The sequence below is a fragment of the Prosopis cineraria genome, unplaced genomic scaffold (assembly GCF_029017545.1).
Source record: "Prosopis cineraria cultivar Desert tree isolate PC_DT_omini unplaced genomic scaffold, ASM2901754v1 PC4, whole genome shotgun sequence".
Lineage (NCBI taxonomy): Eukaryota > Viridiplantae > Streptophyta > Magnoliopsida > Fabales > Fabaceae > Prosopis > Prosopis cineraria.
Genome location: NW_026555335.1, coordinates 17,771,213 through 17,900,498, shown reverse-complemented (window position 1 = coordinate 17,900,498; position 129,286 = coordinate 17,771,213). Strand labels below are relative to the sequence as shown.

The following is a 129,286-nucleotide window of genomic DNA, read 5'->3' as shown; positions in this document are numbered from 1 at the left end:
TGTTAACTTCTAAAAACTATATAAGTAATTCATTTTGAACCAGAACGAGAGCTGATGATCCTTGAGCAAACAAATTATCATTTGTGCATTTAAAGAGCTTTCAAACTGTGCTCTTACTTATTGCATTCATTCATTATTCTTGAAAAGAATTGTGAAAAGATCTTAAAAGTTTATAAGCTTTTATTTGTATTATTATATACTCTTTAAGAGAGTTTTCTGTAAAAAGCTTATACTATTTTCTCAAAAATCTTAAAAAGAAAATTTTTAAGTGTTTGTAACAACTTGCTGAATTGTAGCAAGGTTTGTTAAGTGAATTAAGACAAGGTTAGTTTTGTGAGTTGTATTGTGATGGCAATCACCCATTGAAACTTGTGATTTTAGTTAAAAATCTCAAGTGTGTAATCTTGAAGACTGGATATAGAGCAAGTTTGTGACTGAACCAATATAATTTTTGAGTATGTTATCTTCTTCTTTTACTCTTTAGCTCTTCACTTTTTTCAAGTTTTTTAAAGTTTTTAAGTGTCACCCAATTTGTCTCTCTCTTGAATACCAACCTATCCTAATAAAGTTGTGACTCACATTTTCATCCATTTGTTAACTAGTAATTTCTCTCACTACTCCAATATTCCTTGACAAGAAGTAGTTACAAAGGAGCTAATTACACTGGTTCCGCCACATTCCGCAAGAAATACAAACTAAAACAATAAATTAATTATCAGTAAAATGTTGGAAAGTTAGGATGTTGAACAGATTTTTGGGATGAGGAAGTTACACATAATTTACTTTTAATTTTTAAATTTGTGAAATATTTTTATATTTATTTATTTATATTTAAAAAATTAGAGAATAAATGTCAACATTCTACTTTTATATATACACAATTTACTTGATTTAAAATGTTATTATATTATTCATCATGATAAATCAAATATTATTTATCATTATTCTTGTTTCTATCTTGCCATTGATCTCTCATTTTTAAAAATTAAATGTTTAAAATAGGAATAAGATTAATGATGGGAGAGTGGGAGAGATAAAGAGGGAGGAATGAGGAAAAAAACTGAATTAAGATAAATCAATTTTTAAAATAAAACTTGGAAAGTAATAAAATAAGTTAATAGAATCAAATGAAGCTAATGTGCCACTTTGTATTTGCAGCCAGGGGCGGAGACATGAATTTTTATTAAGGGAGGCCGAAATGACAAAGTATATATAATAATTAAAAAAGTTATATGTATATATATATATATCATCAATATAATATAAATATTTTAACATATATATTTATATTTAATTTTACACATGTATACCAATATATATATATATATATATAAGTTTTGCTCATCAATTTTTCATGGTATAAAAATCATTAGTTATTATGTCTAAGATAAATGTTTTAATAATTTCTTTCTCAATATGAATTATTATTAAATTGGTGAAAATTTTATCATTCCTATGAGCATTAAATGATTTAAATACATTATTAAAATTTAAAGTTTTATTCAATATAATAAGCTATATTACTTGCTTATTGAATTTACTATTTAATTTTTTCAATTGATAATTGTAGTAAACAAATATATCAACTCATTATAGTGCTCAATTGTCATAAAATATTTGTGTCAATGAGATTAAATTATATCAAATTAAAAATCATTCATATCATAGATATCAAGCACACAACATTCAATATATCTTAGAATTTTTGTTGCAATGCTTAGCAAAATTTGTTAATAATAATTCTCACAATTTCTTTCATTAAATATAAAAAAATATCAATACTTTAAGAGCACGTATAGCACTATCTTGTTAAAATGAATAGATCCTATGACAACCATATCTTCAAGCTACTGAAATAGTTGCTCTATACATATATAGAATTAAATTGAGAATTTAATCTATAATGTATCAATTTGGGGGAGCCAAAAATATATAACCCTTATATTTTATTAAGAAAAAAATTAAAAAAATTTAAGGGGGCTATGACCCTTACTGGTCCTCCCTCTCCCTACCCCTGCTTGAAACATTTTCAAAAAAAAAAAAGACACTTGCCGAGCTTGGAAGGTAGCTTGCGGTTCTACTTATATATATATATATATATATATTTCAATTCAATCTATTTGATCAAATTAAAAAAATAGACATGATTGAATATTTTAGTAAGAAAACAAAACCTATAATTTCAAATTTAAATTGTTTTTAAATTAACATTATTAAACATTTTTGTTTTTTTGTTGAAAACAATTTTTTAAAAAAGTAGTTTACAAAATAATTTTTAAGATGAAACAAAATCAAACAAGCCTTCAGAGTCATCTCATCGCAAGCTCAAGTTTGAATGGAAAAACTGCACCAGAAGACGCAATCAAATAAATGTACCTGATTTGTTTGGTAATTTTTTGGGCCAATAAAAATGCAGTTTTTAACAGTAAGCAAAACATTTTTTCCGGTCAATCTATTTGATCATAATATATTTCTTTTGAAATATTTAAAAAAGAAATTTCTTAATATCTCATAGTGTACCATGAAAAACATTACAAAACTAATTACTACCATGTCACCTGTCGCACATGTGTCAGCTAATACCAAATCACCTGTCACTTGCCGTGTGTGTTATCAGTTAATCTCAAATAACATGACACCTCATGTCACATTAGGTATCACATGTGTATCTAGCTCACACCATATCACTTGCCACCAAGCATCATGTTACTCACCATGCGTGCATTAGCTCATATTATGTCACCTTCCACATCACCACCTCATGACACATGTCACTTGCTACCTCACGTGCCACATTGCCTCCTCACACCATGTCATTTACCTATTACAAAATATGCCAATATTAAGGTTAAGACTTGAACTCTTAACCTTATACTTTTTAAGCCTCATGCCTTTCTTTTTTGCCAGTTAAGCTAAAATGCACCTATAATTATTATATGTAAAATTAAATATATATTAACTTCATATAAAGATATCAAATAATATAATATTAAAAAGATATACATATATTATATTTATTTTAAATTATTAAATGCCACCAACTACCGTCACTGGAGCACCACTACCGGTGATCGGAGCCTTGTTGTTTATGATAGCCACTATACCTCCATCGCTGGAGCTCCAATCGCCAGTTGAACCATTGCCAGTAGTGGCTAGAGAATTATGAAAAATTAAATTCTCCAAAGGTGGTCAAGGGTGGATGTAGAACTCATAACCCCTTGGCTCACAAAAAAATTATGGACCACCAAGCTATTGAATTCATTCAATTATATAATATATAAAATTATATATATAATAAACCTTATTTTTAAATCACTTAATTATTACATTATTTGTTAATCGTGTAACTTTATTTGTTAATACTTTAACAGGATAAGGTTTAATTTTTTTAAAATAATAATAATTGGCACACAAATAATTGTTTGAAATTAATGGTGTTGAGTTAAAGGATTGATCGAAAAGATAAGTTATAAAATTAAGAGATCAAATTAAAATTTTATATAAAATTAAAGAATCAAAAGTGCACTTTATCCTTATTTATATATAAAAAAGAACATTTTAGAGTTGTTTTTATTTTTTTAAGTACAATATATTTGATTATGGTAAATTACATTTAATTGTGACCAATCACAATCATAGGCTACTATTAGAAACCACTTGCTACCACCACTATTGCCCAATTTTTTTTTTAATTCTAAACTTGTTTTCAAACTAACATAAACAGATTTTTGTTTTGCTTTGAAAAATAATATTTTAAAAAAATTAATTTATAAAATAATTTTTAAAGGTGAAACAAAACCTAACAAGCCTTCAGAGTTATCACATCCCAAACTCAAGTTTGGATGGAAAAACTACAAGCCAGAAGATGCAATCAAATAAATGCACCTGATTTCTTTAGTTTTTTTTGCCCAAAAAAATGCATTGAATTTTTAACGTCAAAAAGACATTTTTCAAGTCAATCTATTTGATTATATTAAAAAAATCATACACGATTGAGTATTTTAGTAAGAAAACAAAACCTTTAATTTCGAATTTGAATCTAATATTCGCTCCCTCCATTTAAAAATGTAAATTATTTTTTGAGGAGTTGAATATTAAAAAATATTAGGTATTTTTAATATTTTAAAGTGTAATTATTGTCTTTTTTTTAAGTATTCTTATTGATAAATAACTTTATATTTATTATAAGATGTTTAATAGGAATAACTATAAAAAGATAGGATTAGTTGAAAAGTAAATAATTACTTTATTAAAAAGTAAAATTTAATTAAAAATATTTTATATTTTTAAATAAAAAAGTAATACTTTTTTTAAATTCTCTCACACACGTATATAAGGAGCATATTTGGTATAAGAAACGGGTAGGCTATCCTGTTCCAAACAAATGGGTCTTATTTACAGTGATTTGTATGTAAAACAGAGTCTCATTTCTGATTTAATTATGTGCCAACTCTCACGGTCTCGACGCTCAAGTGCTACCGTACCTTCCTGACAGCACTGGTAATTTATGACACCATAATTCTTGACATTTCTGTACATTCTTGGCTTGTCTCATCAATTAGGTCTTCCACAGGTCCTATTTCTGCATCTGGATCTGGGCCATTAAACATGGCCACTGACATCCTCAGCTTCTCCTTGTTTGTTAAAACCCTGTGCATTGGGCTCTTGAAAATTCCATTGCTCATTATCTGCAACAACAGATACATCTGGTGTAATCATCTAAGAACGTCTGGTGGATTATTTACAGAAACAATCTAATTTCTCATTTGCTTAAATGCTTTTTGAGAAACAATGCTTCCTCTTGTTTCTTTTTTTATGAGAATTTGTTGACTACTTTTATGAGATTAAGAAAATTAATTAAATGTTTTAAAAAAACTTTTATAATGTTATACTCCTTCTTGATCAAAATATGAGATATTTTTAATTATAATTTAAATATTAATAAAATTTGATTGTATCCTTATTTTACGTTGTAAATATTATAAATTTTTCTTTTGCTTTTTTTTCAACTGTCAATAATAAATTAAATAGAAAAATAATATTTTTTAATAAAATATTATAATATGAGAAAGCGAGATCTTATTTACAAATCAATTAGGTTATATAACAAATCAAGTTAATAAATACAAGGGTAAAATAGAAAAAAAATTCAAAGTCTATTAAGTCTCTTATATTTTGAACTAAGATGAATTGGGAAAAAAAAGTCTTATAATTTAAACTAGAGGGAGTAAATCATAATTTTAAAACTTGTTAAATATATTACATAGGTGGATCTTGGATAAATTAAGTATTCAAGTATGAGTAAATACAATAATAACTACATTTATATTTATAACGATCAATATCTTCAAAAAATGATCCCAAATCATATATACACATGAAGAGTCTAAAAATGAAATTGATTTTTAATAGGGTCTAATTTTTTTAATTTTTTAAATTTTTTCTGCATTTTTTAATAATATATTTCGAAACGTCAAAACTGTTTCAATTTCCAGCTCCATAAAGGCTCAATTTCCGTCCAGCTCGAATCAACCATGGAAATGAATTTGTTTAGCTTAAGCCAATGCATTATCAGCTTGAGTCGATAGTCTAACCAATTTGATTGTTTCTTCCGGCCCTTGAAACAATGGTGGGTCAATCCAATTAGCAAATATGCGATGGAGGATTATCATTAGTGAGTAAACCACGAGAATTTTTAAGGACGTTTTGAGCCTCAAGGCCTACTTGAATTTGTTTTCCCCTTAAATAAGGACCTTACGAGTTATAAAAGCATAGAATGTACGCACCTGCATTTGATCGCCGAGATTGACGACAAGAGCATCAGGTATTGTGGGGACATTGATCCAAGCGTCATGGATCAGAACTTGAAGGCCTTCGACTTGAGTGTCTTGCAACGGAACTGTGATTTCTGATCCATCAGTGTGAGGCTGATGCAGAACGGGAAAGGAACAGGGGAGAGAATATAGGAAAAAAAAAAAAAAAGGGATCAGTAGAGAGAATAGAGAGAAGAGAAAACTCAGAGAAGATGCAAGATAATAGTAATCTTTATTTAATTAAATGTGCGTCCAAATCAAATGAGTTGAAGTGTTATTTATAGGCCTCAACTTAACCCTAGAAATAAATGCATTAAAACTATAGATATTCTAAAATTAAATAAAAAGATAATAATAACTGAAAAGATAATAATAAATATTGAAAGATAACAATAATTTAAATTAAAATAAAAAATACGTAATTAATATGAGGGCAAAATATCTTCAATTTTCAAATCTATAATATCCTTGTAATATATTTAATTATTTCTTTTTCTATTTCTTCCCATCAGTTCTCTCCTACTTGAAGAACTCTCCTCCGAAGAGTAAAATTGTGAATATGCTCTGGAAGTATGATGGGATTGAGAGATTTCAAGTTGTGTCAATATTTGAAAACCCTTTCTAACAAATCAGATACCAATAAATGGCATCAAGTGAATAGTAAATAATTTGAACATGTAAAAGCATAACATACAAATTTGGAAATCCTTTCCAACGAATAAGATACTATTAGAGGAGACCATATGGTTCACAAACATTATGTGCTTCCATATTTGCAATAACATCAACATTAGAGGGTATAGTAGATGAATTAGATAGAGTAGGAGCTGGTTTTAATTGGATACCATTATTAATTGTCTCAAAATTTTCAACTACCATGCATAGAATCTGCTTCCATAATTTCTCTTCTTCTTGATTAAGAGTTTCCTCTTGAGTCTCAACAATGCTTATATCTAGGATAGGAGCCAAAACTTCAATATGATTTGACCAGACTTCTTTAATTTCTATGTCATCACATGCCTCAATCTCAAAATCAACAATGATATTACTCTCTAGCACCACTAATATAGGTAAATGGTCTTGGTTATGCATATCATCTCCTTCAGAAATCAAAATATTAGGGTCTTTAAGTTTTAAGATACTATCAAGAGAATTAGGAGTTATTTTCTTTTGATATAACTTCTCTTTCTCAACTTAATAGCAATTTCCTTCTTTTAATGTGGATTGAATGGAGGTTTGGAGGTTATCAATTTTCTCTCTCACAAGTTCAAGGCGTGAACATATAAAATCCAAGCTTGATTGATCCACCAAATCATATTGATAGTGACATTAATGATGATTGATATAATCATAGCAATGATGGTCAACATAATCATATTGACAATGATAATTATATTAATGATGATCAATATAATCATATCAGCATTTAAATGAGACCATAACATCACGATTGAATGTGGTTTTTTTGGGTGATTGTAGGCAATGAAAGGTGATTTTTTTTTTTGATTGAGAGGCTCTAATATCCTATTTGAGAAAAAGTTTTCAAGTTGCCCTTACCTAAAAGGTAAAGACCCTATTCAACAATTCTAACCCTTTGAGAACTCAAAAATTCCTTAGGGATCAAAAATGCTAAATAAATAATAGCCTAAATGAAGTCTTCACAGTGACCTCTGGGGGCCTGAAAATCCCTCAAGGAAATAGATAGAAACTTCCACTAGCCTAGGGTAGATAACTATTTATAGGATGGATTTTTTTAAGGGTTAAATTAAAGGAAAAAGCAAATGAGTGAATGAAGGAAAGGAAAAATAAAATAAATAAAGGAAGGAAATGAAATATGAAAAAAAATAATATCAAAAGAAAATATGGTAGAATGGTTTAAAGTGAAGGAAAATAGAAACAAACAAGAATAATTGAAAAAAGAAATAAGGAAAGGAGACAAATAACAAGAGGCCTAAAATTTAGGATCGAAGAACCTTACCGAGTAACTTAAAGAATCTTAAGTTATAAACTTATCTCTCAAAGCCTTTTCGTATGATAATTTTTGGTACTAAAAAAGGGTTTGGTATTAGAAGCGGAATGAGAATCTTAGCTTTGATGCTAATTGATGTAGAATGGGAAAGGAGTATGGGGACAAAATATAGAAAAGAAAGAAAGGGATTAATAGAAAGAATAGAGAGAAGAGAAAATTCAGAAATAATAGTAATTCTTATTCAATTAAATATACATACAAATCAAATGAGTTAAGGTGTTATTTATAAGCCTCAACTCAACCTCAGAAATAAATGCATGAAAATCATAGATATTCTAAAATTAAATAAAAAGATAATAATAATTGAAAAGATAATAATAAATATTAAAAGATAACAATAATTCAAATTAAAATAAAATATATATAATTAATATGAAAGTAAAATATTTTCGATCTTTAAATCTATAACATTCTTATAATATCTTTAATTATTTTTTTTATATTTCTTCCTAGGCTTCACGCGATAAACCATATCAGGTCTGCTGCATGGAGGGTAGAAGTCGAACCTTGCCTGCATCATTGCAATGTCCCCAAACTGCTTCAAGAAGCTGTTCTCTTCCACCTTCAATGACTTTGCCATGCTTCTCAACAGTTGATCCACCATTGCCTTTGCTTTAATAGAAAACTCCTCTAATCTCTCCCTGCATTATTTAGCCACACAACCAAGTAAGTATCCTTTTGGTTGTTAAAAATGATGATAATGAAATAGATTAAAAAATTGAAATAAAAAATAAACTAAATTATCATCTGAAAAAATTTCATTTAAAACCTTTTAACTACACTTTATTAAAAAAAATGCTCTTTAAACTCTAAAAATTCACTTCAAATCAGGGTGTTCAAGTGAAACTAAAATGCAGAATAAAATTACCTCATTATCCCTCATTTTCTCTAATCCACTATTGAAGTTGTTCATTAACTTATAAGTAATTGTTCATTTCCCTACATAATGTTGTTTAGTAATGACACAAACAACTCCTCTAGATCAATGAACAATTCATTTTACTATGATTATAATATTTGAAATCACATCAAAATTTAGTAATGATAAAAACAACTCTAGAAAGTCAATAAACAACTTGTTTTACTACAATCAAAACACTTAGAATAAAATTAAAATTCAATAATGGCACAGATAATTCCTTAAAGTTAATGAACAACTTCAGTAAAGAATCAAAGGGGATAAGGAATAATGAGATAATTTTACTTTGTATTTTAATTTCACTTCAATATCTTTGGTTTAAAGTGAATTTTCAGAATTTAAGGATTCTTCTTTTTCATTAAATGCAGTCAAGGAATCTTAAATGAATTTTTTCCATTATCCTCCCCTTATGATAAGCATGATAAAACCTTATATCATATACCACACAAATTTCATGAATCATGACTCACAACTTTATGAATTAAATTACTCTTTATCTCTTATGAACATGATTGATTTATCTTTCATATCCACATTTTAATCATTTATTTTTGCTTTATTTTTTCGAATCCATTTCTAGCAATCAAAAGGACCCTAAGTCAACATAGTTGATTGTTTAAAGAAATCTTTCTAGTAATAATACATCGTCTGTCCTGCTTTGCATGTATAATGGAAAATGATTTCCTTTGTATTGCACAAAAATTAAGGTATACAATGTTTGCAATACCTCTATGATCACTACTTAAACGTAGCTATCATTTTTATGATTTTTTATCCTACAATAATAAAAAGAGATTCTCATTTCTATTGTTACTCCCCCCCCCCCCCGGGCGTATTTCATTCCAATCTTACACTTGAAATGGAGATTTCCTCATTAGTTTTGGCCCAAAATTAATATAACTCACTTGAGAATGGTCAACATTGAACAATAAGATGTTATCATTAATTAATCTCGGTAATAAACTCAGAATATTATGAAATGTTCGAAGTAAAGGTAGATCAAGCTTTAATTAAAAAAAATTGTTCACATTTTTTTAAACTACTCATCATTGAATTTAAGTTTTACATAGATAGCTTTGTCATAATTTGAGTGAAAATTTTAAAAAAGTAGCTAAGTGATATACAAAAAATAGAACATAGTAAAAGATCAAACAAGGGGGAAAAAATCAAAGGATGGGTAAACTATTATTTAGCCAAAATTAATTTGCTTACTTTTCCGAATTCGAAAATCTATGACTATGCCGATTATACTATAGTGAATGTTGATATATATATTTTTTTCATTCTTTCCTTTTTGAAGTAATATACCTGAAATCAGCAGGATTTTCAGGCCACACAGCAAACCTTCTTTTGTTTGCTGGAAGCACTTAAAGAAATAGGGCGATAACACCAATCTTGGACTGTCATTACCATACCCTTCATATTGATTCACAGCTCTTCCATACTTTTCCTTCTCTTCAACTGAGAGTGCAAAAAACTGCTTTGCAACTTCAAGTACCTTCTCGAGAAATGAGCATGACATTCGATGACCTGCTGCCTGTCAGTAAAATTTAGTAACATCATAAGAAGTTGGTGATGTTGATAGAAGAGAAAACCAACGGTTCACACGTATAAGTATGTATGACATCCAAATAATCTCTAGCGTGTGAGTCCACCATTGTTGTCTATATAGTTCAGTCGAATAATACTTATGGACTTCCTAAACCTTTTTCATCATCTTTATACTAGATCCCTTGCAGAATTAGGCTTTGATACCAAGTTTCTCAGAAGGGAGGACAGCACAGAGGACACATATAAATAAGCATGATATTACATCTTAATTAAAAAACTTAAGGCATTGATTTTATGAATGTAGTCCAAAAATTGCCGAGAGAAGATTTATTATCAATGTTATTCTGTTTTTTTTTTTTTTGGGAACACGTCATCCTCAAAGATCTTGTGTGCTTGAAACGTGTAAAGCATACAGAACCTATCATATCTTCTTGTCCTAATAATGCCTTTATTAGGAACCACTTATCTACTTTAAATTGTTAGTGAAGTCTCAAGTAATTTTACCATTAATCAGATTCTCGCATTAACATGGGCATTAATTACTTTCTCCAGACACCAAAAAGAAAGTAAATCTCACGGTTTGGGGGTTAGGATCTGGAAATTAAAAGAAAGAAATGAAACGCATCAGACAGTTAATCTGCACTTGAACATTCAGCAACTTCATGATCATATCTCATGAGGTGAAAGTCACAACTTAGAAAATGCATGAAGAGAATCGATCCTATTTAATATACTCACTAAAGCAATCATTATTCACAGCTGCGAAATCAGACGGTGCATGATTTTAGTTATTTTATGGCTTCTAGTAATCAATATTTGAAAACACCTTAATAACACAGCAAAATTGACGGTTGAAGTGGGATTGACTAGTATTGTTAACCTTATTCATCAGAAAAATCTAGTCCAAAAGATTGAAGAGAACAACAGATATATTAAGCGATCGAGTGGTAAAAATTGAGTGTTGATAGAGGAAAGACATGGCACCTGGAAGCATCCAGAAGAGGCAAGAGCAGATCTAAGCTTGAGAAGCTCTTGTTCTGAAGATAAGAGGAGACTCACATCAACGATAGGTATGAGGATCGATTCGGAAGAAGAATCGTACCGCTTGGAGCCGAAGGCTTGTACCTTCACAGCAAACTGTTGTCAAAGGCAGAGCCAACATTTAAGAATAAAAGGGGTCAAAAGTTCTAAAAACATACATGCTACAAAGTTTTCATAAATTTGAGGGAATCAGAAGTATATAATATTTATATAATATAAAAAAAGTTTTAAAAAATTAGGGAAGCCATACCCTTCTTGGTTTCCCATATCTTCCCTTTATCCGTACCCAAGCTAGAGCCTGTACTGTTAAGAGACAAGGGTGAGTATAACTACTTAATAACTCAATTATATTTATTCTATTCAAATGCAAGTCAATCAATGTTTAACACACATATATGGTGCATAAACATACAAATCACAATTATTCACATATAATTTATGCTAGTATTACCAAAACATTATAACTTTTAAAATTATGCCATGATGCTTATTGTCACTATATTAACAATCATATGACAATAACTAATTTAATAATCAGTACTTCTCATAAATTAAATAACCCTCTCTAACTAGATAACGTATTAATTTACTTAATTATCCTCATTTAGCCTCAGGGTTAAATTTTTGAGATGTTATAGTTTGAGTTCAAACTAATAAGTTTTTAAAAGCATTAGAAGCATGAAAACACATAAAATCACATCACTTAAGAAAACAAGGACAGAAAGGTCATTTTTTCCCATTGTAGTATGTATGTCGTGGATTGTATTACATATGCAGTGAATTACGATATAAAGACCTAACATCTAGCTTTATGCCATATGCCACGGTGATTAAAGTTGGTCGCACACCTCTCAAAATAGTTACTAGAATTAATCTTAATGTAGCAAATGGTCAACCCTTGGCCATCTCCCAATTTCTTACTCAATAATTCCACATCATTGGAAGAATTATAACTAGATTCAATAGGCACAATTCTCTTATTAGTATAGGAAGGAGAAGAAGGTACAAGATTGTTACCATTGTGATTGCAGCTTTGAAAACTACTACCTTGAAAAAAATTATGGCTGAGTGTTATAACCTTAGAAGTTTTGGAAAGCTCCTTGAAATGAAAGCATAGTTACAAAAACAAAAGCGGCAAGTGTTGTTTTAGTTCACACCTTCATTAAGCCTTATGTTTGTAAAACATCTAGCATTTATATTTGTAGCTTCCTCTTTGCTCATATGTTTCGTTCAGAATCCTAGCAGTATAAATAGGACCATCAGCTTTGCTGTTTGATTCAATTAGTCTTGAAATAAAATTAAAATTTCTCTTTTCGTTTGGGTTTCTGTACCATTCCTCTTTGTGGATTCTCTTACAATGCTACATTTGGATTGGAATATGAAAAATTAGGGTGCAAATGAGGAGTTATAAGTGTTAAATAAACACCTTGACCTTACCTTCTACTAAATGCTTGTCTTCCATTATAGATAGCATTTACTTGCTCATATTTAATTGGACAATTGCTTTTAACATGTATTGGTGAGTCACAAAAAGTATAGGAACAAGGAACAAGGACTTAAGAAATACTTACATTGCTTACTTGTGAGATTTGTAGGGCTAGCATCTTCCTTTCTTGGCAACAATAAGATCAACATGAGATTCATCAAACAAATGTGAAGTGGTTGAATTGATGTTCCTCTTATCTCTTGTGGAATATTGACTACCACTTGAAGCCATCTTGTTAATTAGTTCCTAAACCTTCAAAGAAGTCTATCAAGCATCCACCACTTGTAGCATCTATGCTAACCTTGTTCCTTGGAAGTATTGTACAAGGACACTTAGCTAGGAGTCCTTAAAATCTTATGTAATATTCATATAGTGATTCATCTTCTCCTTGTTGAACTCCATAAATTTACTTCCTTAGGTTAGTAACCTTAAAGTTTTGCAAAAATTTATCCAAAAACAATATTCTCAATTTAGCCTAAGTTCTCACTTTTAGATAGGATGGGTCCTTTGCCAAACTTTCAAGAGGAAAAACAAAACCTTTAGCTCGAACTTCTTCAACATTTACATGTAAAGGCTTTATAGTATTACAAACTAAGTAAAGGATATGCAAGAATTTATGCCAATCTTCACCTAAAAGCCCATGAAATTTTGGCAATGAATTAATCAATGAAGGTTTCAGTTCAAATTCAACATTAGGTGGAAGAACATACAAGCCATAAGAGTTGCCATGTCAATTAGGTTGAGTAAGTTACCTATGCTTCTTTCCTCTCTGGGATTATGAAAGCCAATAAATTCATGATTAATGTGACCATCATCATGTAAATGCTCTTGATTTCCATTTATGTTCCCACAGCCCTCATGCAAATGCTCATGTTCATGCTCATGCCCATGCCCTATTCGAGCTTTCATTGTTGAGTTAACTACCAAATATGAATCAAGTATGAGTTGTAACTTTTTAACCTCTAAAACATTTTATTTTCTGGATCTAACTTAACAAATGATATATTTTTCCTATGAGTCATGAATAAATGCAATTCAAAACAGTCAATAACAACATGCAATTAACACTAAAATGCAAGAAAGCAAAGAAACAACACAAAAAACACAAAAACAAGTGAAAAATACTAAAGATACCAAAACTTCCAGCTCTATCCAGCAAGAAAAAAAATCAATTAAAATTCAATTTAAGAACATAAAATTATGGAAAATGCACACAAACAAATTCTAACATCTAAGTATACAAGACTAAAGTTAAACAAGCACACAAAAGACACTAGAAAAATCAATACAAACTTTTTTTTTCACTTTTTGAAATCTGCCCAGAAAATTCCAGCAACTAAAAAGTATTTAAAATGCAAATTAAGTACTAAAATAATCTCACAATCAAATCTATCACACTCCTTGACAAAAGTGCCAAATTTTGATTGAAGTTTGTAACATCTCAAAAATTTTAAGACTCAGATTTATTTTAAAAAAATAAAATAAAATATCTATAATTAAATTAAAATTTAGAATAATTTGATAGAGGTCTAGAGTTTAAATTTTTCTCAGCAAAAGTTTGGTTTTATTTGATTTTTAACTATGAAAAAAATTACCAAAATTGACCTGAGCTTTTGTGTTATAATAAAAAATGTTGGGCCCTTTATTGTAATTTTCTCCAAAGTCTAATATAAGCAATTTAAGAGGAAAAACAGACGCATAAATGCAGAAAAGGAAACAAGGAAAAGAAGGAAACGCACGAGAGGGAGAGAGGAAGAAGAGAAGAGAAAGAGAGAGAGAGTTAGGCTTGAATTGAGGAGGCTTTGCGACCGTTGCGAGCTCGGCTACACGATAGGTAAACTCCCTACTTCAATCCTCTTCCTTCCCTCTTGTTTTTCTTCAATTTTTAGAAGAGAGAATTTCTAGATTTTGATCCCAAAGGCTTTATTTTTGTAAGCTTTTATTTCTTTGGATCCTAGGGAGGATGTTTTGAGTTTCTATATGGTATTCTAATGTTTTGAGTGGATAATTGGATAAAAAGAGGTGTTTTGGGCACAAATCAAACTCCAAGAGGTTGGGTTTTGCTCTTCAAATATTTAAGTCTATTGATTTAGTTATAATTTTTCCATTTGAGCCCAATAAGATTTAAATTAAGGTTTGGTTTTCATTATAAGGGCTAATGGTGAAAGTTGGTGACACTAAGTGAAGGCTTTTAATTAATTAAAAATTATATAAATTGGAAATTAGCCTAGTGATGGCTAATAAATGGTTTTGGTGGTTAAGTGATACTATGTGAATGGTTGGTTTAATATATGGACTATTAGAATGGATTATGACTTATTAACCCAAGTTGTGTGATATGAGTTATAGTCTTCATTAATGTTATTTGTCATAATAAGTGATGTGGATCACTTATATGTTGTAGGGATTGTTGGTGAAATTTGTTCGGAAGTTAAGAAACAAGCCGAGTCCTATTTTGTACAAGAGGAACCCTTTTGGTATCAAAGGGTTGAGGTAACAGAGGAATTTATATTTCTTATTACTTTGTTTTAGCTATTTTTGAATAAATATTACCAACTATCATGCATTATATGTTTTAAAAGATTAAATGTGCTTTATAAGGGGTTATGGGGTACTTCTTTAATTATAGTGCAAATATGTTTTCTAATTGTTTAACAACAATACTTTTATGGAAACGAGATTTGTTTACATATATGGTAATTATAAAGAATAGAAGTTGCACTTAAAGAAGTGTAACTAAGTAAGGTACCTTAGATAGGCTAAGGAACCGTTTAAGAGAGATTTATAAATATTATACCACCTTAGAGTGTTGAAGTGGTTAATACTCGAGAAAGGTAGACACGAATAAAAGGCATGATCTCGGTGGGAGTTCACTAATGAGAAGATGTGGACTTTTGATATTTTATGGCACATTGCCAATACTCAGTGTTGCTTTACGTATTGTGAGCTCAGTGTACTAAAGTGGTTAGTGTATTGAGTGTTCGACACCTCTCAGTGGGAGAGGGAATCCGACATATGAACTGTGAGGTTGAGTGTATAGGCCAAGGTAGCCCTCATATGGAGAGTAAGTCGGGTTGGCTCTAGGAGGGAGTTAGTTTTGACTGCTCAGGATTCACGTTAAAGGGGCATAGGCGATTCGGTGGATTAGATCATGTCTTAGATTATGTTTTGTGCCTATGGAAGTACATATAGGTATAAGATTTACTTGCAAGTTAAAGAGTGCTAAGGGTCATTCTGTTAGTCATGAAAGGCCATACCGGCCTACGTTATGCATTCATGCATTTTAAATGGCTAAATTATATACTATGTTGCATTTATTATTCGTTTATTTGATTATAGCTTACTTTGTAATAATCAATGTAGATTTCTTTGTTACTAAGAATGTGGTTGTCTCACCCCTTTCTTTTCAATATTCTAGGTCCAGGCAAAGAAACTAGTATAGGACGGGGAAAGGAGCAGAGCTAGGGGTTGTTTGTGAATTGCAAAGAACTACAACCCCTTTCTTTTAAGCAAATCTATTGTAATGTATTTAGGATTAGGGTGCCAGTAGTATATGATTATGTATATGTGTGTGAGTATGTGTGGATTGTATGGCTTGTGTATGAATTTTTATTTGCTTGTAGATTTGTGGCTAGAAAACTTGGCTATAGTGTGTGGTTTTGATGAATTTATTTAGTAGATCAAGTTTTCACTACAAGAAAATATTTATTTTAATATATATATGGTTCCACAAGCAAATATAAAGTGGTTGCATTGCAAATGGTGTGCTATGGGCAAACATATACCTTGGATAGAGAGAGTGGGTGCGTAGGCCCCACAGAGATCTTTGAGCCAAGTGAAAATATTTAGCGTGTGTATTCACATGTGTATATGATATTTAAAATAGTTTTTGGCCACTCTTGTGTGATTTGTGCATTTTAGGAGTTTAGGGTTCATTTTGAGAAATGGCACTCGGGTGGTCAAATTTTAGTAGAAAAGGTTTTTTAATCATTTAAATGTTCTATCAAGTGTTTTTAGTCCTATTTGACATGTCCAAAGTGTTCCCACAAGTTTGTGACCATTATGATGAGATTTGGACAATTTTGAAAATGGTTTTTATAAAAAAACTGCACTTTTACATCCAGGTGTGCAAATCTTAATCCGACCGTTGGATTTCTTTAAAATTTGGGTCACAAGTAAAATCTTTTATAAGCTTCATGTGGGCTTTAGAATCATATCATCGGATATTGGATGGAGAAACGGCGCATTCTAGAATTTGATTTAGAGGAGCTGTCATGACAGCAAAAGTGCTGTCATGACAGCAATAATTAATAATGTTGCAATATGTACAAAACTCAATCCATCCATTGAATCTTTTCAAAATTTGGTATGCTAATATTACTATTTAAAAGTGACATGTGGACTTTGGAATCGCTCCCATCAGAGGTTGGATGATGAAATGATGCACCCCAAAAGTTAGTCTGGAGGTACTATCATGGCAACAAAAATGAGCAATCTTTTAACATGTCTAATTTTTAATTCGACAGTTGGATCTTTTTAAAATTTGGTACAGTTATAATACCCTTTGAATGTGACATGTGAGCTTTAAAATAACTTCGATCAGAGGTCAATGGCGGAATGGTGCCTCCCGAAAGTTGGTCCAGGAGGGCTGTCATGGTAGCAATTTAATGCTGTCATGACAGCATCTTTTTATTTCACTTTTGTCTAGCTTGCTTCCGTGCGCTATAGGTAGAACCTATAATTTTTTTTAGGTTTTAAATAATTTATTTCTTAAGTTGGTTAGAGGATCAACTCGTTAACCACACTTAGTTTATTTGAATTATGTAATTTTTGGATAACACTCAAGGCAAATGTTACAGAGTTGGTTGCACAGCTCTCAAAATAGTTACTAGAATCAACCCTATTGTAGCAAAAGGTTAACCCTAGGTCCTCTCTCTAGAAGTTTCTTAATTCAATTAATGAAGTTATCTAGTAAATAAGTCACCTAGGTGTTTGAGGTTGATTTTCTAATTACCTACTAAATAAGCAAAAAAATCTAGGCTAAAGTGATTGAAATGGTAATTCTCTTTAAAGAGTTGGAATCTTAGAGTTTGGTTAATGAAGGAATCTTTGTCTTCTTGATGATTTAAAATATGTAGTGCTTTCTTCTCCTCTTGACCCAAATGATTCTGACTTAAGAAGCAAGCCAATTAACTTAGCTAGTTCAATTCCCTAAGTCTTAAACTAAAGTCATCAGGTGATTTTCCTAGTATTGGTTTCAAGTGTTGGACAAGTGTGACAATTAATTTCCACCCTTAAGTGTATCAACCATTTGTGTAAAAGTAACAGTCACAAGATTATGTAAAGCTATTGAAGTGACAAGCAACAATCTCATAAGACTATGTAAAATCAATGCAAGCCATTCACCAAATGAGAAATACAAGAATAAGTATTAAACATAAGGTGGCCAAAATTCAACCAAGGCAAACAAGAGAGAATTTAATGTCACAAGCTTCTTCTTTTTACACAAGAACTAAATACAAACTAGAATTACATAGCCACGATGATCAAAACCTAAATTAATGTATCTAATCATCAAATCAAAAGAGAAGAGCTAGGAAATAGAAAAGCTTAGCCAAGTGAAGCTCATGATTCATCCTTCATCTTTCTCCCTTTAAGATTCCCTTAAGATGCCTTGCCTTTCATCTTTATCTCCATGAATTTCTTCAGAAGTTTGAAGTAGCCAAATATGGTTGCCATATAAATAGAGAATTGAAGCCTTGCAACTTGAGGAAAATGGTAGGGATGGGACATGTAATGTCTTTCTTGACATTACCAAAACATACAATACAACACTATCATGATAATCAAGATTGAGTAAATGCTTATATTAGGTTATCATAATAGACAAGCGTTAAAATTCAAAGTAGTTAAAATTGAGATCCTGAGTAAAACCTTTTTTAGAAAGTGTTTGAGCTTAAATAGAATTTTAAAACATCAATAAAGAGGATACAGAAGCATGGCAAAGGAAATTATCAAGAACAAGCATCAAATAAGGGAAAATTGGACATTTGTCGTGGGAGATGGCACAGAAGGGGAAATCCCCTCACTATACCATGCTTGATGATACACCCTTGTTGTCATGATAGCACTTCAGGGCCAACTTTTGGAGTGCTTCATTTTGCCATTCAATGTTTGATTTAAGTGATTCAAGAGTCCACATGTAACTAATCAAGCCGCCTAACTATTGGCACTAGTTTTACAACAAAACACATTATCACTTATAAATTGAACACTCGAGTATAAAAAGTTAATTTTTCACCCCAAAAGTGTTCAAATCCACAAACCAATTGCCATTAGCTTAGAAACCACTTTCACCAACTCACATGGACCACAAAGTACTTGATAGATCAATTATATTCATACATATACATCTCAAACCCAAATTGGCAATTCAATCCCTAATTTAACATTAATCAAGGGGTAAATGGATAATTCCAGTAAATGGATAATTCCACACAATAACTCTGTGGCCAACCATAAATACAAATTTACCACAATAATGACACTTGCATTAGTGTTTGGACTTCTCACAACCATTTCCATCACAATTACAACAATCAAGGCCGAAATACACTAAAAATAATATTATAGATTTCATGTAAGTAAACTTCAAACAATATATGTCCTATGTTGGCTTAAATATATATATATATATATATATCTTTAATAGTTACATGAAAAATAAAAAGAAGAGAGCTATATAATCGATAGCGCTCTTAATTCTTGGCAGTGTCCTTTCCTTTACCCTTATTAAAGTGATCACTTGTAAAATGCAACCATAGGGGTGAGAACAACATCTCAGCAACTAAATAATTTAATCTATCTACAAATATGCTAAAACAGTATATGAGCTTGTGAAATGGCAAATAAAATAAGTACTTCAAATACATATCAAGTATAAGCATATAATTTTATCTAAAATAACATATGATCAAAACTCCACCTTATATCCTCCAACTAAATTTGTGGACTAATAATTCAACAGGACTAAGTCTATATGATTGAACTAGCCCAAGCTCACCAATTATGAGAGGCAGCTTGGCCAAAGGTGCTTTCACCCATTTTTGGACTATAAATTCCTCCTGTCTTAAATATTTGAGGTGTCATATGCTCAATCTATTACAAGGATAGTACTAGGACTTTCAAATAAGAAAACTAAGCACCAAGGCCTTGAGGATGCCAGTATGTGCCATATGGATTTCAAACAATACAACTACTTTATGGTGAACTCCCATCCTCTCACAATGATCATGCTTATACATTCCAATCAAATATAATCACAACACATGATAAATAGTTCCAAATGAATTACTAGTATATTAATTTATAATCAACTTCACATGTATTTTTATAAAATATATATAAATGTTGACATAAAATCAATCTTTCAAAGGCGCGCACACACACACATGTATGTATCTATGTATCACTCAACATAGTTTTCCAAATCACAAATTAACTTTCATGTTAAAGCGTCACTAATTTTAAATAATAGAATTTTTTTTTTTGCAAACTCACAACCATTCAAACAAACAAGTAAAAAGATTATATTATGCAGTTATCTCAATTTTTTTATCACAAAAAGAGTCACTGTGGCAATTACCAACACCCTTAACCTCTACTAGCTTAAAAGGTTCAATCAATATTTAATTTATAAGATCAAATACTAATAATTACTTTTACAATTTGCCTAAATTAAGGCACCCACACTACTCAAATTTCTTCTTTAATATAACCAACACTCCTAACACATTTCATTAGCCCTATTTAGCATCTATAACCTTAGATAACACTAAATTTTTACCCGCATTGCTCCCAAAACTCAAATTTAAATTTAGGGTTGGTCTAAACCCTAGCTCAAAATTTCAAATCACTATAAAATTATCAAACCAAGGTTTAAAAGCTTAAATTAACTCCCTATAGACCTAAAGAACATAATGGATTTAGTCATAACCTAAGGAAGGATGAATTTATCATCCTACCATACCCAAAGCTCACTAAAATTTAGATAGGAAGGAGGAAGAAGAGTTAAAGACATACCCAAGTGTTAATCTTGTGTAGATTACCTCCAAAGTAGCAAAAGGAAAAAGACCTAGTAGAGAAATGCACTCCCTCCATCTCCCTTCTCCTTTTTTTTTTCTCTTTCTCTCCCTATGATTCTGATGCTAAAACACATTTGATTAAATCAAACTTTTATACATCTTCCACGATGTATGGTGCGTTCACCTCTACGGATCGCACAATAGTGACAAACCAAATTTTAGCCTTGCACTTAGGCTCAGTTAACTCGAACTTCACCCTAATCCACTTCTAAAGCTTTTCAAAGGTCCAATAAATCTATTAGTGGTTCATTAACACCATTAATTTAAAAAATTCTCAAATTTACTAATTTACCATTTTTAAAACTTTAAATTCCAAGTTTTAAAAATTAAGGATGTTACAGGATGCACAATGTGAGAGTAGAAGAATGGTGTGTGTCTTGTGGTGGTTTGCATGTGAATTATGAGAGATTCAAGGATGGTTGTGGGCTATAGTTGAAGAACAATGTAAAACTTGAGAGAAAATGAAAGGAAATGCATGAATGAGGGAAAATTGAAGTGAGATTGAATATAGCCTTGAAAGTCATCTTAAATGAGCTGGAAAATGAAAAAAAATGAATGAAAATTGTGGTCTTCCAATTGTACAAGGTGGTAGCCAAATGTGTGACTCAATTTGGAGGGAAGGGTGATAATTCTTATTCTTGTCTATTTAATCACATGTTCCAAAACCTTTATCTATTTATTCATGCCTAAACTACCCCTCTTTTTAGTCATTTGGTCACATTGAACGTGCATTGGACTTATGTCTTCTAATTGCATGTGTCTTGCAGCTATGTCAAATCTTATCGCATAATCAATTTATCTAATGTGTGACATAAAATAATAAAATAAAGTACAGAATATTAACTCTAATCAGATGGGAAAAATAACTAAGGGTAAGTGAAAGTAAAAGGTCTCACAATAATCAAGTGTGTGGATGCATGCACAAGAACACAAGACTTGGCCAAAGTAAAATCCTTTAGAGAGACAACCTTAAATGTTGTCTTTTCTTAAGAACTCCCAAGCTAAAATAAATTAATCAAAACTAATTGCACCACTAATTATCTCCCATGAAAAGACATAATCCTACTCCTTAACATGTAAAGTTTGAAAAAGTATATTTTTAGATCAAAATACACCTAGTGCATGAAATCTCAATACTTAGGCACATTTTCACTATGATTGCAATATAATGCATTTTTAACCTATATGCATGTGTAAATGGCCTTGAAAATCTAAAAAAGTGTACAAATTGTATGGCTTATCATATGGCATGTCACCGTGCACTGTGGTGCATATGGCTATTCATGACAACATTTTGTTGTCATGATAGCTCACCTTGTGAACTTCCAATATGAGCCATTTTCATATCCGACATTTGATTGGAGTGATTTAGGTACCTATAAAAAATTATTTAATAATCTAACTAATAGTATAAGTTTTACTCCAATCCAATTTCTTATTTGAAAATTAAATACCTAGATGCCAAATGATCACTTTTATGTCATTTTCATGCATCCAACCACCTACCACAAACTTATGCCATTGACCATATCTAAGGCCTATACCACACCCAATAGACCAAAATATACTTGATTAAATAGTTATAATAACAATCATACATCTTAAAATAAATTTGGTCACTCAAAAGCCTAGATTCTTATGGGACAAGACCATATTTCATATTTATATATAATCTACCCCTTGGCCAAATACTTTACTTCATACCAATTCAAATATAATAAATATGCACTTATACTAATATCTCAACCCTTTTGCCACATACATCACAAGCACATATATCCTAAGCTAAGATACCCACAACATCTACTCATACAATTTGAAACTAAAATGCATATACATTTCTAGTTGGCTACTATATACTTATATTCATATACACAAAATAAAACACTAAAGAATTACAAGTATATGTCCTACTACTCGATACCTGGCTCTTTTCCTCAGCCCCAGCCTGACTCTGAACCTAGAAAATAGTAACCAAGGGGTGACACAAAGTCCCAGTAACTAAGATAATTCATAGCTATCTATTAATAAGTAAAACTAGAAACAAATGTGTAAAGCAGGATAATAAAACACATGGTATAATATATATAGCATCATGATATTACATGCATAATCATATTATCTATCCGAATCTCCACAACGATCTCCGACTGAATTTGTAGGCTACAATACTACCAAACTTAAATAGCCTGGCCCAAGCTTGTCTTTTACGGGAGAATTGCTTGGCCAAAGAAATTCTAACCCACTTCCAGACTACTGACTCTCCCTATTACACATAATTGGGGTGTTGTTTTCTCTAATGCCACACCCTCTCAGGTGCTAAGGAGCAAATACTATAACTGCTTGAATTTTCTATGGTAATAGTTCATAACATTTTTGATGCACTAGATGTCCTATGTTGTCAGATTGACCATATAAATTTCAAACACTATTTCACCTAGGATGAACTTCCACCCTTTAATTATCATGACTTTCACATATTATCATCAACATACTTTATCATTTAACTTTTAGTCAAAACCCATTTAATAAATGTATGTCATTTTCTCAAAAATCTTTTTTCTTTCCCCACTCTACAAGTTCTAAAATCATGCAAATATATAATATCACATATTTAATTTCACAAATAACTTGTAAACAATTTAACAACTAAATAAATAGTGTAAATCATTAGGTTAGCTCAACCCTTTAAACACACAAGGGTTACTCATAGTAATTCAAGCACTCCAATAGTTCCTTCAACCTCAAAGGTCTACAAAGACTACAATATTAAGCATTATATTTTATTTTTCTAGCTTAACATAAGTATTGGTTAGCTAAATTTAACTAAATTTAGCTACCTAGAACCTCTAACTTCTATCATTAAGCTAATTGAAGCTATACAACTAACTCACATTATCTACCTTTCGTACTTACAAAGCTAAATCATTCACTTAATTCAACACCCTCCAAATTCACACAAGAAAACAGTGATTTTCTTACAAAATTTTCTCTTAGAATAAATACTGGAGAGAAGTTCTCTCAAAATTTTTCTTAGAAAGCCTCTTCTAAAAAATTAATCATGAAATTTCTCACAGAAACCCAAATAGAGAGAAATTCTAAGAGAATGATGTGATAAAATTAGAGAGAAAAAACTTGCTTCATGGTGGGAAAATATTCTCTCAGTTTAATCCGTGAGAAATGTTTGACAAAAATAAAAAATTGATAATAAAAATAATAAAAATAAAAACTCATTAAGTTTCTCTTAAATTTGTCTGAGAGAAGATTTCTCTCAAAAAAGTTTGAGAGAAATTCAGTGAGTTCTCTCCAATAATATTGAGAGAAATATTCTTTCAAAAAAAGTCGAGAGAACTTTCAAAAAATTTCTCTCAAACCAATTGAAGAGAATTTCTCTCAGATTAAGTCGAGAGAAATGTTTCTCTCGAAATAAGCAGAGAGAAAAGTGTTTCTTGAATTATTTAAAATTTTCTTTTTAAAATAACTTGAGAGAAATTTTAAAATTTGTCTCAAATCTTTTTGAGAGAAACTTTCTCTCAAAATTTATGATGAGAAAATTTTAAATTTCTCTTAGATTTTTCTAAGAGAAATTGTAAAATAGATATTATATATATATATATATATATATATTATTTATTCAATATTCATATTATGTATATTATTGAATGAGACGGTCCAAAATATGACAAAATTAATTGTAAAACAAGAAGGGGTAGACACTAATAGGGATTAGGTTTGGTCTGATGTTACAATGTGAGAAACTAAAGTTTGAATCACTCCTCTAACCTATATTAGATACTTGTATGCAATAAAAAAACAATAAGGAGTAGATGTCAGAAACATGAAATAGTATTAATAAACTAATAATTATTTATATATAGAGAGAGAATCTATCTTAAAGTATTATATAATATGTATGATTATGATTTATATAATAATATCAATATTAATTTATCATACATCCATTGATGTCTATAGTATATAATTTTGTTAAAAATTTATCTATAGAATTAAATTTCATTATATTTCACTTTTCCAATTGAAAAAAATTATTTATGTAATTATATATATAATATAACTTATTTAGTTTTAAAATATATAAAATTAAGTGACTGTAATAAACAATATTAAGTTGTAGGTAGTCTTATTGATTGCAAGAATAACATGCAAGCATATTGCTTTAGTTCACATTTTTGATAGGCTTGCTAAACAATTTTATCTCTTTTGCATGCAAAACAATTTGGCCACTTATTGAGTAAAAAATATTTTGTCAAAATTTCTCTTTAGTGAGGATAAACTGTTACTACTAAAAGTTTTTTTTTAAAAAAAATAAAAATTTAAACATAATTATAAATTATATCAAATAATTTTATAAAAATATTTTTAAAAGAATTAAAAATTAAAAATGAAAAAAATAAAAATTAAAAATAAACTATATAAATTAAATAATATTTAAAAATTAATATATTTTAATTTTAAATCAAGTTAAATTAAATAATATATTATAAAATTACCGATTAAATTATTAAAAAATTTGAAATTTTTTTTGACGTCAAATAAATTAAAATAATTTAAAAATATGCTATATTGTAAATTAATTTATTAAAATAAAATAATATAAACTTTATGAAAGTGTATGGTTTAGTAATATATATTTAATTTCATTAATTTAAGACATCAAATTCATTGTAGCTCAACTTACAAAAAGGTGGACACTAAAGGTGGAGCTAAGGTCATGGATTTTACTCCAAGGTAAGACATATATTTGTAAAATAAATATAGGCATGATGTGGATGCTCACATGATAGATGACGTGGCTCACATGTGGAAGGGAATAAAATTTAATTTTTAATATGTTATCTAAATTTCTCATGGAATTTCTCTTGATATATTCTGTGAGGAATGTCTCTCAAAACATTTCCTAGAAAAAGTTTTCATAGAAAATTTTGAAAGAATATTTGTTTTGAATAAATCCGAGACAAGATTTCTCAGATTATTCGATGAGAAACATTTTATCTTGCTTGAATTAATCCAAGAGATATTGTTTTTATCAGAATAGTTTGAGAGAAAATAAAAATTTCTACGAATGTTAACTCAATTAATTTTTGAGAGAAAATTCAAGAGAAATCTCTTTTCTCATAGTTTTTCTATGTTTTCTCTCATAATAATTCCAAGAGAAATATACTATTTTTTTTGTAGTGTCATGCTAGGATTCATTTAAACCTCATAAACCAACAACCCAACCAAACAAATCATTTATTCAAGACAAAGAACTTCAAATTAAGCTTCCAAAGATACATAAAGCTTTAGGGTTTAAGCCACACCCTTCTCCAACTAAAAGCCCATTTGCCCAAAATCTAAGAGAAATCTAAGTCGGGAGGTAGAAGAGAGGTGTAGAAAGCTATTAATCTCTATAATTTTCATGTCATTTGAGCATATTTTCATTAGTTTCTATGATATTTTGACACAATTGTGCGTATTTTGGTTGCCCAAATTAGGAAAATGTGTATCTTGCTTTAAGTTTGCACATTTATTTTTAATTTGATATTTTTGAGCCTAATTTGTGTTATTTTAGTTTAAGGTTTGATTATATGCATTTTTGGACCTTTATTAATATTTTTGGAAGGTTTTGAGATGAAGAAATCAAATGCATAAAGGCTAAATTTCATTAACAATGAAAACGGTGAAAAATTGCCAAAATCATCCTAAAGTCTTGATTTTCATTCGCGACTTTTGCCATTGTCAGCAAAATGCTTCATTTTATTTATCTAAAAAATTCTTGGGTAGGATGCATATATGTTATGAGCTTGTCCCAAGACGCATTCTTCTCACTTTAAGATACATTTGGAGCTTAGGTGTGCTTAGGCATGGGAAGTGTTTGAAGCAAGGGAAGGGAGTTTCAAAGACTCCTTTTCTTTGATTTTTCTATTTTTTTTCCTTTCCTTTCTTGTAATCTGTAATGGATCCAATTATTTTGTGTATTCATAGCTTGTGAATAATTATGAATAACTAAACTCTTTGTTTTTGAATTATTTAGAACCCTTGTATTGATTAACACTAAATTCCTCCTCTCTCTTTTTGTGATTAATGATATATATGTGTTTATTTTACTCTTTTTTAATGCTTCTAAGTGTTTGGCCACCATTTAGATATTAGGTTCACTAGATTGATGCTTAAAAGAGCTAGGTTGAGTATAGCATTTGGGTAAAATAGTACAAGAACTTGAAGTTTACTTGTTGAATGGATAGTTTTGCCAGTGAGATTGAGATATACTAGCTAGCCTTGAATAATTACATTAGGATTAGTGTTTAAAATTGAGTTTTATTAATTATAACAAGAGATTCAACAATTAATTTAGCTAATACTTGTTCATGACTTGAAGGAGTTTGTTCAAGTATTTTTAGAATCTAGGTTAGCACTTATCTTCATTAAAAACATTTATGAGAGGAGATAATTATGCTGTTATGAAATGCAAAGGGATATATAATCTTAGGTCTCAATTTGTGTTTGAAGTTTGTGAATCAATTATTTTTCTTTATTTTCTAGTATTAGTTTAGTTTGCAAAATTAACTTTTTCCTAAAATTGTGTTTGGCTCAACTTAATTGAATTCATTAAACCTTTTGTTTAATCATTGTTTTTAAATAAATCTTCAAAAGAATGATAGTTTACTCTTATTGTATTACTTATTATGACCCATGCACTTGCGAAAAGCAACAAAAGCTTACCCAAGTGATTGATAATTCAAATTAGCTCCCAAGTGCTCCAATTTTGAACCCCAGTAAAGGTTTCCCTTTCTTCCTTTGTGCTCTCTATCTTTCTTATTTCCACCTCTAATTTCTCAAGTTGATTCACAACTTAATTGTCTAAAATTCACATCATGCCATGATGCAATGGGTGTTTGAGCGAGCCAAATCTTACTTTGACCCTCACTCTTGGACTTAGTTGACCCAATTCAATCTTAGCTTGATCTTGAAACTGTTCAATGATCCAAAATATCAATTAACAACTCAGAACTATGATTAACTTAATTGATCAACTAATTTACCCTTTAATTGAAAATTAGATTCCATATTTAAAACTTGGGAGTTGGGATGATACAAATTGGCTTCCAGACTAGCCATCAAAAGCAACTAGATTTATTTCCCCTACAATCCACATGATGTCTTGGTATTTAAAAGATTAAAAAATAATAATAATATGTAAATATAAAAATTAAGAAATTATTTTAGTGTACTCAATTTTTATTATATGTAAATTAAAATCTAAATAACAATTCATTCTATTTTAAAATTTGAAATGCTCAAGCGTATTAAAAATATGAATAAATACTTATTTTATTTTAGAACTTGTTATCTTGAGGAAATTAAAATCTGGGCAACAATTTCTATTTTGCAATGTGTTATTTTTATGAATATTTAAAAAATATAAACAACTTTTTAACTTTTCACCTATTAAAAATTTAAATATAATTAACTTATTTTTTCCCTAATTTATTGGCTCATGCATCACCCTAGAAAAAGTGAAACATATACTATAATAAATCTTATATTATAATTTATGTCATAATAATATTTTTTTTTTGCTAGACATGTTATAATAGTATTTATAAATCACAATTATAGAAAAAAAGTTAAAAATAGCTAACAAGTTATAAATGATTTGCAATTAAGAAAATAGCATAATCAATATTATGATAGTATTCATCAATCTTTTTTTTTTTTTAAGATAATAGTGTTTATCAATCATGCATGTGCCTATAACAATATAACAAGAAAGATAACACTTAAATTAAGTGAATATGACACATGGTAGCAGTATGGATACCTTAAGTATTATTTCAAGGTTCAACTCCTATATCTTTGCGAGAAAAGCATTGCTTGGGAGAAAACAATCCCTTAAATAGCCTTCAAATTCCTCAAAAAAATTAGTCGACTGTGGGGATATCTTAGGTAATCAAAAAGAGAAAGACAACAATTAAGGAAAGTTTAGGAGGTGTGCAACACAAGATAAGTTCATCAACACTATATAATTAACTTAGAAACACCTAATTGCAAAAATACTTTCATCGGTTTTCAAGTCATAGTTTATTTTTTATATTTTAATAAAATATTTTCTATTTCCTGCATTTTAAGAATATCAACAATAATTTGCTTTATTTTCACATAAATTATTTAGAATTTTTTACCTTATGCATAAAATATAAAACAAATACAAAGATCAATTTGTTATCCAGATTAGGTTATTCCCATATACATTAAAATTTAAACATGTTCTATATTATAATACGTATGGTACGCTTGTGATGCACTGGTCATATATAATAACTTTTTTAAATGGGTGTCATCCATCATTTATGACAAATTTTTGAAGATTTTTTTATAGATGAATAACTTGTAATAGACATATTATCCATATCAATCTATATATTTAGGAGGATGTTTAGCCATCATCAATAATGTTAATTATGTGCAAGTATTGTATAACAAATAGTAAAAACATACATTGTAAATAGTTAAAATGTAAAGTAGATAAAACAAGTTTATAATTCTTTTGACCAAATTATCAAAGATTTTTTTATAAAGTGATATTTGAAGTTTTGTCAATGAAGTGACTATCTTCATCTAAAATTAATATTTTTAAACTTTCCTTACTTGAAACACAAGAAACAATAATGTATAATTGGTCATTGGTGAAAATATGATAATGCATGTACAAACTAAGACTTAAGCTTTGATCCTAACACTTATTAAAGGTTGTGGAAATGGCCGACATAATTAAAAACTATCTCTTTTTTATGGTAAATGAAAACTCGAAATCAAACAGTTATATTACAATATATGATATACATATTTTTGTCCTTCTATCTGATCTAGACATTTCTTGATCCCCAAAAACATGTTTTCCCATTTGTGAACTATTAAATGTGTGCACACTCTCATAAACTTATAAATGTTTTGTTTTAAAATAATTGAGGCACATACTTTGAGCTATTTCATGATTTGAAAGACTCAAATTTGAAATTGATTAAAAAATATGTCAAGTGAAGGTTATCAGGTGAATCTAGATTCTCATCATTTCTCATAACACTATCAAAATTTAAATATACGATTGTCATCATAGAATATAGAAACAACATATATTTGTTTACTTTTTCAATCATAACCAACATAAGAGTTAATATGGCTATATTTTTAGAAATATAAAGAATTATAAATATTGTTAACAAATCAGTTAAATTCCTCATTTCATATTGGACTTTTTTTTTGGGGCTAAAGAAGTAGTACTTGAACGAAGAGGACCAACGCTTGATTTTAGTATCTATATCTCGCTCTCAAAAAATGCCCGTTGACAGCTTCTTCTTATCATCATCATCATCATCATTATTTGGCCAATCGTTGACAGCCTCTTTAGTCTTCAGTAATCAATGATGGCATGGTGGATTGCGTTATTTTCTCCCTATATAGATTAATAAGTTATTATTTTTAATATACTATAATTAAATAAAAGATAGAAAAAATTATAAATGAATTAATATAAAAGTTAAATAGTTTAATTTTTATTAGTGCACCTAAATGCACGTTGGTTATGAAAATAGTAAAAATATGAAGTGAGTATATTTGTAAGAATTTTAACAATGAAAATATTGTTTTTATGGTCTAATCTAAAGAATATATAATACATCAAAAAAATATTTTTAGTAAAGTTTACTCATTTTTTTAATAATCACTTATCTTTTAAAATCTATTTTGTTAAATTTTATTATATTTCTTTAAAATTTTGTAAATAATTAAAATCCAAAAACAAGAATTATAATTATTGTGAAAATATACTTTTTATACAATAGATGAAAAAGAATGTCATAACAAGGATGTAAGATATTACAATGGCATACCTACTAAGTAATTATTTTCCGTTATACTCCTATATGAAATGTCCGCAATTCATCAAAATGAAAGCCATATTGATGGATGAAACTCACATCAACACGCAACTTCATGATGGTTAAAAACAACAAACTTTTCTTATATGGATGGTCCATTGTTCCATAGGAGCCGAAGGTATATGAAACCACACTTTAAAACTTTGTATAGCTTTTCCTATTCCAACCTATTACCAAAACATGGCTTCCAAACAATTGCAAAAAGTCAATCACACTTTATAAAGGAAGCATAAGCATTAGCAATAATATAGATGAATGAAATTGACACTACTTTAGGTAAAACTATAGTTACAAAAACTTACATCAACATCTTGGAACACAAACTCAATACCATTTGCTTCATTTAATAAGTTTCAACCAAGTATTTTTTTTCATAAAAAAATCACTTGAACCATGATATGCCACTCGAGTCACGAGGTTTGATAACATAAACATGAAATGTTAGATGCTAATGGTAGGCTTGTGGACAAATAAAAGACCTAGTAAACATTACCAATGTAAACACGTAATGAGATTGAAAGATAATTTTAATACACCCATCTACATGATAGGCTCTTGAATGATACAAGAATTAGTCAAATTTGGAAGTGTGGAATGAAATCATAGCTAAATCCACACCAGAGCATCCCTCATGCATGTCTTATATCTAATGTCAGCCGGCCTTCTTTTTTTGCTAAGACCTTAGTCAAGTAGATCAAGTCATGTTTGTTACACAAAACACTGCTACAAAGAAGACTGCACTTGAAATGAAACCATTGCCCCTCAAACTTGGAGTGTAAATTCCAAACCAAATCACCATAGATCATTACATCATCAAGGTTGTCCTGGTAAAACAAAACTCGAGACAATACACACCATTCAAACCATATCTCAATTTCTGGTTAGCAATGGATTGCTAAACCAAGATTTGAAAATCCAAATCACTTTGTATCCCCCAAATTCACCAACCAAAACGCAGCAAGGACAAACAAAAGCACAGCACCTCATCTTTCAAAGCCACCCATTAACACTGCACTTCCCTTTAAAAAACTGAGTATGAACAGATTTACCTTCATTTTCCAAATAGCTGACCATATTTAAGGAAATACTTGACGTGAGCAACTAGGATCTCCACACACCATATTCCCCTTGGCATTGTCAGAACAAACTACTCCCCCCGGGCAGCCGCTGGGGAGAGGATGCCAAGTCACCATTGAAGTCGCTCACCTAGGGGTGAAATGGGCTCTCACTGCTGGAGAGAAAACACCATCACGAGAAGAGGGGGCTTTAATCTGCAAATCTAATGTAACATCCTTGTTTGATGTTTAAACGAGTGAGTTTGGGTTAGCTACGTTAAAAGACAGAAAGTGTACAGTAATTTTAAGTGCAAGTGATGTAAAAGGGTTATGAGAACTTAGCTGAGACTCAGCGAATGCATTGATAATAACTGTAAAGAATAAAAAAATGGCTCATTTACAGATTAATGTATGTACAACATTCACTGTAACTAGCTAGACAACGATAGGTATTCTTTCATCGTTGTACTCTATCAGTGAGATGATACATGACTTTCTATTTCATTTCTCCTTTCCCCCCCTTGTTCATAACAATCCATAAGGAACAACCCTCTATGACTCGCAGACGTTCCTCAATCCTGTCTCCCAACATGCTAGACAAACAGCACTTCATCAGGACGTCATGTTAGCTGGCTTGACTTCAGACTGTAAATAAACCCTGATAAAGGAGCAAAATATAACGCCACAAAATTGCGCACTGGGCAGTGGATTAGAACCACAATAAATTGAATTGACAAAAACTAGCTCAGATGTATGCCTATGGTACATTACACTTTAAAGCAGCCATTCTAGTAGTTATCATGACGAGGATGCACCAGATCTGGTGTTCCGACCAAGACCAAGTCCTAAACCCAGAGGAACACTCTCATTTTTTGTTTTGCCATGGGCATTATTGTGGCAACAACGAGAGGAATGAGCATGACCATTGCCATGACTGTGAAGAGCACAAGCATGGAGCGAATTAGAGCTGGTGCCGCTGGAACCGACATTAATGACAACATGGCCGTTGCCATTTTCAACGCGAGAATGTGAGTCTCTGTTGGCTAGGCTTGAGTTCCTTGGAATGTTTATCATTCCTATACCCTCAGATTTATCTGATTCTTCAATTAACTGCACATCTTCATTGAATCCATTGATCAAGAAATCTGTACAATTCTTCTTGATCCCATGATCATAGGGATTTCTGAATCTACCATCTGCACCTCTAAGGTAGCTATATCGCACAGCATTTGCCATTTCATTTGTTGTAATATTGCGTGATATCTGCAAGAAGAAAAAGATATTATATGTAAATATAAACTCGAGGACAGCGAGATCAATCCTCTTGCGTTTACATAAATGAGAAAAACATACTTCCAAGATGTTTTTAAAAAAAAAGAATTGAAATATAGCATCATGAGCAGGAATTTACAAGTATTATTCTTTGTTTTGTGATTAAGGTATTCTTTTACTTCTTTGGGGATCGTCGATCACATGGTTCGTATTAATCAAAGTCAAACTACATCAGTGTCCAAAGGCAACAGAGCTGCAGCAACTTTTAACGAAGTTTCAGACTCAAGTCTCCGAAGAATAGTACATTATTAAGTATAAGGTTATAAGAACTCTAAAACTTTGTTTTTTCAAAATTTTACATCCTCAGTGATATGATATTGATTTAAGTCAAACTACAGACAATTACACTTGAGACTGCAAAGCTACTACAACTTGCACCAACGGTGATGCCTGACCTTGAACTATAGTGCAGGGGAAATTGAAATTTGTGACGAACGATATGGTTCCACAAAATCAGTGGTTTTACATAGGTTTGCCAGCATTCTTAATCTACATATAATACTGAATGAGACTGCAATAAATACATACCTGATAAGCTTGAACAACTGTCATAAACAACACATTAAAGAAGAGGAAAAAATCAACAGCTAAAAATGATGTAGCCCCCGCAAGATGTGTGAATGCATATTGAATCAGTGATCCAAATGATGGAGGAGCAAGTGGATCAGTTAATATTCCTGTACACAAAACTGAGTTCCCATTAGCAACATAAGCACCGAAAAAAAGGAGAGAATGGGTCAAAAACGTAGAATGCGAATGATTCTGCGATGATGTTATTCTATTCAAATGGGAAATATATATACAGCAAATATAGTCTGCCCAATTAATTCTATGGGTCAGAAAAATCAGGGAAATAAAATTAAAACTGATCCTATAATAATCTCATTAAATACAAATATATACAGAAATAAATCTAGGATTTCCACAAAAAGGAAGTTCATCCCAAGTCATAGTTCACATACTTGTAAGAGTAACTCCACCAGTCATCAACATTGCTAAAACTTCAAGAACAAGAAAAACAAAGAATTCCCATTTGTTCCTCTGCAATCATATATTATAGTTTCCACCACGATCAGGTCAATTTAATCATAACTAAATTTAAAAAAGCAAAATTGCACGCCCAAGAAATAGGAAAAGAAGATAAGTTGGCCAGTCTATTCACCTCGATAAGTTTACAAAAGAAAATGAGATAAGATTGACAGTCCAAACTAACTTTTCTAATTGATTTCATATATCATGTTTAGAAACAGAAAATCTCAGAGACCTTCCCAGGGAGGAAAAAAACTATATTTTATTACTTTCAACTACATTTTCAGTCAGAAGCTCAATCATTCTCCCAACATCAACCTATAAAAACTGCTTGCTGAATCCACCACCAAATAAAAATGTGTAAAAAAGGATTTTTTTCCCCCCTCTTAAAGTAACAAGGTGAATTTATTAACAAGAGGGATAGTTCATAACTTTTGAAAGTGGGCTGATAGGTCCTAGACCCATTAGTTAACCCTAGATTTAATCTCCTTATCTTTTCAACATGATATTAGGGATTAGATTTTATTTTTTTGATATGATATTATTATTATCGTGTCTCTTGTACTTTATAAATACTATTTCCCTCTAAATAAAGAGGCACGATTCATCACAAAAGAGTTCATGGTATCAGAGCCGCCATCGGCCTGTACCTAAATATTTGTTGCTCATGCGACTTCACCCTAAGTAGCATGCGACTCTGTGCAACTCTGTCCTTTCAGACACAAGGTGCATCTTGGCCCTCCCCTACTCCAGTCGTGTGACTTTGTTCACTCTTCTGCTCCAGTTATGACCTGCGACTTTCAACCCAGACACAAGACACGTCCAAATCATCTGGGTCCAGTGCTGAAACGAGCCTCCCTCATCTATTAGGTGGTGCACTCTTGTCTTCCTCAAATCATACTCTCTGTTTCCATCGAGAAGTGCCCCTATTTCTGTTCTTCTCTTTATTTTATTTTTTTTCAGTTGTCATTGCTTACAAGGCAGCCTTGAATGGTACCCCACGGACCTTTAATACAGAAGGGGTACGCAGAAATAACCCCCTGGTCAATGTGGCAGTGACAGTGTTCTTTCCTCAGGAGGCAGCAGCAATGGTGATTCATTTTCTTATCTACTTCTCACCTATCGGTTGAATGGGAATAATTACTTGCAGTGGTGCAATAGTGTCCTTATGTTCATATGTGGTCAGAATAAGGAGCGTTATTTGACCAGTTCCCTAAAAGCACCAAAAGTTGGTGACCCCAAGTATGAAACATGGTGTGCAAAAAACATGGTGATGACCTAGTTGATTCATTCAATGAAACCCGAGATAAGTGAAAATTATCTCCTTGCCAACCCAGCTTAGGAAATTTGGGAGTCTGCCCGACATACTTACTCTATCAAGGAAAATACAGCAGTAATTTATCAAGCAAAGCATACTCTTCAACCCTTAAGCAAGGGGAGAAATCAGTCACCTTGTATTACACTACTCTTATGCATCTTTGGCAACTTATAGACCTATACAAGGTGCACCAATGGTCTTGTCAGGTTGATGCTCTCTACTACAAGATGGTGGTTGAATAGGAGCAGTGCTATGAATTTCTTCTTGGCCTCAGTAACTCCTATGAGGATCTTCGAGGAAGAATTATGGGTATGAAACCTCTACCTTCTCTTGAAGACACATTTAACATGATTAAATATGAAGAAAGAGGCAAAGTCCTAGTACAGTTTCCTTCTTCTACTTCATCTACCTTGCTTAGCATTGAAACTTCTGCTATGGTGGCTCAAGGTCATCAAAGGGGGGATCACAAAGGAAAAAAGTCTCTCTAATGCAATCATTATAATAAAAAAGGTCATACCCAAAAAATTTGTTGGCAATTTCATGGCAAGCCATCTCATTTAAAGTCCAACCCCAAGGGTGATAACAAGGGGGAGCATAAAGGTGATAGCAAAGGGTTCACTACCAACCCTACTTATGATCATATACTCAATATTGAGGAAATTGCTATGATGAGATGCATTCTGGAGAAATACTCTCTTGATGAGACAAGTGAAAAACCTATTCTCTCCGTTACCTTGGCCCAGGCAAGTAAGACTTTACTGACTACATTATTGTAACAACATCTGGGTTGTTTGATTCAGGAGAAACAGACCACATTATAGGTTTTCGGGAATTATTTTCCAAGTTTAGCCCTCATTCTGAGCATACTTATGCACAAGTAGCCAATAACACATGCTCGGGTGATGGGAACTGGCATTGTTGTTATCTCTGACTTTATTGTTTTGAAGAATGTTTTATATGTACTCGATATCCAATGTAGTTTGTTATCAGTCACGTGTATTACCCACCACTTATCTTGCCTTGCCAGCTTTGACAAATCTCATTGTGTTTTTCAGGATTTAGCCTCAAGAAGGATGATTGGCAATGCTAAGTAACGCAATGGGTTCCACTCTCTAGAAGGTGAATCTGCCAGTCAACGTTGTTTAGTTGATCCTATTTCCAATTCTATTTCTGTTTTTCCAGTTTTGTCTCAATAAGACATTATGTTATGGCATTCCCATTTAGGCCACCCCAGTTTTGATCATATGAAAATTTTGTTTCCTAACTCTATGAATAACATTAAATTTCATTGTGATACTTGCCAATTTGCTAAACAAACTCACTATCCTTTCCTTGCTAACTCTCATATCCCCTCCACATCTCTTTCCCTCATACATAATGATGTGTGGGGTCCTTCACGGATTGAAACTCACACTAAGGCCAAGTGGTTTCTTTCTTTTATTGATAACCATACGCAGTTGACATGGATTTCTCTAACGAAAGATAAATCTGAAGTTTGCACTATTTTCAAAAACTTTCATACTTTTGTTCAAACTCAATTTCAAACTTCTATAAAGATTCTTTGCAGTGACAATGAAACTGAATATCTCAATTTTGATCTTTGCACCTTCCTTACTGAAAATGGGATTCATCACCAAACTTCTTGTGTGTATTCTCCTCAACAAAATAGAGTGGCAAGAGGAAAAATAGACACCTACTCAAAGTTGCTAGTAGTAGGTAATAATGTTCCACACAAATTTTAGGGAGATTCAATCCTTACGACTGCTTACCTAATTAATTGCATGCCCTCTAAAGTTTTCAATTTTCAAACCACTTTTGACTTTTTCTTGACATTCTATCCTCACTCTCATTTAATTAACTCTCTTTTGAAAACGGTCTTTGGGTGCACTGCTTTTGTCTTTCATGATGCAAGCAACAAACTTGAATCTTAGTCCATCAAATGCATTTTTTTACGATATTCATCTACCAAAAAGGGGTCTAAGTGTTATTCTCCAGAAACTCGTAAGTTCTATGTCACTACGAATGTCACATTTGTTGAATCTCTCCCTTACTTTCCCAAATTACCCATTTAGGGGGCAAATGATGGTGAATGGGTAATTTGTGCTACTAATAATGGTCATTCAAAAGAAAAATTAACAGGTTAGTAGCCAGAAGCAACACACTAGAAGCAAAAGGGCGAACTTGGGAGAAGTCTTGGCGATGGCAGCCATGGCAGCAGAGATCACTGAACTTCTCAAAAGCTTCAATTGAGAGCATAAACTGCCTGTTCAGAGGGTGACAGCAGCCGCCTCCCACAGTGGTGAAGTTAGAGTTGGGTGCACAGAAATTTGTGGCAGTGATTTAACATTATTTTTTTCAGCACAAGAGTTAATAGTGTTAGTTACATGTTCGATAACTTAACACTGTTATTATCACATCATTGCCCCTCTGGAAATATTCAAAAATAGTTGAACTAATGTTGCATACGGGAAAAACTAGAGGGACCAACAATAAAACATGACAAAACTATGGGGACTAATAATTGTGTTTTCCCTTTTTTTCATTTTTGACCGTTCACCCTTTAAACTCGAAGAAAAATGAAAAGACTAATCTACAGTTAAAGGAGTTCAAATAGTGCATGTCAAACAAATTACCCAAGCACTTATTTAGAAAATACCTTGCCGATGCAATTAGATACCCAAGGACAGTGATGATCAAATTGTTCCACACAATGATTACAGGTAGAACAGTGCTTTGCACGAAGGGGCCTAACAATCTAAAGGAAAAGCATAAAAATGTGTACGAATCATATAAAGCAATAGATAAATGAGCATGTGCATCTGAGTGTGTGCAGGTGAGAGATTGCTGGAGAAGAATTCTTCATAGTAACAGATCTGACAATCTAAATAAAGCAGGGAGAACCTTGCATATTGCACAAAGAAGGGACCAATTTCCAGCAAGCAACGCAGGATGATTTATCTCAATCTTTAAGAGAGGTTCCTGCCACAAATTATTTGCAAGACATTATTGATAGCATATATACTATATCTTTATAGTAATCATCCATAAACAGAAAAGAAGAAAATTATAATTTCCGGGAGAAAATCAAATCTAAAGAGAAATTCAACAGAAAAGAATAAAAAACTCACATCATCTTTACTATTCTCAGACTCATGCATGTTCATTCTGATGAAACCTGGATCCTTGCTGCAAAAAGACAAGAGAAAGAAAATGAAGTAAAAAAATAAGGCAACTGAAAACTAATAAATCTTAGCCCCAGGATATCCTCATCAAGGATAACATGCAAGCAAAAAATTTCACATTTACCCCTAAACTGCTTCATAGAAGATACTCTCTTTTTTTACTGGGTAAACACATGGAGAATAACCATTGGTAATACGTCATTGCAAGCAAGTTGAAACGGACATACCATCAGCAATATATTAACAAGAAATACCAATTATCTGATTTTGCCCAACCCTGTCAAATTAATAAGTCTGTCAGACAGATATCTAGAAAACATCATTTCCAACTTAACTGTTATGATTCAAAGTTCCACACAGCCTAGTGGAAATACTTGTGGTGATATTGAATTTATTGTAAACATTCTATCCTGATCATTAGGGATTATTGTTGATTATTAGGAGTTATTAGCATTTATTATTCTGTCTCTCAGCTTTGTGTATATATACCGATTGTAACACATTTTTGCATCAATGAAAATAATATTTTCCCTCTGAAAATGCCACAATACTTCCTACCCATACTTTTGAGTTTTACATTTTGTCTTTGTGTGTAGGGGTGGGGGTTTGTGCGGGTGTAGCTGCATGATAAGATTCAGTTCTCCCAAAAAACTAAAATACTACTTCACAATAATAACAAATGACATGGAAAATCAACCACAAGGAGATCCCCCTCTTTTAATTGAAACGACATGGTTTCGTAAGCAATGCTAGGCCTCATAGTCAAGACTGCAGCACAGTCAATAAAACGTCATTTGTTGTAACAACTCTTCAATTACTCATCGGTGCATCCATTTCCCTATCCACAATAGGGGCAATAGGTTTGCACTTTTAAAGAATAAAAAATAAAGAAATCCTACATTAAAAAAAAAAAACATAGAAGCATGTTCTTCACAAAATTCACAGTTCAATATTTAAAAATTTCACCCAAAAGCAACACTCTCTTGCCCTCTACATCACATTTAGCCATTGTACTTTTGGTTTGGCACAAAAGCAATTAAATTAGAATTCGGAAATGGCTGATCATAAGCGGTTTTTAGTTTTTGCTCCTATTGTATGCTATGGAACTAAAAAGGTGAAAGAAGATATAGCTTTGGGATCACCAAAAGTCTCCTGCAATTTGGTTAATGTTAAATGTAATTCTTGGCCCAAAATAATAAGGGGAGGGGCATGCAGAATGATAAAGAAAGTCAAGAATATGAGATGCAAAAGAAGGGAACTGAGACAAAGGAAGTAGGAGATGTGGCTCAGACTCCTCCAAGCCTAATAATAAAAAACAACTAACAGTTAATGAAATGTTGAAGGATAGAGATCAAATGGTTAGGGATACTTGTGCAAGCGTATGTGGAAATAAGATGACAACAACAGAGATGACATCAGCCACAATTAATAAGAAAATGATTAATTTTGGACAATTTTTCAATTTGATAAACTTGTATGAGTTATCAGTTACATAATTTTGAGCTATTATTATTGCGAGTGATTTTGTTTTCAAAGTCTTCCAATTTAAAATTTGCTCGTTCCCTCTTTGAAATTATTATTTGAGCAAATTTTGATGGTATTCAATTCCGTCAGATATAATTGAAATTATTTTTATTGCATCTCTAAATTATATGGTTCAATACATTTTATGATTCATGATTAAAAAAATTAGCCTCCCAATTTACAATTTGAATGGTGCTTTAATTACTATGCTTATGAGAAACTGCTTATTTTTAAACCCAGGTTTCCTACCTGCTACACCTGTAAAACATAAATAATCCAGCAGTTGCAAGGAAAACTCCAAACCATGCTAGAAGACCAGAGGCAGCTGTTAATTTAGGCAGATTTGTAGCTGCAGAAATTGTAAGAATAAAAATTAGAAGAAACATCACAAATAATAATAATAATAATAATAATAATAATAATAATAACAACAAAATTAATTTTATTATTATTATTATTATTATTAGAAAAAATGTCACAAGAAGAAACACAGGCAAGATAGATACCCAAGATGACAATTATTATTATTATTATTATCATCATCATCATCATCATCATCATCATTATTATTATTAGAAAAATTGTCACAAGAAGAAACACAGGCAAGATAGATACCCAAGATGACCGAGTGAATATAGGTGACCAGGAGCACAAAAATCATACACCAAAGTACAGGAGCAAGTCCTAATTTGGAGACTTTTCCAAGGCGGCTATTCCCATCACAGCCTCTACCAAGCAACCTTCTGGCATTACCCTATAGAACATATTCAGCATCATAATAAAACCTCTTATTCATTCGTGTTCAGAAAATAAACCTCAGTAAGGAGAAATACTCAACCACTTTGGAATCAGTGCAAAATGGGGGTGATATTGGAAAGGAATTTTATATCTTCAGAATTGTCATACTTTAGTGAAATATAACTAAGTTCACCTTCATTTAGGAAAAAATAACAACTGAAAAGAGAAACAAAGAAAAAGACATAATCAAAAATACGGTACCAACCTCTTTCAAACATGCCAAGCACCTACTTTACTCCATACTCCCCAACAATCAGATCCACACACATTAGGGAAGAGATTCTAATAATGGTACATGACTTTGAGATGAAGCCACTATGTAGTGCTTGGAATGAGAAGGCAGTTTTTGCAGTTTCAGAAATTACAGATTTTTCAGAATAAAATGACCACTGCATGTTGCAAAGGTTGCTCAGTTGTGCCATCAAGAATTTTGTGGACAAAACAGTTTTGTAACTGATTGGTTAAGATCTCAAGGTGTTTTTATGCATGGTAAGCAATACTAACTCATTTATCCAAACATTCTCTGAATGATAAGAGTAAAAATAGGTTCTTGGTCTTGCTGGAAGTTTTAGCAATAATAAGTGAATATTCATTGGATAAGCCAAATGTGAATGTCCAATATTATCAGCAGTCCTACGATTCAGGTATCCCATACGTAATGTGGCAGACTCAAAAAATTCACATCAATAACACCAGACAGAAAAAATATGCATGTCTAGGACAACCATGTGAATACTGACTGTTTTCATCAGCACACTTAAGAGCCCCACATAAGCACCTAAAATACAAAATGGTAAATACACATGACTTGCACGATTCTGAGAGATGTGTCATTATTTGCACCCAATGATCTGGACAAGCGGTGTCATGCATATTCAGGCAGAGTTCTATATGTTCACATGAAGAATGTAGTATATCTAAAAACACATCTACAAACAAATCCTAAAATTATGAGAACAGATTATAAAAAGGTATACAAGTTTCATAGCAGATATTCAGAAAAAGTTATGAAAAATTTTCTGAATACATGTTTATTACAGAATTACGAGTTTGCAAAGAGAAAAAAGGGAACAGATGAGCACATAATAACTTTCATAAATTGGTCCTTAGGCATTCTTTTTAGTAACGAAGGAAAAATGAGCCCCAAAAAAATCAATCAGCAAGAAACAAAAGAGGCTAATTTAAATGAATGCCAAACTACCACTAAAGAGACACTGCTTAACAAATAAACTATATTTTAACTATGAACCACCTACAAGGAAAAAAGCAACTTGTCTATGATTCTTATCAGAAGCAAGCTGTGCAGGTGTAAGGCCAGTATAATCAGTAACCATCAGGTCCTCTTTCTTGCAAGCCTGTATTAGCACAGTACATGCCTCCAAATTACCCCTGATAGCAGCCCAATGGAGAGGAGTGCAACCTGAGTAAAATTAGGGGAAATAAAAACTACTAAAAAGCTTCAAAAATCAAGAAAAAATTCACCCTATATAAATATTATTTTAGAACAACAATATCCGGGAGGAAATTCAGATTAGAGCATTACACTTACCCTCCTTGTCCTGACGCCCCCTATATGCATCTAGGAATATCAGAAGACAGATGCAATCAGCAAAGCCTTTGTATGCAGCCCTGATATTAAAACCAAAAGGAAAGGAATACTCAACGCCGAAATCCATGAACCATTTCAATCAAGCAGAGGACTCAAAATGTAGGGACACGATTTCTCTTTTTCCTTCTTTTATCCTTTTGGCCATTCAGGACAAACCAAGGAAAAATTAAAGTGATCAATGTTATGTTTTTATAATTTTGACATTTAATAGTTAGTTATAAACGTTGATTACTAGCCGTTGGGGTTATTCAGCAGTCATATAAATACCTTTATGTTCAATTGTATTAGGTTCTTGTTGATCAATAGAGTTCGGTATTATTTAGAAAGCTCTCACCTCTCTTTTCTCTCTTCCTCTTCAACCTCTCATCTCTCATCTTCTCTAAACCCTCCTCTGTTCTTCCCTCCTCCTATCTTCTTCTACCATCTATTCCATTCTACTATTACAAACATCTAACAGTGGTATCCAGAGCCAGACAGTCCTTGGCACTCCCTTATTTCATGCCAATGGTATATGGTGAAAACTCATACCCAGAAACAGCAAGAAATGGATGATCGAGTTGCAAGACTAGAAGAAAGATTCGAGAAGATAGATACCTTGTCAGAAATGGTAGAGGGTATCTCTAATCAACTCCAATTGCTCATGCATGATAGGGAAGAAGGTTCAACCAACCACGACAAAAGAGGTTGACATGAACATAGACACGATAAGCACCAGAATAGAGACGACGGGCCATACTACAGAGAAGATTATAGGCAACCGACCCAGTTTACCAAGATGGAGTTCTCGAAATTCTCACGCTCCGACGTGGTAGGGTGGCTTATGCGCTGTGAGGAATTCTTCGGTCTTGACAATACCCTAAAGGATGACAAGATTCGTATGGCAAGCATTCATCTGGAAGAGAAAGCTTGGTCGTGGCATGTAGCGGTCAAGAAGTTATGGGATGGCATCGAACCTACATGGGAACAGTATGCCCAATCCTGCAAGATCTTCAACAACAGGGGTCCCTGTCGAACTACGGCGATGCCTTTGACACCATAGCCTGCAAGATGGACCTCCCACAAGATTATCTGGTTGAAGCTTATATGGAAGGTTTGGCAGAAGACTACGCAAGCCCAGTCCGACTTTTCAAGCCATGCACACTTCAAGAAGCACGATCCTTGGCTCGAATGCAAGAAACCACGTTACAGCACCAGAATGAGAAGACGACGAGTGGAAAGAGTTCCTCGCACGTGGCCAGCTCTTCAAACTCGTCATTACAGAACACTCGGCATATATGGGGCTCTTATAAGAATGCTTTGTTAAGTGGTGGAACCCAAAGCAACGGGAAAATGACTTCTTTAGCCTCTAAACCTTTGATATCATCCACTAAGAATACTGGCAGTATTTCAAAAACACTTTCTGTAGAAGAAGCTGAATATCGAATTAAAAACCTCTGTTTTTACTGCCACAAAAAATTCTCAAAGGATCATAAATGTCCTCAAAGACAAAAATTGCAACTTCACTTTATTGAAGTTCCAAAGGATATTGAAGATGAGATTTTCATAGAAGAATCAAAAAAGGACAACAATATGGAGGAAGGAACACCTTAGATCTCATTATACACTATTGAAGGGATTAATAGTGCTTCCTCAATGAGAGTTGAAGGGTATTGTGGTAGGAAGCAATTCCAAATCCTCATTGACAGTGGAAGCACACATGACTTTTTAGATCTGGGTTTTGCAATAAAAATGGGGTGGCAGCCAGATAAAACTTGTGAATCATAGGTTCAGACTGCTAGTGGCTAGAAATTAAAGGTGCAAGGATGTGGAAAGGCTTTAGACGGCATATGCAAGGCTTGGAATTTATCTGACTTCAGAATTCTAGAGCTGCATTACTATGACATGATTTTAGGGCTGCATTGGTTGAAAAGCCTTAAAAATGCTTTTTGGAACTATGAGACTCTCACCATGATTTTTTGGTATGAGGGGAAATTGTGCAAACTTCAAGCCAACATTCCAAATCAGCTTAAAATGCTGCAGCCGAAAAACTTGGGAATGAAGGTTTCCCAGGAAAATCAAGCCTACTTACTACAACCTATTATAGATGAGCAATGCACCGTGCAAAATTTCTCCCTTCTTACACTTAGAGAAGTTCCAGCAGTGATTACAGCCACTCTGGAAGAATTCTCTAGCCTTTTTGATGAATCTAAGGGGTTACCACCATTTAGGGATGGTCATAATCATCCCATTATTCTCCAGAAGGGTACCAACCCAATAAACCTTAAGCCTTACAGATATTCAGCTTCACAAAAGGATGTCATTGAAAAATTAGTTGGTGATCTCCTACATTCAGGGGTCATCCAAGAAAGTTCCTCTCCCTTCTCAGTCCCTATTGTTTTAGTTAAAAAGAAAGATGGCACTTGAAAGATGTGCATTGATTATAGGGAGCTGAACAAGAAGACAATTAAGAACCAATAACCCATTCCACTAGTGGAAGATTTATCTGATGAATTAACCACAGCAAAATGGTTTGCAAAGCTGGATTTGCATGCGGGATCTCATCAAATCAGGATGGAACCAGAAGATGTGCATAAAACTACCTTTAAGACTCATAGTGGGCACTACGAGTGGTTAGTTATGCCTTTTGGCTTAACTAATGCCCCAACAACATTTCAAGGGGCCATGAATAGCATCTTCTGACCATTTTTGCGAAGGCTTGTTCTTGTGTTTTTTGATGACATATTGGTTTATAGTGCTAACCTTGTTGATCATGTGCAGCACTTGAAGCAAGTCTTCTCTATTCTAAGAGAAAACCATTATTGCGTCAAAAAGAGCAAGTGTTATTTTGCTGGCACTGAGGTAGAATGCTTGTGGCATTTAATTGACAATGGTAAGGTTAGAACTGATCCTAAGAAGATACAAGCAGTGGCTGATTGGCCTGAACCCCAAAATATCAAACAATTAAGAGCATTTTTGGGGCTGGCAGGTTATTATAGGCGTTTCATTCAGGGGTATGGGGTTTTAACTAAACCTTTAACTCTTCTCCTTAAGAATGGTTTTGTATGGTCACAAACAGCCCTGGATGCATTTAATAATCATAAAAAAGCATTGATTTCTGCACCTATACTCACACTTCCAGATTTTTCAAAGCAATCTGTAGTGGAGGCAGATGCTTGTGGAGTAGGAATTGGAGCTATTTTAATGCAAGAGGGACAATCTATTGCCTATTTCAGCAAAGGATTGGCTGAGAGACATAAAGGGTTATCAATTTATGAGAAAGAATTGATGGCAGCAATGTTGGCTATGCTTCATTGGCACAAATATTTGGAAAGACAGAAATTTGTCATTCGATCAGACTAGAAAAACTTAAAGTACTTGCTTGGACAGAAGTTAAAAACATCCTTTCAGATGTTTTGGATTGCCAAGTTAGCCGGATTTGACTATGAAATTCAGTACAAGAAGGGCCAAGAAAATTCTGCAGCTGATGCTTTATATAGATTACCCAAACAGCAGTTATTACAAATTGTTTTGGACACTTTCTCCCTTGAAATGCTTTCAAAAATCAAGGAAAGTTGCCAGAATGATGCAGTAATTACAAAAATCCAGAAAAAGGTTCAAGCAAATAATGGCTTTTGGAGTCATTTCTCTTGGGATGGTGAATTATTAAGAAAGTAAGGGAAGTTGGTAATTGGCCATGATCCTGTTCTAAAACAACAAATCCTTGAATGGTTACATGCTAGTCCTCAAGGAGGCCATTCAAGCATTCAAGCTACTTACCAACGGATAAAGGCATTGTTTTTGGTGGAAAAAACTTATCAATGATGTTTCAAATTTCATCAAGCAATGTGATACTTGTGCACGATATAAATATGAAGCTATTTTATCCTCAGGGCTGTTACAACCCTTACCTATACCTAGTCGAATTTAGGAGAGTATTACCATGGACTTTATTGAGGGACTTCTTAAATCCAATGGTAAGGACACAATTTGGGTTTTAATTGATAGGATGAGTAAGTATGTACATTTTATTCCTTTGACTCATCCTCATTCAGCATCTTCTTTAGCATAAAATTTCATGGATTCTGTTTATAAATTACATGGTGCTCCTGCTGAAATTATATCTGACCATGATCCAATTTTTGTTAGTGGATTTTGGAAAAATTTTTTACAGATTTTAGGTGTGCAACAACATCTTTCAACTGCCTATCATCCTCAAACGGATGGCCAATCCGAAGTTCTTAATAGGTGCTTAGAAACCTATTTAAGGTGTATGTGTTGGGAGCAACCCAAGGAATGGAGTAGATGGCTGTCACAAGCTCAATGGTGGTATAATACTACCTTTCATACAGCAACTAAAACTACTCCATTTGAACATTTATATGGTCAGGGTCCTCCTCTACATTGTTCTTATTTACCTCACAATTCTGTTCTAGATGTGTTAGACAGGTCCTTCATAGCAAGGGAAGTGATGATAAGGGTTTTAAAGCATCATTTGCACCGTGCCGCCAATATGATGAAGCAACGGGCTGATACTCACAGATCTGATTGTGAATTTATGGTGGGACAATGGGTTTTTCTCAAGTTACAACCTTATAGACAACTATTTGTTGCTGCTAGGAGCTCTCAAAAATTAACACCACGATTTTTTGGGCCTTACAAGGTGTTGGAAAGAATAGGGGCTGTTGGTTACAAACTCAACTTACCACCTGATTCTAGAGTTCATCCTACCTTCCATGTATCTTTGTTGAAGTTGTGTCCAAATCCTAAGGTGAAGCAAAGACACCCTCCACTTGATTGGCCAGAAATTCCAGTCTCAATTGATCTTGAACAGATTCTACAGAAAAAAGTGGGGCACAGGAAGAAATGAACTATTACTAAAATTCTAGTAAAATGGAAACAATTGCTGGATGAAGAAGCCTCTTGGATGCCTTTGTATCAATTTCAGCAAAACTTTCCTAACTTTGTTATCACTGATCCTTAAGGGCAAGGATCTCTTTTAGGGAAGGTATTCTTATGTTTTTATAATTTTGACATTTATTAGTTAGTTATAAACATTGATTACTAGCCATTAGGGGTATTCGGCAGTCATATAAATACCTTTATATTCAATTTTATTAGGTTCTTGTTGAGCAATAGAGTTTGAAATTATTCAGAAAGCTCTCGCCTCTCTTTTCTCTCTTCCTCTTTAACCTCTCATTTCTCATCTTCTCTAAACCCTCCTCTGTTCTTCTCTCCTCCTATCTTCTTCTACCATCTATTCTATTCTATTCTACTATTACAAACATCTAACAATCAATAACAAAGAAACAAAGATATGGAAAATTGAACCAATAAAATTTCAAGAAAAAGTCAACATGTAGTGGCAAAAAAATAATGTCCAACTATTTAAATACAAAATAAAATCTTGTAGGTATATTGACCAGAATAATTATATATTATTCCATTGTGCAGAAATATATACACGATTACAAGGCTGACTGTACAAGCAAATAATCAGAAAAAATCAAATCACTTATTTACCTTCATAATCTTGTCTAATCATATCCCTATAAATCAGAATCATATCCTTATTAATTAGAAAGAATATTTCCTAATTAATTATATTTCACACTCCCCCTCAAGTTGAATCATAGATATTAATCATATCCAGCTTGCTTATACAATTATCAAATGCGGGCTTATGTAATCCCTTGGTCAACATATCAGCTGCTTGGAGACTTGTTGGTAAGAAGGTCAAACAAATGATCCCATCTTCCACTTTTTCTCTAATAAAATGCCTATCGATTTCTACATGTTTCAACCTTTCATGCTGTACTAGATTTAAGGCCGTGCTTATAGCTGCCTTGTTATCACAGTATAATTTTAGTGATAGATCCAGCCTGACATGTATTTCCTCAAGTATTCTTTTCAACCATATTTCCTCCATTATGCCTTGAGCTAAGGCCCTTAACTCGGACTCGGCACTACTGTTAGATACAACTCTTTCCATCTGACTTTTTCATGTAACCAGGTTTCCCCACACGAACGAACAATAACTAGAAGTAGATCTCCTATCTGGGTGATGTCCACCCCAATCTGCATCAATATATACTTCTATGGTTCTCCATTCATGTTTCTGAAACAACAAGCCTTTTCCAGGGGTGCCCTTCAAGTATCTCAGAATCCTATATGCTGCTTCCATATGTTTTACCTTTGGCTCACACATATGCTGACTTGCTACACTTACTGCAAAGGCTATGTCAGGTCTTGTATGAGATAGGTAGATAAGTTTCCCCACAAGTCTTTGATATCTTTCTTTATCAACTAGTCTGCCTTTTTCCTTATCTTCTTTTTCTTCAATTTTCTCGGTCTCTTCATCAGAATTTTCTTCCTTCTTTGTGAACTTTGGCCTCTTCTTTGGAACAACAATGGGTGTTTCAACAGGTTTACTCCCTAACATGCCTGTCTCTTTTAAGAGATCAAGTCTGTATTTCCGCTGAGATACATGAATTCCCTTCTTTGATCTTGCAACTTCCATTCCCAATAAGTATCTTATCTTTCCTAGGTCCTTGACCTTGCACTTTTGACTGAACACATTCTTAAGTGTTATGATTTCCTCACTGTGATCACCAATAATAACTATATCATCAACATACACAATGAGAATGCACATCTTACCTCCTTCCAGTTTAACAAACATAGTGTGATCTGATAGTCCTTCTTTGTAACCCTAAGATCTCAAGACTTGTGAGAATCTATCGAATCATGCTCTTGGTGACTGCTTTAACCCATACAGTGATTTCTTCAACTTGCACACTTGATCACCTTTACCTTGATTAAAGCCAGGAGGTAGGGTCATATACACTTCCTCTTTCAAGTCTCTATTTAAGAAGGCGTTCTTGATGTCTAATTGATGCAAAGGCCATTGGAGGTCTGCTGCTATAGATAGTAACACTCTGATAGTGTTTAGCTTGGCCACTGGTGCAAAGGTTTCTTGGTAGTCAATGCCATATGTCTGTGTGAATCCCTTAGCTACCAATCGGGCCTTCAACTTTTCAAGGTTCCCATCGGCTTTGAATTTTGGGGTGAACACCCACTTGCAGCTTACAAGTTTCTTGTTCCTTAGTTTATTCACAATTTCCCAAGTCCCATTTTCCTCTAATGCTTTCATTTCTTCCAAGACAACTTCTCTCCATCTTGGTGATTCCAAAGCCTCATGAATATTATTTGAAATACTAACATCATCTAGATTTGCAATGAAACCTTGATACCTGGGAGATATAACTTCATAGGACACATATTTTTGAATTGGATGCTGTGTACAAGATTAAGGTTTCTTTCTGAGGGCAATTGGCAAATTCAGATCACTATCCAATTCTTTCCTGGCATCATTATTGGCATTCACAGCCTCTATGATGTTCTCATCTCCTTCTACAAGATCTCTTATTGGTTTTGAATCAAGGATTGCCTCAGGTGTGGGAGGTTTAATACCTTGCTTCTTCTTCCGTTTATAGGTTATGATCTCTTTTCCTATGGTACTTGTGTCCTTGTTATCCTCTGTACCTGCATTTTCTTTTGCTTCTGGAATAAAAGAGACAGATGGCTCAAGAGAGTTAAGATCAACAGATGGAATAGGGGAATACTCAAAGCATGACTAAAATTCATGCCAAGTCGCCCCCTAAATTGAGGGAGGAGGATAAAAGGATTCGTGTTCAGAAAAAGTGACATCACGAATAACGAATAGACGCCGGGAAGAGGGATCAAAACATTTGTAGCCTTTTTGAGAAGAAGAATAACCAATAAACACGCACTTGATAGCCCTAGGTTCAAGCTTTAAAGTGGGGTTAAGATGTACAAAAGCTGAGCACCTAAATATTTTCAAGGGGAGATTAGTTTCAAGATAGTGAAGAGAATGTATTTCACGTAGTCGATCAAGAGGTGTGATATAGGATAAGACTTTACTTGGCATTCGATTGATGAGGTAAGCAGCAGTAAGAATAGCATCGCCCCAAAAAAATTTTGGCATATGAGTGGTAAACATAAGGGCACGAGCAACCTCCAATAGGTGTTTATTTTTGCGTTCGGCAATATCATTTTGTTAGGGGGTATTTGTATAAAAGGTTTTATAGATGATGCCCTTCGTTTTCAAAAAATCACTCATAGTTTTATTCAAGTATTCAGTACCATTATCAGTTTGGAGGATTTGAGTAGAGGTATGAACTTGGTTAAGAATAATGGTGTAAAATTCTAAAAATATGGATGTGACATCAGATTTCTCTTTTATTAAGTAGACCCAGCACACACGAGTATGGTCATCTATGAAGGTAACAAACCATTTGGCTTGAGTCCGATTTGGGATACGGGAAAGACCCCACACATCACTATGAATGATAGAAAAAAGTTTAGACGGTTTGTATTCAAAGCGTAGAAGTGAAGAACAATGGTGTTTAGCCAATTCACAAGTATCACAATGAAAAGTAGAAATTTTATTGAATGAAAAATGAGGAAACAGACAACTTAAGTACTGGACATTGGGATGACCCATTCTTTTATGCCATAACAAAAGATCATTATTCTCAGAGGTGGACACAAGATTACACCGAATACAAGACCAGAGACTACTCACGGTTGATTCATTAAGGTAGTATAGCCCATCACACTCCTTAGCATTGCCAATCATCTTCCCCGATATGAGATCCTGAAAGATACAATCAGTAGAGAAAAAATGAGCACTACAGTGAGTTTGTTTAGTCAACTTGCTTATGGATAACAAATTACAAGCTAAGTATGGAACATGAAGAACTGAATCCAGTTGTAAAAATTTAGAAGTAGTAATGCTTCCCTTTCCAGCAATGGAGGAAGATGTTCCGTTAGTAGTATCAATTTTCTCATGTCTACTACATGGAAAATATGATGTGAATAATGTGGAGTCTGCCATCATGTGATCTGAGGCCCCCAGAGTCAACAATCCATCGGGATTTATGGAAGGAGGTATTCAATGCATAATAATTCTTACCTTGCTTGGCCACAGAAACAGTGTGGTTTTGAGATGGTTGACCAGGTCGTTGTAGTGTATTTAACACCTCTAGGAGCTTAATTAACTGGTCTTTATCTATTTGAAGGACAGCAACAGATTTGTCTAGGGCATTTTCAGAAGTGGCTTGATATCCACGTGCCTTACCCTTGCGTGGTTTCCAGTCAGCAGGCTTCCCATGAAGATCCCAACACTTGTCCTTTGTGTGACTAGTCTTTTTACAATGATCACACGAGATTTTCCCTTTTGTCTCCTTCAAACCGTGATCAAAGCTCCTACTTATCAAGGTAGAAGGTTCAAAAGTAGAAGATATGGGAACAAGGTCAGTAAGCATCACCTTTCGACGAGAAGTCTCCCTACGGACTTCTCCAAATGCATCTCGTGCTAAGGTTAATGGCGAGCGAGCTAGGATTCTGCTTCTGACATCATCTAATGAGTGATGAAGACCAGCCAATAATTGAAACACCCGCGCATCCTCAACTCGTTTTTTGTACCTTGCTACATCACAGGCACAAGACCATTCCTCTTCTGTGTTAAGGTCAATCTCCTGCCATATGGTAACGAGTTCTAACCAATATTCGGTCAAATCACGTTCGGCTTGTTTAATCTGCCAACTTTGAGTTTTCAGCTCATATGTTCGAGCACTGTCTCCACCATCTGAGTATGATTCTCGAATAGCTTCCTAGATGTCTCTCATAGTAGGCAGAAACATGAAGGAGCGTCGAACTTGTGGAGTCATCGCTGTGACCAACCATGAAGCAATTAGCGAGTTCTCGATCTCCCACATTGACAGGGCTACTGCGTTTGACTCGTCTGGTACCTTAGACGTACCGGTGATGAAGCCCAGTTTTCCATGACCACCAATAGCGAGCCATATAGCTTGAGCCCACTCACGGTAATTATGTTCGTTAAATTTATCAGACACCAGGAGAACAAAGGACCCTTCAGCAGAACTCAACCAAAGGGGAGTTCCGCCATGTGTGTATGATGAGGAGTTCTCGACGCTCGAGCCCATAGACGAAGGTCTCAAGTTGCTCGACTGTGACTCCTCTACTGGTCGTACGCTGTCGTCTGTGTTTTCTGGGTCAAAACCGTCGATCAGCTCTGATACCATGTAGGTATATTGACCAGAATAATTATATATTATTCCACTGTGCAAAAATATATACATGATTACAAGGCTAAAGGAAATAATTAGAAAAAATCAAATCACTTATTTATCCTCATAATCTTGTCTAATCATATCCCTATTAATTAGAAAAGAATATTTCCTAATTAATTATATTTCACAAATCTTTATGCTATCTGGTGGTTGGCACACCTCGGATCTAATTTTAACATGTCTTTCATAATGGACAATATTACAAAAATTACATAACGTTCATCAATCAGCACAATCAGGAAGCTTGTTCAATGTAGTAACAAACGAAAAAATATAAAATAAAATTAAAAAAAAATAAAGCATAAGTGAACATTCATATTCGATTTAAAATTTTGTAGAAATACTAACATTTTGAGTAGTTGTTATCATTTCTTAAATTAAGTTTACTGTCTGTAGTAAGAAACACATTACATGATCAGACTCATCATTCACTAAAACAACATTACATCACATTAAATGTGCTTCCAATAAATTAAATTTAATGCATCACTCTAAGCCGCTCACATAATGACATAAATCAAGTGATTCATTTACCCACATAAGCTCAGCCAAATATTTGACACAACTTAATAATTTGATCGACTCCTTGATACCCATTCATTAGATTTAAATTTGTTACACAATTGTTGAGAGAACCATGGCCAATTCTTCCCAGATTTTACAGTTGAGAGAACCATGCAACCAGTAAATACCCAAATAAAAAAAAAAAATCACAGTTTCCAGGGAGATTGGAAGTATAAGGACAGAAAGCAATAGGCAATTCTCTAGTTTATGCCTGATGGTGGCATGTCACAGTTAACATTGAATGTTAACACTATAATGATTCCCTGAATTCTATCAGATATATATATATATATATATTCATGAGTTCAAACCAAATTTTAAGTTTTCTATGTTCTCACGGGAAGCAACCTATACAAACATGTTAAAAAAAGCTGTTTGTCTGGGTCAAAGCTTACTAAATGGGCTATTTTCAAAATAGCAGCATGCAACACCTGTGGGGAAAAACCTTTTCAATTAATGAATCATAGCAATAAAAGTGGGTGAATATAATTCTAAATTACCAATGCAAGGGGCTTCTTCCATTATTATCAGGAACATCAGGGTCAGCATTCCATTTTGAAACAATGTGGTAGAGGAAAGCTGTCTGACCGAATTGAGCTGCAACATGTGTTGTCTGCGTAAAGTTTAATGTATTTACTTATTTAGTACAATCACCATCTATAGAAGTACTCAAGTGCTCCAGGGCTTAAATAAAATTGGGACTTCCAATTTTAGCTCGTGTAATTATATTTACATCACTGCAGTTATTGATAAATGGAATGAATATTTTATTGAATAAATATTCTAATATTATTAAACTATATGTTGGTAGTTTATATTAAACAAATAATTGTGGGTATCAGCATAGTGACTGAATTGTCACTTACAATTCGTCCAATAGACTTTTTGCACTACCATCAAACAATTTATCACGTGAGATTCTTAACGTTATTTTGAATAATAAAAAGGGAACAGATAAAACTAACCTGATACCCATATATATCAGCAGCACTTGCTCGTGCACCTTCTTGGAGCAAAAGCTCTGCAACCTGGATGGCACCATGGACTGCACTCCAATGTAATGCAGTCTGGCCAGTATGATCTGTTGCGTTTACATCTGCTCCATGCTGGCAATCAATACATCAAATATTTATTGAGCTGATGTTAAAACCACAGCTCAGTTTCATGTATAGCATAGATGGATTGAAAATAACGCTCCCTATCATAAAGCCCCACTATGGAAATATATGGATAATACATTTAATTGTATCAATATATAAGTGTCATGAGCAGATGGATATAGATGACAGTTATGGGAAAAGATAGATGGGCACAAAAACTGGGTTCCACGTGAAATGGAAACGGAACCTCATGCGCACAAAGCGTGCCAGAAGTGCAGGTCCTCAATCACCAAGACTAAACCAATAGAACTGGACGCAAAACGTTGAGTGGTTAGCTTGTATTCGCGGAAGCAGAGTTGGTACAAGGTCCACACAGTAGCATAAAATGTAAATAACCTAAGAAATGGGATGAACAAAGGCTAAGCAGATCAAGGTTGCAAGTTGCAGTAGTGCTGGAGGCTAAATCACTAAGAGTGTTCGCTGGGTTGCTTGGAATGTTGGATGATGCGTCCCCAAACCGCCTACCCTCTTTTTTTTTTTTTTTTTTTTAGCAAGAGACAATTATGCTCTTTTTGAAATTGTAACTGCTCCAGCCCTCGTGTAGGGAACCCACTCTTCTTGTGGAGAAACCATTGTGAAGCCCGGTGTCACTTAAGGCCTACTGCTCCATCACTATATGTGACTTATTGGGCTCCCGCTATTGTAGCCTTGGTCCGGACAGCCTGTCCACGAGGCCCAATATATTTTGACGCAAACACAGTTATTTCTTTCTTGTCATAAATTGTTATGTATTTATCTCTCTCCTTAGATGAACATCTAGTCACATGAGATAATGCAAATCCCAACAGGTGACTAACAAGCAGAGAGAAGGATAATTCTTAAAATTCGAGGACTGAAAACACAGCAACAACTTCTCTTTTGTATGAACCCTTAGGTCATATTTGATATATTAGAATTGGATCCAAGAGAAATGAATTGGAATTAGAATTGGAATTATGCTTTCAATTGTTTGGTATGCATAAATCCAATTCCTTATGGATTTCAATTCTAACAAAATACTTAGAATTCAATTTCATCTCCATCATGATGGAATTGTCACAATTCCATGAAATTGTCATAAGTACCTCACATACGCACTCCATCATGATGGCTAAGTTTTTTATTTTTTTTATAAGGGCATTTTGGTCTTTATCCATTTTAAATACATATATTTATTAATATTATATTTAGATTCCATCTTCATACCAAACATACATTTATAATTCAATTCTATTCTGATTCCAATTTCAATTTCAATTCCAATTTCAATTCCATCAAAAACTCTTCCATCATATCAAACAAGACCTTAATTATCAAGCAAACTCAGTGACTGCAAAATTCAAGTGTACTCACACTCAAGAATATCGTACAAGCCAAATGTAGGCCCCATCGTCAACAGGTCGATTCAAAAGAACAAAAGGGCAACGGCGAAAAAAAATGGTTCGAATGCCTCCAATAGCATATATAATAAATAATAAAACAAAGCAATTGATCCGCAAAAATTGTCGTCGAAATTGAAATATGCCAAACGGAATGTGGAATACAAGGAAGCAGAATGAGGCAAGCTCAAGTGCAAATAAATCAAACACAATTCAACAAACCCATCAAAGAAACAGCGCATAGAACCTCAATAATGTATTGAGCAGCGGCAGTACGATTGTTAAGTGCCGCCCGTTGGAGGGCGTAGTTTCCGAGCCCATCAGGCTCCGAGACGGAGCAACCCTCCTGCTCTACCAATCTATGAAGAGTCTCCGAATCCCCATGAGCCGCAGCGGTGTAGCAATCGTTCCGAAAGCTCTCCTCGCCCAATTCATCACCGCCAGACGCAGTGCCGGAAGCCGCCGGTTGCTGATCCTGGTATTGGACCTCTTCAACGACCTCGATCTCGGATGGCATGTCTCTCAATGGCCCTTGAATTGACCTCCTTACGAATATATCAATGGAGTTTAGCGGACCGTAGATACTCTATAATTTAATTTCTATTTCATTTGTCAAAAATGATGCCTCGATTGGTTCGTTGACCCTGTGGGGTTTCCGATTGAAGGATGAGAAACAGAGAATGATTCTTAGGCAGACAGTGCGAAAGTATGCAGGGGGGTTTGCGTCGTGGCCGTCCCTGTTTGCCCTGAGAACGATGAAGCAATGAATCAATGATACTCATAGCTTGAGGAATGACCACTGAATGATGGGTCTTGCTAAAATATAGCTGGTTTGATTTTGAAGATTCTGACTTTGATATCAAGAATGTCTGATATCTCGATTAGCGCAAAAACAAAAACAACGTCTCGTATACTTTTTTTCGTTTTTTTGATATCAATAGCGAGAGAGAGAGAGAGAGATTAAAGTCCATTCTTGGCTTAAAATGCATGGGGAGGAGGATTAGCGGCTAGTGTCTTAAGTTCCTTGCTGTATCAATGTTATACTTCTAGTTAAAACATGAGAGAAAATAATTTTTTTATTTGAATAAAAAAGAAAAAATGAGAGAGAAAAAACTTGGAAAAAAAAAAATGGAATGTAAGGCCTATTACATTTTTCTCCCAACTTTTCTCTCTATAAATAAATATTTTGAGAGTAAAATATTTTTACTTTTGTTTACCCTTTCCTCTGGGTTTTAACTATTTTTTCCTTGGATCTATCTTCGACCAAGTGACCTCAATGAAGAATATGATGACGATGATGAGCCATGTGGTGAGAGAAGATGAGACACATGGCAAGCTTGTTGATCTAGATTATATTTTCATTTTTTTATATAAATGCTACGATAATATATATTTTTATGTTATTATATTTAATTTTAAAAAGTACCCACTTTTGACTTTTAGAATATAAAAATGACATATTTTTACTAAATTATTTGATGTTAAAATATTTAACATTCTGAATTTTAATTCAGAAAACTAGTTACTAATTATAGGTAAAATAATAATTAATGGATTGATCATGATTGAGATGTTGAGTTTATATTTTGTGTTGATTGGTTGTTATATTGATAGAATTGAAATGTGGAATAATAAATCAAGGTGAAACACTTGAACATAAGTGAGATTAACTCACTATGCCACACACCGTAGTGGGTGTTGCATGCACCGCAATACATAGTACAAAATTTTACTTAAAAGCTAAGTCAGAACTTGTGAAAATAGAATAGAGAAGTTGGGAAAATGTATTTGATTTGTAGGAGCTCGAGAGTCTGCTTCTGCTAGTGATTTGTCAAATAAGTATCGTACAACCTATACTGCATTTCTATCCTATTTTCTCTGAATTTGATAGATAGAGAAATTGAATCAAAAAGTTTTAAGGAATAGGAATCTAAAAAAAAAGTTTAAAAAGGGCTATCGAATATGAAACTAAATTTTGTAACTAGTTTGGAGTTAAATGGTTGAACTTTAAGTATTTAGGCTCAATTAACCAAAAATGGTTAGGTTAAAATGGTGAATAAATAAGTTAGGAAGGTGTTATGGTCATTTGAGTAGCTTATAGGATTAGTAACTATAAAGAATGGATTATATAAATTCAAAGAATGCTAATTGAACTGTTTCATGTATTAAGGGACTTAGTTTAGCCGAATTAATATCTATACTAAATGTTGAAAATTGATTGAGGGATATTCCATTATGTAGATTGAGCAGTTGAGCCACCTTTGGGAATTCAAAGTGGTTGGTAACCCTTAATAGTAAGGCTAAAATATAATTGGAGTAACCCTTATACTTGTTTGTTTGTGAAATTATTTATAAGTATTTTATATAACTATGTGCATTGTGTTTATGAACTGATAGAGTAGTAGTATTGTGAAAGGAATATGCATGCAATTGTATGAGTAATGCATGAGATGAATATGAAGAGACATGTGTATATACATATGCATTGCATCCATGAGTATACCCTAAACTAGGATAAGGGGTCACAACCCTACTTTATGCAAATCTAAAAATTCCTAAGGGTCTTGAATATAGAGCTTGACTCTATCAGGAAGGATCTAGAAGACCGCCCATACACAAAGAGAATACCTAGTCTAAGACAAAGGTATAGTGGCCCTATCTTGTGTAAGACTGAAAGTCCTAGATTCAACGTAAAACTTGCTCCACTAGGTGAAATCGGGAGTACAGAAACATAAATGATGAATGGATGAGTATGAATTTGTGGATATACATATTATACTGTTTTATTGAAAATCATGTTATTTTATCTCTTGTTTAAAATTTTACTTACTAATTGATATTTAAGGTTTATCCAAGTTAATAGGAATTACATCTCACTTAGTTACCTTTATACACAGGTGAAAGAGAGTACGAGAAGGTCAGGAAATGAAGTAAGAAAAGAATAGCTTCGCTTGATAGTGATATGACTACCATTATGAATAATGAATATATAATATATTGTTAAAGTTAAGTTGCCAAGTAGGATACATAAGTGTATGTGAAATAATTATGTGAATATGTGTGTGTATATATATATATATATATATTGGTTGAAAACTTGTTTGTGCTTATGATTTTGCATCTCACCGAGGGTATCACAATAGTAGGTATGTGGGTAGGCCTAAATGTCAATCAAGCAAGTGTGTGTTATTATATAACTTGTTCCACTTGTATTGAATGTGATTTTGTTATGTGCAATTATGTGTATATGTGAAAACCTGACACAAATGGTAAGGTTGAGCTCCATTTAAAAGAGTTGATGCGTTATTTTCAATCGTATGGTGAGGCTTAGCCCCATATGAGGAAATCAGATGATTGAAGTCGAACAAGTATATATGTATATGTAGTTATATGTATTGCGCCTCATATAAATTCACAAGTGTATAAAGTAGCGTTGAGAGATCAAATTGAGTATTTGATGTGATATATATGATTTGACATGTTAACTAGGTGTGTATAGTTCTTTTGAACTTGGTTCAAGGCCTAAAATAGTCTAATAGGATAAGGAATGAAAATTGAACATTTAGGGTACAAGTTTTAATAGAAAAAGTAGCTTTTGACACTTGAGTGTTCAAATTTAGATTGAACTGTTAGATCGAGTCAAACTTATCTCATTAGATAGAATATGTTATGAGCTTTGTATGGGTGCTTAAATCACTCCAATTGGACGTCCAATGTGAAAATAGCGCGTGGTGGAAGTTCACTCTATGAACTATCATATGATAGTAAAATTTACTATCATATGCGCCACAGTGCATTGTATGCCACACCATTGGGCATGGCATAGAGAAGAACAAAGTACGTTGTTTTGTGCCATATGCTGCGGTGCATGACATATTTCGTAAAAAAATAATTGTGCCTCTTTGAGTCTTGAGATATATGTTTACACTTCTATTAACCCTCTTATTTAAACATGCTTTTGACGAAATCAAAATCTCGCATTTTGAAAACAAATTGAGGGCTATTACTTTGATATTATGTGATTATTGTTTGTTGAATATGTGTTGAGAATAGTAAAGTTCAGATTGAGAAGGAACTTTACAAAATATAATAATATGAAAATAAAATTTTTAATGTAATTTTTTCTTTTGTTTTATTTTTAAAAATAATATATATATATATATATATTATATCATGTTCTATTATATTTTTAAAAATAAAATAAAAGAAAAAATTACATTAAAAAAATTATTTTCATATTATTATATTTTATAAAGTCCCTACTCAATCTGAATTTTACTATTCAATCTAAACTTTACCAGTCTCAACACATATTCATCCCTACTTATAATAAGGGTATTATAGGTATCATGTTATCTATTCATTTTCTTTTCTTTGTATTTTCTCTTGTCTATCCAATTAGGAGGAGTGATAATAATTTCTTTTTATTTTTCTTTTCTCTTTATTTTCTTTCCTCTCAACTTTTCTTCCCATCCAAATAGAGGGTAAATGACAGACCCCATGGCACAGATGGCATAGTATTAATGGCAACAAAGCTTGAAAATGGTAATCATGAGTATGGTGACATGGAAGGAGCCTAATACTTTCAATCCAAAGTACCTAAAGACCCATTACAATATATTGGAGGTCCAATGATAAGAGCCCGAACTAAAGCCATGAAGCAAGCCTTGTTCAGTATTATGCAATACGTTCAAGAGCTTAGAGAGCATTGGGACACTCCTTTTAAGCCCAAAGGAGAGCATCTATACGTGTATAATGTGCTTAACATCCAAATTCATGAAGAGTCAAGTTCAAGAAATGCAAACCTTAGCCCAATGCAAGGAAGACTACAAGTTGAGCCTCTTGCAAGCAAGGAGGCATGAAACTCTAGTAAAGAAGTCAAGGGTGGCATGATTTTAAATCCTTTATGATCACTTGATTGTCTCCTAAATCATTTCCTATTTTAATGGTCCTTTGATTTGATTTCCTATTTTGAGTCTAGTCAAAGGTTATAATTAATTATGCTATTAATTTTTAAATTTTGTAATCCCATAATTTTAAAATCACATCTCCTAAATTATGTGGTTAAATATTTTATCATTATTTTTTCTTTTAGTATTAGGAAATTAGGGTTTTAATTTTAGGAAATATTCTTCTCTATGAGCCTATATAAATTAGGCATGCTCCCTCTTATAAACGGAACAGAAGTTGAATGAAATTATTCATTTTAGAGTTTATAACTCTTGTGAGCCTTAGTGCTTTATGGTGGCATCCCATGTGAGAAACAGACGTGATCAAGAGCATGATCAACTCTTGTGGTGTCTTCAAAGGTTAAGGTTCCTAGAGGCAGGTACTTTAAAGGATCTTCTCCTAGGTCATTATCCCATTGTTTATTTCATATCTTTCTTTATTTTCATCATAAATTTCGTCCCTTTCTTTTTGTTCTTGTGTTTTTGTTGTGTTTTAGGGTTCTGTCCCTAAAATAGCATGATTTTGCTTCCACATCTCCTATTAGATTGGTGTCAGAGCTTTAGTTGCTAGTTTTGGTTCAAATTCTTGTCCTTTCTTCTTCTTTTTCATCTTGAGTTATTTCTTTTTGTGATCATCTCTTATCTACCCCATCTACTTCTATCTTTTAGTTTTTTTCTTTTTCATCTTTGTGATTTTTTTTATCTTATGTGAGTTTTTATTTTATTAGACTTCTTAAAAAAGAGAGAGAGAAAATATACCTAGAAATTCATGCAAAAAAAGGCAAAAAAAAAGGGGTTAGTGTGTTGAAAAAAAGAGAAAAAAAATTCAAAAATTCAAAAAAAATTATGAAAAAAAAATATTGCTATGAGTTATGACTATAGAAAAAGACTATTCTTGAATTCTAAGTCACCAAGAGGTTGCCTAAAGAGAAAAGTCAACTTGGATGATAAGAAAGTCTTCTACATTGATCACTTTCTTATTTTAAATTTTTGATAACACTTTTCAAATTCTCTACTTTCTTATTTGCTATTTGTGCTACTCTCCTATTTTATTTAGTTTTTCTATTTTTGTCTTTGAGTGTTTGACTCTTAGATTTTTATTTCTTTCTTTCTTATTTTTGTTGTCACGTGTGGTTTTTCCTTAAGCAAGCTTAATTTTATTTGAAAATTTTACTTTCCTATTTGTGCTTGTTTTTTAGTTTCTTTAATTTAGAAGATATTCACTTGGTTGTTTATTAATTTCTTGATTTGTGTTTGGTTTCACCATTAAATTTTATCCACAAGCTTAGTGAGTGGTAAAAGGCAAGTGTGTTTTTCATAAAAAAAAAGCCATTAACTTTTTTTTTTGTGAAACACGAGTGACTTTATTTATCTTGAGAGTAAACACATAAGTTTGTGTGTGTGAGGACCCATTTTTATCTTATATGGTTTCTAGTGCTTCTGTGAACATGAGTAACAAGGATGAATCCCCTAGTATTGATATGAACTCTGTTTTAGAACTTATCAAAACACAGTTGCAGCAGTTTCGCTTAGAACTTGATCATAGGTTCCATAAGGAGGATAAAGATGAGTCGGAGACTTCTTCTTCTAAAGGAAAGGAGCGTGAGACCCCCAGCAATGATGAGGAGTATGAAGAGCCCCCTTCTCCTAAGGGAAAGAAATCCTCAAAGCGTGATATTGACTCACCGGACCAGAAAGTAAAGTATCCTTCATTCAAGAGTAGTAACAATCCAGAAAAATACCTTGATTAGGAAATGAAGATGGACTAAATCTTCATGACTCTTGATTTGTTTGAGTCAAGGAAGGTAAAAACTACTTCTTTGAATTTTACCGACTATGTTGTTTATTAGTGGCAAGATTTACAGTATAAAAGAAGCTAACTTAGGAAAAAGCCCATTAAAAAGTGGGAGAAGCTTAAAAGGTATTTAAGAAAGGCTTATGTCCCTAGCTACTACTACACAGAGCTGAATAGAAAATTGAGAATATTTTCTCAAGGATCTATGACAGTGGAGGAGTGTGTGCATGAGTTGAATATTTTAAAGTTTCGTGTAAACATTCAAGAAAATAAATGTGAAGCAATGTCAAGAATTATGGATGGTTTCAGGCCAGAATTAAGAGATAAGCTTGACTTGTACACTTTTGTGGATAAGGAAGAGCTCATACACGGCTATAAAGTTGAAGCAGAGAAATAAGAACAAACATTCTAAGTCCTCTTGGAAAGACTCCAAGACAACTTTCAAATGGAAAGATTCTAAGGCCAAAGATATATCTCAAGCCAAGGAAGAAATAAAGACCAAGTGTGACGGTAAAACTTCTAACCCTAAACCTTCTTTTTATTCATCTAACACTTGTCCTATTAAGTATTTCAAATGTCATGGTGTGGGCCACATGGCGAGAGATTGTAGCAATAAAAAGAGTTATGATCTTGAGAGATGATGGTGGCTATGATAGTGTGCATGAAATTGATAAAGATGATGGTCATAATGTTGATGATGATTCTACCTCCCATGAATCAAATGATGAGCTTGAATGTAATAGTGTAGTTGACTCTATATTGGTGGCAAGAAGAGCTCTCAATATTCAACCAAAGGAGGATGATGAACATAACCAACGCGAGCATATTTTTCACACTAGATGCTTCATCAAAGAGAAAGTGTGTAGCATGGTAATTGATGGTAGTAGTTACACTAATGTAACTAGCACTTTACTTGTAGATAAATTATCTCTACCTTTAATTCTACACCCTAAGCCCTACAAATTGCAATGGTTGAATGAGTGTGCTGAAATTAAGGTTTCTAAGCAAGTGTTAATTACTTTCTCTGTTGGGGTTTATACTTGTAATGTATTATGTAATGTAGCCCCTATGCTTGCTGGACACTTGTTATTCTAACAGCACGGCCTCAACACTGCCTCCCCAGGGTCTTTTGGCGGTGCTGGGACCCCTCCCCTCACGGGGCCCGAATCCAGCATTCAGCACTGGTGGTGCAGTGCCTATTCCTCACCCCACCCTCACGGGGGTCTTTTGGAACCTCCCCAGACTCGAACCTCCAACCTCTACCACCTTAACAAAGTTGAGGCTAAGTCTGGTACCACTGAGTCAAATTGACTCAGTGGTAGCAGACTTAGCCTCAACTTTGTTAAGGTGGTAGAGGTTGGAGGTTCGAGTCTGGGGAGGTTCCAAAAGACCCCCGTGAGGGTGGGGTGAGGAATAGGCACTGCACCACCAGTGCTGAATGCTGGATTCGGGCCCCGTGAGGGGAGGGGTCCCAGCACCGATAAAAGACCCTGTGGAGGCAGTGGTGAGGCCGTGCTGTTACATAAAATGAAACTCCTCTTGGGTTTAGCCGGATTCGAACTCAGGATCCGATATTTGAATTTGAATTTGAATTTGAATTATTTGTACAACTCCCACTATGCCACACTGCCTGTTGCCTGCTATACTCAAGTCTCATCTTGTCTAGGAACTGCTCACACTTCCATTCTTCATCAGCATTACTCCTCAAGTATAAGGAATATTTAGAGAGCTCATTGAATTTGGCTATGAACTCTTCAACATCCATATTGCCTTGTCTTAAGTTATGGAACTCAGCTTCTTTTGCTGCCCTTACAGTTGGCAGGAAGTAGTGGGCAAAGAACCTCTTCTTAAATTGCTCCCAAGTCAATTCAGATCCATCAATAGGCTTAATACTTTCCCACCATTATTTTGCCGCATCTTTAAGCTTGAAAATAGCCAATCAAACCCGTTGTTCAGTAATGCAAGTCATCACAGAGAAAATGGACTCTAATTCATCAATCCATTTCTTGCCAGCTCGGTCTACCATAGAACCCTCAAATGATGGCAGGCTCAATCTTGCAAACCTCTTGAATGCATGGTCAATGGTAACCTCTTTCACTTTCTCTTTGCCTTTATTTTTCCCTTTCCTCTGCCTCATAGAGTTACTTTGATCACTTTGTTCAAAATCCTTAAAGGACTCTTCTTCTTGTTGATTGTTAACTTCCAAATTCATTTCCCCTTGCTTCTCCTCAGGGTTACCAGTAGAGTTCACAATGACTTTTCTATTTCCCTCAGCAACCTTCCCTAACATAACTTGGTCATAAACATCCATCCTCTTCTGGATGTCCATCAATATTGAAGTAAGGAGGGCTATATCGTTGTTATTACCAGTCGTAGGAATAGCTTGAACTAGAGCTTGTGTAGAAGGTCTTGCTTGAGTCAAGACTTGAACTTGCTCAGTCGAGTTTAGTAACTCTAGCACCACCTGTCCTTGTTGGACTTGAACCGGTATTGTTTCATCTTTCACCACCACCTGATCCTCTAGTCTTTGTGGAATTGCCAAATTATTAGCGGCAGTGTTCTTAGTTAGTACCATATTCTCCCCTCCTAAGGATGGAAGTAATACCACAAATGAAAAACAGTTAGTGCTAGCTCACAGAGGAAAAGAATATGTGTATAATGATAATTGCCAATTCTATATGCAAATGCAGCGGAAGCATAGTGGGCACATAACCCACAGGTCCCAGGATTGAAACCTGGCTCTGATACCAATTTGTAATGAGCGTCCTAAATTAGGACTTAATCATCACACTAATCATAGTTAATCAAGAACTAACCCAAATGGATTATTCATTACAAGATTAACTTAAATGAATTTTGAACATGTATTTATTTTTTTTACAAACTATTTAATACAAAGGGATCCCAAGTCTTAAAAATATTTTAAGAACTCATATCATTTAATTAAATATATGCGGAAGCATGATAATAACTATTTTTACCTACACAAATATTTTGGCCCGTAATTATAACACAAGCATCAAACCACATTCTTCAGGGCCTAAAATACATTTTTCCCAACACAAAACCCATAATGCAAGTGGATCAAGAATATATTATCCTAGATGGTAATATCATAAACTAAATACACATATCAAATAAAAGGAGAGAGGCCTACAAAAGTGATTATTATCACTTGGCCTAATGCTCCTTTCCTCTATTTTTCTCAGATGAGCTAGCTCCTGTAATATGTTAAAAGAGAGGGGTGAGTACAACCACTCAGTAACCAAGATATATTTAAGTTATACAAATGAATGATAATCAATCATGAATGTAAGTGACCAATAAATTTATCAAGGTGACCATTCATACAATCACATTAATAACATGTTGATCACATTAATATTTAACTCATGTGAATAATTTCAAGAATAAAGTCAAGTATAAAATTTGCACAAATAGCCACATATACATTATTTGCATAATTGCTACATGTTCTCATTGCTACAATTATAATCATATTCTCAACATAGCCATCAATCACTCAAATGGCATGATAATAATAATATGCATGATTAATTTCTTCCTTATATCCCCCCTTATTTCCTCTGACATGAAATCCGTGGGCCAACAATCGGAAGGGATCATCCATGTGGTGAGACTACCCAAAGCCTTAATCATATCATGAGAGGCTACCAGGCCAGGGTTACCTTACTCACTTATGAACACGGTTTCCCCCAAATCACACACTATGGGATGTCATACCCAAAACTAGTTCTACCCAAAACTCCAGGTAGGCCAGTAGGGTCAAGTCCCTTAATAGGAACAATGCTACAGTACCTTACAAGGTAAGTAGCAGCTATAACCCCTAGGATTATCGGTTAATAACCAAGTACCATATGGATTTTTATGGATTTTTATGTAATCGCTAACTCCTTCGCTAAGGTGAACTCCCGCCATATGATCATACTAAAAAAAATGTATTTTAAAAAACTCATATATATAATTCATAATTTATAGTCAAGATTGTGCACATCATCATCAACATCAATCTCATTACTTATACCAAGTCACAATTAACTCGGTCACAAATCATAAGGTCTCAACAAAGCCATATGCATTACAAACAACTATTTCAAATTTAGATATATATATATATATATATATTCTTTTGTTTCACCAACATAATTAATTAATTAACATACAAATGCATAAAATAAATTTCCCTCGGTTATCTCAACCTTTGAGAGGTCAAAGGTTACCCTTCAAGTTACAACACTTTCAAAGCTTTCCAAAGCTTGAATGGTGTCAAAAGAAAATTAATCTACAATTGATCATATCTCAATGTGTCAATAATATTATCAACACAATTTTCACTCATACTCTAACACCTAAGTATTTATTTTATTTTATTTTATATTTATTTATTTATTTTTTAAGAAATTATTCTTAGTCTCTTGAATTCTAAAATTTAATTTCATGTATTTGAACCTATCTACTTGGTTCAATAGTCTCCTTCACAATAATTTCATTCAAATATTTTTCTAATATCTAAATTTCTCTTTTTATTCCAAAAATTCACAAATAAAAATACCCAAAAATTGCAAACTTGATTTCAAGCCTAGAATCATTATTCTATAGCCATAATAATTTATTTCTCATCTCAAATAATCATCTAAATATCAATAAATCAATTTATATTTTTAGATTTAACCAAAAATCTACCCATAAGAATCTAGGATAAACTCAAATACCTCAAATTCTAATTCTATCAACAAAATAATACTCTAGAATATTTATTACACTACTAACAATCTCAAAAACCATATTTATTCAACATAAATTCATCCCTCTTCCAAATCCTAAATTTTCTACTACCACAAAATCATAAACCAAAGAGAAAAGATGACTAAGAAAAATGTTTAGAACACTTACCTAATCTTAGAATACTTAAAATCTCATATGAAATATCCTATTAGAGCTTCACCTTCTAAATCAGTCAGCCTCTCCGTCAGTGTCGCTCGCTCTCTCGCTCGCTCTCTGCCTCAGCTCGCGTACAGGGATGAAATGAAGAAACGAAGGAAAGAGGGTGTTTTTATAAAAAAAATACTGCGGGTCCCACATGTTTTTTTTATTGTTTCCTCTTTCCTCTCTCTTCTTTTTTTTTTTTTTTTATTATAATATATATATGTCATGATTGCCGTGGGAGCATGCCAAAAGCAACCATTTCTTCTTCTTCTTCTTCTTCTTCTTTTTTGTATACATTTTCTTTTCTTTTTTAATAATAATAATAATAATTTAATATTTTTTAATTAATTAATTAATTAATTTTTTAAATTTTAATTTTGAATTATATCCTAATTAGATTTAACAATCATCTCCTACTAATTTACTCACCTCTAAATATTTTTTAAAATTTCTATTAATTCAAATTAACTATTAAAATTTAAATTGGGTTGTTACAGTTATTAGGTAGGCCTTGGCAGTTTGATAGTAAGGCTACTCATGATAGTTTTAGAAATTGATACAAGGTATCTTTTAAAGGCAAGACTATTGTATTAAATCCTCTTAGGCCCATCCAAGCCTATGAATATCAACTAAAGATTGGTCAAGATTACAAGTAAAGGAGAGATCTCCTTGATTGTGTCATGGTTGAAAAAGGAAAGAAAGAGAGTATTACTTTACTTGAAAATCAATCAAAAGAGAGGAAAAAGAGTGGTGAGAAGGTGAGGAAAGAAAAAAAATAGAATGGTGGGAGTGAAGGAAAATAGTGAAAATACAATATTATTGTGTGAGAAAAGTGAGATTCAAGAGGCTTTGATGAGTAAGCAAGCTTTTATTGTAATTTTCAAGAATATTTATTTTTCTACTAACACTCTTGACCCCACTTTGCCTTCCAGTGTTGTCTTTTTGTTGTAGAATTATGGAGATTTATTCCCTGATGAGATTCCTGATGGACTTCCTCCCTTAAGAGGAATTGAGCATAGGATAGACTTCTTGCCTGGAGCTACTATTCCAAACAAGCTTGCTTATAGGGCTAACCCTGAAGAGACTAAGGAGATCCAGCGCCAAGTAGAGGAATTGATGATGAAAGGCTTTGTGTGTGAGAGAGCCTTAGCTCTTGTGCTGTCCCTATTATCTTGGTGCCAAAAAAAGATAGATCTTGGAGGATGTCTATTGATTGTAGAGCAATCAACAAAATCACTATAACGTATCATTACCCTATCCCTAGATTTGATGATATGCTTGATGAGTTGCATGGTGCTTTTACCTTATCTAAAATTGATCTTAGAAGTGGTTATCATCAAATTCATATGAAAGAGGGTGACGAATAGAAAACTGCCTTTAAAACTAAATTTGGATTATATGAATGGTTAGTTATGCCTTTTGGTATGACTAATGCTCCTAGTACTTTTATGGCATTAATGAATCATGTTTTTAGAAAGTTTATAGGCAAGTTTGTTGTGGTTTACTTTGATGATATTCTGATTTATAGTAAATCTTTGACTGATCATATGAATCATCTTAAAACTGTGTTTGACACCTTGAGTGAATATAAGGCTATTCGTGAATGGCCAACCCCTAAGAATGTAAGTGAAGTGAGAAGCTTCCATGGTTTAGCGAGCTTCTATCAGAGATTTATTAGGGATTTCTCTAGTATTGCTACCCCTCTTAATGAACTTGTTAAGAAGAATGTGACCTTCAAATGGGGTGAGACACAAGAAAGGGCTTTTCAAGCCCTAAAGGATAAATTGACTAATGCCCCTTTACTTGTTTTGCCTAATTTCTCTAAAGCATTTGAAATTCAATGTGATGCTTCTGGTATTGGTATAGGTGCTGTTTTAATGCAGGATTTTAAGCCCATAGCTTACTTCAGTGAAAAGCTTCATGGCGTAGCTTTGAATTATTCCACCTATGACAAAGAGCTTTATGCTCTAAAGAGGGCCTTAGAAACATGGCAACATTATTTGTGGCCCAAGGAATTCATCATTCATTCTGATCATGAAAGTTTAAAGTTTTCAAGTCTCAAGGTAAGTTGAATAAGAGACATGCTCGCTGGATGGAATTTATTGAGACCTTTCTTTATGTGATTAAGCATAAGCAAGGTAAAGACAATATTGTTGCTGATGCCTTATCTCAAAGGTATACATTACTTTCTTATTTGTGTGCTCAATTACTTGGCTTTGAGATTCTAAAAGATCTTTATAAAATTGATTCTGATTTTAAAATATTTGAAAATCTTGTGAAAATCATGGATCTGGTGATTTCTTTAGATTTGATGGATTTTTTTTAAGAAAAATAAATTATGCATTCCTATTTGTTCTACGCGTGAGTTGCTTACTAAGGAAACACATAGTGGTGGTTTGATGGGACACTTTGATGTAGAGAAAACTTTGGCTATTTTGTCTGATCATTTCTTTTAGCCTTGCATGTGAAAAGATGTCATATCTATTTGTGATAAATGCATTAAATGTAGACAGGAAAAATCTAAGGTCCAACCTCATGGACTTTACTCTCCTTTACCTGTCCCCTCTCACCCTTGGGAACATATCTCTATGAATTTTGTAATTGGATTTCCTAAATCTTCTGCAGGAAAAGATTCCATATTTTTTATTGTTGACAAATTCTTTGTAACATCCGAAATTTTAAGACTCGAATTTACTAAAAAAATAAAAAATAAAATAAAAATATATAATTAAATTAAAATTAAGAATAATTTAATAGAGGTCCAGAGTTTAAATTTTTCTCAGCAAAAGTTTGGTTTTATTTGATTTTTAACTATGGAAAAATTACCAAAGTTGACCTGGCCTTTTGTGTTATAATAAAAAATGTTGGGCCCTTTATTATAATTTTTCCCAAAGTCTAATATCAGCAATTTAACAGAAAAAAACAGATGCAAAAATGCAGAAAAGGAAATAAGGAAAGAAGGAAATTACTGCATGAGAGAGAGAGAGAGCAAGAAGAAAGGAGAAAGAGGGAGTTAGGCTCGGATCTAGGAGGCTTTGTGGCCGTTGCGAGCTCGACTACGCAATAAGTAAACTCCCTACTTCAATCCTCTTCCCTCCTCTTTGTTTTTCTCAATTTTGGAAAAGGAAATTTCTGACATTTGATCCAAAATGCTTTATTTTTGTAAGCTTTAGTTTTCTTGGGTTCTAGGAAGGATGTTTTGAGTTTCTATATGGTGTTCTAATATTTTAAGTAGATAATTGAATGAAAAGAGGTGTTTTGGGCACAAATCAAACCCCAAGAGGTTGGGTTTTGCTCTTCAATGATTTAAGTCTATTGATTTAGTTATAATTTTGCCATTTGAGCCTAATAAGATTTAGATTAAGGTTTGGTTTTCATTACAAGGACTAATGGTGAAAGTTGGTGACACTAAGTAAAGGTTTTTAATTGATTAAAAATTATATAAATTGAAAATTAGCCTAGCGATGGCTAATAAATGGTTTTAGTAGTTAAGTGATACTATGTGAATGGTTGGTTTAATATATAGACCATTAGGATGGATTATGACTCATTAACCCAAGTTGTGTGGTATGAGTTATAGTCTTCATAAATGCTATTTGTCATGATAAGTGATGTGGATCACTTATATATTGTAGGGATTGTTGGTAGAGTTTGTTTGAAAGTTAAGTAACAACCCGAGTCCTATTTTGTACAAGAGGAACCCTTTTGGTACCAAAGGATTGAGGTAACAAGGAAATTTATATTTCTTATTATTTTATTTTAGCTATTTTTGAATAAATATTACTAGCTATCATGCATTACTTATTTTAAAAGATTAAATATGCTTTATAAGGGGTTACGGTGTAATATTTGGATTATAGTACAAATATGTTTTCTAATTGTTTAACAATAATGTTTTTATGGAAACATTTGTTTACATGTATTTTAATCATAAGGAATAGAAGTTGCACTTAAGAAAATATAACTAAATAAGGTACCTTAGATAGGCTAAGGAACTGTTTAAAGGAGATTTATAAATGTTATACTACCTTAGAGTGTTGAAGTGGTCAATACTCGGGAAAGGTAGACACGAATAAAAGGCATGATCTCAGTGGGAGTTCACCAATGAGAAGGTGTGGACTTTTGATATTCTATGGCACACTGCCAATACTCAGTGTTGCCTTACGTATTGTGGGCTCAGTGCAATAAAGTGGTTAGTGTATTGAGTGTTTGACACCTCTCAGTGGGGGGGGAATCCAACATATGAAGTGTGAGGTTGAGTTCTTAGGCCAAGGTAGCCCTTACATGGAGAGTAAGTCGGGCTGGCTCGAGGAGGGAGTTAGCTTCGACTGCTCAGGATTCACGTCGTAGGGGCATAGGCAGTTCGGTGAATTAGATCATGACTTAGATTATGTTTTATGCCTGTGGAGGTACAAGTAGGTATAAGGTTTACCTGCGAGTTAAAGAGTACCAGGGGGCATTCTATTGGTCATGAAAGGCTATACCGGCCTACGTCATGCATTCATGCATTTTAAATGGTTAAATTATATACTATGTTGAATTTATTATTCGTTTATTCGATTATGGCTTACTTTGTAATAATTAATGTAGATTTCTCTATTACTGAGACTGTGGTTGTCTCACCCCTTTCTTTTCAATATTCTAGGTCCAGGCGAAGGAACCAGTGGAGGATGGGGAAAGGAGCAGAGCTAGGGGTTATTTGTGAATTGTAAAGAACTGCAATTCCTTTCTTTTAAGCAAATCTATTGTAATGTATTTAGGATTAAGGTGCCAGTAGGATATGATTATGTATATGTGCGTGAGTATGTGTGGTTGTCTCAAATCTATTTTAATGTATGAATTTGTGTTATGGGCAAACATATACCTTGGATAAAGAGAGTGGGTGCGTGGGCCCCACAGAGATCTCTGAGCCAAGTGAAAATTTTTAGCGTGTGTATTCATATGTGTATATGATATTTGGAATAGTTTTTTGCCACTCTTGTGTGATTTGTGCATTTTGGAGGTTTAGGGTCCATTTTAGAAATGGCACCCGAGTGGTCAAATTTTAGTATAAAGGGTTTTTCTACCATTTAAATGTTCTATCAGGTGTTTTTAGTCCCATTTGATGTGTCCAAAGTTTTCCCATAAGTTTATGACCATTAGGATGAGATTTGGACAATTTTGAAAATGGTTTTTTCCAAAAACCTGTACTTTTGCATCCGGGTGTCCAAATCTTAATCTGATCGTTGGATTTCTCTAAAATTTAGGTCACAAGTAAAACCTTTTATGAGCTTCGTGTGGGCTTTGGAATCATGTCAAGCAAATATCGGACAGAGAAATGGCACACTCCAAAATTTGGTCCGAAGCAACTATCATGACAGCAAAAGTGCTGTCATGACAGCAATAATTAATAATGTTGCAACATGCACGAAATTTATTCCGTCTGTTAGATCTTTTCAAAATTTGGTATGCTGATAGTACTATTTAAAAGTGACATGTGGGCTTTGGAATCGCTTCGATTGGAGGTCGGATGATGAAATAGTGCACCCCAAAAGTTAGTCCGGAAGAGCTGTCATGACAGCAAAAATAACCAATCTTTTAGTATGTCTAATTTTTAATCCGACCGTTGGATTTTTTTTGAAATTTAGTACACTTATAGTATCTTTTGAATGTGACGTGTGAGCTTTAAAATCACTTCGATCGAAAGTCAAATGACGGAATAGCATCTCCCGGAAGTTGGCCCAAGAAGGCTGTCGTGATAGCAATTTAATGCTGTCATGACCGCATCTTTTTAGTCCACTTTCGTCTGGCTTGCTTCCGTGCGCTATAGGTAAAACCTATAATTTTTTTTAGGTTTTAAATGATTTATTTCTTAAGTTAGTTAGAGGATCAACTCCTTAACCACACTTAGTTTATTTGAATTATGTAATTTTTGAATAACACTCGGGGAAAGTGTTACATTCTCTAAGATGGCACACTTTATTGCTTATGCTAAGACTAATGATGCTGTTAACATTGCTAACTTATTGTTTAAAGAAATTGTTCGTTTGCATGGTTTACCTAAGACTATTATGAGTGATAGGGATGTGAAGTTTCTTAGTCACTTTTGTGTACCCTATGGCATAAATTAGGGACTAAGTTACTTTTTTTCACTACTGCCCATCCACAAACTGATGGTCAAACTGAGGTAGTTAACAAAACTATGACTACACTGCTAAGAGTGATAATTCAAAGGAATTTGAAAAATTGGGTGAATTATTTATCTCATATTGAATTTGCTTACAATAGGGCTATTCATTCTTCTACTTCTTATTCTCCATTTGAAATTGTTTATGGTTTCAATCCATTATCTCCTATTGATATTTTACCTTTGCCTTTTTCTGAGCATGCTAACACTGATGGCAAGAAAAAAGCTGAGTTTGTACAGGACTTACATGCTAAGGAAGAGTCAAGCCCAAGAGATACAAACCTTAGCCTAATGCAAGGAAGACTACAAGTTGAGCCTCTTGCAAGCAAGGAGATATGAAACTCTAGTGAAGAAGTCAAGGGTGACGTGATTTTAAATCCTTTATGATTCCTTGATTGTCTCCTAAATCATTTCCTATTTTAATGGTCCTTTGATTTGATTTCCTATTTTGAGTCTAGTCAAAGGTCATAATTAATTATAATATTAATTTTTAAATTTTGTAATCCCATAATTTTAGGATCACATCTCCTAAATTATATGGTTGAATATTTTATCATTATTTTTCCTTTTAGTATTAGGAAATCAGGGTTTTAATTTTAGGAAATATTCTTCTCTATGAACCTATATAAATTAGGCATGCTCCCTCTCGTGAACGGAACAAAGTTGAATGAAATTATTCATTTTAAATTTTATAACTTTTGTGAGCCTTAATGCTTTGTGGTGGCATCTTGTGTGAGAAACAGACGTGATCAAGAGCATGATCAACTCTTATGGTATATTCGAAGGTTAAGGTTCCTAGAGGCAGGTGCTTTAGAGGATCTTTTCTTTGATCATTATCCCATTATTTATTTCATATCTTTTTTTATTTTTGTCATAAATTTCATCCCTTTCTTTTTGTTCTTGTGTTTTTGTTGTGTTTCAGGATTCTGTCCCTAAACTAGCACGATTCTGATTCTGCGTCCCCTATCAGTAAATTTTGAAAAAAAATAACCATTTAATTCTTATAATTTTGACTTAATTATAATTAAGTTTTTGAACATTAACTCACTATAACTCAGCCATATAGTTTTGACTTGATTGTAATTTAATTCATGATTGTAATTTAATTCATGAATTTTCACTTTTGTGTCACATTATCACTCTTAGCCTACATTCAATTTCCATGCTCATCACCTAATGAGTAATTTGGATCGTCCAGCAATCTGGACTGTCCAAATTTACTTATTTTATTTTTATATTTTATTTTATATTTATTAAATAAAATTATAAAATTTAATAAATCTATCTTATTATTAATCCAGACAATACTTATTTAATCAAAATGTTTTAATTTAATATTAAATATTTTTATAATTTTTATATATATACTATATATAATTTAAATTTAAAATTTTCAAGTTGTAAATTTTTCTTAATTTTTTAAAGATCTTTTTATTATTTTTTAATATTATATGTACTAAAATAAAAAATTATAAAAAGAGTTTAATACTAAATCCAAATTGAACATAGTTAATCTAGATAGTCAATTTATAAAAGTTATAAAAATTTAATATTAAAATAAACCATCCATATCAATAATAAGATAAATTTCTTAAAACTTTATAATTCTTTATAATGAATATTATAATAAATATAAAATGAAAATGAAAAAATTAATTATTTAGTTATTGTACTTTTGACTTAATTGTAACTTAATTCTTGAACTTTAAGTCATTATAACTTAGATCCTGAAGTTTTAACTCAGTTTTAAATTAATCCTTAAACTTTACCTCATGCAATTTTGTTTCTAAAATTTTAACCTTTTAAATATTAATCTCTATATTTAAAAAAATAAAATTATAAAAATTAAAAATATATTAAAATTTATTACTAATATTTTAAATTAATAAAATATTTTTAATCTTTATAATTTTATTTTTTTAAAATATAAGGACCATTTTGGTAAAAAAAAAAAGAATAAGGACCATTATTTAAAGGGTTGAAACTTTAAGAACTAAATTGCAAAAGACAATTTAAAAATTGATTTATAACTGAACTAAAACTTCAAAAACTGAATTATAACAAGTCAAATTTAAAAAATTAAGTTACAACTAAATCAAAACTATAACAACTAAATGATTAGTTTTCTCAATAAAAAATTTAAAAATAAAAACTAAAAATATAGACCATTCAAATTTTGATTGCTCATTACTGTGAACGCCTCTCCGCCCACTTATGCATGATTTTCAATCTAATTCCATCAAATGTCACAATTGTATGTAAAAATCTAAGCTCATCTATTCCGTCAAACATCTTTTTTATAATTACCGTTCCACTTCCAACAAGCATCTCTGAAACGCAACGTATGGATGGACTCTCAGACCACCCATCAAAAGCAATGAAAAGACACATTCATTTTGCTTTTCCACAGAAACTGGAATCAAGGGTGATGGAGCGTCCATTGATCCATTATTCTAATTCTTTAAAGGGTACATATCGGATTCATACCTTTGATGAATTTGGTTCGATTTGTTTTCGTCATTGTAACCTTTGAAGTTTGAACCGTAATGTTACGTACAAGTAATGTAAAAAGGATGAGCACGTAGCTGAGACTAGGAGAATACATTGATAAATATAATAACCGTAAAGAAGAATAAGAAAAAGCTAATTTACAAAATAACGTACGCATTCACTGTGACTAGCTAGACATCGATTTAGTATTCTTCATCGTTGGACTCCAAATCAGTGGGATGATACATGATTTTCTATTTCTCCTTTTTCACTTGGTCATTCCAATCCATAAGGTATGAATCACAAGTTCCGCATTCTTGTCTCCCAACATGCTAAACAAATAACAGCACTTTATCAATAAGCACTGATAAAAGAGAAGCAAAATATAACGCCACAAAATTGCACACTAAGCAGTGGATTAGAGCCAAAATAAATTGAATAGACAAAAATCTAACCCAGATGTAATTCCTATGGCACATTACACTTCAGCACAACCAGACGAGTAATTATCATGATGAGGAAGCACCAGATCTGGAGTTCCGACCAAGACCAAGACCTAGGCCGAGAGGAACACTCTCATTTTTCGATTTGCTGTGGACATTATTGTGGGAACAATGAGAGGAATGAACATGACCATTGCCGTGACTGTGATCAGCATAAGCATGGCGCGAATTATAACTGGTGCCGCTGGAACTGACATTAATGACATGGCCATTGCCCTTTTCAATATGAGAATGTGAGCCTCCATTGGCGAGGCCTGAGCTCCTTGAAATATTTATCATTCCTATACCCTCAGGGTTATCCGATTCTTCATTTAATTGCACATCTTCATTGTATCCATCGATCAAGAAATCTGTACAATTCTTCTTGATCCCATGATCATAAGGATTCCTGAATCTACCGCCAGCACCTCTAAGGTAGCTATATCGCATTGCATTTGCCATTTCATTTGTTGTAATATTACGTGATATCTGCAGGAAGCAAAATATATTACATGTAAACATAACTCCACCTATGTTTATAACTGGTCCCAAGCTCGGGTAAAGGAGGAGGGTTGTGTTAGGCCATCAACAGCCAATGTAAAACTTTGTTGAATCTATCATGAACATAAACAATAGACATTATAATGTTAATGCTAGGTCGTTGCCCGTAAGTAACGCGCTGCATGGCTCGAGTACAGTGATAAGTAAGTTAGAGCCGTTGCATCGGCGCCCGAATGTAGTTTTAAATGAGCAAGGGCTACCGCGTCATTCTGGACGTGCATGGCTAAAGAGGTTAGTCCATGAGAGCAAAATTAGATTTGATACTTGAAATGTTGGGACATTGAATTGTAAATCTGTAAAGGTTGTAGGGGTTATGATTCAAAGGAAAATCAATATCCTTTGCCTGCAAGAAACAAAATGGCGTGGAGAAGAAGCTAAGGATATTCAAGGTTTCAAACTTTGGTATACAGGAAAAGTAAGCGCATGCAATGGAGTAGGCATCATTATGGATAATGAGTGAAAGAAGAATGTTGTAGAAGTTAGCAGAATTGGAGACAGAATTATTTCCTTAAAAATGATAATTGGACGTGAGACTGTTAATATTGTTAGCGCTTATGCGCCGCAAGTCGGAACAGAAGCCAGTCTTAAGGAATTATTTTGGGAGGATCTGGAGGGGTTGATTCGACACATACCACAGAGTGAAAAGATTTTTATTGGAGGAGACTTTAATGGGCATGTTGGGAGGGAAGCTGGTCAGTATACGAGGGTGCATGGTGGTTTTGGTTTTGGAGAGCTAAACAATGAAGGACAAACTCTTCTTGATTTCTCATTGACGTATGATTTTAAGATTGCCAACACTTGTTTCAAGAAGAGAGATGAGCATCTCATCACTTACAAAAGTGGAGTCCTCAAGGTCACAGATTGATTTTCTTTTGATTAGGAACACGGATAGAAGACTTTGTAAAAATTACAAGGTGATCCCCGGAGATGCTGTAACGACACAACATAGGGTTCTAGTCCTTGATGTGTGTATTATGAGTAAAATCCAAAAGCGTCGACAAGTAGTAGCACCAAAAATTAGGTGGTGGCAATTAAAAGGTGAGAAGCAAAATATTTTCAAGCGAAATCTTTTGGACAAAGGAATTTGAAATCTCAGGGAAGTGCTAACATTATGTGGGAGGATATAGCTAAAAAGATACGGGAGGTTGCAAAAGTAGTTTTGGGAGAATCAAAAGGTTCTGGTCCGAGAGATAAGGAGTCTTGGTGGTGGAATAATAGTGTACAGGACAAAATCAAGTATAAGAGGAACTGTTTTAAAGCCACACATTTGTGTAACAATGAGGATAATTGGGAGAGATACTGTATGGCCAAGAAAGAAACTAAGAAAGCTGTGAGTGAAGCTCGTTCTAAAGCTTTTGAAGAATTTTATAAGAACCTTGAGACGAAGGAAGGAAAATGAAACATTTATAAGATTGCCAAGAATAAGGAAAGAAAATCAAGGGATCTAGAATAGGTAAGGTGTATTAAGGATGAAGAGGGAAGAATTTTAGTTACAGATGATGAAATTAAAAATAAATGGGAGACTTACTTTTCCAAACTTTTCAATGATGGAGAGGGTTCATTTAGTAACTTGGAGGATTTAGTAATTGATGAAGGAGAACAAAATTTGTCATTCTATCGAATAATACGTGATAAGGAGGTAAAGAAAGCTCTTAAGAAAATGGCAAATGGTAGAGCCAACGGACCTGATTGTATATCTATCGAAGCATGAAAATGTTTAGGTGAAGAAGGGGTGAGATGGTTAACTAAGTTATTTAATTTGATTTTACGGTCCAAGAAAATGCTTGATGAGTGGAGGAGAAGTACATTAATTCCTATTTATAAAAATAAAGGAGATATTTAGAATTGTACTAACTATAGAGGGATTAAACTCATGAGCCACACAATAAAATTGTGGGAGAAAGTAATTGAGCACAAGTTGAGATTGGAGACAAGTATTTCTGAGAATCAATTTAGTTTTATGCCAGGTAGATCAACTATAGAGGCGATTTATCTACTAAGGGGATTAATGGAAAAGTATCGTTGTAAAGATGATGATTTACACATGGTTTTTATTGATTTGGAAAAGCTTATGATCGTAGTATACCAAGAGAAGTGCTTTGGAAAGCGTTGGAAAAAAAGGAGTACGGATTGCTTATATTAAAGCCATACAAGATATGTATGAGGGGTTAAAAACTAGTATAAGAATGCCTAGTGGTCAAACAAAAGATTTTTCTATAAAGATTGGACTACATCAGGGATCATCTCTGAGTCCTTATCTGTTCAACTTGATCCTAAATGTTTTGACGGAACATATTTAAGGGAAAATTCCCAAATGTATGCTCTTCGCGGATGATATAGTTCTTATAGCAGAGATAAGAGAAGAGGTTAATTGCAAACTTGAGTTATGGAGGAGAACATTAGAGTCGAAAGGTTTCCGTTTCAGTAGGAGTAAGACAGAATATTTATATTGTAAATTTGGTAAGAGACTATTCGACAATAATTTGAAAGTGAAATTGGGAGATCCAATTATATCTCAAGTGGAAAAGTTTAGATATTTGGGAGCCATTATTCAAAATGATGGCGAAATCAGTGGAGATATTTCACATAGGATTCAAGCTGGGTGGTTTAATTGGAGAAAAGCTAAAGGAGTTATTTGCAACCGTAAGGTACCTAATAAACTTAAAGGAAAATTTTATCGCACTGCTATCAGACCAGTAATGTTATATAGTAGTGAATGCTGGGCTCTAACGAGACAGCAAGAGCATAAAGTTGGAGTAGCAGAGATGAGAATGTTACGATGGATGTGCGGAGATATACGTAAAGATAAAATTCAAAATGAACACATACGCGAAAAAGTGAGGGTAGCACCTATTGAGGAAAAAATGGTAGAAAATCGGTTGAGATGGTTTGGGCATGTACAAAGAAGACCAAGGGAGGCACCAGTGAGAAGAGTGGAACATAAAACTGAGTCCGATTAAAAGGGGTAGAGAAAGGCCTAAGAGAACACTCTTGGAAATTGTTGAACGCGATCTCTTAATAATATTCCTAAAAGCTTGATAAATGATAGAGCACAATGATGTTTTGCAATTCATGTAGTCGACCCCACCTAGTGAGATAAAGGCTTGTTATTGTTGTTGTTGTTGTTGTAAATATAAACTCAAGAGGACAAGGAGATCAATCCTTTTGCGTTTTACATAAATGAGACAAGCAAGCTTCCAAGATCTTTTGAAATAAGAAATGAAATATAGCATCATGAGCACTAATGTGTTTATTTTATTTCCTTGTGGATCCTTGATCACATGGTTCGCATTAATCAACGTCAAATTACATCAAATTCATAGAGAAGGGAACAGAGCTGCAGCAACTTTTAACCAAGCTTCAGACTTAAGTAGTCGAAGAATAATACATTATTATGTTATGAACAGAACTCCAAAGTTTTGGCTTTTCAAAATTTTATATCCTCAGTTATATGATGTTGATTTAAGTCAAACTACAGACGATTACAATTGAGACTACAAAGCTACTGCAACTTGCAGCAACGGTGATGCTTGACTTCGAACTAGAGTGCAACAAGTGAGACGTGGACAAGGGAAATTGAAATTTGTGATGAACAATGTGGTTTGATAAAATCAGTGGTTTTACACATGTTTGCCAGCATTCTTAATCAACACATAATACAAAAAGAGACTTTCAATACATACCTGATTAGCTTGAACAACTGTCAAAACGAACACACCAAAGAAGAGGAAAAAATCAACAACTAGAAATGATGTAGCCCCCACAAGATGAGTAAATGCATATTGAATCCGTGCTCCAAATGATGAAGGAGAAAGTGGAACAGTTAATATTCCTGTACACAAAAAAACGAGTTCCCATTGGTAACTTAAAAAGAATGGGGAATAAAAGGAAAGTCCATCGCAAGTCAAAGTTCACATACTTGTAACAGTAACTCCCCCAGTGATCAACATTGCTAAAACTTCAAGAACAAGAAAAAGAAAAAATTCCCATTTGTTCCTCTGCAATCATATATTACAGTTTCCACCACAATCAGGTCAATTTAATCATAACTAAATAAAAAAACAACTTGCACGCCCAATAAATAGGAAAAGAAGAAGAAAAGTTGGCGGTTCATTAGATAGTATTAGCCTAAGTCACCATTCACCTCCATACCTTCACAAAAGGAAATGGGAAAAGATTAACGATCCAAATCTTTTCTAAGTGATTTCATCCATCATGTTTGGTCACAGAATATCTTATATATAAACCTTCACAGTACCGACTAGATTAATCTTGGTTCAAAAACCTATGATACTGAAGGGAAAGCAAAAAAAGAAAAAGAAAAAGAAAAAGAAAAAGAAACTATTTTATTACTTTCAACAACATTTTCACTCACAAGCTCAATCATTCTCCCAAAATGAACCAATAAAAACTGCTTGCTAAATCCACCATCAAAAAAAAATGTGTAAAAAAAGGATTTCTTTTTCTCTTAAAGAGTAAAAAGGTGAATTCATTAATAAGAGGCAAAGTTTACAGTTATACTTGAGCTACACCAGGTGAAATCATGGTCATGAATACTGTTATATAGCTTGTTAGTCAACACTATGGCTCCTAGCACCATGCCACGTTTGTAGTTTTTCGACTTTCATTAGCCTGTGCAATCGCTATGCAACAAGAGCTATTTTGTGTAGTAGTAGCTCGCAATACATAAAAATAGCACACCAACAGCCCAAAATTAGGTGATTTTGCAGACGCTACCTAAAGATTTAATCAAACCATACAACCAAAATTAAATCATTCAGAGTAAATAAAATAAGGATTTGAGATGATTTAACTCATGATATCATTACCAATGGCAGAGAGGGCAATGTCATCATTCCTTCCAGTACTCTAGATATGGCTTAAGATCAAACAAAAATCTCATAAGAGGTACTTGAAGGATTGCCTAATGATGATCATTATGACAATGTTGCATTATATAAAGAGGAATTAATTTAGATATCTAATGCTAAATTTGCTAGGCATATATGCTTTTTACAATTAAAGTGCCAGATGTCATGATTCATGATTGATTATCTTGTTAAGATTGTCTTATATGCAGGTTGACTTTCTATATGTTCAGTCATCAATTATATTTTGAATTATATTACGTTGTCACAATTAATTACTAGCGGTGAAATGGTGCATAAAAAATATTTTTTGTCCTTCTTGCTAAACAGAGAATAGGGCAGGAGCATAAGAAATGTCTAACACTATTTTTTTCTCTTTTTCGACCATTCCCCCTTTAAACTCAAAGCAAAACGAAAAGACTAATCTACAGTTAAAAGAGTTCAAGTAGTACATGTCAAACAAACTACGCAATCACTTATATAGAAAATACCTTGCCAATGCAATTAGATACCCAAGGACAATGATGATCAAATTGTTCCACACAACGATTACAGGTTGAACAGTGCTTCGCACGAAGGGGCCTGACAATCTAAAGTAAAAAAACAATAAAACATGCACGAATCGTATAAAGTATTAGAAAGATGAGCATGTGCATCTGAGTGTGTGCAAGTCAGAGATAGCTGGAGAAGAATTCTTTATTGTAAGAGGTCTGACAATCTAAATAATGCAGGGAGAACCTTGCATGTTGCACAAAGAAGGGACCAATTTCCAGCAAGCAACGCAGGATGATTTATCTCAATTTTTAAGAGAGGTTCCTGCCACAAATTATTCACAATACAATATTGATAATGTATACAAGATCTTTATAGTGCTCATACATAAGCGAAAAAGAAGAAAATTATAATTTCTGGGAGAAAGTGAAATCTAAAGCAAAATTCATCAGAAAAGGGGGGAAAAACTCACATCATCTTTATTAATCTCAGAGTCATGCACGTTCATTCTGATGAAACCGGGATCTTTGCTGCAAACAACCAGCAGAAAGAAGATGATGGTATGATTATGTTTGAATGATAAAGAAAGTCAAGAACATGAGACGCAAAAGAAGGGATCCAAGACAAAGGAAGTGGAAGATGTGCCTCAGACTCATCCAAGCCTAATAATATAAAGCAATTAACAATTAATGACATGTTGAAGGATAGAGATCAAATGGTTTGGGATACTTGTATATGAGCATATGGAAATGTGTTGCCATTTAATTTGGTGAAGAAACCCTATTTTAATATTGTGAAATGTATCAGTGAATATAATAGCGTTTTAAAATAATCACTTATCATGAGATGTCCCATTTTTTAAAGAAAGACGTTGATCTTGTCCATGATAATTTGGAGGCCCAAGTAAGAGGAGGAAGATAGGTTTATATTAATTGCACAAGCAATCTTAAACATGTTATTAGTAATTTTTAAAGTTTTTTATATTAATCAATTATTGTAATTGCATTTCTACATCTAGGTCCATGAAATCTTATTTCGAACAAGAAAAAGGAAAAGTAATTTACAAACAAGACGATGTTGAAGAAGACACCAAAGATGATGGTTATCACCGTAAGGAAAAGGATGGAAGAATTGTCTTGTAGGAAAATGACAACAATAATGATGACATCAGTGACAATTATAAGGAAAATGATTAATTCTGGAAAATTTTTTAACTTGAGAAACATGTGAGTTATCAGTTAGATAATTATTGGGTTATTATTATTGCAAGTGATTTTGCTTTCCGAGTCTTACAATTTAGAATTTGAGAGTTCCCTCTTTGATATTATTATTTGATAACATGTTGATGGAATACAATTTTGTAAGACATGATTTAAATTATTTTTATTGTGTCTCTAAATTGTAAAGTTCAATACAATTTATGATTCATGATTAAAAAAAAAAATAGCCTCCAAATTTACAAGTTGAAGGTTGATGCATTTACTATGCTTATGAGAAACTGCTTATTTTTAAACCCAAGACACCTACCTGCTACACCTGTAAAACATAAATAATCCAGCAGTTGCAAGGAAAACTCCAAACCATGCAAGAAGACCAGCGGCAGCTGTTAGTTTTGGCAGATTTGCCGCTGTAGAAATCGTAAGAATAAAAATTAGAAGAAACATTACAAAAAAGTATTATTATTGTTGGAACAATTGTCACAAGAAGAAATACAAGAAAAATAGATACCCAAGATGACCGAATGAATATAGGTGACCAGGAGCAAAAAAATTATACACCAAAGTACAGGAGCAAGTCCTAATTTGGAGATTTTTCCAAGGTGGCTATTTCCATCACAGCGTCTATCAAGCAACCTTCTGGCATTACCCTATAGAACATATTTAGAATCACAATAAAACCTCTTATTCATTCTAGTTCAGAAAATAAACCTCACCAGAGGAAATACACGTCATTTGGCATCAGTACAAAATAGGGGGCAATATTAGAAAAGAATTTTATATCTTCAGAAGCATCATGCTTAAATTAAGTATAACTAGGATCATTCATTTAGGAAAAAACACCTAACAAGAGAAACAAAAAGACAATCATAAGTAAGGTACCTCCCTCTTTCAAATATACCAAGTATCTACTTTACCCTAACCTCTCCAACAATCACACCCACACACAATAGGCACATGACTTCAAGATGAAGCCACTATGTAGTACTCGGAGTGAGAAGGCAGTTTTTGCAGTTTCAGAAATTACAGATTTTTCAGAATAAAATGACCACTGCATGTTGCAAAGGTTGTTCAGTTTTGCCATCAAGAATTTTGTGGACAAAACAGTTTTGTAAGTGATTGATTAAGATCTCAAGGTGCTTTTATACATGGATGGAACAAGACTTCTCTACAATTTTGTCAGCATTGGGCAAGCATTACTCATTCATTTATCCAACATTCTCTAGGTGATAAAAGTAAAAATAGGTTATTGGTCTTTTTTGGCCAAAAATATATAAATATATATATAATAGGTTATTGGTCATTCTGTAAGTTTTAGCAATAATAAGTGAATATTCATTAGATAAGCAAAATGTGAATATGCACCTAACATAAAAAATGTGTATGTCTAGGTTAACCAAACGAATACTGACTGTTTTCATCACCACACTTGAGAGCCCCACTCCCACATAGGCTCCTAAAATACAAACTGCTACATATGCATGACTTCACGATTCCGAGAGATGTGTTGCTTTGGAAAAGGTATTTATGTATCAATCAGTAGCTAGAGAAAAAAAAAAAAAAGTAATTTGCACCCCAAGATCTGAACAAACGGTTCCATGTATATTTACGCAGAGTTCTATATGATCACATGAAGAATATAGTATATCTAAAAACACATCTAACAACAAATCCCCAAATTATAAGAGCAGACTATAAAAAGAAATGGTATACAAGTTTCATAGCAGATATTCAAATGGAGTTATGAAAAGTTTTCTAAATACATGTCTATTCCAAAGTTACGACTTTGCAAAGAGAAAAAAGGGAACTAATGAGCACATAATAACTTTCATCAATTGGTACTTAGACATTCTTTGCAAAACAACTACCACTAACAAAGGAAAAAAGAACCTCAAAAAAATCAATCAGCAGGAAACAAAAGAGGCTAATTTAAATGAATGCCAAACTACCACTAAGGAGACAATACTAAACAAATAAATAATATTTTAATTATAAAACACCTACAAGGAAGAAAGCAACTTGTCTGTGATTCTTATCAGAAGCAAGCTGTGCAGGTGTAAGGCCAGTATTATCAGTAACCATCAGGTCCTCTTTCTTGCCAGCCTGTACTAGCACAGTACATGCCTCCAAGTTACCTCTGATAGCGGCCCAATGGAGAGGAGTGCAACCTGAGTAGAATTAGTGGAAATAAAAATTACTAAACAGCTTCAAAAAATCAAGAATAGATTCACCCTATATAAATATCAATGCTTATACTATTTCAGAGCAACCATATCCGGGAGGAAATACATATTAGAGCATTAAACTTACCCTCCTTGTCCTGACGCCCCATATATGCATCTAGAAATATCAGAAGACGAATGCAATCAGCAAAGCCTTTGTATGCAGCCCTGATATTCAAACCAAGAAGGAAGGAATTCTCTCAACACCTTAATCCATAAAATAACCATTTCAGTTAAGCAGAGGATTCAAAATGTAGGGTCCCGATTTCTTTCTTTTTCCTTCTTTTGTCCTTTCTTGCATTCAGGTGAAACCAGTTAGGAAAAATTAAGTTTATTGATAACAAAGAAACAAAGATGTGGAAAATTGAATCAATAAGCTACCTCCAGATTTTAAGAAAAAGTCAACATGTAGTAAGAAAAAAATAATGTTCAACCAATTAAATACAAAATAAACTCTGTATGCTATCGATTGGGTGCCACACCTCAGATCTAATTTTAACATGTCTTTCATAACGGACAATGTTACAAAACAGAAGTAAATTACATAACGTTCATCAATCAACACAATCAGCGAGCTTATTCAAAAGTTCAAACCAAATTTCAAGTGTTCTATGTTCTCACAAGAAACTGATAAGATCCCTTTAAAGACTTATTCGAGAAGGAAACGATAGAAGATAAATTAAATCTGATTTTATTACTTTGTTATTTAATTTATGATTTTGTTATTTAATTTAAATTTGAATATCATCTAGGAGATTTTGTTTACATATTTAGTTTTTATCTAGATTTAGATTTTATTCATTTATTTAGATCTTATTTAGATTTAGATTTTATTTAGTCTTTCATTATCTAGTTATCTAGATTTCATTTGTATTTACCTTTATAAATACACCTAGCAACGCAAAAGCTAGCATATATCATCAATAAAATAGTTTCTTAAACCATTTAGAGATTCTCTTAAGTGTAGCTACTGAGAGAAATATAGAACGAGATTTTTGTTCTATATTATCTTAATAGATTAGTTCTTCTTATTTCCTTTTGTTATTTTGAACATCTAACAATTTGGTATCAGAGTCATGGTTACCACACATAATGGTTATGAAACCAATCCTTCTAACAACTCATCTAACAACCCCCTAGAAAATCAAAACCCACTTGTATTTGATCAATTAGCCTCCATCGCTTTAAGACTTGAAACTCTTGATGTGCTGAAAGAAAAAGTGGAGGCTCTTTAAGCCTTTGCATTCACAAAAAGTAGGAAGACAAGGGAGAGCCACCGCAGATGCTATTATGAAGAAGAAGAAAGTGAAAATGAGCCAGGGAATCACAAACACAATAGGCCTCATCACACCAAAATCGAATTTTCAAAATTCAGTAGAGGTGATCCCCAAGGGTTGTTCTTAAAGGCAGAAAAATATTTTAAATATTATGACACACCTGAAGTTAAGGTAGATAGGGCATCTATGCATCTGGAAGGAGATTGTTCGCTTGGATCAACCATGAGTGGACTCTTCATCATTGGGATGAACTTGTGACAGCTTTTCAAGAAAATTTTAGACCACTAGAGTACCAAAATCCTGATGAATTCCTATACAACATCAAACAAGAGGGATCCATACAAGAGAATCACTCACAGTTTGCTAAACACTCTGCCCAAGTCAAGAATTGGCCAGAACACTGTTTGTTAGGCGTCTTCCTCAATGGTTTGCGAGAAGAACAACGATTAGACATCCGGATACATAAGCCAAATTCTATTTACAATGCTGCTAGACTTGCTCAAGAGTTTACGGGGAAAAAAAAAGATCTACGCACGCAGACCCAGGCCCAATCAGTTTCAGACCCAAAACAGGTTTAATAACACTGCCTCCTCCTTCACACGACCAGAGAAGACCCTCAAACTCATTCTTTGCCAACCTATATTCGAACGCATAACTAGAATCTTCCAGACTGCCAGCATCATCCTCCTCCTTAGCTAGAACAGCAGACTCGACGGCATCCAATACCTAGGTTGCATAGATACGGGTACGAGTATCTGATAAGATACATCATGATACGACAATATGGCAAATTTTCAAAATTTTAGGATATGGATACGAGGATATTTATAATATATATTTCAACATTTTATGATATAGGTATATGAATTTTGACTTTTAAACAAGAATTTCTAAAGTAATATAAGGATATTTATAGCAATCAACTAAAATATTAAGCGTTTTATCAAGTTTTTAAGTGATATAATAAAAAATTATGAGAAAAAAATTATATTACAAATATTAGAATATGGGATACGTATGCAAAAGTATCCTACAAGTATCATATCGAATATGTATCGAATACAGATATGTTTACTTTTTTTAAGTATCCGTGCCTCATACCAATACCCCTCTCATGAATGCCCATCATCTATACATAACAAATTGGTGTAGTATATTCATAACATAACATATGAACAGTAAAAACTAGCATTCTTATTGGGACTAGAACTCATAGGGAGTCGAGCAACAACACGAGAGATAAAGGTCTCTGTTTTTGCTGTGGGGAGACGTTCAAACTGGGTCATCACTGCAATAGCTCATTCTTGCTACTAGAGATCATGAACAAAGGCAAGGAACTCCTTCCTCCTCTTGAAGATGCGGACCTTGAAGAAACAACTCTTGAAAACACAAAAATATCTCTAAAAGCTATCTTAGGTGGAAACACGGGTTCAACAACGAAATTGAGAGGTATATTATGCGCACGTGGAGTACTATTGTTGTTAGATAGTGGGTATACACATAATTTTATCTCAGATGCACTAGTGCAAGATCTCCAACTACTAGCACAGTCTATTTCTTCCTTTAGAGTTCAAATTGGTGATAGTAGCATTATACGTTGCAACCGAATATGCAAAAATATAGTAGTTCATCTAACTGGGCCAACCATTAAGGAAGACTTCTACTCCTTTACTGTTGGAGGGGTTGATCTAGTTCTCAGTATTAAATGGCTATCATCTCTTAACACAGTACAAGCTAATTGGAACCAACTCTTCATGATTTTTTGATTGAATTGCAACAAGTATAAGATCCAGGGGGTTCCTAATAACGCTAAAGGTGCTAAGTTTAATTCTTTGGAACAAACAGAAACTTTTGTGAACTCTAATCAATCTCAATATTTCAACCCAGAGCCACTATTTGAAGAATTTCCATTAGTTTTTGAAGAACCTACCAAGTTGCCTCCATTTAGAAACCACTCACATGCCATTCCCTTGCTACCAGGGACCAACCCTCCTAATTTGCGGCCATAAAGGTACCTGTATTATCAAAAGACAAAGATTGAGAAACAAGTTGAAGAATTGCTGAAAAAGGGCTTTATTCAACTTACTTCCAATCCATTTGCAAGCCCAATCTTATTGGTCACAAAGAAAGATGGTTCATGGTGTTTCTGCATAGATTATCGAAACTGAATAACATTACAATCCCAGATAAGTATCCAATTCTAAACATTGATGAGTTATTAGATGAATTACATGGAGCTACCTATTTTTCCAACCTTGATCTCTATTCTAGATACCACCGAATTTGGATGTTACCTGATGATATTCATAAAATTGCTTTTTGCACTCATTCCGAGCATTATGAATTCATAGTTATGCCTTCAGCTTAACCAATGCCCCAGCTACTTTTCAAGTTGCTGTGAACACTTTGTTTCGTCCCTATCTAAGGAAATTTGTATTGGTATATTTTGATGACATCTTGGTGCATAGTGCCTCTTTTCAACAGCACCAAGACCACTTGCGCACAATTTTAAGGACCTTGTAGGAAAATGTGTTCTGTGTCAATCTAAAAAAAATGCTTTATAGGGAGGCCACAATTTCCCTTTCTAGGGCACAAAATTTCTGCTCAAGGGTTGAGGCTGAAAAGGTGGAGGCAATGCAGGAACGGCCTGTTCCTAAAAAGATGAAGGAATGGTGTGGTTTCCTAGGCCTTGTAGGGTATTACCGACATTTTGTGAAGCATTTTGGGATCATTGCACACATCAGTTGACTAAGAAGGATGCCTTTTTATGGTATGAGCAAGCTCAAAAGGCCTTTAATCGCCTTAAGCTTGCACTGATGATAGCCTCCGTCTTACAGTTATCCAATTTTGAGAAGGAATTTACAATTGAGCGTGATGCATCAACAGAAGGGATTGTTGCTATTCTCATGCAAAACAACCATCCGATTGCTTCATTCAATAAAGGTTTTTTGGTCTCCAACCACTACAAGTCAGCTTATGATCGTGAACTCCTAACATTAGTTCTTAACATACAAAAATGGCACCATTACCTCCTTAGGAGACATTTTTTCATGAAGACAGATCATGCTAGCCTTCAATATCTATTACAACAACGTAACACAACTAATACTCAACAAAGATTGATCATAAAGCCCTTGCCATTTAATTTTACTATCATCCACAAGGCAGGTGTGGATAATAAGGGAGTTGATGCTTTGTCAAGACGGCCCCAACATGCAGATTTTTTTTTCCAAATGGCAATACCTTTTGCCTCTAGGTTCATGATCTCTCTTCTGAGTTGGCACTTGATCCCTTCACTAATGAGATCATGTTAGATCTAAAAAGGAACCCATCTTGGCCAAAATTCTACTTGGTTGACCAAAATCTCTTGTATAATAATCAGGTTGTCATTCCTTACACATCACGATTACAACCCCATCTATTAGCAAAAGCTCACTCATCTGTCATGGGCAGACACAGTGGTTTTCTTAAGACATTTAAGGGGCTTATGGAGAACTTTTATTGGCCTTCCATGAAAACAGACGTGAAGGCATATGTGTGACATTGCACCATTTGTTAGCAAAACAAGTATCAAACCTTGGCACCATCAAGTCTACTTCAACCTTTACCAATACCCTCTTGGATTTGGGAAGACATCTCTCTAGACTTCATCACTGGTCTTCCAAAGTTGGGTGGTTTTAAAGTCATATTGGTAGTAGTGGACTGTTTGACTAAATATGCCCACTTCATTGCCCTTACACGTCCTTACACCACCAAGAAGGTTACGACAGTCTTCTGTGAAGAAATTATCCAACTACATGGGGTACCTCACTCAATAGTCTCTGACAGAGACCTTATCTTCATGAGTTCTTTTTGGCAAGAATTATTCTGGCTAAGCCATATCAAGTTAAAAATGAGTACTGCATACCATCCCCAAACAAATAGTCAAACAAAGGTGGTCGACCAAGGTCTCGAAGCCTATTTGCAATGTTTTGCCCATGAACAACCTCGGTTATGACACAAGTTTCTTTGCTGAGCAAAATACTCATATAATACAAGTCACCATACATCAACCAACTCTTCTCCTTTCAAGTTAGTGTATGGTAGAGATTCGCCTACCTTACTCCCTTATGTGAAAGGCGAACTCCTATAACTGATCTAGAAGATCAATTGGAAACAAGAGACGCAATGCTCAAACTCCTGAAGGATGATTTGCAAAAGGCCCAAGACTGGATGAAGGCTTATACTGACAAGCATAGGAGAGAAGTTGAGCATGTTGAAGGAGATGTTGTGTGGTTGCGAGTACAGCCTTTTCACCAACAATCACTCACCAAGAGGAGTTCGGAAAATTGTCACCTTATTTCTTTAGGCCCTATAAGATTTAGGAAGATTGGGAAGGTCGCTTATGAATTGGAACTTCCCTCAGATGCACGAGTTCACCCCATTTTCGATGTGTCTTTTGTAGCCTGCTCATGGGTTGATCCGCCTGTTAGTCCAGCATCCTTGCCATTATCTGCTGATTTGGAATTCCATGTGGCACCAGACTAAGTCTTGGATCATCGCTAGACTCGCCATAATTCGCTAGAACTATTAGTACAATGGCTTGGACGGCCTAGAGAAGAGTCTAGTTGGAAGGAATACGACCTTTTGCATGCTCAAATTCCCTCTTTTCAACTTGAAGACAAGTTGAGTTTTCAAGAGGGGGTAATGATAAGATCCCCTTAAAGACTTATTCGAGAAGGAAACGACAAAAGAAATATTAAATCTGATTTTATTACTTTGTTATTTAATGTATGATTTTGTTATTTAATTTAAATTTGAATATTATCTAGGAGATTTTATTTAGATATTTAGTTTTTATCTAGATTTAGATTTTATTCATTCATTTAGATTTTATTTAGTCTTTCATTATCTAGTTACCTAGATTTCATTTATATTTACCTTTATAAATATGCCTAGCAATGCAAAAGATGGCATATATCATCAATAAAATAATTTCTTAAACCCTTTGGAGATTTTACTAAGCATAGCAATTGAGAAAAATATAAAACGAGATTCTTATTCTATATCATCTTAATAGATTGGTTCTTCTTATTTCCTGTTGTTATTTCGAGCACCCAACAGAAACAACCTATGCAAACATGTTAAAAGAAGGTATTTGTCTGGGTCAAAGTTTACTAAATGGGCTATTTCCAAAACAGCAGCATGCAACACATTAGGGAAAAAACCTTTTCAATTAACGAATCATAGCAGTAGAAAAGGTGGGTGAATATAACTCTAATTTACCAATGCAATGGGCTTCTTCCATCATTATCAGGAACATCAGGATCAGCATTCCACTTTGAAACAATGTGGTAGAGGAAAGTTGTCTGACCAAATTGAGCTGCAACATGCGTTGCCTGCGTGAAGTTTAAAATAAAATTAGGACTTCCAATTTTAGATTATGTAAGAATATTTACATCACTGTGCAGTTATTGATAGGTGGAATGACATTATATAAAATAAATATTCGATTATTATTAAAATATATATTGGTAGTTTTATTAAACAAATAATTGTTTGTATTGGAAAAGTGACTAACTCAATTGTCACTTACAATGTGCCCAATAGACTTTTTGCACTAGCATCCAACAATTTATCACATGAGATTCTTAACATTATTTTGAATAAAAAAGGGAACAGATAAAACTAACCTGATACCCATACATGTCAGCAGCACTTGCTCGTGCACCTTCTTGAAGCAAAAGCTCTGCAACCTGGATAGCACCCCGAACTGCACTCCAATGTAATGCTGTCTGGCCGGTATGATCTATTGCGTTTACATCTCCTCCATGCTGGCAATCAATACATCAAATATTTATTGAGCTGATATTGAATAAGGTTCATATATTGCATAGATGGATTGAAAATAGAATTCCCTATCAAAACGCCCCAGTATGGAAATATATGGATAATACATTTAATTCCATCAATACATAAGTGATTTTACATTCTATCATGAGCAAATGGATATGGATGACAATTACATGGAGAGATATGGGAACAAAAACTATGTTTTGTGTGAAATGGGAATGGAACCTCACACGCCCAAGCCTGCAAGAGGAGCAGATCCTCAATCAAAACATTGTGATCCCAAGATCCTTTACCTCTATTCTCTTGGATCACTGAGACTAAACCAATATAACTGAATGCAAAACATTGAGTGATCAACTCGTATTAACAAAAGTAGAATTGGTACAACATCCAAACTGGGCATAAAACATAAATAACCTAGGAACTAGTATGAACATAGCCTAAGCAAATCAAGGTTGCAAGTTGCAGTAGCGCTAGAAGCTAAATCACTAAGTGCATTTATTACGTTGTCTGGAATGTTGGATGATGCCTCCTCTTACCACCTACCCTCTTTTAAGCAAAAGGCAATCATGCTCTTTTTGAAATTGTAAATGCTCCTACCATCATGCTAGGAACCTAATATTTCTTCATGATTCACTTAATACTCCACATTTTAGGGGACATGGACTTGTGCCGGATCCTAGGGAGAAACAATTGCAAAGCCCCATTTCACTTAAAGCCTGATGCTCTATAATTGGGTTTGACTTATTAGGCTCTGGTTGTTGTATCCTTGGTTCAAACGACCAATCCACAATGACAAATACTACCTTCAGGCCCAACATATTTTGAGCCCAACAACTGTCCCCACACAGCTCTTTTATGGAGAAGGGTTGTGCGTTTTGCTATTCAGATCATTCTCAAGCACCATATGTCCTCCTTTAGCTTGGCATGGTTAATGAGGCATGCACACCTTTTTAAAGCATTACCACCAGATTCGAGTTAAGTGTAACAGGTTCAACTCTTTGGCTACCCTTCTCTTAATTCAAATATTGCCTACCCTCACTAGCACTTCTTATTCATCTCATCACTCCCCAATCGTCACAGCCATCATCTTCAAGCTTAGTTTTGTTATGGCAGCTTCGAGTTCTTCTATTCCTAAGGCAAGCCCCCTTAACCCAACTCTTGATTCTTTTGATGTCACACCCATTGAGCATAAACCCTTACATTGGTTTTTTTTTTTTTTTTGGGTTCTCATGCTCTAGCCAAGATCCCCTTATTTTGCCAACTTGGGTAAGTGATTATGTTGCCCTTCATATTTCTACATTGTTCTATTGCTCTCTTTTTACTTGTGTTTTGCTTGACTAGTTCTCTGTCTTTGGAAACCTTAGGGCATCTCCTTACTTGTTCACTCCAACTCCCTCCGATAGTCTCTTGATTTTGTGTCCCTTTACATACTCTAACCCACCAAGTACCTTTTCCCTATAGTGTGCCCATAGGAGTTTTTTTACTAGCAATGCACCCACAAACCACTTTCTTTGGAAAAGATTAAATGCTAGCCAAAGAACAATAACAAGAGTAAATGGGTACCCAAGGTAAAGCAGCTCCGACCACTGGGATGTGGCACCAATTGGGGCTTCTTGACCAAATCAATTTGAGTTGTTCTTTGTTTAAAAGCAACCTTTTATTGATCCAAACCTTGCTCTATTTCTAGAGTAGCAAGTACTCATGCTTCCTATACCTTTTCAGAACCCTTACCATGACCCTTAGAGATGTCTTTATATTCACTAGCCTCCCTATCATCGGCCAATTTGTTTTGGGCAACATCAATCCTAAAGACCCCACTCTACTCCAAACAAAGGCCTAGACCAAGTTTATTAATGGTTATTAGGCTTTTGGGAAGATGAACTGTCAGAGCAAGTCTACGCCTGACACTGGCAAGCATACCATTTTTCTCTAAACCCTCAACAGCAAGTACATCGTTTGTCCAACTGGTGGTAAACCCACCGTTGATCTTTTTCTTTACCACCATTGATCTTTTTCCATTAGAACTTATTGCAAGTTCCCTTAGCCCTTGGTAAGCAAGCTTGCTCTTACCTTCTTTTCAAGGCTCTCTTTCTTTGTAACCTCTCTTGTGTTCTAGTCAACAAAGCAAGATGTTTGTGATGAGGAACCACTCTCCATTGCATATTGGGAACCTCATTAGAGGCACCACAAGTCTTTGGCTTTGTGGTTGTGTGGATGGCTCGTTTTGTTTTAAAGCTACCTCTATCTTTTTTCGTGGGGTTGTTCTTTATTCTCCACTTAGTCCAATGTCCTAGACAATCGGTTTACCTACAAATGGTTGCCAAACATAAGGTGGAGTTCAATACTTGATGTAGCAGTCAAACTTGCCAAAAGGCTGGTCTAACATGTGACATACTAGAGCTTTTTGAGGGACCTCTTTAGGTGTCTCGTCTTTAAGTGGAGGTTGAGGTCCTAGCCTTTTCCAAACGTTGGTCAAGTATGGCAAATAATATTTTTTTCCTCCTTCCTCCATTCTTTGCCACTACTATTATGTGGGTAGTGTTTGCAAAATACATCCCCATAGAGGCTTTTCTGCACTAGTTGTCTTCAAACAACAATTCTTTATACTCAGTCACCTAGCCATCAATTCAAAAAAATCCCAAAATTCCATCATAGCAATCAATTCAAAGAGATCCTAGAATTCCCTCCCTTAGAACTTCTTCCGAAGTTCTAATTCTAACCCTCTCTAGGCCATCTTGACGTATTCCGTTTCTAAGAGTTGCAACTTGCACCTACTTAGAAGCTTCTCAAACCTAGTGAGGAAATGCTCTAGGCTCTCACCTAGCCTTTTCATCATTTTGCACAATTCCACAATACACACCTCTAACTATGTGATGTGAAAATGATCATGGAACTAATTTTCCATCTCTTATCCACCCATGAACGAATTTCTAGGGAGTCTAGCATACCACGTGAATGTCGCTCTTGTTGGCGAACTAGGGAAGAGTCTAGTGCGTGTTTGATTTTTGGTTTGCCAAAAGTCTATTTGCTAAAAATTCATTTCGCAAAAGTTACTTTAGTGAAAGTCAGTTATTGTAACGAAATTTATATTTGGATACAATTTTTCAAAAATTAGTTTGGCAAACTGAAAATTATTTGGATTAATAATGATTTGTGCTTTTGAATATACAATGACCAAAAAGGATAATGATTTATGATGATCTATAATTTTTGTCATACAAATATAATATATTAAAATTAAAAATGTTTAAAAAATGTGAAGATTGTAAAATAACATAAAATTTATTATGTTAAAATTTATATGCTTATTTACAAGGGATTCTTTTTATTTACATGCTCATAAAGTTATAGAGCCAAATAGGTTAAATTTAAATTAAAAGGAAAAATTAACATGATTAAATGTTTGATTTAAAAATTAACAATGATAATACGAAACAAGACACTTTAAAGGAAAAGTTTAAAAAAAAAAATTAACAATCCCTTGAATAAAGACACTCAAAAAAGCTTGGATGTGGAGTAAAAGCCATGTGTTGTGCTGGAGCTCTTGATCATGGCCTCCTAAAATAGTGACACAGAGAACAAGAGAGGCAAGGATGACCAAAAAGAAGAACATAAGCAAAAGGGTAGCATGGTAAAATAAATAGTTACATTCCAAATGTGAGTTCTAAAAGTTATCAATAGTTACGTCCTCCGAAACCACATTCAGTTCCATTTGAGATGTGCTTTCATGATATACATTCATCTCACATGTTTAATCCAAACAGCTTTTAACTTTGTGAAAGTGCCAAAGCACTTCCAAAAAGTTAAGCATAAGGTACCCAAATGGAGCCTTAGTTTTATATTATCCACATGGCCAAGTTCTCCAAAGGTGAAGCCCTGTGAAAAATGTTGTAATTATTGTAAATATTCTTCTCTATTTATTAGGAGTTATTAGTCATTATTAGTAGTTATTAGCTTTTATTATCTACGTTTTCCATTTTGATGTATAAATACCCATTTGTATAGCACTAGTGAGTATGAATGAGAAATATATTTTTCTCTCACATGTTCCACATGGTTGCAATTTCTAGGGTTTGAAAATTGTGTCTAGGGTGGGTTTCTAGGTGGTCGTCTCACATGGCAACCCATATCAAAGTCAATATCTGCAATATTAGTGGCTAAAAAGGGTAACTTCCTTCAAGCCTTGAAAGCCTCACAAAACAAATCTTTGTGGATTGTTGACTATATAGCATTAGATCAAATAATCGATTGCCATCAATTGTTCTCTTTTTATGTTCCATGTGCTGGGAACTTGAAAGTCAAAATTGCATATGCGACTATTGTTCTTGTTGTTGGGAAAGGAAGTATTTGTATCTCAAAATCTTTAACTCTCGACTATATTCTTTATGTACCTAAATTAGCTTCTCCATTTGGCGCCCAATGTTGCACTATATGGTTTTCAACTTTTCAAAATATGTTTAGGGTTCCAACATATACCTAGGTGTCAACCTATACCTGGGAGCCCCCTTCATCAAAATCAAGATGAGGCTTATGTTCTGGATGTGGAAACTCTTCCACATAGTCATCTCTAAGTCATCATAGTGTTGACTCATGTATTGCGTCTACAACACCACACTTCAAACCATAAGATATGACATCAATTTTCTTATTATTATCTTCTAACCTTGTTTGTGGCATAGTTTCGACAAAAGTGTAGGTGTGTTAAAAGGTTTGTTCCACGTGAGATAGGAACAGAACCTCACACACACCAAGCATGCTAGAGGAGCAACTCCTCAATCAAAACATTATGGATTCCATGATCCTTTACCTTAATTCTCTATTAATCACTAAGACTAAACCAATAGAACTAGATGCAAAACGTTGAGTGATCAACTCGTATTAATGAAAGTAAAGTTGGTACAAAGTCCACACTAGCAAAAAATGTGAATAACCTAAGAACTAGTAAAAACATAGGCAAAGCAAATCAAGTTTGCAAGTTGCAGTAGTGCTAGAGGCTAAAACATTGAGAGTGTTTGCTGGGTTGCCTAGAATGTTGGATGATGCCCTCCTCTTACAGCCTGCCCTCTTTTTAGCAAGGATAGTTATGCTCTTTTTGAAATTGTAACTACCCTGCCCTCATGTAGGGAACCTGCTCTTCTTCATGGTCCACAAATTGCTCCATGTTTGTAGGGTACGAAGACTTATAACTGGGAGAAACCGTTGCAAAGCCTCATTTTACTAAAGGCCTGCTACTCCATCGCCGTGTTTGACTTATTGGTCTCCAGCTATTGTAGCCTTGGTTGGGACGTCCAATCCACGAGGTCCAGTACTACTTTCAGGCCCAATATAGTTTGAGCCAAACAAATTGTTATTTCTTCTTTTGTTATAAATTGTTAAGTATTTATCTCTCTCCTTACATGAACACCTAGTCACATGAGATTATGCAAATCCCAAACTGTTGACAAACAATCACAACAACAACAACAACAACAACAACAAGCTTTTATCCCACTAGGTGGGGTCGGCTACATGGATTGCAAGACGCCATTGTGCTCTATCATTTATCAAACTTTTAAGAATATTATTAATTAAGAGATCGCGTTCAACAACTTCCAAGAGTGTTCTCTTAGGCCTTCCTCTACCTCTCTTAATCGGACTCAAAGTTATATGTTCCACTCTTCTCACTGATGCCTCCCTTGATCTTCTTTGGACATGCCCAAACCATCTCAACCAATTTTCTACCATTTTTTCCTCAATAAGTGCCACCCTAACTTTTTCGCATACGTGCTCATTTCGAATTTTATCTTTACGTGTATGTCCGCACATCCATCGTAACATTCTCATCTCTACTACTCCAACTTTATGCTCTTGCTGTCCCGTTAGAGCCCAACATTCACTACTATATAACATTGCCGGTCTGATAGCAGTGCGATAAAACTTTACTTTAAGTTTATTAGGCACCTTACGATCACAAATAACTCCTTTAGCTTTTCTCCAATTAAACCACACAGCTTGAATTCTATGTGAAATATCTCCACTGATTTCGCCATCATTTTGAATAATGGCTCCCAAATATCTAAACTTTTTCACTTGAGGTATAATTTGATCTCCCAATTTCACTTCCAAATTATTGTCGAATAGTTCTTTACCAAATTTACAATATAAATATTCCGTCTTACTCCTACTCAAACGAAAACCTTTCGTCTCCAATGTCCTCCTCCATAACTCAAGTTTGCAATTAACCTCTTCTCTTGTCTCTGCTATAAGAACTATATCACATAGAAGGATAATTCTTAAAAATTCGAGGATGAAAACACCAGCAACTTCTCTATTGTATGAATCCTTAACCATCTTTTCTTTTTCTTTTTTCTTTTTTTTTTACGTATAATTCTTAATTATCAATCAGACTCAGTAAGTGCAAAATCCAGATGCACTCACACTCATAAGAACATCGTACAAGTCAAATCTAGGCCCCAAAGTGAACAGGTCAATTCAAAAGAACAAAGAGCAACGGAAAAAAAAGCTGCATTCTAATGCCTCCAATAGCATATATAATAAATAATAAAACAAAGCAATTGATCAGGAAAAATTGTTGTCGAAACTGAAATATGCCAAACCGAATATGGAATAGAAGGAAGCAAGAAAAAAGAAAGCAAGACAAGCTCAAATGCAAATAAATCAAACACAATTCAACAAACCTCAATAATGTATTGAGCAGCGGCAGTACGATTGTTAAGTGCAGCCCACTGGAGAGCGTAGTATCCGAGCCCATCGGGCACCGAAACGGAGCAACCCTCCTGCTCCACCAATCTATGAAGCTTGTCCAAATCCCCATAAGCCGCAGCGGTGTAGACATCGTTCCGCAAGCTCTCGTCCCCCAATTGATCACCGCCGGACGCAGTGCCGGAAACTACCGGTTGCTGATCCCGGTATTGGACCTCTTCAACGACCTCGATCTCGGATGGCATGTCTCTCAATGACTCTTGAATTGACCTCCTTACGAATATATCGATGGAGTTTAGCGGACCGTGGATATTCTATAATTTAATTTCTATTTCAACAGTCAAAACTGATACCTCGATCGGTTCGTAGACCTTGTGTGGCTTTCGATTAAAGGGTGCGAGAGGGCTTGGGTCGCGGCCGTCCCTGTTGACCCTGAGAACGATGAAGCAATGATATACTCATAGCTCGAGGATTGACCAGTGAATGACGGGGCTTGCTAAAATCTAGCTGGTTTGATTTTGAAGACTCTTCGACATCAACAATGTCTGATATTTTTCATCAAAAAATAAATTAAAATAAAAAAATAGCGGATATTTTGATTAGATTAGCGGAAAAGAAAAACAATGTTGATGAATTATTTCTTTGTTTGATTGATTAAAAAAAAAAGGAGTATTATTTCTGTCTTCAATGATAGGATTTTAGCTCTAAATTTTTTAAAACAAAATAAAATTATTTAAAATTTTGCCTCACTCTTCAGTTTTTGAATACAAGAGAAATTATCAATTGTCTCTTTATTTTCATTTCCAAGTAAAATTACAAATTTTAAGAAATATTTATCATATTTTTCTCAAATTATCCCTTCATAAAGTCCATGTTTATTTTCATTAGACAAATTTATTTAATTAATTACATACCATTAAATATAAAGTAATTTATTTATTAAATTTTTTTGAAGAAAAAACATATTAATTATACATTGAAACACTAAAAATATTTTATTTTTTTAAGCATTTAACGCTTTAAAAAATATCTTACAATTTTTAACGAAATGTTGTAGAACAATTTATCGATTTTGCAACTTTACTTGAGTTCAAGTATAACCAACCCTGATTACGAGAAAATATGATAGCTAGTTGGGATGTGAATATTAGATTGGAGAAACACAATTGTAGATGTAATGCTACCAATTAGCATAACTGAGGGATTATAAAAAAATATAAGACTATGTGAAAAAAAAATATCCTTTAACTATTTGTGATGAGCTTTAGAAGAGTGCTAGAAGTTTTCTCTAAGGATCTACTGTAGCATTCTGATTCTTAAATATGAATTTAATTAGGGAAATTGAGATACCATTAGGGAACTAGATTAAGGATTGATAATATTTTTGAAGTTTAATTAGAGAATAAATTTATATTCGAGATTATTTGAGGATAATCATATATATAAGCATCAAATTATGATTTAAATTGAGCCTGAACTAATGTATCAAGGTTTCATAGGGTCTAAATTAGGTAATAGACCAAAGTGAGCCCAAATTGTGGGTCTAAATGGGGTGCAATGTACCACGGCACATGGCACAAAATCTACACTTACTTTGAGAATCAAAAATGTGATAGCAAAAGGGAGAAACAATTAGGGTTCAGCCAAAATTTATGAGCTCCACTAGGCTTTTGTAGAAGGCATTCATTGTGCACTATCTTGGCTCTCTAATAACTAAGGTAAGCACATTTAATCACTTCTCTACCTTCTGCTCCTCTCATTTAGCTTGTTTTCATGGTGACTAAAGCTAGGGTTCCAATTTTTAGGCAACCCAACCCTTAAATTCGAATTAAATGGGTGTTTAATTGATAAATAAGTATAAGTTAAAATGTTTTGAGGTTGTTTGTGGTATGGGTGAAATTCAAAACCTTAGGTATAGTTTGAGTGATTTAATGATGAATTGAACTATGTAGAGGTTAAATAAGTTATTAGAAAGTATAATGATGATGATTTTAAGTAAGTTTGAGAGTTTAAGTGATTGTCACAATTTTGAGCTAATAAGGTTAATTAATCTAACTCTAGGATTAAGGTGTGATTAATGTGCACTTTGATCAATGTTAATTAGCACTTTATTAACTATAATTAGCATTGTAATGTATGTAGATGGTGGTAGAAACCCTAAGGAAGGTGAAGGTGCACTTGTCTGGGGAGCTTTAACAACAAGGAGCAAAAGTAACCACTGTTAATGTGTGGTTATGTGTGCATTGTGATTTGTCATAGTGTGTTTGTATTATTTGGAAATGAAAAGGTTGAGAAAGCATGCTTTTGTTGTTCAAAAAAATAATTGCCAAGTAGGATAAAGTTGCATATGTAAAACATATGTATTTTGTTTGGAATTGAATATTGTTTTGAAGTATATATTTGTTTGACTATGTTTTTATCAAGTTGTTTTGAAACATGTGCTGTCTGAAATTGTTATCCTACCACTTGAAAAGCCCGTATTGGATTCAATAAGTGGCTATTAACTTCAACCAATCTACCTTTGGTAGGGTGATTTGGTTCTAAATATGAAGATAGGAGGGATATAAGGTATTGTCATGCTAAGATACAAATAGTTTAACTTTACCTGGATATTCAATGTTTGGAATTTATCTTATATTTCCTACTTAGAAATCACATGATAGTTTGCATTGTATGCATAATTGAAAATTAATTTTGGTTACTATGACTTTTATATCTCACTCCTTATGGTTAACCTTTTTATAGGAAATAGTTCAACCGGAGTAGTACTGGAAGCATTTGCATATTAACATGTAATTATGAGTATTATAACTCTCATACTTTTGATTAACTTTCTATTTGAAAGCCATAATGTAGTTTTGTGACATTCATGGCCGTATCTTGTGATGATTGAATGATTCACAATATGTTTTCAAGAAAGGTTTTGCTTGTCTCAATTTATGTGGCATTTGCATATTAACTATGTTGGGTGATTGTAATCCAACTATGGAGTTTTAAATGCATGTGCCAATTTGATTTGGTAGAATTGACTGTTGGAATATATTTGAGTTGGTCAAGTATTCCATATAATAGCTAGTATAACATCCTAAAGTATTTAACCCTTAATTAGTTGAATAAATGAAGTTAAGTAAGTAAATTAATATAGTGTGTGGTTATAGCGAGTTAATAGGTGTTATGAGTTATGATTTCAGTCCTAGGATTGAGTCTAGAGAGAAGTTAGGTGTTATGAGTTATGATTTCAGTCCTAGAATTGAGTCTAGAGAGAAATTAAGCCATCCAAATGTCAAAAAGTGAAAAAATAAAGAAGAATGGTTTTGTGCCACATGCCAAGTGCGTGCACGACATGTTGTAGCATACAAGCCATCAAAATGCTAAAGTCCTCTTTTTGTACCATATGCAGCAATGCATGGTACATACTTTGTAGTACACAACCACATTTTTGTAGAAATAAGAATGCAAAACTGATAGAAAACAAAAGGAGAAACAAAAGAGAAGACAAGGAGCTCATGGAAACCTTTGCTAGGGATTAGGATTTAGAGACATTGAGAGTATTTTTAAATTTCCAAACAATAAAGGTAAGGCTCCTAAGCTCTTTTCCTCTCTTCCTCTTGCGTTTTCTTGAATTGGGAAGTGAGAATTTATTTGAGAAAAATGATTTTCAGTCTATAAAATATGCATATAAGATATGGTTAGTCTTTTGAGATGTAATTATAATATAAATTTTAAATTGAGAAAACCTGATAAATAAAAGTGAATAAATATGGAAAAAATGTATAATTTTACATGTTAATTACTAATAAATTATATTAATTAAAAATATCTTATAATATTGAATAGATGAGCACTTGATTTTAATTAAAAAATAGGCACATGTCTAATAGGCTATAAGTCCAAACCCATGGACTTAAGTAAAATTAATGAGAATTGTTTAAACTATTTAAACCTAGCATTTACAGTTCTATGTGTCTTTGGTAGTTGGGAGCTATAAATACATGAAATTCCACCATAAATACGGTGGTTGGAGCAATATGACTCCATTATTGATTAGTTGGGAGTTCAATGAGATTAATGTGAGTTAGAGGAAGTTAATAAACTTTATGGGTATTCTTGTATATGAGAGGATTGAGTTGTGAGAGTTGAAAGTATTGGTTTAGATATTGGAAATTATCCTCAAAGGATATTAATGATTAATATTGTGATTAAATATAGAGTAATTGCAATTTAGCACCATTCAAGCTTTGTGAAACTTTAGAAGTGTGAATTTAAGAGGTAAACATTTAACTTCTCAAAACTTTGGGGTAACCAAAGGAAAATCTACCTCATTCTCTGGTATGTTAATTGATTTATTATTTTAAATGTTGTAATTGAAGTGTGTGAAATTATTTGACATGCAAGTGTGACATAAAATATTTTAAAACCAAATATTAGGCTTTTATGGAGTTCAATGACATGATATGTATGAAGTTTTATGAAATAGTATTAGTATAGTTTTATAACATTATTTTTGTAGAGTTTAATGATGTAATGTTATGGAGTTCAATGAAATGTGTGTAAAAGAGGAGTTCAGTGATTTTGTAAATTGTGAAGTTCTATAAATGCTATAAATGGAGTTCAATGAAGCAATATATTATGGTGTTCAATGATGTGTTGTTATGTGTTTGTGAGATGAACATATATATTGTGAGTACAACAAGAATATTGAGTATGCTTGTGTGATGATTACTTACATGCCATGAGGAATTGCATTTTTGTGCACTGTATGATTATGAGAGGCGAAGGTCACCTAGGAGGAGGAGTAGTGAGTTGAAATCAACATGGTAAGGCTTCTATCAAAGGTTGATGGCTTGTCTGGAGAAAATTTATATTATTGTCCTACTTGTTCAACAAACAACTTAAACCTAACTAGTTTTCTACTTGTTTGATGAGGAAGTTAGTTTAGGGAGAATAGCACCCCATAATGTGAAATTTGAGGGAAATCATGGCCCATAAGTGAGTTAAGCAACCTTGGCCAGATAGCCCCTCACACGTGAATGGCTAAAGTAATCTTATTTATAGATGGTCTTAGTGTGTTGTAATTCATGGTTTCGTGTCAGAGGCATAAGGAAGATATAAAGGAGGTATGATCATGCATATAGTGATAAGAAGGGCACATGATTGTCTATATTATGACATTATTGATGAAAATCATGTGATTAGACTTATGTCCATGTGAAATTGTGTTATAATGCCATTATTACATGAATATATGCTCAATGCAAATATAAGCTTGAATATGTTAAATTGACATGGGAATGATAATAATTGCCACTTGCATTTAAATTGATTGATATGCATTAGTATAAGTTGGATGAACTTTAGTTATTGAGTGGTTGTACTCACTCATTTCTCTTCAATATTATAGGAGCTAACTTATTGGGATAGGACCGAGGGAAATAGATTGAAGCTTAGAATTTTAATCCTAAAATTGTAGGCCTTTTTTATTTTGAACATGATATATGTATAATTATTGATGATATTGCCAATTGGGAGTCTATATGTGCACTTACTTGCATCATGTGTTAGTTAATGTTAAACTGTATATTTTGGGCCCTAGGTTAAGTATATGTATAAATTGTGAAATTTAGAAAGGGTCAAAATACTAGTATAAGTAAAAATGTGATTGATTTTGAATGATTATGATGATTGTGACATTGAGGCTCCCTTTTCTGTTTTTTCTAAAGAGTTAAGCATTGAAAATTTGTTTGATGTATTACGTTTGTATTGTGGTTATTGCACAGGTCTATAATAGTCTATTAAGTGTGATCTTGGGTATATTTAAGGCTTTTGGCAGTTAGTATGAAATTAGGACACTCAAGATGTGTTAAATTTATGAATAGGAGTGAATCATGAAAAAAGTATCTAATTTTTGACTGAGAAATAATTTAATTGTAAAATCAGTGGTATTAGCTAGAACTAAGAGAAAGTTCTTTATAAACACATAAATTGCCTCAATTGGACTTCATATAGAGAAATGGAGTGTGTCAAAAGTCTGCCCCTGCTACTATTATTTAACAACAACAACGCTGTCATAAATGTGCAATGCATCATGACATATGGTACAAAGACAAATGTGCCACAGTGCACATTAGCTTTTCTGCATTGCTTTGTTGTTTTCAACTATTATGCAAATGTTTTAACTTGTGAAAGGTCTCATGCTTCCGCATACATCTATAGCTTTGATTTTTGAATTATAAAGATACATTAAAGCATTTTAAATTTTAAAACTTGGGATCCTATATTGGTGGCTGTTACAAACTTTGTAATCTTATTCGGATTAATCCATTGATTACCTTGAATTTGGATTTAATTGGTGAATAGTGAGGGAGATCTTACAGCTAGAGGCTTTGGTTTTGGTTTATGAGGTGTTAAATAATTGGAAAGTGGTGTTATGCCTCTTAATGCATTTTAATGGATAAAATCCTTATTTGGAGGAATTTTTGCACCAAATCAAAGCCATTAGATAGATTTTATGGACAATTATCACAGTTTTGGGCGTATCGTTAAGGACAATCACCACTCTCCTTTAAAAGCTTTTATGCTTAAATTATCTAAAGGATATTCTCTTATGGGTAAGCTTTGGGCTTGTCTTTTTAGTATTCGAAGAGCTTAGGATATTGGATATAGGAAGGTGAATTTAGAGAGCGACTCATCACTAGATTGAGTAATTTGGGCCAAGTCCGATAGGTCAACCCAAACCTGCCCGAAAAATTTAAGGCCAAGCCTAAAAAAAATATTAATTTTTTATTGTTCGGGCTTATTCGGGCGGCCCAAAGAGGCATGAGGAAATTGAAGCCAAGCCTGATTAGGTTCAGGCTTGGCCCAAATAGCCAAATAAAATTTTTTTAAAAAATATATAAAATATGATAAATATTAATTAATTTTTTAAGTTTTATATCATTTTATACCAAAATACTATATATTTGAGTGTATTAATATAGTTTTTTTAAAAAAATTAAAAATAGTTATATTTTCATATTTATATTATTTTTAATAATAAAATATCTCAAAATAATATTTAAAATATATTTTAATGTTAATTTTTATATTTTAAGACCCATTTTTTCAAAAAAATGTTTCGAGTCTTATACATCATTTATGTATAAAAAATTAATTTTATATTTTTATAAATTAAGAAAATTAATTTTAAATTAAAAATAATTTTAAAAATAAAATTCGCGTATGTACGAATTCTGATTCTACTACTAAATAAACATAATAAATAAAATAATATTTTTAAATAATTACTTGATTATTGTCCATGCTGGACTTAGTTAAAAATCAAGAATAAACTAAAGTAAAAATCCCTTATATGTAAGAGTTAAATAATATAAAAAGTTAAAAAAGTGATTCTAAAAAAAATAATATTTTACTCATAATTAAATAATTTTTCTTTATATAATATAATAATGGCTATATTTCTTATATTTATAAAATAAAAAGTACAATTTATCTAAAAGTTATTAAAAACTTAGAACTAATCGGGATAATAATTTTAAGTTAGTAGTCTAACCATGATTGAATTGAGATCAACTTAATCATAATTAAAATAGTATAACTTAATTAAAATATATAAAATATTTATATATGATTATGATAAGAGCAATATTTAAACAATTAAGACATTAATTTATAAGTAAAGGAAATATTCATGAATAAATTACATATAACACGACAAAATAATAACAAAGCTACTTAGGCACAAAGTTGATAAGTTATTTTGTATTTTATTCTTTTAAAGTTAAAATAATATTTTATGCTTAATAAAATTATTTAAAAATTAAAATTGATTCAAAAAATAAGAAAAATATTTTTAAAAAGTTTTAGGTATTCGAGCTGGCTCGAATAAGCCTAAAACCTGAAGATGTTAGAGTCAAGTTTAGTTATATGGGCTTTTTAGAAGGGGTAGATGATGCAGAATGGGGAAGGAGAAGGGAAAGATAATATAGAAAAGAGAGAAAGGATCAATAGAGAGAATAGAGAGAAGAAAAAACTTAGAGAAAAGGTAAGATAACAATAATTCTTATTCAATCAAATGTGCGTGCAAATCAAATGAGTTGAGATATTACTTATATGCCTCAACCTTAACATTAGAATTAAGCATGAGAAATTCTTAAAATTTTAAAATTAAATAAAAAGGTAACAATAAATGAAAAGATAATAATAGATGTTGAAAGATAACAATAATTTAAATTAAAACAAAATATGTGTAATTAATATGAGAGTAAAATATCTTCGATATTTAAATCTGCAATATCCTTATAATATCTTTAATTATTTCTTTTTCTAAAGAAAAAGAAAAAGGATTAATTAAAGATATTAAAGATTGATAGGATTAAAAGATCGAAGATATTTCATTAGGATATTTTATTAATTATTAATTAAGAATATTTTATTTTAATTGTCATAATATTTAAATTATTATTATCTTTTCATTTAATTTTAAAATTTTAAGAATTTCTCGCATTTAATTCTAGGATTAAGATAGAGGCCTATCAATAGCGCCTTAGCTCATTTGTTTTGAGAATAAGAATTACTATTATCTTAATTCTCATATGAGTTTTCTCTTTTTTCTATTCCCGCTATTAATCCCTTTCTCTCTTTTTTTGGCCCTTTTTTTTTTTTTTTTTGAACTTCTTTTTTTGCCCTTTTTTTTAGTGTGGACCAAAGGAAGAATCAAAGGAGTAAAGGAAAGCAAGAAAAATATGAACAATAATGAAATAAGAAAAGGGAGGGAATAAAACAAAATACGAGTAAAAGAAAGAATTATAGTAAATGGCTTGAGATGAAGGAAAATTAAAATAGTCAAGAATAATGGAGAAGGAATTAGGAAATGAAACATGTAGCAAATGAACAAAGTAAATATCTCCGTAATAATATCCAAAAGACCTAAAGATTAAAGTTTAAAATCAAAGAACCTTACCAAGTAACTTAAGGAGCTTTAAATTATAAACTCATCTCTCAAAGCATTTCTGTATGATGATTCTTGATATTAAGAAGGTATTTTAGAGTGGGTTTGGTAATAGAAGCGATGTAGGAACCTTGGCTCTGATGCCAATTGATGCAAAATAAGGAAGGAAAAAGGGGAGAGAATATAGAAAAGAGATTAATAGAGAAAATAGAGAGAAGATAAACTCAAAGGAGAGGTAAGATAATAGTAATTTTTATTTAATTAAATGTGTGTCTCAAAACAAATGAGCTAAGACACTATTTATAGGTCTCAACTTTAACCCTAAAATTAAATGTGATAAATTCTTAAAATCTTAAAATTAAATGAAAAGATAATAATAATTTAAATATTATGATAATTAAAACAAAATATTCTTAATTAATAAAATATCCTAATAAAATATCTTCGATCTTCCAATCTTATCAAATCTTCAATATCTTTAATTAATTCTTTTTCTTTTTTTGCCCATTAGTAGGATACTTCAAGCTTGGCCTGAATTGAGCTCGACCTGCTCGAATTACTGGCTCTATCACAGGCTCTAAATTTGATTGAGAAAATTACTATAAAGTTGCTTTGAAGATATGTCTGTAACCAAGGTAAATTAGAAAAGAATTCAATGTATTTTACTAAATAATTTTTCTTTTTTTATAAATAGGGAAAAACCAAAAAGAAAAACTACTACCTTGCATAATAAAAATTAAAGGAGACAACTTCCTCCAGGATAGAAAATGAAGACCAACAGGCAACACTAGTGCTTGTTTTGCGATATGATTAGCTTTAATATTATCCTCTCTCCAGATGTATTCGAGATCAACTTTCTAATCCTAACGTAGCAAACTTTGACACTCAAAAATCAAATGCCAATGAGTATGTAAATCATTTTGTGCATCCTTAATCAAATTGGGAGAATTATTATGAAGTCCCTTTGAAGATCCTTAATTACTCTAAAGTCCCATGAAATGATCAAGTAGCTCTTTAGTCCCAAAGTCCCTTAGTGTAAAAAAAATTATAAAAAAAATTAATTATTTAATCCTTCAAGTTTTAACTTAATTTTAACTCAGTCTCTTGATTATGACTTATTATAACACAGTCACTACACTTTTAACTTGATTAAAACTTAGTCCTTGAAAAGTTTGTCCTTATCATCTATACTTTTCCTGCGTCATCACCCAATCATCTGACGTGACAAAAATTTATCATGGATCAGCATCCCTATAAAATAACTATCAACATAAGTGGGAGAGGAAAAAATTAGGGATTTTAAGTAGAGAATCGAAAAAGAAAACATGGAGATGAAGGAAATTGAAGAGAAGAGGAATAAAGGGTTGGCCGAAGGAGAAAATTAAAAAAAAAGAGCAATTTGGGCTTGGCCAAAAAAGAATATTGAAGTGATGAGGGTTGAAATTGCTTTTCTTCTTGTATTTGAAAATATTGCTTGTATTTTCTAAGGAATTGGAATCTTAAAATTTTGCTTTGTAGTTTCATGGATCATGTTATTTGTTTGACCAATATATTGGAGATGACTATTTGACAAGAAGAATACCCTTTGAAACTCGATCCACAATAAAATCAAAATTTTTAAATTTCAGTGTATCAAGATTACCTTCCTCTTCATCTTGTTTAAGTTTAAAATGTTGACATGCAGTAAAAATGATAAAAGAGCATTTTCAGTAATTTTGATGGGTATCGGGTTAGACAAAAGAAAGTCACAATCTTCATAACTAGATTCTTTCCCATAATAACATATGAAACAAGCATTAGTTTTTTATCAACGTTCAAAGTTAGTTTCTTTCAAAGCTGGTTTTTGTAATATCCTAGATTTTTAAACACAATTAATTAAGCTTAATGATGGTAATTAGTGAATTGATGAGGTGTGTGACCAGAGGAGTCTAATAATTGTGTTTGACTTTAATTTCAACCTTAAATATGGGTCTAAAGTGAAGTTGGGCCATTCGGGCAGGTAAATTTAAAGAAAAGTCCTTTGTGCCATATGCAATGGTGTATGGATGATCTGCTACGACACACAAAGGCAAATCAGCATGAATTGGAGCTCTGTGCCATGCACCATGGCGCACGATTAAAAACATGCATTTATTAGCTCATGTCTGCATGCAAAATCAAAAGAGAAGAAGAGTTGAAAACGAAAGGCACGACTTGGCTCTATTAGTGCACATACATTAGGACCATTGTTGTTACTTTAGAGCTTCCCAATACCTACATAAGATTTCTAAGCCCATTTCTTTGCTATACTTCCATTGTTATAAGGATTGAAGCTAAGGTTTGAGTTAAGAGAGTAATTTTTAGTTCATATGAGCTATAGGTCCAAATCCATTAGTTAAAATGGATATAATGAGAGTGGTTTAGAGTATTTAAACCTCACATTAATGGTTTTGCGAATGGGTAGTAGTTAAGAGCTATTAATATCCCAATTTTAAAATAAATGAGGTTGTTAAGAGTATTTAATACTTAACAATTATAGTTTAATGACTCATTAGTGATAATATAGGTCAATGGACTCATGTAAACCCATTGGGTATGATGGGTAGCAAATTTAAGGTGTTGATGGAATAAGAATATGGAGTTAATTGTTGAGAAATTTACTTATAAGGGGATAGTGACTAATGATCTTGTGAAATGATTGTAGACTATTGATTTAGCACTATTCAAACTTGGAAAGAAGCGTAGGAAGTTGGTTATTGTGAGGAATAAATACTTACCTTTTAAAGGTTTGAGGTAACCAAGGAAAACCTAATTTGTATAGTTGTATGTTAATTAGTTATTGTTAAAATTCATGATTTTAAGCTTGTTTGATATGTGAAGATTATTGATGCAATTTTTGGTAATGCAATGTATTATACATGAAATTGCTTTTGAAAATGAAGAACTTTATGCACGATGCATGTGTGATTAATGTTGACAATTGACAATGTGATATTGCAAAAATGCACTATATGTGATATATTAGTTGTGGAGTTTTGAGAGTTAGAAATTGATGTGAATATGATATAGGATTGTGAATTTGGTCACATTTGCATAATATGTATAATATGTGCATAACATGATCATTGGGGGAGTTCGTTTAGGGAGAGGAGTAGTTTGATAAACTTAAGGGGTACTGGCAGCTTACCATTGGAATCAGAAGTTTTCCTTGGCACCAACCATTGTAATTGAGTGGTAGCACTAGTCCCATGATTGATTCGGGAATATCCCACTTGTTTTTATAAGGGATTCAAACCTAACTAGTTTTCACTAATTCATAACGAGGCTAGATTAAGGGTATGATACCCCATGGTTGTTAATATTGGAAGAAATAGTGGTACACAAGTGAATAGTTAACCCTGGCCCGGTAGCCTCACAAATAGAAGGCTGAGTTAGTTCGTAATGGACGTAGCCACTTAATAGCCACCGATTTCATGTCAAAGGTAACTGAAAGGTATAAGGCTGGCATTTGATCATGCATTTAGATCCAGCCATATGGTTGTTATTATTATGATTCGGCATGTGTTAGGGGCGCATAGTTAGTATTTTTGAGACCCTATGATATGCATTATTGCTAAATTGCTAAATACGATGATGTGTTTTAGGCGTGGTCACATAGTTGTTATTTTTGTGAACTATGGCTATAATTGTCATACATGCATTATTTGTAAGGTTATTTCCCTTTGCATATGTTTTTAAATTGTTATGCAACTGTATAAATTAGGTGGAATTTGGTTACTGAGTAATTGTACTCACCCCTCAATCTTCAATATTTTCAAGGCCTAGTTTATTGGACCAAGATTGGGGAAAGTATGCTGAGACTTAGGATTGTAGAGTAAATCCTACTTGTATGCCTCATTGTGTTGTTTTATGTGTATTAATGTTAATTTGCCAACTAGGAATCATATGATTATTTTAAGCTACTTGCATTATTATCGTGTACAACTTGTGTGCTTTGTAGCCTGGGTTAGTGAGTTTTGGTTGTAAACCTTGTATAGGGCCAAAATACTTATGCAAGTAAGAAAATCTATATTTTGAATGGTTTGGAATGAAAATGCATGATTTGTGCAAGAATTTCCTCCCCCTTATATTTTATAAAACTTGGGGTTGAGTGATGAATTTGTATTATGCGTGTATTTATATGCTTGTAGTGTGTTACACAAGTCTTATATAGTCCATTGAGTGTGGTTAGAGGGTTTGTGTGGGCCATTAGCACTTTATGAGAGTTTGGACACTCCACTTATATGAAATTGTGAAAAGGGAGAGAAAATGGGTTTAAGTGTCCAACTCTTTATAAAAAATGAATTTAAGTATGAAATTTGTGTCATTAGCTAGAGTTAGGAGAAAGCTCTATGTAGACACCAAAATCATCTCAATCGGACATTAAATGAAGATTTGGGACACATTGAAAGTTCATCCCTGAGTTGTCACTTGATAGCAAAAATTTGCTGTCATAAATCATGCAATGAGTCACAGCACATGACGCATCTGTAGTAAGCCATAGTGCACGTGCCATTTCTATACTATTTTCACTAGTTTGAATTTTTATGCGAAGGCTTTGGTTTTTCTTGATTTTCATGCTTCTGCATTGTTTTAAAACTCTTATTTAAGACTACTAAGCATATGGGTGTATTCTAAATATTGAAAATCTTGGGTTCCCATTACAATTGTTTAAAATTGTCTCTTTCATTTGCAATTTGTAAAAACTCAGTAATCCCTACTGAGTTAGACCCCTGATAATTTATGTGTGTTAAGTTATAGACCTTATAGTTTCTTTCTCAGTGATTTTCTTGATTAGCATTCTTACTTATCGCCTCTACAACTCTTCTTCATTGGACGTCAACGCTTCTCTAAATCTTCACCTTTATAGTCTAAATTTATGTTGACGCTTCTTTTAATCTCCTCTACCAAGATGATTTAGTTTGGTAAGAAGGTTCATAAAACTTTGTTTTTCTTGTTATTATGATTATTATTTAGATTTATCTAGAGTTAAAGGGGACTAGGTATTTTTCTTGCCTTTAAATAATATCATTTTTAAGAAAAAAAAATTAAATTACATAATAAGATCTTTATTAGAGACTAATAAAATAAATTTAAATGACACAAGAATTAAAAGATGAAATAAATGAAATTCCTTTTGAAATAGATCAACGAAAATACTTAAATACAATATCACATATAACCTATCGAAAGTAGTATTGTCAAATAAATTTAGTAATAAATAAAGAATTTTCAAGAAATATAATAGTTTTAATAGATTTAGGAGCAAACATGAACTGTACGTATAAAAGATTAATTGCAAAAAATATTATGAGAAAACTTGTGAAAAGATTGGAACAGGTAATAATTCTAAATTAGATATATAGTATAAATTGACAAATACACATATTTGTAATCAAGTAACATGTTTCAAAAACATTTTTATATTAGCCAAAACTCTAAGTGAACCTGATATACTAGGAATGCCCTTTTTAGAGCAAATATCACCTTTTAATGTAGATTTTCATGGAATAATAACAAAGATAATAGGAAAGGAAATAGTCTTTGAATGGGTAAAAACTAAAATAATAAGAGAAATACGAATGTTAAAGCAAGATTCAATATTTACAATAAATACAGAACAAAAACAAATAAATCATCTCAATAAAGAAATATACTATAAAAGAATTAAAGAACAAATAGAAAACCCAAAAATAAAAAATAAAATAACTAAAATAAAAGAAAAATTGGAAAAAGATATCTGTGCAGAACATCCAAATGCTTTTTAGAATAGGAAAAGACACATAGTAAAATTACCATATGAACAAAACTCTAATGAAAGACAAATACTAACAAAAGCTAGATCTATAAGAATTGCTAGAATATTGTAAAATAGAAATTCAAGAACTACTTGAGAAAAATTAATAAGGCTAAGCAAATCTTCATGGAGTTGTTCAGCTTTTTATGTTTAAAACAGCACCAAAATAAAAAGAGGTGCTCCAAGATTAATCATAAATTATAAGCCATTAAATAAAGTTTTAAGATGGATTAAATATTTTATTCCTAATAAATAAGATTTAACAGGAAGATTATCTAATGTCTCAATATTTTCAAAGTTTAATATGAAATTTGGGTATTACTAGATACAAATAGCTAAAAAAGATAGATATAAAACTATTTTTACAGTTCCTTTTACACATTACGAATGAAATGTAATGCCCTTTGGATTAAAGAACGCCCTCTTAGAATTTCAAGAAATAATGAACGATATATTTAGCCTTTATAGTAAATTTACCATAGTATATATTGATGATGTTTTAGTATTTTTCAATTTAGTTGAAGAACACTTTAAACATTTGAATCAATTCTATGAGATAATAAAAACTAATGGTTTAGTGGTGTCAACTAGAAAAATGAAATTATTTCAAACTAAAGTAAAATTTTTAGGATGGGAATATATCAAGGAAAGATAACACTAACAAGTAGAGTTATAGAATTTGCAAAAAAAATTATAGACAAGATTATATATAAAAATTAATTATAGAGATTTTTAGGATATTTAAATTATGTAGCCGACTTTCTACCAAAAATAAGGATAAAAATAGATTTACTTTTTAAAATGCTTTAAAAAAATCCACCAAAGTGGACCAACAAAATGATAAAAATAGTAAAAGAAGTACAATAAGAAGTCAAAAGTCTATTCTATTTAGGGATAGCATAATACTTGCCCTGAGTGTTATCCAAAAATCACACAATTCAAATAAATTAAGTGTGGTTAAGGAGTTGATTTTAAAACTAACTTAGAAAACAAATCATTTAAATTACTATACAAATACACCATCACAAAATAAATATTTAAAACTTTTATAAAAATTTATAACTTCTAACCATAGCACACGGAAGTAAGCTAAGTGAAAGAAGGGTAAAAAGATATTGTCATGACAACATTAAATTGCTGCCATAATAGCCCTTTCGGGCCAACTTTTAGGTGGCACTGTTTTTTTGTTCGACCTCCGGTCGAGGTAATTTTAAATCTAACATGTTCTTTTTAAATATTACTAGTAATGCACCAAATTTCAAAAAGATCTAACGGTCAGATTAAAATTTGGACATGTTATAAGTTTATCATTTTTACTGTCATGACAGCACATTCAGACCAACTTTCAAAGTGTACTATTTCATCATCCAACCTCCAATTAGAGCGATTCTATAGCCCACACATCACATTCAAAGAGTACTACAAGTGTACTAAATTTCAAAAAGATTCTACGATCAAATCAAAATTCATGCACATCCCGACCTTAGCAATGGTTTCTGTCATAACAATACCCTTGGACCAACTTTTGGAGTACACCATTTCTCCATTCGATGTACGATCATGGTGATTTTAAAGCCAACACGAACATTATGAAAATTTTTACTTGTAAAATTTGAACACCCGAATGTAAAAGTGCGGTTTTTTAGTAAAAAAATATTTTTAAAATTGTCCAAATCTCATCCTAATGGTTACAAACCTGTGAAAATATTTTAGGCATGTCAAATAGGACTAGGAATATCCGATAGAACATTTAAATGATGGAAAAATGCCTTATATCAAAATTTGACTATCCGAGTGTCATTTCTCAAAATAGACCCTAAGCCCCCAAAATTTACAAATCACACAAGAGTGGCCAAAAACATTCCAAATATCATATATACATATGAATACATATGCTAAATATTTTCACTTGGCTTAACGATCTCCATGGGGCCCACGCATATACTCCCTCTATCCAAGGTGTATGTTTGCCCATAGCACACTGTAACATCCGAAAACTTCAAATCTAGAAAAATTGACAAATTAAGGGATAAATTAGTTAAAAATATAATTAATTTATTTAATTATACTTTTGGGTTGCTAATTGGATTTTTGGGTCATATTTGGCTCTAATTTGAGTTAGGATGAAAGTCGGATCAAGTCGAGAGGCATCAAGGGGAGCAAAATCAACTTGTTGCTTACTGCATTGTGAACCGTGGCTTGCGTGGTGTGCACTGCGGCGCTCGGCACAGCAGGCAACTTAAAATTTTGAAAATGATCAAAAAAAGTCAAATTTTGTGGTGGAAAACCTAGAACATGAAAGGGGAAACTTTAAGCACTGCTAGGGCATCATTTTGAGAGAATTTTGAAGATAAATAAAGCCTTCAAACACTTGATTTGATTGGATTAAGCCATGAGTCTATGCTTTGAAGGTTTTTTTTGACTCTAAAGATTTGATTTAGGTTTATTGGTCTTGGATATGTGGTAATATGAAGCTACTTTCTTGTTTGGTAAATTTTGGATCAAGCCCTAACTTGATCATGGGGTGTTGAAGTGTGATAAGTTGAGATATTGAGTTTTATATTGTGATAGAGTTAGAAGGAGACTTAAAAGGATTGTGTGAACAAATTCTAATCTTGACAAGCCTATTTGTTGAGAATTTGAGTGAGAAGTGGGAGAATTGAGAGGTTATTAGTAGTTAATAGTGCTTGTGTTAATTGAAAATTAACATATAGTACTTGTTGATGTAGATTGTGATGTGGAAAGACTTACCTTGACACAAGAAGAAATTTAATACCACGGTAACCCTTTTAGTAACAAAAAGGTTGAGGTAACTAGATAATTTGCATTATTTATTATCTTGTATAAGTTATTGTCAAGTTACTTTTCTATGATTTGTTAAGTATATATGTATAAATTCTTTAAAGGTTAACTATTTTAGAAAATGAGTGGAGTATTGGTTTGTGAAATTTTATATTTTAAAGTAAATGGTAAGATTTGTTATATTTATTTGGAAAGTTGTTTATGCATGGTCAAGTGAAGATATATAGTGAATTGTGACATATTAGAGGGTGGGAGGTCACCATTATAGAGTTAGTGAAGATTAAGTTCATATGACACTGTTGGCACCTCGGGATGCCAGGTGCAGCACTTACTCTCCTTAGTGCCTGAAAATGGGTGTGGTATTGGAGACTTACTCTCCTTAGTACCCAAAAGGGTGCGGAGTTGAAGACTATGCTCCTTAACATCCGTAGGATGCAGTGTTGGAGTAACGACACCCTAATTACTTGCAATAGGGGGAAATAGTAGTTCAGAAGTGGTTTAGGACACCTTGGCCAGGTAGTCCTACCATGGATGGTGAGCTTGGGGACCATACATGTGGTTTGGTTCTGTGAAATAGCCTACCGGTTCGGTTGGGAGTATTGGAGGACCGGATGGTTAGGGATCATGCATGCAACTTGTGGTGATTTTATATGTTGTGCTTATTTTACTTGATTTAAGTCTTGTCTATAACCTGACATGTTAATCAATAATGTATATTATCTTAGTTACTAAGATTTTTATCTCACCCCGTGGTCATCATCTTACAGGTTCTACCAGTGAGACTGAGCCTGGGAAAGGAATCGGACAAGGACTAGTAGATTTGCTACATTACGAATAGTAATGCTAGATTTTGGTTTAAGTAGTATACATAAACTTATTATATGATATTACATATTGCTAAGTATGAATGAATATCATTTTGTTTGGTTGCACTTGTTTCATACTATTTTATTTTGTATTTTAGCCCAATATTGTATATGATGTGAATATGTGAAAATTTTTATGGTGGATAGGCTAAAATGTTATTACAAGTACAAGGAATGTTTTATCTATGTGGTGACAAGGTAAATGTAATGTATTATGTGGCAATAGAAGCTAAATAGCATATATGATGTTGATTTGGTATTTTGGCCATATTGGGCAAAATGGCCATTGAGTGGCTAAATTTTGTGTTTGGTATTTTTTTTGTGTTTGAATGTTCACTCAAGTGTATTTTGGTCTATTGGACTTGGTTCAAGCCTTACAATGGGTTAATGGTATAAGTTATGAGTTTTTGATACTTGGATGCTTGAAAATCGCTTTTAAAAACTGACTTTTTCATCTGAGTATCTAAAATTCTCATATTAGTTAGCTTTTTGAATAAGCTTCGTGTGGGTGCTTGAATCACTCCAATCGGACATCAGATGCAAAAATGACGTGCGTTCGAAGTTCATCTTGAAAAGCTGTCATGGACACGTGAGCTGCGGCATATGGTACAATGAGAAAACTTGGCTTTCTGTGCCACATGTCGCGGCACAAGGACCAAAACACTCAAAAATAATATTTTTAGCTCTGTTTTGAAGTGTTTTGCTTCCCAAAACTTTTTTATGCTTCCAATACCTATATAAATCATTAAGTTTGAGCTCAAACTATCAATTTGAAGGGTTTTTATGAGATCCCAAATATTCTACAATTAGTTTTAAAGGATTATTTTTTTAACCCTTATATTTATAATGTGAGCTTAGGAGCAATCCTTGCTCCTAATTATGATTATTTGTTGTGATTGTGTGGTGAATTTTGATAATGTCAAGGTAGACATTACACACACTATTTGCAATACAATCACTTTGTATTTACTTGTATAATCACATATATATACCAGAATAAACATTTTCTTATAATGAAAATTTAATCTACCAAATAAATCCATCAAAATTATATATCATAACCAAGTTTTCTAGTCACAAATCTATAAGCAGACAAAAATTCATACAAAGCCATACAATCCATACATATTCACACACACATACAATCACATTCTACTGGCACACTAATTCTAAATATATTACAATATATTGGCTCAAAAGAAAGGGGTTGTAATTCTTTACAATTCACAAACAACCTCTAGCTCTGCTTTTTTTCCTCATCCACTATTAGATCCTTCACCTGGACTTGGAAATATTGAAAAGAAAGGGGTGAGACAACCATAGTTTCAATAACAGAGAAATCTACATTTATTATTATAAAGTAAGCCATAATTAAATAAATGAAGAATAGATTAAACATAACATATAATTTAATTATTTAAAATGCATTAATGCATGACATAGGTCGGTATGACCTTTCCTAACTGATAAATGCCCCCTGGCACTCTTTAGCTTGCAATAAACGTTATACCTACTTATACCTCCACAGGCACAAAACATAATCTAAAGCATGATCGAATCCACTTAACTGTTTGCGCTCCTTCGACATGAATCTTGAGCACCTGAATCTAACTCCTTCCCAGAGCCAGCCTGATTTACTCTCCATATGAGGGTTACCTTAACTTAGGCACTCAACCTCACACTTCATATGTCAAATTTTCTCCCCTATTGAGAGATGTCAAACACTCAATCTACTAATCACTTTAGTGCACTGAGCCCACAATACGAAATGCAACACTAAGTACTAGCAGTGTGCCATAGAATATCACAAGTCCACACCTCCCAATTGGTGAACTCTTATTGAGATCCTACCTTTCACTCTTGTCTATCTTTCTCGAGTATTAACCACTTTAACACTCTAAGATAGTATAACAAATATCACTTCTGTCTTTAACGGTTCCTTAACCTATCTAAAGTATCTAACTAAGTTATATTTCTTTAAGTGCAACTTCTATTCTCTATATTTACAATGCATGCAAACAACCTCGTTTTTATAAAAACATTATTGTTAAATAAATAAAAAACATATATGCACTATTATCCAAATAGTACCCTGTAAGTCTTTATAAAACATAATTAATTGTATTTAATCATTTAAAATATGTCATGCATAATATCTAGCAATATTTATTCAAAAATAGCTAAATAAAGCAATAAGAAATATAAATTCTCTTGTTACCTCAACCCTTTTATACAAAAAGGATTTTTTCTTGTACAAAATGAAACTTGGCTTGTTTTTTATCCTCCAATTAAATTCTACCAATAATCCCTACAACATATAAGTGATCCATATCACTTTTCATGGCAAATAACATTAATGAAGACTACAACTCATACCATACAACTTGGGTTAATGAGCCATAATCTATCCTAATGGTCCATATATTAAACCAACTATTTAAATAGTATCACTTAACCAACAAAACTATTTATTGGCTATCACTAGGCCAATTTCCAATTTATATAATTTTTAATTAATTAAAAACATTTACTTAGTGTCACCAACTTTCATAATTAGCCCTTATAATTAAAACCAAAGCTTAATTTAAATCTTATTAGATTCAAATAGCATAATTATAACTAAATCAACAGGCTTAAACCATTGAAGAGTGAAATCCAATCTCTTAGGGTTTGATTTTTCTCCTAAATCTCCATTTTTCATCCAACTGCCTACTCAAAATATTAGAGTATTATATAGAAACTCAAAACAACCTCCATAGGACCTAAGGAAATCAAAGCTTACAAGAACAAAGCTTTTAGAATCAAAATCAAGAATTTTTCTCTTTCAAAAACTCAAGAAAACTAAGAGAAAAGTAAGAGGATTGACGTAGAGAGTTTGCCTATCATGTAATTGAGTTCACAACGGCCGCAAAGCCTCTTGAATCCAAGCCCTAGCTCCATCTCTTCCTTTTCTCTTCTCCTTTCTCTCTCTCTCTCTCTCTCTCTCTCTCTCTCTCGTTTCTTGCTCTTTTTTTTTGGTTTTTGCGTGTTTTTCCCTTTAAAAAACTGATCCACAAACTTTGGAAAAAATTACAAGAAAGGGCCCAATATTTTTTTATTATAGCACAAAAACCAGGGTCAATTTTGGTAATTTTTCTCATAGTTAAAAATAAAATAAAACAAAACTTTTACTTAGTAAAATTTAAATTCTAAACCTTTATCAAATTATTCTTAATTTTAATTTAATTATATATATTTTATTTTAAAATAAATCTGAGTCTTAAAATTTTTAGGATGTTACAAATAGCAAATCCGACAGGCTTTAAGATAGTGGAGACAAACACATTAGAAATAGGATATAGAATAATCTTAAAACAGTTAGACAGAGATAAAGAGAAAATACTTAGATTTCATTTAGGAGTATGGACAAAGGCTCAACAGCAATATTCCACTATCAAAAAAGAGATTTTATTTATCATTTTGTATGTTTCAAAATTTCAAGACGATTTGATAAATTAAAATTTTTTGATAAAGGTAGATTGTAAAGTAGCAAAAGATGTTTTATAAAAAAATATAAAAAATTTAATTTTAAAATATATTTTTGCTAGATGGCAAAAGTAATTCTCTTACAAATTTTCTAATAGGAGAATTTTTATAGGGAAAAGATTTTCAACATTAGTAAAACAATGAAAGATGGAGGAAAAGACATAGCCATACAACCAGCTACACCTCAAAAGCAAAATAGACCAATGGAAATACAAGACTATATTTCTAAGAAAATAAACCATAGATGTATGAGCAAGCCACACATTCCAAAGCTACCTATCAACCTAAATAGCCAGAACCCAATCAATAAGTTCCTAAAGAATACATATTGATAGTTTGTCCAGGAGAACCTGAATTCTAAAGAAATACCATTGCTCAAACAGTACAGGTAATTTTTCCTCCTCATAAAAGGGAAGAACTTTGAAATTATATTCTAACCAATATAAAGAAAGATAGAGAATATTATGAATTGATTCTAGTGGCATCAACATCCATCAAGGTCACTCATAAAGTTAAAGATGGGAATCCTTACAGCCAAATAAAAATTCTTAAGGTGTTAACTCCAACTACATGGAATTATTCACCTTTTACAGCCAAAAATCTGCCAGTAAATTATAATGACCAAGTCTACAATTATTATGATTACAAAGAGGCTTGGTTAAATGTTTTATATTATAAAAATTACAATAATTCTTCATTTTTTTGGTTTAACCTGGAATGTTCAAATAGTTTTCCAAAATGGTTCTATTTTTTTAGACTAGTAAAGAAAATACTTCCTCTAGTGGTGGCAAAGGGATATGAATATTTTAAAGAAAAATAGATTTTAAAGAAAATGAAAAACCTTTTTCTTTCTTTTATCACATGAGAGTACCATAGGTTATGAGTTAGAAAAGCCACCATATCCTACAGTAAATTATTTAGTCGAAGATTTTGAGTCAAATGGTGGAATAAATATAAGGACCAATTTGCAAGCAAAGATGCTGTCATTAAATGGATAACCACCACAATCTACAATATCCCAAAGCAAATAAAAAGACAAACAATGGAAGCTGCATCCTTCTTAGAATTAGAAAAACAAATTACTAACATAGCTAGCAATAGGTAAAAGTAAAGAATGGGCCTCCCTCATCCAATAGGTAGCTTTACAGGAAGCATCAAACGTAGGGTCCTCTACACAAGAAATAGAGGATGAAGATATATTTGGAGTTGATTTTGAAGGTTATTAACCAGTGGTAGATAGAAAAAAGTAAATCCAGTTGAAAGCAAGAAAAGCAAAAGAAACAACCAACGGAAAATAAAACACGGAAGGTAAAGATAGTCGAAAGCAGTATCATGAGAAAAGCTATGGCCAAGAAAGTCAAAGAAAGAAGAAAGTAAAAATAATTGGTAGACAAAAGGGAAAAAAGAAAATGGATCATGAGAATCTAAAATATGAGTTAAGAATGTAACTCTACCATAGTCTTCTAGAACTCTATAAATTTAAAAGGACTAGGATTTTGCAGGCATAGAAGAGTGTATGTTCTCTCTCTCTCTCTCTCTCTCTCACTTTTTGCATTTGCTAATTTATTTATTTAAATTATTTTTATTTTATAATATTTAATTTTTTTTGGTAGAAACATTGGTAAGCCTATGAGCCCAAACTCGAAAGTGTGTAAGTTCATTGGATTAGGTAGAGGTGTTTCCATCAAACTTGGGAAAAGGAAACAATAGAAAATAAAACCTATAAAAAGATAAAATAAGTTGGTTCAATAAGCTATTAGGATTTGAAAAAAAAAGAAGATAGGATGAGTCTTAAAAGTCTTAGTTTATAGTTAAATAGGAATGAACCCAAGAAGAAATAGAAGAAATAAGAAATAGTCAAATTTTTGGAGAATTAGAAATAAAAATAGTCACTTTGCAAGAAATATTGACCAATTGGTCAATACCTACATTTAAAGAAAAAGAGATTTATAAAACAACTAGTTTTGATTTTTTTTTTCACATAACTCAAATCGTAGAAAATGAAATAGAAATAAAGGAAGAAAGACAATGTGTGTGTGCGCGCGTTTGTGATTCCAAAAGAGACAATTAAAAAAATTAAAGGAAAATATAACTGGATGCATATAGGAATGATGCAGGTACCTATCAAACCTAATTTTAGATTAGGAATAGATGAACCCATTTTTATTTGTTTATACAGAAGATGGGAAAAAGATTTTCAAAAATCTATAGTAGGAGACAAATTTATTTGAAGATCCAATCTATTTTAATTGTTTTTTAAATTATGTAACAAGGCTAAAAGATGATAATTGTGGAGAAGCTTTAGTAATAAAAATAGGAAGCCAAGATTCTTGGAAAAAGGGAACAACCTATATGGTTGTACAATACAGAATTATGTTTAAAATATAGAAAAGACATCAAAATTTTAAAGCTAAAAAAGAAACCCAAAAGGAGAATTGATGCTTATAGAAATAGGAGATCCTTTCAAAACTTTAGTAGTAATCCCAAAAAAGAATAAAACACAATGAAATATAGATACCCAATAGTTGGGCTTTTCCAAAATTAACAAAACTAGCTCCTTTGGAACAAAAAAAACTAAAGAAATAATTAGAACCTCTAAAGGAGATATAACTTATGAAATATTAACAAAGTCAACTTCCTGTAAAATTAGAGAATAGACACCAATACTAATGCATAATAAAATATAACATAAACAAGTAATGATATCAGCACATAATACTAAAAACTAATAAACATATCCAAGTCAATTTTTTTCCATAAAAAACCGCACCAAGGCATCTTCTAGAGTGGATTCACAAAAACGGTTACTTGCACCTAGATTTTCTTTCTAGTAAGGACTTTTATTGAGTTTATCCTGAATCTTCTTCCATAAAAGGAATTCCTTTGAGAAAATATGTGTGCGTATATCACAATAATAATTTTAATAATAATAATAATATTAATACCGTAAATAAATATTGACACATTAACTAAACAATCATCGCAAAAACTAATCAATGACTATGAATATATATTAATACCGTAAATCTTCTTTTTCTGGCTTTTTTATTTCACCTCCTCTCTGTCTCTGTTTCTGCCCTCCTTCTCGATCACCTTCACTCTTTCATGCTCTCTCTTTTTTCTTTTCTCTTCGTCTCTAGTTTTTCTCCCTCTGCTCTCTTCTGCTTCTCTTTCTTGTCCTCATCTTTTTCTATTCTGATGTTTCCCTACATGGTTGTGTTTCTACATTTCCATCCATCTCATACTTTGTTTTTCTTTCTGCAACAAGCCTCTCTCCCTCCCTCTCTATCTCTCTTTCTTCTTTTTTCTGCTCTATTTTTTTAGTTTTTTCGTCGGTTTTCGTGTTCTCTCTCTTGCTGGGTCTTTTGCTGTTTGTCCTCCTCTTTTCCTTTCTTTCACCTCCTTTCCAATCTCTTTTCCTTCCTGTGTCTCTAGCTCTCTTCTCTTGTTCAATTTTTCTTTCCTCAATCTCCTCCCTCTTGCTCTGTTTTTTCTTTTATTTTTTGTCCGTCCCCTCTCCAGTTTTCTATCCTTCTCCCATGTCCCTCACTCAATCTTTTTTCATCTGTTTTAAAGTAGAAATAGGGAGAGTTATGTGTGAAGAGCTTACGCACTTACAGCTCGTGTTTCTTCTCTCTTTCTATATATTTCTTCTCTGTGTGTATCAACTGGTGTGTCTCTATTCTGTTTCTTTTCTGCGTGTGTTTCCTTTCTCTTGTTTGGTCTTTTTTGCGTCTGCTGTGTTCTAGTTGAAAGTCTGTGTGTGCATCATGGTTACTTGTTGCTCCTTTTGCTGTGTTTTTTTTGCTCTCCAGCTTTTATGCTTGTGTGTGGTGTTTCTAGTTTGTTTTTTGTCTGTAAGTCTGCCCTCCCTCTCTCACTTTTGCTCTTCTTTTCTATTATGACATGCATGTCTTTCTCTCCTTTTGTTTTTCTTGTACTTTCGTGTATCTTCTGCTCTCTTTGTTGTTTTATTTATTTTAGTCTGCTCCTCTCTTCTATCTTTCCATCTGTGTGCATGTTAGTTTAAGTCTTTTGGCTGTGGTAAAATTACAGCATTTCACCACAACCTTTAATTAATTAAAATTTTTATCAATGTTTATTATTATTATTTTTGAAATTAGATTAAAAGCAAAATTTAAGGAGAGAAATTTAAACATAGTTGGGTCTTAAAAAAGTTAATTCCCAATATTTTAAATGGTTGGGATAATTTGGGAGAGATTTTAAAAATTTAAGCAAGATTTTTTATTTTGTTAAATTTTTTTGAAGATACAATCCTAAAAAAGGATTAAATTTTATTTTTTATATTTTTCATTTTTTAATTATTTATTATTAAATTTAAAAAATATCTGGACAAAATACGGTGTTCACAGTCATGAAAGGCCATACCGGCCTATGTTATGCATTCATGCATTTTAAATGGCTAAATTATATACTATGTTGAATTTATTATTCGTTTATTCGATTATGGCTTACTTTGTAATAATCAATGTAGATTTCTCTGTTACTGAAACTGTGGTTGTCTCACCCCTTTCTTTTCAATATTTCCAAGTCTAAGCGAAGGAACAAGTAGAGGACGAGGAAAGGAGCATAGCTAGGGGTTGTTTGTGAATTGTAAAGAACTGTAACCCCTTCTTTTTGAACAAATATATTGTAATGTATGTAGAATTAGGTTGCCAATAGGATGTGATTATGTATATGTGTGTGAGTATGTGTGGATTGTATGGCTTGTGTATGAGTTTTTGTTTGCTTGTAGACTTGTGGCTAGGAAACTTAGCTATGGTGTGTGGTTTTGATGGATTTATTTAGTAAACCAAGTTTTCACTACAAGAAAATATTTATCAGGTTGCTTCTCACAATTAGTGAGCTTAGATATTGTAACATCTTGAATTTCAATCCTAGGACCTAGTTGCTAATTAGGGATAAATTGGTAATTAAAGAATTGATTGTGATTTAGATGTTGAGTTGATAATTTATGTTGATTGGATGTTGTAATGATAGGATTGAAGGGTAGAATGGTGATCCGAGGCTTAACGTGTGAGCATAAGTGAGAGTTTTCTCTCTGTGCCATGCGCCACGGCGGAAGTTGCATGCACCACGACACATGGTGCAGAATATTTACTTAAAGGTTAAGTTAGATTGTGAAATTAGAATAAGAAGAGGGAGAAAATGTTCATGAGAGGTTAGGAAGTTTTAGATCTACTAAGGCAAGTCATAACTTGAGGTTTGGAGTCTGCTTCGATTAGTAACTTGCCGGGTAAATAAGGCATAGCACTATACTTCTATTCTACCCCTTTTTCACTGAATTTTACCAATTGATAAATCGAATCATGAGGTTCGAAGGTGTTGTAATATTAAAGAAAGGGTTAAAATAGGCTATCGAATATAGAACTAAGGTTTTGTGACTAATATGGAGTTGAATGGTTGAGCTTTGAGAATTTAAGCTTAAAATGACCTAAAAGTTAGGTTGAAATTGAGAAATTGGATAATTGAGTATGTTAGGAGGTTATTATGATTGTTAGAGTAGCCTATAAGGCTAATGGCTATAAATAATAGATAAGTGAATTAAAAAGGATTTAATTGAATTGTTTTATGTATTAAGGGATTTGGTTGAGCCAAATTAATGCTTACGTGATAGGTTGAGAATTGATTGAGAGGCACTGTGTTATGTAGATTGAGCATCTGTGAAGTTGCTTATGAGAATTTACACCCTTGGGAGCTTAGTGTGGTTGGTAACTCTTTGTCGTAAGGGTTAAGGTAATTAGAGTAACCCTTTTATTTATTTGTTTGTGAAATTATTTGCAAATATTTTGATATAACTATGTACATTGTGTTGTGAACTAACAGAGTAGCAATATTGTGAAAGTATATGCATGTGGGTATGTGAGTATTGATTGAAATGAATTTGAAGTGGCACGTGTATTAACATGCATCATATCTGTGAGATATACCCTAGATTATGGTAAGAGGACACGACCTATAACATCCTCAATTTTAAACCACATTAATTAAGCTCAATTAGATTCATTAAGTGTATTAATGAGGTGTGTGACCAAAGAGGCATAACGGGCATGTTTAGTTTTAATTTCAGCCCTAAACACAAGTTCGAAGGAGAATTAGGTTATTCAAGAATGAAAGTGAAAGAAATTTTGAAAGGGGAGATTTTGTGTCACGTGTCATGGCTTGTGGATAAGCTACCGCTACGCATGTGTGGCAACATGCCTAAAAGGTGCTCTCTGTGCCATGTGCCGCATGCATTGTGCATCTACCATGATGCATGGTCACTTTTCTACTGTCATAAATTCACGAAATGAAGCATAAACCAGAGGAAAAACAAAGGAAAATGTGAGAGAAGTGAAAGAGCAATTCTAGGTCTTGGAGAATCTTAGTATTAGGAGTATTTTGGAGCTCTTAAATATCAAAGGTAAGCTTCCTTATTTAAATCTTTCTCTCTTCTTCCATTTTCTTAATGGTAGAAGTTAGGATTTGATTGATAAAGTTGATTTTGGGTCTATAGAGGCTATGGGTCTAAATCTATTGAATTTAAATAAAGTTAATGGGGGTAGATTGAGCTAAGCAAACTTAGTATTTATGAATATATGATGATTGGTGGTTGAGAAGCATTAAGTGTCCAAAAATCATCATAAATGTGTTAGTTAAGGACAATGTGGCTTCATTAATGATCATTAAAGAGATCAATGATGTTAATAAGGTTAAAGGAAACTAAAAAACCTTATGGGTATTTTTATGTAAGTCAAGAATGAATCTTAAGCATTAAGAAGTATTGAAATATAAATGAAAATTAGCCCTAATATAGATATTGATGATTTGTATTGTAAATGCTTGTAGAGTGACTATCTTTGGCACCATTCAAGCTTTTTGGAAGCTTAGGGAGTGAGTATTTAAGGGTTTAAACCTTTAATCTATCAAAGGTTTGAGGTAATCGAGGGAATTTTATCTTGTACTTTTGTGTGATAATTAGTTTATTAATTGATTTTGATAAATGAATTGTGTGAAATTGAATGTGGCTTGTTTTGTTTGAAAAGCCCACGATTAAAGTGGTGATTAAATATAATCCAATGATTATGAAATCATGGAGTACAATGATTTATGTAATTGAGAGTTCAATTATTTGAGTTGCTAGGAGTCCAATGACTTTGATATTTATGGAGTTCAATGATTGTGAATGTGTGAGGTACAATGATTTTGAAAATTGAAGTTCAATGACTTGTTTGATTTGGAGTTCAATGACTTATTTGATTTAGAATTCAATGAAAATGTGTTTAAGGAGTTCAATGAATTGTAAAATGGTAGAGTTTAATGA

General features: G+C 32.9%; 2 protein-coding genes and 1 pseudogene across 4 annotated transcripts; all 3 read right to left on the bottom strand.

Annotated features, from left to right (window-relative positions):
* Positions 1 to 4,395: 4,395 nt before the first annotated feature.
* LOC129308890 (jasmonate-induced oxygenase 4-like) lies at positions 4,396 to 13,748 on the bottom strand (annotated as a pseudogene).
* Positions 13,749 to 32,337: 18,589 nt separating this feature from the next.
* Positions 32,338 to 56,912, bottom strand: LOC129307910 (protein S-acyltransferase 24-like). The gene is made up of 13 exons (XM_054948863.1): positions 56,252 to 56,912; positions 54,452 to 54,592; positions 53,987 to 54,099; positions 42,709 to 42,788; positions 42,416 to 42,579; positions 40,977 to 41,115; positions 40,611 to 40,710; positions 38,784 to 38,841; positions 38,557 to 38,634; positions 38,312 to 38,410; positions 34,271 to 34,349; positions 33,837 to 33,985; positions 32,338 to 33,239 (listed from the first exon to the last, which is right to left on the bottom strand). Exons 1-13 carry the CDS (start codon positions 56,519 to 56,521, stop codon positions 32,775 to 32,777), a joined length of 1,935 nt encoding a protein of 644 aa, XP_054804838.1. The 5' UTR covers positions 56,522 to 56,912; the 3' UTR covers positions 32,338 to 32,774.
* Positions 56,913 to 76,275: 19,363 nt separating this feature from the next.
* LOC129307909 (protein S-acyltransferase 24-like) lies at positions 76,276 to 100,518 on the bottom strand. 3 transcript variants are annotated; one of them, XR_008592508.1, is made up of 14 exons: positions 99,983 to 100,511; positions 93,143 to 93,283; positions 92,736 to 92,848; positions 86,282 to 86,361; positions 85,976 to 86,139; positions 84,483 to 84,621; positions 84,282 to 84,381; positions 83,227 to 83,284; positions 83,001 to 83,078; positions 82,754 to 82,852; positions 81,314 to 81,392; positions 81,078 to 81,226; positions 76,807 to 77,322; positions 76,276 to 76,683 (listed from the first exon to the last, which is right to left on the bottom strand). XR_008592508.1 is itself a non-coding variant. In XM_054948861.1 (14 exons), exons 2-14 carry the CDS (start codon positions 100,250 to 100,252, stop codon positions 76,861 to 76,863), a joined length of 1,932 nt encoding a protein of 643 aa, XP_054804836.1. In that variant the 5' UTR covers positions 100,253 to 100,280; positions 100,361 to 100,518; the 3' UTR covers positions 76,276 to 76,860. The 3 variants fall into 3 exon arrangements, 2 of the variants coding, with proteins under 2 accessions (XP_054804836.1, XP_054804837.1); XM_054948861.1 differs by having other exon boundaries at positions 76,276 to 77,322; positions 99,983 to 100,280; positions 100,361 to 100,518; XM_054948862.1 differs by lacking the exon at positions 76,807 to 77,322 and having other exon boundaries at positions 99,983 to 100,514.
* Positions 100,519 to 129,286: the final 28,768 nt, after the last annotated feature.

Bases quoted from the DNA above. Each gene is read 5' to 3' on its own strand.
- LOC129307909 (XM_054948861.1), bottom strand. From the start codon at position 100,252: ATGCCATCCGAGATCGAGGTCGTTGAAGAGGTCCAATACCGGGATCAG. The intron at 82,853-83,000 runs GTTCTCCCTGCA...TTTTTACTTTAG, and splicing joins TTCTTTGTGCAACATGCAAG to ATTGTCAGGCCCCTTCGTGC. The intron at 81,227-81,313 runs GTATGTGAACTT...TTTTGTGTACAG, and splicing joins TGGGGGAGTTACTGTTACAA to GAATATTAACTGTTCCACTT.
- LOC129307910 (XM_054948863.1), bottom strand. From the start codon at position 56,521: ATGCCATCCGAGATCGAGGTCGTTGAAGAGGTCCAATACCAGGATCAG. The intron at 42,789-53,986 runs GTAATTTAGAAT...TTTTAATATCAG, and splicing joins GGAAGAAGCCCCTTGCATTG to GGCTGCATACAAAGGCTTTG. The intron at 38,842-40,610 runs GTAGGAAACCTG...GTCTTTTTGCAG, and splicing joins ATGTTTTACAGGTGTAGCAG to CAAGGATCCAGGTTTCATCA.